Source organism: Erigeron canadensis, chromosome 9 (assembly GCF_010389155.1).
Source record: "Erigeron canadensis isolate Cc75 chromosome 9, C_canadensis_v1, whole genome shotgun sequence".
Lineage (NCBI taxonomy): Eukaryota > Viridiplantae > Streptophyta > Magnoliopsida > Asterales > Asteraceae > Erigeron > Erigeron canadensis.
Window position 1 is genome coordinate 5,344,560 of NC_057769.1, and position 144,179 is coordinate 5,488,738.

Sequence of the window (144,179 nt, forward strand, 5' to 3'; positions counted from 1 at the left end):
TTGTAATTCTTGATTTGATTGTAAAGATTTAAAGATTTTGGTACTGATAGAAGTTGTGAATTATGTGTTTGGTTTGATAGGTTAGAAGAGAAAAAATTAGTGAAAGAATGAAGCTTCTTCAAAACCTCGTACCAAATTGTGACAAGGTAAGCAAAAAATGTCAACTTTTGAGGGTTTTTTCTAGGTGAAATTTAGCTAAAAATGTCAACTATGATAGTTTTCCGACGCAGAATTGCTAAAAAATATGATGTTTTGGAATATAGGTTACTGGAAAAGCAGTTATGCTCGATGAAATTATCAATTACGTGCAATCGTTGCAAAGACAAGTTGAGGTAGATTAAGATTCTAACAAAAATATCTACTTTTCGATTATTTAGAAGTGTTGGTTACTAAGTTTTTTCGCAATACTTGTGTTTGTGTAGTTTCTTTCGATGAAATTGGCTACTGTGAATCCAAGTCTTGATTTTGACAGCAACGAACTACTCTCGCAGAAAGTAAGTCCAATGTCCTTATTTGAAAACATCGAATTTTCTCTTTAATGAGTGTCTTAAAGTAGACTCTTACATGATTATGAATCTAATTTCAGGCTAATCAATCAACTGGGAATTTATCTCAACAAACACCAAATTATTACCAACATAACCCGCAAGTAAACTTCAACGGGTCTGCCCCAATGGGCCAACCCGTTCAAGAATTTGCACAACCTTTTCCTCAGGTAAATTTTATAATCACCCCAAATTTATAGTTTCCTTAATTAGAAAGCCTTCATATAAGTTTCAAGCCTTTAATCAAGATTTTGATTTGTTCTTTCAGTTTCCGGGATTTGGCCAAGATGATCTCCAAAGCATCGTACGAATGGGTTTTGGAGGAAATCTTGATCTTGATACGTCTTTTTTTCAAACGACTCCTGATCAGCCAGCATCTAATATGAAAATCGAGCTTTAACATCAACTATTAAAGATTGTGTTTGTATATACGAAAGAGATCATCTACGCACGGTTCACACTTAAAGAAAAATGAGCCCTTATTATATCGCTAATCGATCCATTTTTAGGACTAATTGAAGCAATATTCTTCCTAATAATTCTAGTATATTGTTTTGTATCTTTCGTATGTTAATTTCTTATATAATTCTTATATGTGTTTGTAGTATGTCTAAATTGTATGTTTATCACACCCATTTGTAAAATATATATTTTGTTAATAGAGAGAATTTGAGATGTGGAAATATCCACCTTCATTTCATTCCTATCAATTGCATTGCCGCCTTGTATTTTATAATGTGTTTTTTTTTACAACATTCATGTATTAGCAATTTAGCACACCTAAAACTTATACATGGGTTTTTGGCACAAATCTAGTATAATGACCACTTTTTTATGTATATACAAATACACATATGTGTTTTATGTTGTCAAAAATACGATAGTGTAAAATACATAATGGTGACAGAGACGAAAGTATTGATATACAGATTGTCTCCATTGTAACAGTTCAAGATTTGAACATATGACATAGAAAAAAGAAACGGTTCATTGTCGTTTTTTTTGGGTTTTGAGCCTCAACTCCTCAACGGTGTATGCGGAGGTTAAGATGTAAGTAGACCTTAATTACCTCTACGAAACTGCTTTTAGATTCTACCTAAATGGTAGAAAAGGACCTCCGTCCTTATGTTATGGGAAATTTCAATAATTTGAACATCTTAACCGATATATTTGTTTAGCTTAGAAAATACTCCGTACATATTTTAATTAAGTTGAAAATGATTGGTTTGTTTGAGCTGTAATGAACAAAGTTTACAGTCTATTTATATGCATAATTTCTGCCACATTTTCTGCAACTGTTATTTTCACAGATTAACCCAAAAAACAGAACCTTCTGTTCTTCCTATTCTTCATGATTACATCAGTAAAAAGATCAAAAATAATATATAAAATCAAAAATGCAATACAAAACAGATATAATTAGAAGAATCCCAGGTTGTCATCGGTGAATTCTGACTAGACCCAATCACAAAGCCCATCTTTATAATAGAATTAATTAAAATCATTAAAAATGAATAAAAATATCTCATCTGCTTTATAAAATATTGGTGTGACAAAAGAAAAGTTAAAGAGTATAGTGGATTTACAGGTATTAAAAAAGATGCTGAATTTTAAATACATAAGGGGTGGTTAGTAAAAATTAATATATAAGGATGATTGTTTAAGTAAGGTTAACATTTTGGACATTTGTAGCTTTTTTCCTCTTATTTTATCAGGATTTGCATTATTGGATTGATTTAATTAATAAAAAGATTCTTTGAAAATGATATAATTTACAGAAGAGTTAAGAATTAAAAGTAAATTTAATGTATTATAATCTGGTTAGGTGCCAGAATTGTCCCCCAAAAATTATTATGGTTATTTTAAATTTGAATATATTTGACATTAATATTTAACAAAAAGTCGGGAGAGTGAATTACAATTTCATTCATTGGTGTTTGATTTTCTTTTAAAAAAATGTTTTTTTAAAGTTTTGGAAAAATTATATATAGTTCATGTTGTATATATTTAGATAGTTAATGTAAGCACGGTTTTGAAATAATTTGTGTTTCTAATACACATTTTCCCTAGTAGCTAGCTAGCTAGCGGTCGACATCATCATCATCATAGCTGTATGTAGTAACTAATGTTAAAAAATTTTGTTTTGATTTCATACCAGAACTTAGATGTTTTTAAAAATTGTCAATTATCAAGCATTGAGTTAATACTAGGTAAAACATTATTTATAACTATCAAACATTATTTTCTAGGATTTAGTTTGGTAAAACATAATCGATAACAGAAAATCACAGTATACGTTACCCATTTACCCATCAGATCGATTTATGTAGAAATTATTGACATTTTTAATATGTATTATAAAATCAAAATCAAAATACTTAGATCGAATATATAATATGCTACGAGTATTATATTTAATTTGTTAAAAAAGTCTTTGCCAGTATCTTTTCCATAATCAAATGTTGACTATTTACGTCTACTTGTTATCGTTGTCAGAGAATTTATTTAAAAGAGCTTTATTACAAAGTTGAGGTGGTAGTAGTCATTCGTGTATTTGCTCTGCTCATGTGTAAACAAATTAACAAAACATATTGAAACATTAACATTTTATTCTACATATACATATATAATACAAGTATGAGTGTAACTGTGTATAAAATAAATATTAAAATAGAGAATGTTTATATGTTTAGTACATAATTATTAAAAGAGAATCTTAAAACAACATTAATGATCAAAACATACATAAAATGATTAATCATATCGTACGACGGTGAGATGTTTTAACGCGTTACGACTTATGAGTATAATTATTGATTAAAATAGTGTTATATAAAAGTGTTAACTTTTTGTTCTGCTAATTACTTTCTAATTATTTATTAATAGAAAGGAATCTTGAAAGCATATTTAAACTAAAGTATTATGGATGTTTAGCTTTCTGTCTTCGTTCATTGCATAAGTTTCTTCTTATTTATTTCTTTCGAAAATGATTGTTGAAACTTCAATTAAAAAGTATATTTGTTTAATCACTTTGTAATGGGATTAAATTTTTATTCAAGTGATGGGCTATGATCACATGGGCATGTCTAGTTATTGACATCAAAAGACATTTTCATTTTGGTGCTAAGTTAGCGTAGACCACTAACTTTCAACAAAGAAGTGTCAATCGTTAATTTAATTAGATCAGCTAATAACCTTTTAATATAGTTCAAAGCATGTCACTTGATTGGTTCTTCTATTTGGTTTAGCTTTTTGTTTCGATTATATTGTTCACAATCATGCCTATTAGAGCCGGAGCACCCCTCCAACGAATACAACTTTTTATATAAATTTTCATTCCAAAGTTAATAAAACAAATATGATTTTCTTCAGTTGACTAATATCAATTAAGCAATATATTGACTCCCTAAATGTCAAATCTCAGCTCCGCTATTCCTAGTTTTTTTCGACAAGAAAGTTGTAATTATATGTTTGTGCTTTAGCTCAATTATGGTTAATTAGGTTCTAACCTATCCCGTTTAGGTTATTGTTTCACGTCTATGTTCATGATCATTGATCAAGGCTTGTTTTATCATCACTTAAGTTGTTATGTACTCATTTTTCACTATCTAAGTTATCAAGCAAATTGCATAATTATTCTTTAGATTAATACTTCTTTATAGTTATTATTATTGTTTTAAAAAAATATCTTAAGTTGGTTCCACCAGGATGAAAGAAATGATTATAGTTAGAGGAGAAGTGAGTGAATGGTGGTGGTTGCATCATACGATCATTAGGGTGGGTCTCCGTTTACCACAATGTTAAGATTCACTTGCCTTTCATGCTTCTCCTTCTCAATTTCTTAATTTCTTCTCTCATTTAGTAGAAATATGATATTAGATAGACATAAAAATGCAATATATATGTTGGGGTTTGCTAAATACAGCCCTAAGAGCTGTGTTTAAGGTGTATAAATTGTTTGTACATTTACCATGAAAATCAGGGGACGGACTTTTAATATGAAAAGTACAAGTTTTTTTATGCACGTTGTTTTAGGTTGTTAAACATGTAAAGTTGATTATTAATCATCAACAGGTACTTGACTATTATAAGATTAGTAATGATCATCATTGATTAGTACGGTCAATTACAAATTTAAAAGTTTCTTTCATAAGGTCATGTTGATGGCCAAACACACAAAAACGGAATAAAAAGAGCAAAGATATAAGAAAGACGGTAACAAGGGTAATTTTTTTCATGCTATACTAGCATAGTGTCCGCGCAATGCGATGGTGACGGGGCGGCGGCAACGACTGATGGTGGTGACGACGAATAATGTACGCTATTGATGTAAATGTAATTAATATAGTGTTTAGTGTAGTTATTTTAAGACTTGAGAGACTGGTGGTGTAATTTACTTCACTAAAAGTATTTTAGGTATATTAATTGAGATAATTAAATTAGTAAATAAAGAAAATGATGATGTAAGATAAGAGTAGGGATATTAGTCGTATTGCATAGAGTAACTTCAATATTTTCATAAATAAAAAGGGCTATTCTTTTTATATGTAGGTATAGATATATAAGTGAAACTAACCAATCTTTTGAGAATGACTCTAAAGATCGAATTTTTTTTTTAACAATAATACAAAGTTAAAAATTAAAAATAATATAACACATTGTAATCTATTCAACTAATCATGAAATAAAGAAAAATATGTGGATTCCATGCTTTTTTTACCGACAAATTTGATCAAAAACACTAGTGAGAAGCTAGCTAGCCAAAACGTATAAGAATTACGAAAAAAAATCAAAATTACATATCGACTTAGGATGGATTAAAAACACCTTCATTCACGGCAAAACAATGTGTATTGTTCTTTAGCTAACTTTTCAATGACGGTGCTTTTTTTGTAGAATTTCGAGCAAGACCATCACCAACTTCACTAAAATGAGACGACCATATCATAGTCATTTTTTAATTTTTTTAAATTTTTCAAAAATTTTGACTTCCAATATGTTTGGTTTTAATCTTTTGAAACACTATAGATTGATGAGTTTTATGTGAGAACCCAAATGGGCTTCTATTTCTTTGACGGGTTTTGAATATGCCTAAGATGATAGATTTGATACCCAACTTGTACTTATAATACTAGAATGCCGTTTATGTCTCACAATCATAATCCTTGGAATAAACTAAATCAATATTTAGTAACATTGATTTAATGAAGAACATGTAAAACTATCTGGTAATACATAAAACTGTAAAAAAAATAAAATAAAAAAATATACAGTATATGAAATTCGGGATAAACATAAAACAAAAACTCTTCATCGTAATAATAATAGATAAATTAAAAATATTTAGGTTCAGATAAAAGTTACTTAAAGCAAAAAGAAAACATTATCTATATAATCACTTCATTTTTAAAACATAATGTAGCATCATTAAAAATATATTTTCCACAATATATAGTTCATTTTAGTAGATAGTTGTTTTTAAACTTTTTGGCATGGATGAGTGGGTGGGTTTAAGTGTTGTTTTCCATTGTGACATCCAACTATGTTGTGTGATTTCATAAGTTTTCCACTTTTGGTCCTTTTCATTAGAAAGCAACTTCTCATTGTTCACACATGATATTGTCTCCCTTGTCCAACCAAATACTAGAAACTTGGCCAAATGTTGTCTCCATTCCTTGATCTTGGGTATGAAGATGAATGTCCATGCCATACTAGAAACTTGGCCAAATTTTGTGCAACTTTAAGGCATGGTCAAAAACATATTGTGTTTTGTTGTGTAATAATATAATTAATTGATGTTCGCTTTGTGATCTCTTAAATAATGATCTAGCAATGATGGAATGGTGTAAAGTAATGTAATGTAATCTTGAACAATGTGTATGAGTATCCTATAGGATTGCACTCCAAAGTTGAAATTGAAGTGTATCTATTTTGGTATCAAATCACCAACTACCAACTTTTATTTTGGCTAACAGATACAAATCTTGGCATCATATTTCATCCATTTGAATATCCTTCTATGATCAACCACCAGGAAAGATACTTCGGCAAAGATATATTCTCTTTATAGTTGATGATTCTATGAAATTAGTTAGGAGTATAACAAAATATTTCTTTTTAATAATAATTTATTAACTGTTAGCGTTTTTTCTCTTCACAATATTAGTGCTTAAAGGTTTTTTATTTTTATTTTTCCCACAAAATTTGTTACGTTTCACTATATAGATTGGAATTGGGGTGACAATATACAAGGATTCGATTATCTTCACGACTATGTTCATTTAAAACTTGGGGTTGGTGACAAAAGATATTTCATTAATTCGATTCGAACACCTATAAATGACTCCGAGGATTTCGAAGATAAACGTTGTTTGTTCTAATGTATAAATAAAAAATCATAGAAACTAGTATAATTTTTGTTTATTAAGATTTAAGCGTGCTATTAATTTTTTTCTTAAAATTTTGTGATGATAAGAATACAACTCCAAATTTGATTTTTTAATATATTTCATTTGACATTTCGTGAAATGAAAATGAGAAATTAAAGAATGAAGTAAACACAAAAAACTAGTTTCACGTTTACGTTTAGTAAATGTACTAAACTCAAGTATGGGCCAAACAACATGCCCACTATCATAATGTCCAAATAAATGCATATCGGGATTCGGGAAGAGGCACAATACGGATTAAAAAATAATATGTTTATCGAAGATAATTTTATACTCTTTAAGAAAATTGTTGATTAAGCTATACTTTTGTCTCTTAACGACTTGGATCAACCTTGAAAACTTGGTTAGAATACATTATTAAAAAATCATATGTCACATCTTGGATACACTTGTTGAAACTTAATTTTCAACGAATAATCCAAGGCATACGTGATATTTCGAGCAGCAAGTTGCTCCAAAAAGAAAGCAGATAACGCCCAAAGCCCATACTCTATATGTGTTATCTCAGTACATTCACTCATATGCGTCTCTGAACCCCAAATCCCATAATCTATATGTGTCATCTGAGTACATTCACTCATATGCCTTTTCCGTGTCCTCAATATATACTCCTCCCTAGGGATGGGCATGGGACCGGTCCCGTCCCGTACCGGTCTCGGTACCGACAGTACCGGTCCCGAAAAACCCAAAAACATGGTACTGGTCCCGGTCCCAAATAAGGCGGGATCGGGACGGTACCGGGAAATCCCGTAGTTCGCGGGATTTTCCCGGTCCGTCCCGGTCCCAATCCCGAAAATCATCAAATTTCAATACCGGTCCCGATCCCACGTGGGACTCGGTACCACTTCCCGGTACCGGGATCGAGACGGTACCGGGACGGGACTCGGGACTTGGGATTTTCGGCTCATCCCTACTCCTCCCGCAAGCGTTACCTCATTACCTCGTAGGTTTACTTGACGATATTCCAACAAAACATAGGTGTGGGCGCCAATTCAGCCTAACCTTGTGTTTATTGACTTTGACCCAAACATTATTTTCCAAATCTAGGAATGCCTAATGACAAGAATTACGTAAATGCGTTTTGATACCCTAAACAGTGATCAAATTGATCAATGATTACATGGATATAAACTTCTAAATGACTCAAATATTCATCGAATTAAATTAGCTACACGCTGCCTAACATGACACCGAGTATATGACTTCCCAGTGTTTAAGAATTGTCAGCTGGAAAGGAGCTACAACCGATCTCAGAACTAGAATTGATCACACTTGTGTCTGAGTGTTGTATTTGGATACAAAGAGGTTCATTCACAATTACAGCAGTTGCCAGGGTGCTTAACTCAACAAGGAACAATAGAAAATAAAAAGAGAAGATAGAAAGGGAAAAAAAACAAAATATGCTATCAAAAGTTCGACTGGATAATAGAGTTTGATTTTGTACCCGTTGAGTGTTTGTAACGCATGTAATGTCGGCTTAAAGCTGCAACAATACAGATCCAGGGTATAGAAACAATAAGAAAGAATGTTACATGCATATGATTTCCATTCATCGTTACATCATTAGACTCTGTCATTACTGCCATCATAGTAAAATTAACAAATTACCAACTTAAATACCAGTAGGCCTATGACAGTGATGTAATTATGGTCACATCTCACACGAACTTGCAGCTAGATCTTTAGCACCATTGATTTCAAATAATGTCAAGAAAAGATCTATTTGAACTCACAACCTATGTTGACAGATCCCATCCAATAAGGTTAAGCCAAAGGCTCATTGGTAATAGAACACTAAGAACTTGAAGAACTAACTTAAAATATATACAATTTTCTTCATGTGTGAAGTAAAACTAACAAAGTTAGTATGCACTCCTCCATGTAATCTTTGGCCTCATAATAATTCTCTCTGTACCCGGATATAATCTTTTATGTGCCTACATAGAAATATAGAATGATGGTGTTTGTCGTTGCTTAGGATTTTGATTTCTAACATACAGATGGAAGAAGTTGTCCGGGACAAAATACACTTCATTTTGATACAAAGCAAGACAAATGAACATCACTGACCCTAGAGTTGCAAAGAGATCAAACATATATTAAGACCCGGTTTATATCTTTAATAAAAACAAAAGACGTAAAATTTCGGAGCTAACTTAGCTCCAAAAGGAACCAAGATCAATGAGCATGAATTAAGCATGGCTAAAGCTAAAAGATCGAGACAGAGCTCAATTATAGTTCAAATTTAGGACATTAATTTTGCACAAATGTTAACAAGTTTACAAGTCGATCAAAGAGTATACAATATTAAATGGGAATTCATTAGTTTATACCATCATCTTTCGTTTGTTTGTAAATGTAAATTACTCTAAACTACTGTTACCGTATTTTTTACGACTAGTGGTGAAAGTGCATGTTATAACTCTAGACAGCGAGCTTCTGGAGATCATAGCTCACTCTTGTTATTTACTCCTCCAACTGATGATCCTTTTCCATTAACTGAAATAAGCTCGGTATCGAATATGAGTGTGGCTCCACCTGTATAGTATCACAATATGACAATTATACTCCATTCAATCTATCATATTGACTTCAAAAGCAAATAAACAGAACTAATTCCATTTAAGGACTACTTCAAGAAGAGGCAAGTTACTAACATGCAAGTATCATTTCCTTTCTTTTGTGAAATAGCAGAGTTACCTGGGATTTTAGGTGGTGAGCCCTGATCACCGTAACCCATTTTGGCAGGTATCTTCAGCTTACGCTTCTCTCCGACACACATTCCCAACAGTCCCTGGTCCCATCCTGCAAATATAAATATGTTAGACAACAAAAACTCCCTATGTAGAGTACAGTGTAAAGTTGGAATGAATAAAATGATAGGTAAATGAATAATCGCTAGAGTACAAGTAAAACTTTATACTGACAGATAAAAGGGATGAAAACGTAGTGTAGACTACGGAGGGTGGGCGAGTTTTTGTAATTATAGAATGTAAAAGGATCTGTTATAACTTTGGTTATGGAACGGATCTCTATATGTGTTATCGGATATGGAGAAGACAAACTTAGCCACCCACAAAATTTCATGTTTTATATAATCATACATTGTACACTGTGTACGTGTCTTTGGCCGATGATTGTTGCATACACATCACCTTTCCCAATCTAACTTCAAGAGTTTCAAACAAAATAAGGACCAGTTAATTCGGTTACCAGGTCATGCCGCTTTTAGCCCATGCCAAAACAACTATATATCTAACTCATAGCAGAGCATGCTTCTCATGTGAGGAGCATGATCAGTAGGGGTGTTTGTGGTTTGGTCTTTACCCGGTTAAACCGTAAACTGAACCGTTTAAAAAATAAAAAAAAAAACAAACCGTTTTTGAATTAGGTTTTGGGTTTGGTTTGTAGCCGAAACCGAATTATATATTTGGTTTTTGGTTTGGTTATGGGTTTATGATAATGAATTTGGTTAAACCGAAAAAACCAAATAACTTATATTCCTTTTATGTATTATCAAAAATATTTAATACATATATATTTTTTTGTATGGATAGTTATTAATGTATTTTTTACTTTTGTTTTCTACTTGTTTATTATATTGATTTCTTTTGAAATTAGAATAATTCAATTGACAAACAATGTAAGACTTGATAAAAAAAATTTAATAAAGATAACAAATAAGAGTTTAGTTGTTTCAGTTATGTTACTTATTTATCCATATTGTACTTGAAGTCTAAATTTACTATTTCGATGAAAATTGAAATTATTTTGGTTGAAACACAACCTAGACAAACAAAAATCGTGAATTTGTGTTTTTCATATTTGGTTTTTTCGGTTTTAAAGCGAAACCGAACCAAATTTTAATTTGGTTTTTGGTTTGCTTTTTTCATTTTGAATTAGGTTTTGGTTCGGTTTTAGTTTTGAAAAACAAAAATAAAAAAACCGAAAAACACGAATCAAATAGACCGAATAACCAAAAACTGAACCGATGAACACCCCTAATGATCAGACGAATCTCTATGATAGAGACAAGTTCAACAGGTCAATTAATGGGTTTCTAACCTTTTATCACTTGACCACTGCCAAGCACAAATTCGAATGGGGTTCCCCTTTCAAAGCTGGAATCGAAAACAGTGCCATCAGTGAGTTTTCCCTATAAAACAAGTTAACGGAATTTATTTGACTAGTATATAGAACAAGTACTACTACTAGTCTCAACTACACCGAAATGTGTACACGACTTCTACCCTGTACTAATTTCCAGCTTATTGTAGTAGTCGTATTATTTTTACCAAAATACAACGCCGAAAATGGGAACAAATAAATGCTGTAATTAAATGTGCTCACCCGATAATGAACTTTAATTTTGTCCCCTTTGTGTGCTTGCATCTCACAAGATGCTGGCTTATGCTGCAACAATTATAGTTCCAAATTTTCAAAAACTAAATTCAAAGATTCATACCAGTTCATCACTACACTATTAAAGTAAGCAGTAACGCCATATTACACATTAATCTCGTTATAAGCAATAAAAACGACATTTTAATTTTTCAAGACGGTATACTTACTTTGACGCCGATCTGCAACTCCGTTACATCGGTGGATTTTGCAGAAGCTGATTGGATTTTCAAACATAATAATAATAATAATAATAATAAAATCAGGAATCATTATATCATATATAAAGTAACATATACATTAAGATTTTGTATAAAAAACTTCACCTGGTACTGTATTTGCACCAATGATAATAATTAGTAGGATTAAAATGGGCATTCCTTTTGTTGCAGAATTATAATGTTGTGAATTCATTCGCCTTTCAGTCTGTTTTCGTGAGTGTGAGATTAGAGAACTCAAAAGTCAAAACATATTTGGTTCAGTCAACTTTTGTAACATGGTGAGGTGTATTATCCAATCACATATCGCCAACCATTTTAGATTTTGGTTATAAAATACACTACAACCTCTATACATTACTAATACTCAAGTTAGGACCAGTATATAAAATTAAACACTAATGGATAAAATAATAAAATAATAAATTTTTAAAATGTTAGATTATTACAAGAGGAATCTTTCTTTCGACCTTTTTCAAAACAAAATTGAGAAAAAAAATCAAGGTAAATATATAGATCCGATCGTTACTATAAATTAATAATTCTTAAAATATTGTTTATTATAAAATGAATCTACAGTTTTTCCTTTTTTTTTTGAATTTCAAATCTATGTTAAATATATATCTTTAATTTTATTCATTACACGTAAGAATGGAGACATTGTCGTAACGTATGGCAACAAAAAGTTGTATATAGTTGTTATTGCCGCTTGCAATGCTTTTTTTGGAATGACCAATTTCAAAACTACTGTATCATCATCAACTTCGTCATCAACTAAATTTTAAACAGTATCTGTCACAATTTCTTCAATGTTTTGAACCTCATAACATTCATTATTATCACGAGTATAAACCCGCAACATATTCACATCCGTTTTGTGCTACTAATGCATACCCGTAATCAAGCTCTGAATGTCTTCTCCAGAATTTACATCATTTAAATTACTTGGGCCGGTTGACCGAACGAATTTTACCGTGTCAAATGCATTTTGTTATGAACTCTTGTTTCATTTAATTTGTGAATGTAATTGGACATGAAAATTTTGAAGAGATTATATGGACCTCTTTAAATTAATAATTTATTAATTTATTGATATAATAATATCTCACTAAGTTAATAAAATATCTTGGCCCCAACATTATTAATTTATAAAGGTTTTACTGTAATGGAAAATGATAAATTGACCTAAAAGTATGCCTAAAAATCAACCTAAAAGCCTAAAAATTTAACATGTAGATTCCACTAAGTCTCTTTCTTAATCTTGTCAATTGATACATCTTAATGTTATCATCTTATAATTAGGTTGATCTTTAGGCACATTAATCGATTTTTCATTATCTTAAAATAAATATTTACAATTTATTTAAAGAAAATGATTGATACACTTAAAACATAGACCTAAACATACGCCTAATGCCTTAGATTGTTTGACTATGTATCATGAGTTTTTTGTTTCTTATTATTTACCATTCATCATAAAATATGTCATCATCTTATTCTTAAACATGTTTTTAGGCATACCATTTAGACATATTATTCATTATCCTTTATTTAATAAAGAATATGGAAATATGATTGAATCCTAAACAAAATGGCAAGTGAACAAAAACAGATTTAAAAGTGATAAGCATAGTTGTTAGATTTTTACGAGTCATGAGTCGATTCATACGAGTCGAGTCGATTTACATAAAAAATGAGGCGACTCGCTGAGTGACTCTTTTTTCACATGACTTTTACGAGTCGCACGTGAATTTGGACAAGTCAATACGAGTCATAATCTTATGATTGTTGTAGTTTGATAGTATGGTTATATTTAATACATCATATTTATGATAACATTGTCCTAAAATAACTTACACCTATATATATATACAGGGGATAGTAATATAAGGCTACTTAAACTTAACTGTGGAATACTCATATATTGTTTTTTCAATCTCTTAAATTCATGGGGCCCACACATTTATTAATTAATCAAATAATATTAAAAAAATATGTATGTGAGAAGTTCCACACTTAAGCTTAGGTACAGGACAACCTTATATTCACATATGATAGGGTTAATGTGAGAATCAAAATATGGGAGAGAACCGTGAAAATCACTAGTTTCCATGTCTCTTTCTTCTTTTTGATGTGGTTTTTTAATGTTTTAATTTTTTATTTTTTAATTTTGAAATTTTTTGATATTTTTTATTTTCTTTTAATAAAACCCATTCCAAAAAAAAATTTGGTTTTTTTGTTTTTATTTGTAAAAATTCATACGCGTTACGTGTTGAAAACATATGGATACGCGTGCGAGTGTTGCCCTTATCCGTTCTAAAGAGGTTGCTATCGGACGCATATGGGAATGACATGGATTTGATGGGCGACGATCTAAGAGATTGTGGCGTTTAGATACAATACGAACATATCTCTTAACTTTAGAGGCTAAAGCTTTTAGAGATAATTTTTTAGTGGTTTTCACCGTTGTCATCATTATTTTAGTTTTAACTTGACCACTTCACTATATATTTAACGTGAATTTTATGAAATTAAATGATAAGTAAAAGATCACACAAAGTGAAATAAGACAAGATTAAAACAACTAGTTCCACACTTTCACGTTTACATTTAGTTAATGAATTTGAGTATGGCCAATGTTTTAAATACCGGTAAATACCGGCCGGTATTACCGGAAATCACGCCGGTATTTTAAGTCTGGTATTTTTCTGGTATTTTCACTAATCAATACCGGCCGATATTTCCGGTATTTTCCGGTATTACCATACCGGTATTTCCATACCGGTATTTCCGGTATTTTCAAAAAATAAATTTTGAATTTTTAAAAAAATTATTTTTATGATACTTTAATGTTATTTTTTGTTACTTGTGAACTTTAAAACCTATATTTTGTTATGAAATACATATTTGGTATTATTTTTAAGTAAATTATAATTGCATTTTGACTATTTTTGTTAAATTGTAATAAGTTTTGTAAGATTTTTACACAAAAAAATATAATAAATTAAAAGTAGTCATAGCGGCCGGTATTTCCGGTATTACCGATAATACCGGAAAATTTTTTCACACTGGTATAACTAAAATACCGGTTTTTAAAACATTGGTATGGGCCAAACAACAGGGCCACTAGCCCACTATCATCGACTACGTGAATGTCCAAATAAATTGCATATCGGGAAGAGGCAAAATACATATTAAAAAATATATGTTTATCGAAGATAGTTATATACTAATTTAATCAATCGTTGATTAAGTTATACTTTGTCTCTTATAAGCATTTAGATCGAACCTTGAAAACTTGGTTAGAATACATTATTACCATAAAGTACAGTAATATTTAATGCCTTAATTATATATATTGTTTAAAAAGAGGTCAAGTACACTTTAATGCGTAATACAACTATCTTCGATAAACATACAAAAAGAAGAGAAACCATAGAAAAGGTCAAGTTCACTTTATCTTATTACATGCCGAGCTTCTCGAGAAATCCTTAATTTTTATCTTTTTCTTGTGATTTTATGATGTCTAATACAGTATATAGGCCCATATACTTTATGGCCTTATGAGTTATGGCCTTATGGGTGCATGGAGATACCAAAAAAAAAAATAATAATAAAAATATATAAAGGTAACTACAAAAACATTTGATATATTGTTTGGCGTCGTCCTTTGTAGTGCATGGTATGATCGTATCAAAAGAGGATCAACAAGGCTAGTTCGATGTCAAGGTTTTCAGTGTTGTCCCGTGGATTTTATAGGCCTTGTTCAATAAATAAAAAGTAGGCCCTTTATACCAAAGTTTTGCATATATGTAAAAATAAGTTTGATGATACTAAAAAAATGTTATAAGTACTAACATCAATCAAAACAACGCTTTCTAATAACGTAGTAACAAATGATTCTATATATGTATTATTTGAATAGTGACGTTCTCCACTAAGAATTCTATAAAAAATTATGAAGTAAACATTATACAATTAGATAAAATAAGTATTCAAATATGGAACTAAAAATAAAATTGGGCTACTGAAAGGAAGGGAAAAGGAAGCTATGCGCCAATTTGCAATTTTGATGTCAACTTTTAAAAACGAAAAGTAACCTTTTTGTTGGGGACGCAGCCACGCAGGATGCCTTGCGCTTTTTTTTTCTTTGCCGCTGAATTTGATATTTATAGACATGAAAGAATCGTAATATAGGTCCTATTTAAAATATGGGCCCTGTTTATAAAAACATGTTGCACACCCTAATCTCCGGCCCTGAAGGTTTTCAAGGCTGCTTCAAATGTCACATCCATTGGGCACTGAATGGACCACTTTTCTTCTCTTTTTCGTCCAAACTTACGTACATAATTAAATCGGGGTGTTTGAAATGGAGATAATGAATAACATGTATAAATGGGATGTGATTAAATTCGAAAACGTATAAAATGCTCCACAATCTGCGGTAGATCATTACATGAAATGGGTAAATGGATGAGATTTTTCTTACTCGAATCACCAACTAACGAAAAATCTTTTATGAATCAGGCAGTGGCACCACTCATGGCCCATCCCAAATCACTGGCACATAGAGTATTATGTATAATCCATGTAATATTTTTGATCCATTAAAATGAAATGCCCCATCCTATTTCTCAAGTCAATTATCAACTCTCGATTGACAATTCATATTTGTTACTATATTAGACCATTAGTTGTTAGCTTATTTTGATATTACTTTTAAATTTCATCTTATTATTATTATCGTTGTTATTAGTAGTAGTTATTGTAATAACTTGATTATCATAGTTCAACTTTATTATTAATTTTGTTAGTATTTTTGTAGTATAATATATTGTTGGAGTGTGATCATTTTATTATAAATCGCATGTCCGGAAATAATTTAAGCCTACGGGGTCACACGAAATGACACGGTAACTCTATATTATTAATTAGTATATTAAAATAATATATTAATTAATTAGATCACGAAATGATTAATTTAAATATATTAAGAGGTTAATTATATTTAATTAATTAAATGGAGGATTAAAATGTGAAATATGGAAATTAGAGTTGGGCTCTAAATCCATATGGGGGGGCGGTTTTTGAGAGCCTTTTAGGGGTCTTGATTAACTTGGTCACCAAGTAAATAAACCCTAAGTAATCTCTATATATAGAGGCTTTATTCTAAGGGTTTATTCAATTCATTCACATAAGAAAATTGTCTCTCCTCTCTTCTCCTTTTGGGTTACGGCCGAACACCCTCTAAGGATTTTGGAGTCAACAACTTCAAATTGGTTTTGGATTGCTAGTGGGTTCAAATAAAAGGGAGATTAAACAAGGGGGTTTGTTTGGTTCGTGATTGGGAAACTAGCATACGGTATAAGGGTGTCTAGTGTGCGATCGTGGAGGGGTTTTACTTTAAACCCTAACTAATAATAATTATATTATTAATAATATTATTGGAAGCTTTGCGCAAAGGTACACGTTTCGATTCTCTCTTTGTTAATTAATAGTATTGCATATACGTTTCTTTTCCGCTGCGTACTCGTGAATTGTTATATGTTTATGTGCTCATATTCTAACAGTGGTATCACGAGCCACATATGTGATCTATTAATTACAAAGATCAAAACTTGAAGGGGGGTTTAAGGGTTGGTTGATTTTAATTAATTGTTAAATAATTAAAAGGTTGTTTTTCTTATTTTTTTAATTAATTAAATCGGATTTTGATTAATAAAAATTAGTTTTTTGTTTAATTAAAGTTTTAACCTTGTTCAATGGAGATTGAAACCCTCAAGCAAGTTTTGAATTGTGAATTGATATAAATTATGTGATGAATTGCATGATTATGTGTATAGTTTTATTTAAAGTTGTTAAATAAATAGTAAAATCATAAGAAATTCATGCAAAATTTATTGTGATTTTATTGGATATATAAAGAGTTATATTATGCAAAGCATGTTGATCCAATAATTAGGGTTGATTATTAGATAATTATGTGACAATGTGATTTTTGCGTGTAAATTTTCTGATGTGCGACAGTTTACTAGAAAAATGATATTAATTAATCTGTAATGAGTTAGAAGTCGTGCTTTGGACTGTAGAAGCCCAACACATAGGGCTACAACTTTGTAGTTTTGGTCGAAAGCTGAATCGCACCAGAAACAGGCTTAAACTGGTCGTTAAGTTACTGAAAATTTCCAGTCAGCATGTTTATGTGTTTATATGCAACTTGTGAAGTTAAATTGTTTAAAGGCTTACGCAATCAAGGTAACTTGATGCATGTTGTCCTCTTCTTCGGAAGGGGGAGCCGGGATTGAACATTTGCATGAACCATAGTGACCATGTTTAAGTGGCCTACCTTAACTTGTTACTTGATTAAGTAGTTCGGAAATTAGTAAGTTTATTAATTTTTGTATTGTTTATAAGTTGTATAAAGGTGATGCAAAAATTGTTTTTTGAAATAAACTTGACTAAGGACTATCGAAATAGAGATTTCATTAATAAAATTAGAGTCTTACAACCTTGAGATACACCGGCTCACCCATTTGAACAAACTCTAAGAGAGGTATAAGTCGGAGTGCGCTAGCCTTCTAAAAGGGCGGGTTTTTAAATCGCGTTCATCGCATACCTTTGCCCTTGCGCTTCTTTGTGCGTTCAAATGGAGCTACCGAGCTCTCTTGTGTTGTAAGACTATACAAGTGATTTTATTAAATATTATGTTTCGAAGATTATGCATGAGTCTTCAAATATAAACTTTTGATTCACATCAAATGCATTACCCATTTAAAGTTAAGTCAATGCCACCCACTTTGCTAAGAACACTTGCCAGTGCTTTTTGCTCTACGTGAGACGTAGGTGAATTGTATCTCTTCAAGGTGGATTACCACTCGTTGTGAGACAGCGGTGGACTATCTACATGTTCTTAATTGGGCGACTTAAAACGAGTTAAGAGGTGAGACCTTAACCCGTGGCATAAGATGGGACAAAACATGTTTACAAAACACTTAATACCCCTTTATAGTGTTGTTGTAAGTCCCATAAATCTAGGAGTTGCATGAATGCAATTATCGATTCTCGATTACCTTTTGAATACCATCATTTCTAGCAGATCAACTGATGAAATGATTGTATGTCAAGTTGAATCCTAGCCTTAGTGAAAGTAATTTGTTAGATGAATTTAACGAGGGTAAATTACATTTCTTAAGGATTAATTATCGAAAATACCGATAATTGAACTTTTGTCTGTTTTGAAGATGGCAACAACAAATCCTTCTCAAAACATACACCAATCGGCTTTCAGGTCGATGCTAGAAAGGAAAAGACTTTCTGGAGCCAAACTTCAATGACTGGGTTCAAGTCATTGATGAGCAGACACCGTTGTTCCGGGAGCAAATGCTTCAACTTGAAAGTTGGCTGCATACAATGCTCCGTACGATAGACACAATGAGGTTGCTTGTTTAATGTTGGAAAGCATGAATACCGACCTTCAAAGGCAATTTGAGCATTCATTTCCATGTGATATGCTCACTGAACTCAAGTCTTTGTACTAAAAGCAAGCCAGAGTGGAGTTGTTCGACCTAGTTGATCAACTTCATGACTTGCGACACGAGCATGGAACATCGGTTAGTTCTCAAGTACTCTAGTTGGAGAGGTACTCATGGGCAATTGGAAAAGTTAAACTATGCTTATCTTCTGCATATTACTACTTGCATGAACCTAAAAAGCGGATTTTTAGGAGTTCGTGCGCAATTGTAATATGCATAGGCTAAAGTATCTAGCTGAGTTGAATGCGAAGAAGAAGCAAGCTGGTTCGGCAAGTGCTTCAAATATCTTCAAAATTGAATTATATGCGTTGTTATACAAATAATAATTCAATAGCAAAGAGTCAAGTTTAACTTGGACTCTAATTATCTTTGACATAGTCATCTTGTTTAATTTTGTCAAGAAAGGCATTTAAAGACTTCAAAGGGACGGTGTCTTACAATCAAATGATGAATCATTTGATAAATGCATGGTTTTTACATTATCATTAACAAGAAACGCATTGGAAATCTTCGGTATGAAGAGATCTTGCAATCAAATGATGAATCATTTGATAAATTGCGTAGGAAGTCTTCATAATGAAGGGATCTTGAAATCAAATGATGAATCATTTGATAAATGTGTTGTCGTTAGCAAGAAATGCATACTTCAAATTGAAGGGATCTTAAAATCAAATGATGAATCATTTGACAAATGCATGTCTTGTGTTTTCGGCAAGATGACAAGAATACCTTTTCCGCATAAAACCGGAGAGGGCTAAGGAATTACTTGGACTAATACATTCAGGTGTATGTAGCCCATTTAGGCATGTGTCAAGGAAAGGCTAGCTACTTCATATTTTTTATGAATGATTTCAGTCATTATGGTTATGTTTAATTGCTTAAACATAAACATGAAGTCTTTGAAATATTCAATGAATTTAAAAGTGAAGTAGAGAATCAACTCAATAGAACCATCAAGAATCTTCGTTCGGATCGAGATGAAGAATACTTAAGCCAAAAGTTTAAGGATCATCTAAAAGCTTGTGGATTTATCCAAGAGCTTACTCCTATATAAGGGTATATGTGAAAGGAGAAATCAAACCTTGTTGAGCATGGTAAGATAAACGATGAACCTTAAGACTCTCCCATTTCATTTTGGGATTATGCTCTAGAGATTGCTGCATGCATTCTCAATATGGTTCCAACCAAGAAAGTTGACAAGACACTACATGAATGTGGTGTCAAGTGCATCTTTGTAGGATACTCAAAGGAAACGATGGGTTACTACTTCTACTTTCCTACCGGAAACATTGTCAAAGACTTTTGATTTGCTGAGTTCCTTGAAAGGAGACTCATATCTCAAGAGGACATTGGGAGGATTGTTGAACTTGATGAGCATCAAGAAGATGTGTCAACTTCTAAAGATACTAGCAATCTTCAACTTGGGGGGGGGGGGGGGGAATATTCAAAGAGATGAATCTCTAGGTGAACTGCAAGTTGAAGATAAAGCGATTCCAGTTCGTAGGTCCTCAAGGACAATACGTGCTCGTGAAAGGTTAAATCTTATGATTGAGTCTGAACAACACGTGGTAGGAGATTTGAATGAACCTCCTAACTTCAATGCTGCATTATCAGATCCGGAATCTGAAAATGGCTTGAAGCTGCATTATGAGGAAACCTTTTCTCCGGTTGCGGACATTAGAGCTATTAGGATCATCTTAGCCATAGCAGCGTACTATGACTTTGAGATATGGCAAATGGATGTCAAAACCGCTTTCTTGAATGGTTTTCTAGACGAGGAAGTCTATATGGACCAACCTGAAGGTTTTGTCGATCCAAAACATCCCAACAAAGTATGCAACCTTCAAAGGTCCATTTATGGACTAAAGCAAGCATCAAGGAGTTGGAATAAAAGGTTTGATGAAGAGATCAAAAAGTTTGATTTTGTTCAGAATCCTGATGAGCCATGTGTATATCGCAAAGCTAGTGGGAGTAATGTTACTTTCATTGTCTTGTATGTCGATGACATATTGATAATAGGAAATCACATTCCAATGTTGAAAGACGTTAAATCTTATCTTGGAAAGTGTTTCGCTATGAAAGAATTGGGTGAAGCAGCATTCATACTTGGAATCAAAATCTATAGAGATAGAAGTAAACGGTTGATCGGATTAAGTCAAAGTGCGTATATAGATAAGATCTTGAAGAGATTCAAGATGGAAAATTCTAAGCGCAGGAATTTGCCTATGCAAAAAGGACTTAATTTATCTAGCAAGAACGGTGCTTCTACACCTGAAAAGGTGGAGCGTGTGCAAAGAGTTCCTTATGCTTCGGCTGTGGGATCTATCATGTATACGGTAAGATGCACTAGACCCGAAGTTGTGTTTCGCTCAAAATATTGTTAGCCGATATCAGCAAAATCCCGGAGTGGATCAGTGAACTGCTGTGAAAAGTATTCTTAAGTACATGCGGGCTACTAAAGAATTATTCTTGGTGTATGGTTGAAATCCTGATCAAAATTCAAATGGTAATAGAATTTGTGATGTTGGATTTCATGACTGATGAAGATGAATCAAGAATATCAGTCGGGATACGTCTTCATTTTAAATGAAGACATGATGGAATGCTTAAAGCTAAAAGCAAACCACAGTTGCTATGTACGTAACATAATTTGAGTATATTGCCGTCTCAGAGAAGACGACATGAAGGTTGTTTGGATTAGAAAGTTTATTTTTGGATTTTAATATGATAATCCTCAAATAACACACCTATGGAACTGTACTGTGATAATTCGGGAGCAATTATCATTGCCAATGAACCTAGGGTTCAGAAAGGTGTGAGACATTACCTGAGAAGATATCACTACGTTCGTGAGCAAAGCAAATTGCGTGAAATCAAATTACTAAAAGTTCACACAGATTATAACTCAGCGGATCCTTTTACAAAGGTATTGTCAAAAGGAAAGGTTAATAAGTATGCCGTGGGCATAGGTTATTGCTAAGTTATATCATGTAAATCTGTGATTGGTATTTGGATAATGGGATGTTAAACAATTGTTATTTTCATAAATGAATTTTTATACGCGGTATAAGTGGTTTCATTTTTATAATAATTGTGTCCTATATTTGCATGTTTAAATCCATGAATATTAGTTGAATATTCTAAATGTCTATTGTCGATTAATTATATGGGAATATAATTGAAGTAAGACAATTGTGAGAGATTGGTGAAAATATTTAAGGGAATATTTTGAAGATGGTGGATCGTACCAAATTCACATGATATTCAAAAGGTGAATATTGGACTTACCCCACAGAATGAATTATCATTTTATGGATCGGCGTCATTAAATAAAATTCGTGAAATGGTTACTTTATTTATCCTTTGACTTGAGATACAAGTGAGTTATGCATGTGTGGATTGCATTTCTTGATATATTTCCTAACTGTCTCGAACAAGGCAGTAATAAAGGGCTATTTTCAGAAATGTTAAGAAATGACATGACCAGACACTTGTAATCAATACAGAATTTGTTCCTTCAATTTGCAACTGAAGTATGATACCATTTGGCGCCCTCATTAATTAATTGAAGATGTTTGTGTGGCCACACCCAAATGAACTCAAGAAGTTGTCTTGACTAATTTGGTAATCTTAATTAATTGTAGAAATGAGAAACATAATCGTTAAATTATGAAATGACATTGATCCATATTCATAATTAACAAGGGTAACTCTATATTATTAATTAGTATATTAAAATAATATATTAATTAATTAGATCACGAAATGATTAATTTAAATATATTAAGGGGTTAATTATATTTAATTAATTAAATGGAGGATTAAAATGTGAAATATGGAAATTAGAGTTGGGCTTTAAATCTATATGGGGGGGCCGGTTTTTGAGAGCCTTTTAGGGGTCTTGATTAACTTGGTCACCAAGTAAATAAACCCTAAATAATCCTTATATATAGAGGCTTTATTCTAAGGGTTTATTCAATTCATTCACATAAGAAAATTGTCTCTCCTCTCTTCTCCTTTTAGGTTACGGCCGAACACCCTCTAAGGGTTTTGGCTATGTTCCATTCAATCCATATAAATCATATACACATAATTAATAGTATTAATTATGGTGTCAATGTTTTAGTGAGTCAACAACTTCAAATTGGTTTTGGATTGCTAGTGGGTTCAAATAAAAGGGAGATTAAACAAAGGGGTTTGTTTGGTTCGTGATCGGGGTACTAGTATACGGTATAGGGGTGTCTAGTGTGTGATTGTGGAGGAGTTTTACTTTAAACATTAACTAATAATAATTATATTATTAATAATATTATTGGAAGCTTTGCGCAAAGGTACACGTTTCGATTCTCTCTTTGTTAATTAATAGTATTGCATATATGTTTCTTTTCCGCTGCGTACTCGTGAATTGTTATATATTTATGTGCTCATATTCTAACATATATATCATCATAGTGTGTTATCTTATGAATCTATAATTTTATTTTGACGTGTTCCTTATCTTATGAATCTATGATTTTATTTGGACGTGTTTATTGTCTTATGAACCTATGATTTTATTTTGACATTAACTCATTTATTCTCAATTATTGATTAATGTAACTAATAAGTTCTCGTTACCTGATAATTTATATAGTATAGTGTAAAGGTTGTCATTGTTTTGCTATAAACACATTGCATATTTCTAATCGGAATTGTCTGAGCTATATGTCTTTTATTTATGAACTAAATTATTGTTGTTTCCCTGTCGTTTTATATACTGTTGTCGCGGCAAAAAATTTTTTTCTTTTTTCGCCCTTTCTATATTAGAAACCTGGTTTTGCCACTTATCAGATGCATGTTGTCTAACGGAGATATCACACGACTGCTTTTAAAACTTTTCTTGGCTACCTATAAGATTGCTTTTATCAGGTGTTGTAAAGGGTATAAGATGATATCAATTTGAATGTGGATTCATAAAAAACTAATAATGACTTGAATACCAAACATCATTTTAAATAAACGAAAATACCCAATCTTTGGTGAATTTATATTTAGGATAATTCTTAAGTTATTTTATCTATAAGAACTTAGAGCATCTCCAATGCTAATAACCCTTCAAAACCTTTTTTTTATGTCCCTACTAAGAATTTTGATATTAAATTATAAATATTAAAAGAATTCATAAGAATACATTTTAATAACATGAATTCAAAATTTAATGTGAGTGTATTAGAAAAAAGGCATTGATCAAAAGGTTGAGGATGTTAAGATTTTAAAGAAAAAAGTTATGTTCTCCAATGACAAAAAGTTTTTGATCAAGTTGTCATTGGAGATGCTCAGAGACGAAGTCAGGATTTCATGTTGAAGGGAGTTTAACCGTATTTTTTTCCGATCGTTGTATATAATATAATGTGAAGGACATAACAATTTAATAAAATGTTAGTAAAATAGAATTTTATTACGATGGTTTACTTTTATGAACCAAATATAAAGGTTTTACTTGAACAGTCATGACTAGAAGTCAAACATTTATAAATTGAGGATGGTTTGCTTCAAAAAGATATTTGTATTAGTTAACTATGAATTAGTCTTACAATGAGAAGCATGAATGATTGGTAGGAGTTAAGCAATCCCCAGACCCTCGATGCATTGCATAACTGATGCTTTAAAGAAGAAACCAACCATGTACAGATGTACTCTTGGAAAAGAAAAAAAATCGAATGGTGACTTCTGTTTGAGGGCGAGTACTTCACCTAATCACATTTTATAACCCCACCATTATTATTCAAAGGCTAACGGCTATCTCGATGTGCCTGGCCCCGTCGGCACAGTCTGCTTTATCTCTCTGGCTAGGCGCACTTACTAATAAGTGTCGTACTACATTCCCTTTATTATTTATTGTTAAAAGAAAGACATAAATCAAGAAAATATGATGCACAAAACTCTAATCTTAATTTTAGATAAATAGATTTAGATAAATGAGGAATTATAATAAACATTCGTTTAACAATAATTCTTTACTCCATTTCTATATTTTTCAATAAACTTAATAATACATCATTTAAAAACTCTAATCTTTCTTTTAAGAGGCCAAAATCTGTAATACTCTGTCAGGTTGGTGGCTCATTGCTTAAATCTTGAGAAATCCATTAGGATTCGAATCTTATTTATTACATTCGTAAGAGTTGATTATTTAAGGGGGGGGGGGGGGGGGGGGACGGTGTTCGAGAGTCTTGTGTTTCATCACAGATTTCATTGTGATTTTTCGAATGCTAACTACTAACTATTAACCTTTTATTCGGGAAAAAAAACTAAAGTTTACAAATTAAGTTATTATTTTAAGGCTTAGTCTTTTATTTTATTTTATATTTTTATACTTCTCTATATAACTAAGAAATGTTATGTTTTTAATCATGTAACAATTATCTTTATTTCCACCTACAATTTTAGCTTAGATGTTATTGTTTGTTTTTTTAGCTTTTTTTTTTTAAATAAGATAATTCTCTATTATCTAACTAAATATAAATGTCCTTTACTGATTACCTCAGTGGTTGTACATCTGTACATTTGTCCGTGAGGTCTCAGGTTCGATACTCCCAAACGTGGGATTTACAGGCTTTAGGTTTTCTGGGCCTTCGTGGAGCATTTACCGGGTGGGGCTAGCCGGGGGGGAATCGGGTAGGTCCACGGTATCCAGTTCGGATACCCATGATCCATCAATTGTTGTTCTAAAAAAAGAAAACTAAATATAAATATATAAATATATTATCTATTATCTATTATTAATTAATTAATTAATTAAATTATCTTTAAGTATAAATTAATTACTATTTTTTTAGATACAAAAGCTCTATTTTTTTATAATTATTATATCAATATTAACTTTACCTTCATTTTTAATTGTTTTTTAAAATATTTTTTAAAAAAAATTTGTTATTTAATCAAAGTATTAACTTTCATTAATAAAAAATATGTTTTATTTAAGATTAAAAATATTGTTTTATAAGAAGTTTATATAATCTACGTGTTGTTTACATACATTTGATTAGTATTTAAATGTATTCATGTATGGTATACAATAAGTTTACATTTAAATATATTATTGTTATTATAATGTTATAATTATATTACCAATATATATATAACAAGGTCCTAAATTCAATCCTAAACAAATAGGAACTATTGGATGACTTCCATCTTTAACTTACAACCATTAGATCAAATTTAATTATTTCATCTTTTTTAAATAACGATATTAATATTTTCACTTTATATGATTACACAAAAAATCCCCTTTATATCATAAACCGTAAATATTAATGATAGAAGGCGTACAACTAAAACTTCCTTTTTGAATCATGTATACCATAAATTAATAAATAAATAATAAAATTTCATAAGTAATCTACCAATATATATATAACAAGGTCCTAAATTCATTCCTAAACAAATAGGAACCTTTGGATGAGTTTCAACTTTGATTTATAATCATTAGATCAAATTTAATTATTTTATCTTTAATAAATGACAGCATTGATACTTATACTTTATATGATTAGACAAAAAATACCCCTTTAAATAATGAATTATAATTATTAATAATATATGTACATTTAAAATTTTCCATCTCAATTATGTACTGTAAATAATTATAATATAATAATTAGCTCTTTCCTTCAATATAGATATAATCATATCATATTTATTTTACTAGATTAGATAATTAATTTATTTTGAATCTATTATGTTTTACAAATTTTCATTTTAAACCATGAATTTTTATCCTATTTGTAAAATTGTTATATTAGTTTTATTTTTTTTTCTATTTGATGTAATACTTTATTTTTATTTTTATTATTAATACACATTTTTTTATGGAATGCAACTATGTTTACCTCCATATCTGATACTTTAAAGTTTAGATTCTAAACTAATATATTTAGTTGTAGACGTTTACTAATAAAATTTAATTGTTGATAATATAATTTATAAAAACTTAAAATCAATGAATATATATATAGGAGAGAGATCAAATAAGAATGTGTGTTAAGGAGAGAAGGTCTTATTGGCCAATCAGAGTGTGACACGTCGCCTCTAAAAAAAATGCGCGGTGGCAATTTTATAAATAATTTGACTTCAAACCTAAGCTGACCCAATCCACCTCAAGCTGACCCAACCCAAGCTGACTTAGCCCAAGCCGACTCAGCCCAAGCTGACCCACCTTAACCTGATTCAGCCCAAGCTGACCCACCCCAAGCCGACCCAACCGAACCCCAAGCTGACCCAAACCCGTAATCTACATTTGTGTAGATTTAATCTGCATTTGTGTATATTATGTGTAAATTGTGTCAAGCTAACCCAACCTGACTAGACCCCAAGCTGACCCAAACCAGACCCAAAACCCATAACCCATAATCTACATTTGTGTAGATTATGTATAAATTGTGTCAAGCTAACACAACCCCAAGCTGACCCAACCTGACCAGACCCCAAGCTGACCTAACCCAGAACCCAAGCTGACCCAAAACTCATAATCTACATTTGTGTAGATTATGTGTAAATTGTGTCAAGCTGACCCAACCTGAACAGACCCCAACCTGACCCAAGCTGACCCATACCCAAGCTAACCAAACTGATTATGCTAACCAACCAAGCCGACTCAGCCCAAGCTGACCCACCTTAACCTGATTCAGCCCAAGCTGACTCACCCCAAGCTGACCCAACCGAACCCCAAGCTGACCCAATCGAACCCCAAGTGAACTCAAACCTGTAATCTACATCTGTGTAGATTTAATCTACATTTGTGTAGATTGTGTGTAGATTCTGTCAAGCTAACCCAACCCCAAGCTGACCCAACCTGACCAGACCTTAAGCTGACCCAAACCTGATCCAAGCTGACCCAAAACCCATAATCTACATTTTTGTAGATTATGTGTAAATTGTGTCAAGCTGACCCAACCTGAACAGACCTCAACCTGACCCAGACCCAAGCTGACCAAACTGATTATGCTGACCAACCAAGCTGATCAGAACCCAAGCTGATCGGAACCCAGGCTGATCACTTCAGAAAAGTTTGATTTATTTACGAAAATGCCACCGCGCATATTTTTCATTTTGACACATGTCGCGTTGTGATTGGTTCATAAGACCTTCTCTCCCTTCTCTCCTTAAGACACATTCTTCCAGGATTTCTACCACATATATATATATATTAATACTTTTTCACACAAATACATTTTAAATGTATTCACATATAAAAAAATGATAAAATTATCATCTAATAAATATGTGTATACTGATTATATATTATTGTATATTATTTTTATTATAAATATTTATTTTGAAACAATATTTAATAACATAGACCATTGTAATGTGAACTTTATTATGAATCATGTTACTTTATTAGATAATATAGACACTATTATGGTTCAAAGCCAATTATTTGATATTTTGTACGAATAAGGGCTGATAATATGTTTATCTTGCGTATTATGCGGATTTTAATAGTATTTTCATTATTATCCCTTTTTGAATTTTTGTTACTAATTGTCATTACACATATAAAAAAAATAAAGCATGAAAAAAAGTCATCTTTATACAAAAAAACACCTATCAGAGTGTCATATTTTATTTTAAATTTTATGATATGTTTCATTTAAAATATATATAGGTCAATTTAGTCTGGATGTTCTTAATTTAGCATTGATGTATAAATGGATATGACATGTGGTTCAAAATCTGGTTGTCATTAGGGTTAAATCATCAATGTGATCCATGGCTCCGAGTCTGCGTTCCCGTGTAAAACAAATGTTAATAATATTTGGGCAAATATATGTTCTTCATTTTGTGAGGCACACTCAATTGTTAACCCCCTTAAGATGTTATTAAAGTACACATGAGAATGAAAATAAGACAAGATTTTGAAATGATCATTGGCTTGATGGTGGCAATCTCGTAACTCAATTTAAAAGGTTGTATGCTTTGACATGGTCTAAAGAATGGTTCATGTGTGATATTTTTGATGACATGCAATGGAAATCTAAATGACATCGAAATATTTGTAGTGGCATGGATGAGTATTAACTTTGGGTGTTGGATAATTTGTTGAATCAAACTTAATGAGCAACACAATAACAAGTGTTTGTGTACTTATTTAAGGTCAAAAGAACAAATGTTAATAAGTTGAGATTGAACATTTAAATTTGTAAATAATTACTTAAGAAAATTGTACCTTCAAACAACAACGTTCCTGAATTTGGGAGGAAGCTCGGGCAAAGACGATGTCTTTGCACTTTTGGTTATTTTTGATATATATATAAATATAGTTATATACTTACTCGCGTATTACGCGGGACAATAATCTAGTCAAAATAATAAGATAAACATCGACATACTTGAATAAAACCCCAAAGCTCTTGTAGACCAAATTTAATGGGCCAACTTGTGTTATAATATGTAAATCTAGACTTAATTCTAAAAGACTAAAAAGACCATACACAAAAATATAAAAAATATAATGGTTTACAGATTTTTTTAATATAAATAATGTTAATTCATCGATATATAATATACATTTAAAAATCATTTATTTGTTTGATGCATCTAATTTACGTGAGGTCATTTTAACCTTTTATTACTTTTAAAATAGTAACTGGATTATTTATTTTTTTTATCTTTAACTATCAATACCTTTAAGTTACATGAATAACTGAAATGAAAATCAAAACTTCTAAAAACCCCAAATAATCCACCTCATAAATGTGAAAAGTAAATTATATGGACAAAAACCTTACTAACAATATATCACGGGACTTAAAAAGTAAAACTATGATGACTCAATTTAATAGTGTACTAGATTATATTCCGTGCGATGTACGGTTAAAGTAATGTATACTAAGTTAATTAGAATTATAATATTTTAAGTACTATTATTTTAAACAATGATTAACATACATACATCAAGAGTATAAGTTTATTTAGGTTAATAATCCTAATATCCTTAATTCCGATGCGATGCATGTTAAAAAATATGCATTACTATCTTCATCTATAAATAAGTGTTAGACTTCTATTTACATTTTCTTAAACTATTACATCATCATGACTTTCAAAAAAAAAAAAAAAAATATAAGAAAACCAAACATAAAATGAAGAAATACAATTATAACCAGAAGAGTCTATTTATATTTTATGAATAATGCATATGCAAGCCATTTATTTATCAATTATGTTATTAATCATCTTCGGTACAAAGTATTTATTTGAATAATAATCTCATCATATTTAAACATATTTTATCGATAAGTACTAATTATATTATTATGAAACTAAATATGTTTATTTAACGTATTCTAAATTCTTTTACGGAGAATCAAAGACCGTTATATGAATTCAAACTTTAAGTTACAACACTTAGATCAAAATAATTGTATCATTACCAAATTTATTATGAATTAAACAAAAACATTAGTCTTTCTACTATAGTAAACTTTAAGAATTTAAGCTTATTACATCAATACATGTGAATACTCGATAAACTTGGACGTCCAAACTGACCTAACTTAGATGTGCAAAAGTTGACTCAACTTAATTACAACTGAAGACTTAAACTTTCTATCTACATAGTTCGCTATCAACATATCTAATCAATTACACTAGCAGTTAACATGTATTACTTACTAAACAATTTCGGTAGATAAACTTTTTGAATAATAATATCATCATAGTTTAATTTGTATAATTAATGTATAACTATTAATTATGTTATTATGAAAACCTATATGTTTAATTTGCGTATTACATGGGAAAATAATTTAGTTTATCATACAACACATGGATTTAATCCAATTCTATATATACTTTGCAATAAATATTCGAAAGACCCATAGAGGCCTAAATTGTGAAGCCTTTACAATTTGCATATATACTTTGTACATTATCGTATAAACCAACCACAAAGTAGTTTTTTGCTTTAAATTAAAGTGTTGATCTTTTATTTATTCTTCTGGTTATTCTAGAGTTTTCAACTTTTCATCCTTATCTCATCTTTCTTGTACGCAAATATTATATTTGGTCATTTACTCTGATAATTTTTGGATCTATTATCTGCAGATACCACGTATACCATATATAGTACATGAAATATAGCAAGAGATATCATATTTCGTTGCGTTGCTCAAAACCAAAATTTCAGTTTATGTTTTGTAGACCATGAGATTATCCAAAAAAAAAAAAAAAAACGTATTTTTATTTACTTAAACTTTCAGTTTAATTTGTGACTTGATCTAACCTAAATGTTTAGGCACGCTAATATCCAGATTGAAAATATTTAAATTATCAATATTTTTAATGACAGATTTTTATTTTTCATAATTTTTTTTCCATAATATACAAATAATTTATACACTTAATGAAAAGACTATCAATAGAAATTCTCTAAATCATTACAAAAAATAATACTTTAATAATTGAATTTTCTAAAACAACCTTAACAAGCATACAAATTTTATAGTTTTCATATAAATAGTTTACCTTTTAGATAATGTAGTACTAGTATTAGATCCACGCGATGGTCCTAGAGATACTAACATTATGTTGGCTCAATATCTCGTAACTTTCAATTTGTTATTTCTACCCTCAATTTTTTTTCAATATCTTTAAAAATAAAAAAACACAAAGACAGTGCGAGAGTAGAAGCATGGCAATGGTTAATGTGGACTCCCCTCCCGCATGGTACGTACCGTATATATAAAAGGGTTAGAGCATGGGGTATGGGGCTTTCATGCCGACCCCGAATTCTACGTAGACTATCGGCGTCGTGTCTCCTACTATACCGTCTCCTTGGTTCTTGGTTCGGCGTGCTGCATCAGAATGCCGATCTTCGGCGTTAGATTTTTAATACATATATTTGTCTTGTTGCTGTGTAAAGTTCCAAGCTTAGCTAAAAAAAACATATAAATCATTTTAACCAAATCCTATATCCAACTTAAAATCATAGAGTAAATTAGGAGTGTTCGTGGTCCGGTTTTGACTAAATCTTGAACCTAACCGGCATTCCCGGTTTCAACATATATTAAACCAAATCAGACCAAGTATGTTGTTTAATCAGACCAAACCAAACCGTGTAAACCGGCCCGGTTTGCTCGGTTCGACGGTTTCAAGATCTTTTTTTTTTCTCCAAATAAATTATGCATTTTTTCGTATCAATAAATTTTTTCATTTTTTTTTATCACACATATAGAAGTTAAGAACTCTATAATCTTAATATTAATAAAAACAGTGATAAAGTTACAAATAACTTGTGTTTTATACTTACAAAATATGAAATATTACAGGTTATAGAGGGCTCAAGGCTTAATATTTTGATATTTGAATTGAAACATAATGAAAGAATGAAGCTAAAAAGATAAAAGGATAAAGTGAAAATAAGAAAATATGAAAGTAAAAGTAGGTTTATATAAATAAATTAGTGTGTATATATACATATATATTTTTGATCCGGTCCGGTTTTTTGACAGTTAACTCTTTGCTCAAACCGTAACCGGACCAAGGAAGCCGGGTTTTTAAAATTTAAACCGTCGGACCAGACTTTAACAAATCAATCCGATCAAACCAATCCAAATAACCCGGTTTGATCCGGTTTTCACAGTTTGACGGTTTAATGAACACCCCTAGAGTAAATAATGGTTGGTAATTAAAACCAAACCTGTTCCAACCTTTGAATAAAATTGTATAACCCCTGTTGTTATTGATTGTTGTCATGCATAGCTTCAATAGTGATAGCTTGATCTTAGCTCCCAAATATCCATGACGATCCTTATATATAAATGTGTATATATATAGAGAGAAAGAGATAGGTAAAAGAAAGAAAATAACCGGAGTGTGTATAGACTGTAAATATATAAAAAAGGTAGATTTTTACAAGTGTATTTATACTTCTCATATTTCATAGGGGAAATGATATTCGTACCATCACTTTTGATTGGTGTACCACAATATACAACTTTTTATAGTTTAATATACAAACCGGTAATGCATAACTTTGATAAGTTTATAAAAAACAATGGTAGAAATATCATTTCCCATTTCATAGCCTTGTGTTTACTGTTTAGTGGAACAGGTGTATAAATCATAGGCATCTAAATGCAATCACAATTTGATATATTAAATTAATCATTTAGTTAAAAAACTATGTTCTGTGGTAGTTTTTACTTTTTGATGTCCCATTTAATTTACTAAATATATCAATGTATTTTTCTATATCTTATTAAATACTCGTAAAACATAGTTTAGAAAATAATTTAAGTTGATATAAGAAGAATAGAAAGTAATTAATGTATTTTATAGAAGTAAATAAAAAAATTTAAAAAATGGTATTCTGCATTTTGCATCGTTCTGCATCCATAACAGTGAAAAACTGATAAAATTTGATGTGTCGTTGAAGTGACGTTCTGGATGGTTATGTGTTCCATAACCATACCTGATGCTCTTAGTGTTCTCGCAATGTTCGTGTAGTATTCGTATAAAAGGGTTAGTGTTCTTGCAATGTTACGTACGTGTAGTCTCAACTTGTTTATTGAGACACTTTTACGATTTAAAAAAACTTCACTTATAAACCATCAGTTTTATCATGAGGTTGTTATTATAAGTCAAGTATTTAAATATATAAATAATAAAAGATATTAACACTTAGATCATAAATACATATTGATGCACAATGTGTTTGTTTTAAGTAGAAAAAAAATTATTTTATTTATTTTACATTAATATTTATTTTATTTTACCTAAAAACCTCTACTAATGTATTAGCAATTCATTTAGCATAGCTTATTTATTCTTTAACACTATCTCATTGGCTAAATCACTTTTCATCCATGACCTGAGACTTTACCACTAGATTCTCTACATAAATACCCTTTTCTCTCCCTTGAACCAACACACACTCACCTTTTTCTCCTTTAGAAAACACAAAATCTTTTCTTGTCTCCTCCTCCAGCTTCACAGTTACTACTCAAAATCTATATGTAGACCCTTTTCACTTTTCAACGGTCACATACATACATAAACTAGTACTAGTATAGTACTCTACTAGTAGTCAATATATCTCACCTACTTATTTCATCTAGCAGCTGCTCTTTAAAACCTTCCTATCATCATCATTAACATACCCACACAGAATGAGTTTCATTTGGTTCATACCCTTTTTATTATGTCTCTTATTTTCTCCATCTAGTAAGTTCTTTTCTTGATTCATTGTTACTATCATTGTTTGTTATATATAAATATCCAACTTTTTTGTTTGACTTCCTTAGAATAAGTGTAGTGTATGTATGACATATAATATATTTTTAGGGTTATTAAGTATTAACTTATTTTTGTGTGGGTTTACTCATTTGGTAGAAGCTCTTTTAACTCTTGGGGAGAAGTCCAAATTCATGGGCCAAGTTTTTTGTATTATTATTTGGGGTAGTTTAGGAGCAAACTTAATGTTATTATTATTATCATAGTCTATATTGTTGTTAAAAAGTATTTCGGGTTAGTATTATTTGGGTTTGTTTAGGAGCAGAGTTTATCATTATTGTTGTTAAAAAAAAAATAGTGAATCAATTTGCATTTTAGGTTATTTTGGCTTTTGTTATGATTGGTGTATATTTTAATGTAATGTAATCCAACCTAAACACCAGCTTATAAGTCAGCAAATAAGTCAGTACATTATTAATATGCTTGAAAGTAATCTATCCCAAAATGTCATAATAAAAATGTGACATTTTGGGACAGAAGAGTGTGCTTAGTTTTAGACTTTTGGGAAAAGATTTTATTCTGCAATATGTATATTTTTTGAACCATCTAATGTTGTATATATTGATATGATATGATATGATGTATAGATGGTAAAATAGCTGCAAAGCCTGGAGTGAACTATGGACAACTCGGTGACAACCTTCCCAAACCTCACGAATCCGCCAAGTTAATCAAATCCCTAAAAGCGGGCCGGGTCAAAATATACGATGCAAACCCGAAAATCCTCAAAGCATTACAAAACACAAACATTCAAGTATCTATAATGGTCCCTAATGAAATCATCACAAATATGTCAAAAAGTCAAACACTAGCCAACAAATGGATCCAAACCAATGTTGTTCCTTTTTACCCACATACCAAAATCCGTTACATCCTTGTCGGGAACGAGATCTTGTCTCAGCCCGATAATGTCACTTGGTTTAACCTCGTACCTGCAATGCGCAAAATCCGGAAGTCATTAGTTACACATAAGCTAAAAAAAATCAAAGTTGGTACTCCGTTAGCTATCGATTGTTTGGAAACAAGTTTTCCTCCTTCTAGTGGTAAATTTCGGACTAGTGTAACGAAATCCGTTATTGTTCCGTTATTGGAGTTTATTAAAAGGACTAAATCTTTTTTCTTTGTTGATGTTTATCCTTATTTTGCTTGGGCAGCTGACCCTGTTAACATTAAGTTAAACTATGCTTTACTTGAACCAAATGTTTCTAGTTATACCGACCCCGTTTCTGGGTTGTTGTACTTTGATCTGTTGGAACAAATGTTAGATGCTTTGTTTTTTGCTATGAAACGGGCTGGGTACCCAGACACCCGCTTGTTTATTGCAGAAACGGGCTGGCCCAACGGTGGGGATATTGATCAAATTGGGGCTAGTATTTATAACGCAGCAGTTTATAATAGAAATGTGGTCAAAAGGCTGACCGAGAAGCCAACAAGGGGTACGCCGTTAAAACCTGGCGTAGTGTTCCCCTCGTTTATTTTTGCTTTGTATAATGAGAACCTAAAACCGGGCCCTGGTACTGAGCGGCATTTCGGGTTGCTGTACCCGAACGGGTCAAGTATTTACGATATAGATTTGTCGGGTCAGACCACAGAATATAAGAAGCCGTTGCCTAAGCCAACTACTAATGAACCGTATAAGGGAAAGATTTGGTGCATGGCGGTGCGTGGAGCTAACACGACAACGCTTGGTGGTGCCTTGTCTTATGCTTGTGGGCAGGGGAATGGTACATGTGACCCGATCCAACCCGGTGGGAAGTGCTTCAAACCCGATTCGTTGTTCTGGCATGCGAGTTATGCATTTAGTTCTTATTGGGCCCAGTTTCGGAAGTCTGGTGGGTCCTGTTACTTTGATGGGCTTGCGGTCCAGACAGCCATAAATCCAAGTAAGTGTCCAAATCTTTATAACCTTTTTATTACATGGTTTAAACGTTTAATAATGCATAGTTGTGCTCATATATGTAGTCATATGGATCTACTTGCAGAAGTCGTGAGTATTTCGCATCATATCATCAATTTTACCTAACTAACGGCTTGCAATAGCTACTGTAAAAGATTGGCGTATAACGCGTGCATATTATGCATTAGCTAATAGCCTAATATATGTTGCACGTAAATATTGTTAACTATTTGTGTAATACTAAGCAAAATCAAAATATTAATAAATTGATTACTATTTTAGTTGCTTTCACGATTTTATAATTGTTGATGAATATTTTGCAGGTTTTGGGCGATGCAAGTTTCCGAGTGTTACGCTATGAGAAATGTTAGGGTGTGGAATAATTGAAGACTAGAACTGATTTTATTTTGGCAAGCTAAAAATATGATGAAAGCCTAAGTAGTTTTTGCTGTTAGTTTATGTTATATGTATCTTTTAGATCAGGAATCATTAATCTGTTGTTGTAGACAAGTTATATTATGGTTGAGTTGATGTTATATCTGTTCAAGTTTATTCAACAAAATATAAGATGTTCCATTAGAAAAGATTGGTGGTGGAGCCCGTGGAGGTGGGCTTAATGTTGGGTCGCATTTTTGTGTAAATCCTTTTGTAAAACGAATATTTCTCTTTTTTATAAAGAACATTTTCAAAAGACAACGATGATAATATTACTCAATCTTGTTAAAACAGAGATAATCTATAAACGATATTCAATCTTGCCAGAAGCGAATTTGAGGATAAGAAATTAAGAAGTAGGATTTTATGTGTGTAGAATAGACTATGTTAATTGAACTATTCGAATTAAGTTAAAGCTCTAGATAGGTAAATTTAGTAATCAACGATAAAAAAAAAATACTTCGCAATATCGTTTTTTACGGATTTTGAGTCTCAATAGATGTATTGGGGAAGTTAAGATTTAGACAATCCTATCCATAACAAATATTTAGAGACTCTTCCAGATCTACCAAAGGTAGAAAGAACCCTTAATCTTTGTCTTTAAAGACAAGAGCTCCAACCAATAATTCAAACCAATTGTTGGTTATAGTAAGGGAAGTGATCCCTACACAATATTTTTTAGCTATACACAACAAATATATGCATTATATAATTATACTGTACAATTGTATAATGCATTCAATGTTGTAAATGGCTAAAAAGTGTTATGTAAGGATCATTTCCCTTATAGTAATCAAGGATAAAATAATTTTAATCACAACAAACTTTATTAATTTTAATTGCAATAAGCAGCAAAGTTGTTTTAGCCCAAATATATATATACGCAGCTGTATATAACAATAACAAAAGCAAAAGACAAAGGGTACCATTAAAAATTTAAAAGTTTATTTTAATTTTTTCGAAATAAATATATATGTGCCCCATTAACATAAGCATATAGTTAAATTCGAATATGAACCTTATCTCTTAAGCATCACATCAAGACGATGACTATTATATATCAACCTCTATAACTATTACTTTATAGATTTAAATATATATTTTTCAGTTCAATTTATAGTCGCTGTAAATAGTGTGGGCCCCCTGTCTGTAATGACAAATCTGACAAAGTAATAGCGGATCCCTTGTCAATAATCGATGCAAATAGTTAGATATAGACAAAATACCACTATTTGCAGTGATAATCGCTGCAAATAGTCTGGTCGAGATACCAGATTAATTACTGGTCGAGTCACTAGGCGCCTTTATATTTCTAACGTTATTATAATGAAGTCCCAAAAAAGAGTGCACTTGCTAAATTCACAAATTCCGTCACGATTCACAATACTATGTGGCCACCAGCAAGGAGAAAACACATGATCCTTGATTAGGGCCAGTGTTACCCAAAAATTGGTTCATTTGACTTAGGATTACATCATACGAGTAGTTTTTTTTCTTCCCAAATAACATTTATAATGCGAATAATTGTATGTGATCTAACTAGGTATCACATAGAACCCTAGTTTTGGAGCTTCTTTTAGCATTGTCTTTGAACATTTTCTTACGGTGTCTAAGACTATATTTAGCAGAGATTGAGGTCTCATGGAAATAAGTCTACGATGATAACCACTTGACTATTTCGGAGTTGATTCCATTTTGTTAATTGGCTGTAAAAAAGATGTTGACATAAATAAAAGTTTCATATTACAATTAACTGAGAATTAAAACACTTCCAAAATTAAGAGCTTCAAAATTTTAAAAGTTTAAAATTGAAGACCAAACGTTATGGGTTATATGTAAAGTTGATAATACTCCTCCGTCCAATTTTTATAATTGAACCTTAATTTTAGCACAAATTAAAAATAAAATACTGAAAGTTAGATATTTTAGAAGGAATGGATATCCAGACAATTAGATAAAATACTTGGTTATAATATTAAATTTTGAATTTTTAAAAATGTTAAATGTATTTTGTTATTTTCTAAAAATTAAAAAATTAACTTTGTTTCAAATAAAACTACTTGCGGAGAGAAATAAAATTTAAAAAAACCGTTAATGAAGGTCAGCCAAGCTAGTTTTTTAAGTCACTCCCGTTTTACTTAAAGTCTTGAGTTCGATCTTTAGGATGAAAAAAACTTGTGATTTTTTTCGCTGAATATTTGTAACGACTAATGGTTAACATCTTATTATTTAGGGTATGTATACGTTTTCATCGTTATAATGTTAAAAAAAAAGAAAAACTGATAAGATAAGTAAATGTCCTTATTGGGGTCTTTTCTCGCCCTATCCCCAATCAGCCTTATCCCATTCCAACTTCCTTTTATCTTTTATGTTTTTTTCAACTATAAATACAAAAAAAAAAAATATCATCTATATTCACATACCTCCTGAAAACACTCTAGAAATAATTTTATTTATATGGAATATACTCTATCTTTATCTTCTTTCAACACCATCATTCTGTCCTCTCAACCTCGTCGATTAACCAACAAAACAAGTGTGTCGTTTTCGGTACCGAAACGGGGTCGTTTGGTTGCTGTTGCTAGTGCGGCGGGAAACCATGGTGGTGAGTTTAGTAGTTTGAATACGCCTATTGAACCAGTGACCCCGGCAGGACGATTTTTGTCGGGTGTTTTGTTGAATGAAAAGAAATGTTTTCATGATGCGGTTGCGGAGACTTTGGAGAAATTGGTTAAGGATGTTGATGATGCTTTCATGCGCAGAGCTTTGACTTCTGATTCCCCTGATGCTCTTCTTCATAGGTAGTCTTTCTTCTTTCTTCTTCCTTTTTTTTTTTTTTTTTTAATTTTTAATTTTTATAATTTTAGTAAATGGGCGATGTGTTTTTCTGTTCAGTTATTTGAATTACATGTATGCAGTCTAAACGGGTATCTCTGTTATTAAATTTGAACCCGTTTACTACCCATATTATATTAAAAGATATATGGTAATACTTATAGGTATAAACAAACATAAATTTTGTTGAAGATGCTAATTTAAATACTAAGATAAAAATTTAAGAAAACATATAATAGTTACGAGTCTAATTTTTGGAACTAAACACATGAACTTATAATATGTAAGTATTTAACTTATTTCCTATTAGTAGTTTTAAATTGCTCGATGGGTTGTAACAGGATTGAAAGTTGGAACACGTATATAACCCGAAACAGTTTAGTCTTGACCCAAACCCACTTATTTTGTGTCGTGTCTTAGCTCGTGTCTGGAATTGTCACCCCTAAAGATTTTGACCTCTAAAGCTAGCTTGGTGATGGATTTTCATTATTTCAGTGCTTATTTCAAATCTTGACACTTCCTTTAAGGCTTTTAGCTATAGTGTTATATAGTCCACATTATGAGAGACCAGTGACAGTAGACATATAACATAATAGCGGTTGATGTTAGGATTTGAATACCAGTCCCATGAATGTTAGTTAATCACATATGGATTGCTTGGTTAGGGCCGATAATAAATCAGTTGTCCACAAAATTGACCACCAATATCAACCTATAAACTTGAAGAGATTCTGTTCCGTAGTTATATTTTACAAATGGAATATATGTAATATGGATATCTATGATGTTGAGAAAATGGGTAGAGGTATTAAGAAGCAGAATTGTTGGAAAGTTTCAGTATTGATGAGATGCCTTGGAAATTATAGGGCCTTAAAAAGTAAATGGTGGGCGGATTGCGTATACTGCATTTACTCAAATTATAGCAGACCTTTAATGATCTATACCAAATAAAAGATATAAGAAGAAAAAGCCATCAGAGTTAGGCAACATATGCAACTAAATTCAAGCTTTGTAGGCGATTTATTGAAGGGCAACAAAAATAAATTCGTTAACATGTTTGAATACTGAATAGACCCCTGACCGGAGTTGTACCTATTATCCCTTTACGTTTCGATGAGCAGATTTGTGTTTTGAATCAACCGTGTGTATTTGTTTGCTGGGCAATTCATATGGAGCAAAGGGGGATAGATGCTTGAGTCTAGTTGTTGGTTTTAGTGTCATACTTGCAGTTTACTTGGATCATTTGAAGTTTGAAAGAATTGACAATTGTTATGTGATGGAACATTAATGTTGAACTACTTGATTATGTATTATTCGTACCATTAGCTGCGGTTTTAGTCTTTTAATATGTTAAGTTGTTAACCCAAATGATTTTTTCAGGAGGATTGCAGAGCTAAAGGAACATGAATGCAAAACCGCTGTACAAGATGTTATGTACATGTTAATCTGCTACAAGTTTTCTGACCTTAATGTCCATCTAATTCCACGTCTTTCAAAGTGTATTTACAACAATAGACTAGAAGTCTTGCCATCAAAGGACTGGGAACTTGAGTCAATCCATAATTTTGAGATCCTGGAAATGATAAGGAACCACCTAACATCTGTTATTGGATGGAGATCAGATTTTAGTGTCACTGACAATTGGGCTACAACCAAAATCAATCGTCGTGATCTTTGCCAAATCTATACCTCATCAATACTCTTTGGCTATTTTCTCAAATCTGCCGCTCTAAGACACAAGCTAGAAATGAGTCTTGTTGACCCCGTTGATGACATGATTTTTAAACAATTCAGAAGAAAGAATTTGGTCTTTGGTGGCACTTACAACCCGATATCTACATCACAGTTTGATGGTAAAAAGAAACGGGAGAAATTGAGTTCATATTTAATGGGGTTTGCCCCTGAATCACTAGTGAAATGTGCTCAACCGAATTCTAAAGAAGCTTTAAATCTAATAGCAAAGCATAGTTTTGCACTTTTTGGTGACATGGAGTCTGATGAAGTAATATCTACATCTTTTGCAACCCTGAAGAGATTTGTTTTGGAGGCGGTTGCTTTTGGGTCGTTTCTTTGGGATACAGAAGAATATGTCAAGACAGTATATACCCTCGAGGAGATCAACTAATTACATGAAGCAAGAAGTAGCAGAAAACTTATGGTTTTGTAAGGCCTATGAACTTGTCTATAGTAGTGTTTATGGTCCATCTGGTTTAGCTTTATTCTGTAAATAGGCATGTTAACTTGTGGTACATATCTGTTTAAACCTGATACTGGTATTTTTGGGTATTTAACGTCTCTTAGCTTTCTGTTTCTATTTACGCCTTCTATTGACTAACTCGATTAAGAATCTTAATCTATTTTTCATATGGTATTTATTAAGTTTTAATCTGTTGTTTTGTTGTGACTTTGGCTTGATCATAGCAATATCCACAATTACCCTAACTCGACCATGCGCATTTTGATAATTTTATACGGTACAACCCATTACCCAACTTGTTTGAGTTGCCCGAACGTCAACGGTTCTAGATATAAACGTATGACTATTCTGATTTACTATGAGCGATATAAATGTAACATCCAAGGCCGACTTCAACGATTTTTGGATCCCAATATCTTGACGATGTATGGAGAAGGTTGAGATGTATACAATCTTACCTCTATCTAGGTTCTATCCAAATGTATGACGATTCTGATTTACTATTTGTGTCTTTTTTTTAATCTTTTATGTTTTAATTAATTTATGTAATGTTTTTTATATTAACATATTCGCATAATGCTTTCTATTAATGTAATATTATATAAATTTAAATAATGTTTTTTAATCTTAAAATTAATAATTACGTGACAAGTTAAAGTTGAAAATGAAAACAAAGTATTGCTAAAGTGAAGTATTCAATATAAATGTTAGGATGAAAACTAACATAACATTTTAAAATCGAAGACTAATAAAGTAATAAGTATAACATAGTATTATGAAAGGCTTATACAGATATTCTTATAGCTGCAAGTATGAACTATGAAGGGTTACGATTTACGAATATTCTTACCACTACCATTGAGGATGGTCTCTTTCAGGGTTGGATAAACTTTTGTTTATCTTAAAGTGACCTTGTGCCAACCTTCTTTTTATTCGCTTTACTAATGATTGGTGTTTGCATTCATAAATTAATCATAATTTAAGCAAGAAAGTATCAAACTGATGATAGCTTTGCAATATTTTAGGAAAAGGGGTTCTTTTGTTTGGTAGGGTGTCCCTCCTAATAATGAATTATCACTACTAAGATGGAGTACGTTATATTTCTTTCGTTTCAAATATATTTCAAAAAGTAGTTATTGACGTGCACATTTTCTCAATTAAAATTAAAAAAAAAAATACTAAATATCATATATTATTGGTAACACTAAAAAAAAAAGGTAATTGGATGTGAACTCTCTCATTCATGTATTATTTGGTACCCACTAAATCTTTCAGTTAGGCAAGTGTCCAGATGAATATCAACCACTTAATAATCTCTTGATTAATGATTGTAAGTATTATTCTTGAACGGTATGATTTCATTTGAGGTCAATAATTTGGGAACGGATGAAGCATATAAATAGCTTTCATACTTTATTTTTTCTAAATTATCTGCATCAACATATAATTTACATTTATATCCCCTTATAATACAAATTTGAAGCCTTTAATTCAATATTTTTTTCCTACCCAAAATACCTTTGTACACAAACAAAACCCACACGTTTCTTATTTACCCCTTTCTTCTCCCCTGTCCACACTGAACAAACACAAACACACATATCACCATAACCACCCACTGTCGTCAATCACAGCACTCCATTACCATCGCAACCATTAATTCTCAAAACTATCACAATTTAGCCGCTACAACGCGCGCACATCCATCTAGTTATTATTAAAAGGGATTAGCTAGGTATATTATCGGATAAGATAAGAATAAGAATTTTAAACTTGTTAAGGGGACCAATGTTGAAAGGAGCTATCAGTGTTCAAATAAGCTGACCAAATACTATTTTCCGAATAATATATGTGTAACTTAATGTTGTTGTTCTAGAAAAGTTGTATATATTTGTTCTCATGGGGTCCATGCGATTATCAACAAATATTTGTATGAACAAATGGACAAGATAGCATTAACAAACACTAATACGAATGTTGACTTCAACACTATAGTATGTTTTATGTGAATTCGGTAACTATCTGAATTATTTGTCCATTTGATTTGAAACAACGTATTAAAGAAGTTTAAAGTAAGTTTTTTTTTACTCTTTTTTTTCATTGATCAATAAAAAAAGATAAAGGGATGAAGTGTTTTCCGGGTTGAGTTTCCTACAAAGGATGAGTTTTTGACCCAGATATATATAACTTAATCGAGGTATCCTTATTTGAGTTCATCATTTTTCTCTAGCCACTCGCAAGATATTTGCTTAATATGACTAAACTGATATATCTTACAAAAATATCATGCTTTGCCATTTTGTGGTAGTTTTCATTTGTAAATAATAGCAGTGTGTTGATTTATAAAGCTCTTGGATAGAGGATATACTCATCATCACTTTTGTCCATAAACCACCAATTCATGCTGTAAAGGATTGTACATGTGGTAGATTGTACAATGATAATGCTGTAAAGGATAAGGGTGTAGAGCCGATCTTTAGCTCTTTGGCTTGGTTTGGCTCATTTTCGACCTATCAAAGGTCGCCACATGTTTTTGCCAAAAGTAGTCAAATCTTGCAAAAACCGAGCCAAAAGTGATGGTGTAGTGCAAAAAAAAAAACCTATCTAAAACTTGCCAAAATGTCAATGCCGAAAGAATTAAAGGTTGTCTGAAAAATAAAAAAAGTGACCATTTTTTTAATAAAAAATTATACTTGGACTCAGAATTTGGGGGTTGGAATTCGGAAGTCGAAGACGCTATGACTACCAACCCGAAGATTTACCCCGCCAAGATACGTCCCGGATCATCTGAGTCTCATTTTTACGAACATTTTGTATCATCCTCGCCCATCTAAACATAACCCCGACAATCTAATTGTTCAACGATATCATCACCGACATAACACTACTTTTCCGGCTACCTATTACTTCAATGGAACAAAAGATGTCAACACTACAAAGGAAAAAATCCGGCAACGCTACCGCTAAGTTAACATCACCAAGCTAATCACAAACATGGAATTAACGACAATGTAAATAAGATAAATATACATATAATCAAGCATAAGCAGCAGTTAACCTGAAAACACAAAAAGGGCTCGCCGGAAAACCGTACAAACCAGTAACCCCAAAAAGGAGTCACTGGAAAACCGAAGCATCACCACTAGAAACCCCAAAAAAGGGTCATCGGAATACATACAACGACGACTTAACCCAAAAAACCCAAAAAGAAGTCACCGGAAAAGCATGCTCCAACAAGAAACCCCAAAAAAGGGGTCACCGGAATAGTTGTCATACAAAGAGCCAATGAAGATCCAATGAAAAGTGCCAACCTTGCCAAACAATTATTTGACCGTAAAAAGTGAACGTTTCTGGCTGGCAACCTCTGGAAACCCCAAAAAGTGGTTTCAGATCTCACTGGAAAATGGTATTGTACGTTAGGAGCATCAACAAGTCGTTTTCGGCATGGATTTCGGCAATAGAAGCCAAGAAAACCATAGTATTTGCCTCAAAATCGAAAACTATCAAATAAAAAAATTAGGTTTCCGGTGGGATTGGCTTTGTCATAAGAACAAAAAAAAATGGTCACATAGCACACTCCCAACGTTCACAAGAATCGCCCAAATGTGACCGATTTATATAGTCGATGGAATGTGCCGATGCTTGCTGATACACATGGTACAAGGTTTCCAAAGAGCCGATGCAAGCCAAAGAAAAGAGCGAATGTTCTTTGCCGACTGCACTCTTGTCCCTCATGATATACATATTTAACTTTCACCCATATTCTTATTTTATATATTTCAAAGATAAATTTAGTTTTTTTATTTTATTATTTTTTTAATGTTTTAACAGATTTAGAAACAAGTTTGTCAAACTTATGCAAAACGTCATTTTCAAATTATGAGCATACAAGAGTACATTAACAAGATAAATGTCAACATTTTTAATCTATATAAGAGAAAATATCATAAATGGTCCCCGTGGTATGTTATATTCTCATTGACTCCTATGCTTTTTTTTTTGTTGTAAACGGTCCCTAGAGTTTCAGTTTTCGTTGCTAACGGTCCATAACACTAACTTCAGTTAGTTTTGGCCGTTTAAAGCCTTCATGTGCAAATCACGTGAGAATATAATCATCTTTTTAGTAACCACATGGACTATATGTGATAAAAACCTTTTATAATTAACAATTAACAATTATATTAACAATGCTGATTTATATGAGGTCGATTAAAGAAAAATGCTGATTTAATCGTTAGATACTGTAGTTTAACCATTAAAATAAAAAATTTCATAAGTTCTGTTGATTGGACGGAGGCAAGCACCATCTTATCCTCCTGCTAAGTCTACCTCTAGATTTTATGTACATGCATGTTAATTTGTTACAAGTTCTCCAACCTAGAAGTTTACCGATATTAAATAAACCAAGCTCAACTCGACTAATTTATGATTTTGTTGAACTCTCACCGGTTGCAGATTAACTTGTACCATTAATCTTCTTTATATATCATCTCTTGATTTTATTAAATAACTCCATAATTAAGAAGATTTTTAAAAGATTTATTTAAAAGGAAATAGTAACATTTTCCATTATTATATTTGTAAACTAGCTTAATTCTAATCTTAAACGGCCTCCAAATCAAAACTTTCGTATGTCTCAAATAATCCCTGTCACACCGTCAGTCTGTCCTCACAAAGAGTGAATCTCGAACCTAATAACCGGTCCAAACACAGGGAAGACACGACTGCAGTCCATGCGAAGAAAATAAAGAGATGCGAAAGACTTCAATTCACCAGAACCCGTACACTTGCAAAATACAACCATAATTATTTATAAGTGTACTTAAGCAACAGATAATGCGTAAGAGAAATGCGCGCGGCAACTAATAGCAATCTCATTTGTAATCTGAAATAACATAAAGAGATATACAGTGAAGTGAACGAGTAGAAGTAATATATACACATCTTACACAATGAGGACAAATTAAAGTCACCGAAAACCAAGAATTATCCTCCCTGGTGAAACAACATGTATTTTAAGTATTTAAACACGGTTAATAAGACCAGCTGAAAAGATGTAAAACAACAAGGCAAAACATATATCATAAGTTACCATTTAAAGAACGGATGAAAGCCAAGGAAACGAAGACTTCATGTAGTTCCTTACTAAGAGACGCAATAGTATTAAACACTGGTCACAAGAGTATCGACAATTCAACATAATGAAATACATATCTACAATAAATTGCCTAATTATTTTCAGACTCGGAAGATCTGGGTGGTGACATATCAACAAGCTAGAACGTGACTGGTCACACATATCTACAATAAATTGCATAATATTAAATGTGTTCACAGTTGTACCCACCACATAGTCCTTGTTCACCAACTTTCTTAATAGCGTCTTGGATCTAATTGGCTCAAGATTGTATGTCCTCTTCACCTTCAACATGTTACTCATCTCATTGATCACCCAAGAGGGTTAATCCATATATATATAAGATAAACCTTTTCCATCATAGCTTCAAGAGCCAATTTACTCGGTAGTACCACTATTTAAATCAACATTGCATGTTGTTACCAAACTTTCACTGTCAAATGCTAAACTATCAGAGCCACATCTGTAAGTACACATGATTTCAATCCCATTCGGATCATAATCCACCAACGCCAAGACCGGCAACAAATTATTGAGCTTGTTCGTCAAAAAAAACGGGTAGCAACATCATCAGGCATTCCCCTCCCCGTTATCATTATACATCTTACCTTCCGATGAAAGACAACATACATCATCTATTAAAACATCACAATGGGTTTGTGTTTGAAACAGTTGCTTGTTTTTATTAAAAATCTGCTGTTTTGACAAAAAAAACTTTTCGTTCTCGTTTAAGTCAAGTAAGATTTCGAGAAGAGCGAGAATCTGGTAACATTAATCATCGGATGCTTTACATACCTTCAACTTGTCGGAACTCTTCATACAGACCCTGCCTGCAGATACATAGATCAGGTTCGGTGGTTCTCTTGGAGCAATTTCCAAACTACAATTTAATTACGGCGGCTTCCACGGCTTGTTTGATTCGGGTTCGTACTTCGTACAATCCAAGGAGGAAGATCCTTGACTTGAAAATAGTTGTTGTTTTCAGTTTGATGATTTATTATGGTGATTCAAGTAAATGTGGGATTGATTAGTAATTGAATGAAACCCTACAAATTTAGCTGTAAATGAATGTCTGACTTTCACGTTGACCTGCAAAACCCAACATATTTATAAGTTAACTTTTTTTTTTTTTTTTATGTAAATACTAGTATACTATAATTTATTTTTTTTAAAGTTATTTTCGATTTAGACGTGCTGGAAGCAATTTTAACCAACAAATCGATGGACCTCCACCTCCCTCATGGAAAATACATTGAGATGAGATACCCAAGACTCGAACCCGTACATTATGTTATATCTTTAAAATAACTGTTTAAGTTTTTTAAATTCATATTAATTTTTGGAGTATTATTCATGATTAATGCTAGTTAGACAAACAAACTTTTACTAACAAAGTTTACAAACATATGTATCATCCATAACCACCAATTAAGTTATTTTTCTTTTCTCTTTATTCTCTCTCTCTCCTTATTTCATTGGTCCACATATGTTTGTAAACTTTGTTAGTAAATATTTGTTTGTCACTCAAACATTTCTCTTGTACGGAGTATTAATTAGATAGGAGCTTTGCTGTTAATATTTCATATATTTTACATGTGTAATGATCATCAAGTATATAACTGTTTTCTAGTAATAAAAAAAATATAAATGTTAGTTTTTAAAATAACTAGTTAATAACCCCGGGTTCAATCCGAACATTTTAATTAAAACTTTCAAACATAATATATATATATATATATATATATATATATATATATATATATATAATGTATGTAATTTTTGTTATTGAAATATTATAACTTGATATGAACATAGTGAATCGACCAATACAATAATATATAAAATAATAATATCTATTTTGTTAATAGGAAATAAAAGACATTTCATTACATTATATATATTTATATATTTTTTCAAATAAAAGATTAGGATTTTAAATAAGCATTAAATGAGATTCTTTTAAATATGACATCATAAATAAGAAAAAAAAGTTTTTAAACAATATGTGATCTTAACACATAATAATCTTTCTAAAAAATTTATTATATATATAAAGATATTAAAAAATATATTACATAAGTTAATTTATTAATTTATTAGCAGTTATTTTGTTTAATATTATTATTCCTTATATATACTATATTACTACTCCTTGACTAAGAGCATCCCTAATGGTGAATTTTAGAAAACTTATTTGTATAAAAAATGTAAAACTATGTAACAGGTTTTTGTAAAAAAGCTTTTATCTTCAATAATAAAAAGCCTTTTAAAGGTTAAACTATTCATCAACAATCGTATAAAAACCGCATTACATCAACAATCGTTGTCATTGCCTCCGCTGCCATTACATCGCCAGCACCGCCACCACCTCCAACACCGGCTCTACCGCCACACGCCACCACCACTGTCATTACACCACCATAACACGTAGATACCGTTATAGTTATTATCAATCATGATTTATTTTTTCATTTTATAAGTACGTACACTTTATAAAAATTTAAAAATATTTAAGATTAATTTTTCATGATGCTATTCTGTGGTATCTATTAAAATCATATGATCATGTCAACAAACAGATCTTTTCCAACAACAAATAATAAGGGGTTAATCATTGACTATTTTTAAGTTAATAATTTAACGTTAATGTCTGAGTTTGAACCCAAAATACCACCCTTTTAGACAAGGTAAAAAGTTACAATAGTCAACTTTGGTTTACCATTAAATTAAAATTTTCTATAAGAAGTTGTGTTGATTGGAAAGAGTTAAATACAGGACCAGCAAGTAAAATTCAATGTTCGTGTGCGAGATCGAATTTAAAAATGGGGCCCATATACAAAATAAGATATATATATATATATTACGATAATTACTATAAGTGTAAAAAAAAGTATTAATTGCTTATAAGATTCTTTAAACACGAAATGTTCATATCATAAAGGTAGTTAGAACTTATCATTGATTTCATTCTTGGTTGAATAATGTCTTTCTTTGAGTCGTCTTTGATGCAAAATCATTGATCAAACTTTTATAATCAATACTATCTAATAAATCATTCTCAATTGCTATCATTGCCAATACATTCAACCTCTCTTGTGACATTGTTGACCGCAAGCATGACTTTAATAGCTTAAGTTTTGAAAAACGCAATTGTCACGGTCACCGAAATAGACAACAACACTCTATATGCAATACATGCATTAGGAAAACAATCCACCCGCTTTATATAATGTAAAATGTCAATTGCTCTCATATTATTACAAGGTAGTAAATTCCTAGGCAACTTCGGCTCCACATATAGTTCATTTGCATCGATATCAGATTGTCCACCATTCTTGAGAGCATCGTCTAAACGACTACAACATGCATTAAGGCTCTTGTGATCAAAAGAGTGCAACTTGTTAGAATTAAACAGGAAGCCAAAAGTATTTTCATACTCTTTGTATTGTACGAATCTTCTTTTAAGAGAGGCAATTGCTTGATTAGTAATATACAAGAAGTAATATCTATAAATTACGAGAATAATAAATTTATTATAAATATTTAAATTTTATTAATATAAAACTAAGAATTTTTTAAAACTGGAGGCCGTTTAAAAAATAGGGGTCCGCTTTAGAAGCAGGGTCCTGTGCGCTGACCCATATTGCACATGCCAAGATCATCCAATGGTTAAGTACCATCTTACCCTCATGTTAATTCTACCCATAGATTTTGTATACATGCATTTTAATATGCTACAAGTTCTCCAACATTGAAGCTTATCGATCTTGAATAAACCAAGCTTAACTCGACTCATTTATAACTTTGTTGAACTCCCACCTGCAAACATACCCATGGCCACCTCCAAATCGAAACTTTCGTATGCCTCAAATAATTTGTCACTCCGTCCACAAAAAGTGAATCTCGAATCTAATAACCACCTAAGGGGGGAAGGAGTGGGGTCGGGTAGGGCTCGGGTTCCCTAAACCCGATCGGTAACACCATTTCCACGTATTGGGTAAGAATCGGCTAAGGTGAAATCGGGTATGACTTTGAGCTCCTAAACCGACTTGCGGGTATCACTTTTGAACGTTGGAAAGGTGTGGACCTCCCCCCCCCCCCCCCCCCCCCCCGGCTAAAATGAGTTTTATTTAAAAAAAAAACCTTTCTCCCTATATATATATATATATATATATATATATATATATAAAACTTTATATATTCATTTTAACACACACAACAAACACAAGATTGGTCAGTATGTTTACGCGACGTGTATTTTGCATAACATGGTGATAAAAGGTGATGGTCGAGCTATCTCGCCGGTTCACATCATGGACCAACCGGTCCAACCAGTGTCGGACGAGACCTTTTTAGCGGAGTTACTATAAGAAGAAATCCATCATCGTATTCGTTATGACCTCATTCAACACGTGTGGGCTCAAGACTTGGGACATCTCGACGACTAGTTTTTTGTTTTTTTTTTATAAATAAGTCTAGTGTTTTTATTTTAATGTTTTTTTTTATTATGTATTGTTTTTATTTTAATGTTTTTTTTTAATTATGTATTGTTTTTTTAAGTGTTATGTAATGTTTTTTTAAGTTTTTAATAAAATGTTTAGTTAAATTATTGGTGGAATAAAAATAAAAGAAAAAAAAAATGAATTTGGGTAAGTTTAATTAATTAGGTATGTATGTTTTAGGTAAGAATTAGTTTAAATTAGATAGTAATGAGTTGGAAGGTTTTGATTGGATAAAAGATTAAGTATATTAACCAAATCGTGGACCACTCCTTAACGCTAAGCGGTCCAAAGTATGAAGACCTTTCACCGATCTTAGTCATGGATAATTTTAGAAAAGGCTGTAATATAGAAGTCAAAAGAATCTTCATGTCAACCGACTCAAACATTTCAAAAACAAAACAATAAACTTCATTCACATATCATATCATATAGAAAAAATAAATAAATTAATAAACGAAACGGTAAGTCGGTAACCGATATAAGTTCAGTGATAAAAAAACATGGCATCAGGAAAAATGATGGAGGCTGTTTCTTACGATTCTTATGGTGGAGGTTCCGCTGGTCTCAAGGTAAAAAAAAATAAATTATACAGGACTACTTTTTACGTTTTACTTCTTATTCCTTCATTTGTTTTATTCTACTACTGTAATTATTTACTAGTATTATCTTTTAACCTGGGTGATATTTGAGGATTTTACATCATATGAACATTATTTACCCAAAGTCATTCCAATGGACCCATAATGATCAAATATGGTATTGCCGTATTGTGCGGCGTTAGATTAAATGCACTTGAACAAAAATGCTACTAGCTTAGGTTAGACAAAAAACAAGTAAACTTGATTACGATCATATTGCATCCCCTAGATTGAATGGAAGTAAGAGAACTAGTATTGGGAGGCCTAGATTATACCGCTTAGTTTCAATAGACTCTAGAAATGAATTCCTGAATGTTTTTTTTTGGATAAGTTACAAATTGCTTTCTAGTGTAGTTTAGATAATGATAAATTGATAATATGATATCAAACAAGAATCGATTGTTGAGGACAAGCTTTGTACTCATTATTTGAGGTACAAATTTCTATTGAAATTAAATAAAAACAGACCAAAGGGGGGTAAAACCCAAGTGTTACCACCACTATCTGACCACATGGTCTCACAGATGAAGGCTATACTATAGGTATAGGTCACATGTTTGAAACTCATCAAAGGCAAGTGGAGAAACTATATCTTGTGAACTGTGATCCATGTGTGATTGTGTCAGAATGGTGACTTACCGGGAATGAGTTTATGCGGTGTGCGCTCTGGATACCAAGACGGTACATGGGACTAGAGGGTTCCCGCCCATTTACCCCAAAATAAAAATAGAATTAGAAGACATATAAAATCAAAGGCTAAAACAAGCGATTGGATCCATTAGCTGGGCTAAGCTAGATTGTGTGCTGCATCGTCAACACATTATGAGCTTTTTCTCCATTTAGGGCGTGCCACATTACTGAATAGTTATGAGCTTGGTTAGGCTTCTTTCTAGCCCCTTTTCCATTTTTCTATTTACCATGTAAGGATCCTCCAACTCTTGGATACAGCTTTGCTACAAGATATCTATTATAATAAACTGTCCCTATTTATTAGTGTACTTATTCATGTTGGTTATATGCTCTCTATGCAGCATGTTGAAATCCCTGTTCCTGCTCCTGGCAAAGGCGAGATTCTGGTGAAAATAGAAGCAGCAAGCATTAATCCTATCGACTGGAAAATTCAGAAAGGAGTAGCTCGCCCTATCATGCCCCGAAAATTTCCATATACTCCAGGTTAGTAGGGTACTTCATTCAGAATCATCATCTAGCGACGCAGGACAGAATATAGACTGTCACATATCATGCAAATTGAAAGCTTAAAAGTTAGACAAGTACTAATAAACACCTGGATAAAAATCCAATTCATCACAGAGGTCTACAGGTCTAAAGAGACTTGAGGTCTACTAGTATAAAGGACCATATTGTTATCATAACGTCCTAAATTAATAATTTTTAATACATTGATAAGCGTCCCAACCTGTTCGACTACTTGGTTTGTCAACTTTCTTCTTCCTCCATATATTATGTGCCAACACACATGTACGCATATACATAACAATATCCTTTTGTTGGAGCAGTTAGTGATGTAGCAGGGGAGGTTGTGGAGATTGGACCTGGAGTAGAGAAATTTAAAGTTGGTGACAAAGTTATTACCTACCTTGTGAGTTTCATCTTTGTTTATTGTGACTTTGTTTCTTTACTTATTACTCAAATTCTGCTAATTACATGTTGGGAATCGAGTTAATAGTAATAGTGGTACTTTATATTCATACATCATACCGGTTTGTTATTTGCAATTAGAGGTGGCAACATTTGGAGGTTGGGTAAGTTGGGCTGGACTTGCAGATACTTTTTTGTCTTATCATTTTTATAAATATTTAGTTTGGTAGTTTTGATTACAAAAAACAACATTCTTTTGACTAACTTTCTTGATTTGATCGATCTGACCCATTTGAATTAAAACTCAACCCACATGAATCCTATATAAGATATTGGGTTGAAATCTCCCTCTTAATTGATAATTGTGATGACACAAGTTCATATTCCTTCTTTGTACCCTTTTGAGTGTGGGTTTAAGGGTATCCTAAATTCATTTTACCAAGTATAAACTACATACGTTTTTTTACCCTTATTTTCTTTTTATTCTGGACGGGGTGACAGGGGGGAGCAGGTGGAGGACTGGCCCAGTATGCTGTGTCTAAGGAGAGCAGCACAGTTCAAAGACCACCGGAAGTATCAGCTGCAGATGGAGCTAGTCTTGTTGTTGCAGGATGCACCGCCCTCCATGCCCTTGCTGTGACTGGCGGGATGAAGCTGGACAAGGACGAACCACTCACAAATGTTCTTGTAACTGCCGCGTCAGGTGGGGTGGGACACTATGCGGTCCAACTAGCAAAACTCGGTAACACCCACGTCACAGCAACATGTGGTACCCGTAATATTGACTTTGTCAAAAGTTTAGGGGCCGATGAGGTTCTCGACTACAAGACGCCAGAAGGAGCTGCCCTTAAAAGCCCGTCAGGTCAGAAGTATGATATAGTGATTCATTGCACCACCGGTATCCCATGGTCAACCTTTAAGCCTAACCTTAGCCCAACTGGGAAGGTAATCGATATAACTCCAAGCGGTGGTACATTTTGGACTTATGCTGTGAACACAATCACCTTCTCAAAGAAGCAACTCCAGCCATTAATTGTGATACCAAAGGCAGAGGAGATTGAGTGTCTTGTAAAGTTGGTCAAGGAACAGAAATTAAAAACTGTGATTGATTCGACATATCCTCTAAGTCGAGCTGAAGAGGCCTGGGCCAAGAGCATCGAGGGACATGCTACTGGGAAGGTAGTTGTGGAGCCGTGACCTAAAATGATGAATTTTACTTGGCGTTGGTTTTATAGTTGGGGTGTATCTTATGGGGCTGTTAGAGTGTCGTCTATTACCTTTCAATAAAGTGTCAAAAATTTCAGCTTTCTTGATGTATTATATTGTTTTTGTATTTGCAATTTGCTAGAATTAGACATGTAAACTAGTTCTAAGTGACGTGTTAATGGGACGGGGCTTAATCTGTACATGTTCTTGAAAACGAAGAAACCACATACGTGAAAATATTTTCTTTTTTGTTATGATAATGAATCTTTTTGTATATCTTGTAAACGTAGCAGCAGTCTATATATTCATCTGTTACATATTACTGATATATTCATCTGTTACATATTACTGATATATTCATCTGTTACATATTACTGAATTGTCGTGTTTGCATATTACAAAAATCATTGTTTTCAAGACATGATTAAGTATCAAGACATTTCCAAGCAGAGTTTGCATTAGGAATCTTTCAGTATTCATAAATCTCGAAGAGTTGCTCCCTCACCTTCAAGTTGAAGCTGTAGATCAGAGACTTGATTTGGTTGATGAATTATATGGCCAGGAAAATGATGCAGGCTGCTTGGCACACTTTTATGGGGAGGTTCCTCCGGTTTGAAGGTAATTTTATCTATTTCCAAATAGTTTGTTACTCGGCATCATTTCATTTTTGGTTCTCTTGTTTTGTTTTCATAGTGTGTAGCCACTACTAGCCCGTGTACTAAATATTTTCGACATTTTTGTGTTGATATTTCAATAATACCACAAAAATGCATATCATTTTGGATGTCAGAAAGATATTTTGGATGGATATATCGTATACGAGAAACATGAGCAGTTATATTTGGCACATCCATGATACATTTATGATATACATAAGTGATCGACAGGAAACCTCAAAAAGGCACGGTACACCCAAATTTTACCCCGGAAGTTCCCTTATATACCAGGTTATGACCAAGAAAGTTTGTGTGCCGCAATTCATGTGTTTTTAAGTACAGAAAAAAAATCTCTTAAAGATGTTGCGAAATGCGAAACAAGTTTAAAGGAAATTGATTTTTTTTTTTTTTAAGTGTGATTTTATGGTTATACTAATGGAGTCGGGTCATTTTTTGGATCAGTTCGTGATGTAGCGAGGGAGGTTATGGAGGTTGGAGTTCGAGTGAAGAAATTTAAAGTTGGGGATAAAATCGTTTCGTTCCTTGTGAGTTTCATCTTATGACCCGAGAAAATAAGGGACAATACTAGCCAGTAGCCACGGTGCATTTGGCTATATACAATATACTAATGGCATGTGATATTTACACAACAGATTTTCTTGCTTATGGAACTATGACATGCTTACATATGGAACGGAGACAAAATGAATGCCTTTCATTGAATGTTAATCTTTTTGGATTGGATGACAGTGGCCAGGCTGCAGGTGGTGGACTAGCTGAGTATGATGTTGCTAAAGAAAGCTCAACAGTTCCTAGACCACCCGAAGTATCAGCCGCAGTCCGCAGATAGTGCGAGCCTAGTTGTTGCAAGGTGAACCGCTCTGCATGCCCTTACCGTAACAGGTAGACTAAAATTTGATCAACTAGTAAATCATCAACTAGTAAGTCAACTAGTAAATCATCCAGATCACCCCATTGATAAAGGGAGGTGATGTATGTACCACAAAATTTGATATATCTACCACCACTATGCATTAATGACTTGTAAAATTAGTTATAAAACTTGTATATTTTGGTAAATGAATCAAATTTTATGGTAAGTTTATCACTTCCCATAGATAAATGATTCATTATCGAAAACTATTTCAACAACTCAACATATACTGTTCATGTGATCGTTATGTGGACTCGATCATAACGGGTTCACCAAACAAGCAGAGGACTCGCACATCACAATGATATCAACATGAAGTGAAACTAAAAGTAAACCCCACGAAGTGTAAGATTAAGTTTTCAAAAGCAATATGTTTGTGTTAAAAAATAAAATCAAAAAAGCTTTTTTAACAAATTGGTTTATTTGCATGATTGTAAGTTATTAGTTAAAACTTAATCTAATATGGAATAATGAGAGTGTAATATATTTACTAAAGATGAGAAAGATCAATCTAAATACATCGTGAAAGTAATGTAAAAAAAATAAATAAAAAAATAATAAATAATAATATAGAAAAGCATATACTGGAACACTATTTGAAAAAAGGAATACATCTATCCATCTTTTATAAGACAAAGCACATTTTGGGAATTAACTCACCAAAAGTTACACATTTTTGATATAATAGATGTACTACCATTTCTCTTTATTTACTTAAACTATTCATCCGTACCATCACCATTTGTCACTATCATCACGACACCATTTGTCACTATCATCACGACAGCATCATACCACCATTATTGTTGCATTGTACTAGTACCTTTCTGGTACAAAATACAAGTGTTCACCTCACACAATAAGCGGTCTCTATGGGGTTTTTTTTTTTCGTTTTACAAGAAAGAAAATTACATATATTTTTTTTTATTTTTATCGTTCATTCAGATAACTATTAATAGAGATGAATATATCATATTAATAAGAATATTATTAATATGGAAATATCGAAATAGTGGTGAAGGTTTTCGTAAAATTGTTTTTTTTTTATTTGGATCAAATGTTATAGGAGAAAAGATAATATAATTTGGAACTTATGACAAATCTGTCCCAATTATTTCATGTAATTTTAGTGTTTTACGGTGTTTCGTTAAAAGTTCGTTAAATTATAAAATTTATGTTAAAAAAATAATATTAAAGGAAATGATAGATCCTTTTAAAAATTAGGCTAATAAACCTCCTAACAATCTTAAAATATGACAAAATCTGCTTATTTTCTTTCATGATCTTATTCTTTGATTTTGCCACTTGTCGTCATGGAGGATTTTTAGGCGAATCTTAATCATTTTTCTTTAATATTAATACTCGTACAAAAATGCAGTTGTTGTAAAGCAGGTAGATCATGAGCAAAATAAAGGTCAAAATACGTGAACCTCGTCAATCAGAGTCCAACATTATTGACCCTCCAGTCATCCTTTTAATTTCATCAAAACGACGTCGTTCTCATCCCCATCGTCTCTCTCATACTTGATCGATCGGTGAGAACATAAACTATGGCCGGAAAACTAATGCAGGCGGTTTGGTACACCTGTTACGGCGGAGGTTCCGCTGGTTTAAAGGTATATCATTTAACAAAAATTATTAGTATTTCATTATTATATATATTCTAATATAATTTTTGCTATGTTAAGTGTAACGAAGTTTATTTACTATTATTAGTAACAAAATGGATATATTACATATGTTATTTGATCAGTGATCACTTTAATATGTCCTGAACTTTTTATTTTATTTTATATGTAACAAACAAACTCTCTCAAAATGTTTGTTGTAAGAAAATGAAACAAAATGAAATTTTATTATGGAAATTCCTTGCAACTTTACTTGAATAAATAGTTATTTTTTTATATATGTTTTGCAGCATGTTGAAATCCCTGTTCCGGCTCCTGGCAATGATGAGATTCTGCTGAAAATAGAAGCCGCAAGCATAAATCCGATCGATTGGAAAATTCAGAAAGGCGTGGTTCGGCCTTTTTTGCCCAAAAAGTTTCCGTTCATACCAGGTTGATTCGTTTACTTGAATTAGCCTACATTATGTTATTTATTGAGTTTTTGGACTTGTCGAAATGTTAGCTTGACTGCTAGAGTGTTAGACATCTAAGGAAAGTAGCAATTTTTCGGTTTTGTCTCACTTTTGCTGTAAGCTAGTAAAAATATACAAGTGTATATAAAGTGTTTTAACCGTGTCCGTGTGTATGACCCAACAGAAATACTGCGACAGACAAATGTCGAAAAGAGCATAATATTAGGCAATAGAAATATAGATAGTTATACTCTTTTTCCGATTATTGCGAGCTACAAGGTGTACAAATTCTGTTTTTGGTTCTTTTAACCAGTATAATCGCTTTTTTTGTTTAAAAGTTATGCCGTTTTCCTAGTAAGGATTAGTAGTTTGTGAAGAGAAATTTGTTTCTTGTGGCAGCAAAGGCTGTTTGTACGATGAGGTTGGCCATAGATAAGGCACGGTAGATGATCATGATAAGACTTCTCGGAGTTATTTACAAAGTGGGACTCAAAATCCTAATATTACATTAGATGACTATCTAAAATTAACAACTTATGGGGCAATTTCATCTTTTAATAGAAAGGTAAAAAAGCTTGACTTGATCTTATCACATCTTACAGACGAAGGGCCTTGCTGAAAATGGTGCGACCTGGATTTGTTAGTAATCAAAAGTTAATTTACTTAAGGCTAGGAAATGGTCTTGTTTAGACCAGCGTACATCTAAGGTAAAGGCTCGCCTTTCCCACATAACATGAACTTGGAAAACCTCATTCATTTACCCTTTTACAAGTACTGATTTCCTTCTTTGCTGAGAAAATTGTTACTTATTAGTATACTTTTAACCTAAGTTTCTTAGTCTGACTCTTTTACTAATAGGGATTAGGTAACTTGGTCTAGTATACTTAATTGATTGGGCATCTGCAGGACTGCAGAGTGACTTAGTTATGGAAATCAGGTCTTAAGCCTAATTTGTTCTCTATTTATATATTCAATTGGCAAATTGTTCTAATGTGGTCATTTTTTGGAACTTGACAATCACCACTGGGGAATATTTGAAAAAATATATTGCTATTCTTATGGCATAAAAATTTGACAAAAGTGGAGCACTTTCGTTATTTTTAGTGATCAAGTTGTCCCCGGCTGCTTTCATTGTGACCAATGTAGATTGTTGAGATAAGTACGTTGCTATTCTATCAGAATAGCCCATAGTTCTACAAGAACGACATATACTTCAACTAGACATTTAATTCTGAAAACACATGTATGTGAGTGTATGCATAGCCTAATTTGTTTATTGGAACAGTTGGTGATGTGGCGGGAGAAGTTGTGGAGGTCGGACCGGGAGTGAAGAATTTTAAAGCTGGTGACAAAATTGTTTCTACCCTGGTGAGTTTGATCATAGTGCTTTCTGTTTTATCTGGTTGTATTTTTTTGTCATTTCTTATTACCTGCCTACTTTTAGTTGTTAGCTATAATTCAGGAACCACAAATTTTACTGTATCAATATTGGCAAATGATTCCGAAGAGGGGAAGTTCAGATGAAACTATATAAGTACCAATCGTCTCATCATGTATGCGACTACGCCATAAGTTTATATTCTTAGATTGCATTATACATAGTGTGCATGTTTATAGGCTGGTCTTACTAGTTGGTTTATGCAACGGAGAAACTGAGAAAGTTTTAAAAGGTCCTACCTTTTTTGCATTCTAATAAGACCTCACTGATGTTTTATTGAAAATAATATAAACACGAATGGAATTCAAAGTTTAGCTGCATTTGAGAGTCCGTGTCTGGATAATATCACTTAAGTCAACAATAATTCAATAATGAAATCAAGCATACTAAACCATATTCTCATAATTATATCTGATTAAGAATATAACTTGTTACTTCAATCATGACAATGCCATCATTTACTATTTTACAAATTAACTCTTAACAACACAATCTATTGTCTTACACATTTTTTTTGGGGCTGGCTGACAGGGAACTGCAAGTGGAGGTCTGGCTGAGTATTCTGTGGCTAAGGAGGGCACAACAATTTTAAGACCACCAGAAGTATCAGCTGCAGATGGTGCGAGTCTAGTTATCGCAGGGTGCACTGCTCTCCACTCCCTCACTGTAACTGGTGGACTTAAGTTGGATAAAAGCGAACCACGGACAAATGTCCTCGTAACAGCTGCTTCAGGCGGTGTGGGTCATTATGCAGTCCAACTAGCCAAGCTTGGAAACACCCATGTCACAGCAACATGTGGGGCCCGCAACATTGAATTTGTCAAAAGCTTAGGAGCTGATGAGGTTCTCGACTATAAAACCCCTGAAGGAGCAGCCCTTAAAAGCCCATCTGGACAGAAATATGACACAGTGATCCATTGTGCCACTGGCATCCCATGGTCAACCTTCGAGCCTAATCTAAGCTCATCTGGAAAAGTAATCGATATAACACCAGGTGGTAGTGCGTTTTGGACTTATGCTGTGAATAAAATCACGTTCTCGAAGAAGCAACTTCAGCCATTACTTGTGATCCCAAATACCGAAGAGATTGGGTGTTTACTGAATTTAGTGAAAGAAGGAAAACTGAAAACTGTTATCGACTCAAAGTACCCTTTAAGTAGGGCAGAAGAGGCTTGGGCCAAGAGCATCGAGGGACACGCTGTTGGGAAGGTGGTTGTGGAATGTTCTTTTTGAACTCCTGGGTCATGCTAGCAAGCATACGACATGCTGCTTCTTGGTACTCATAAAACACTTTGGTGTAAGGATTACGAATAGTGGTAGCAGAGGCAATGAGCTGGGGCCTCAAGGATTCTTCCCCGATGGATCAACTTCCTTTCAGCCTACAAGACAATCCTAAGGTTGCGATGCCAGTCAATAAAGTTGCTTCCGTTTAGTTTTACCTTTTCAAGGATCGACCTTGTGGTCAAGTTGTTTACGGTTTGATTTGTGTATGATGTCATCTACAAAATAAACAAAGTTTGTTTTAGTATCTTTGATAATTATCCCTTTATAAATTAATTGTTTTAATTCATAAAACATGGGCAGCTAAATTTTATAAAAGGATAATTTTTAAAGATAACAATACGAGCTTTGTCTACTTTGTAAATCAAACCATAGTAACTCGGCCATAAGGTTGATCCTTGATACAGAGAAGTTGAATAGAAGCAACTTTAAGCTTAGGATTGGCCTGAAGGTCAAAAGTAAATTGGAGAAGAAGCCTGCCCGCTGATACCGACTCTCCTACTATTAGTAATGCTTACAAAGTGTTTACCGAACAAGAAGTTAAGATAAATATGAACTTTGTTGAATTGTTACTATAGGTCGAAGTGTATCTTTTTCCTCTTTTTTGGTTGTACAAACTACAGAGTACTCGTCTTAAATTAGTCAACTTTCTTTCATATATATGTTTCGATAATATCTAGTATTAGGCGGAAAAAAAAAATACTTAATTATATTCAAGTCAGATAGTCTTATCTTGAATGTACAACTTTCTAACTCATCTCAACTTCAAATCATTAGATCAAAAAGATATACATGAGTTTAGCTCCACTTTCCTAATTTGTGAGATGGATTATTTGAAAATTTTAATAAGTTTTGAATTACATTTTAAACATTCATGTAGTTGAGCATTTCAAAATGTGCATCCCAAAATACCCTCTTTAATGGTATAGTTCATTTACAATGTAATTAAAGCACAAATTGTTCTGGATATGGGTTAAAATTTTTCTTTCTATTAATATCTAAATTTTACTCTAAATTATCAATTACACAAATATTACATCAAATTACACCTTCCAAATTTTGAACCTGAGTCTCCAAAAAATATATGTCTTTTAGCACCCCACTTAAATTCTACACCAAATCGTGTTCTAGTTACATGGATGTCTTAAGTTGGACGATCAAATCCAATAGATACATGAGATTCTCTACGCATATGGGATGTCTACTTCTCTATCAATGTTAACATCTTGATGAACTTCTTGACCAATTGATCTGACTAAACAAAACACATGTGTAAGATTTATATAAAGTTTGTACGGTCTGATCTTTTGCCTGTGTCAAGTCTTATCTATCACAATTTTGGACAATATCAATATTGATGTATTATTGCTATATAAAAGTAAAACAAAAATCTTATTTAAGTCTTTTTTTTTCAAGTCATTTTCTCGTAAATTTACCACATTTTTCATTTATTTATTTGTCGTCGATCTGTAACTAAACATTTTAACCATTGTTAAGGATTCTTTATCGAAGATTGAAGAAAAAGGTAGAAGATTTTAGGACATGATTGGCTTCGTATTCTTTTTCCTTTTGTATTTTGAAGTTTTAAGTTTGATTATAACTTTTTGCCCAACTCACTATAAAGAAAAAAAAATATAAAACAAAAAAGCTTTTAAATTCCACATATTGTATCAACTCAGAATAGAGGATACAACTTTCAAGTTGACAACTTTATCCAATTTGTTGAAACATAGAAACCTTAAAGATACAGTACTATATATGTAACCATTATCATAAACAAATCGAATATCAGAAGTAGTTGAGAACTTTTAACTTAGTCAAATCTACTTCCATTATTGTACTACTTTCCCCTATAAGTAGAATATGTATTATTATTATTATTATTATAGTATTCTTAAACGTGTTAATTCATTGTTTGTGTATATAGATCATTAAACTATAAGGGGCTTATTCATATGCATCGTGTTTTACGTAAATTTGCTCCATTTCATCTAATAATTTAAGGAGTTCGTTAATACGTTACAAAATATTGTACACAGTTTATAGTTATTTATAAAATTTTATCGTTTTTATATGCAATATATTTGTGGAGTATATGTTAATCATAATTTTAAAAACTGTGACTAGCAAAATCTATATTTAATTACACAATCTCTTAACATTTTGCAGAAAGGAGAAAAAAAAGGACCAAAATTAAAGATGGACTTTTTGCCAACTTATACCTGTTCCACTAAGTATAGATTATTAGATAACTTCATGGATTTGTTTACAATTTTCTCAGAAAATCAATTGTTTAGTTAAAGCTGTTTGCTTGATAATTATATTGTTAAATTCATTAACTATTGTTATTAGGGTACATACGAATTTACTGAACAATATAAAATTTCATTAGGAGGGTTACGTGCCGATAAAATCATCATCATCAATAGATAATATTTACCTAGAGAAAGCAATTTGACAAAAATAAACGTGATGTCATCGATACAATTTTACTACGTACTTTACACGCGTTGAAAAAAAATAAAAATTAAGTGGTATATTGATTTTTGTATATGAATTATGAAAGTTAGAATAATCCATTTTTCAGCGGAGTCTAAAATGAATTACTCGTATAAGTTAAGTTAAAAATTTATGCAAGTAAAATCAATAAATAAGTTCAGTTAAAAATTTATGCAAGTAAAATCAATAAATAAGTTAAGTTAAAATTTTGAAACTTCTTATCATCTATTTGTTTAACTAAGTTCTAAGCACTATTAATTTTACATTTTTTCATTTTTTATCTCGAATACGTTAATGTATAAATCAAACAAGTTACAACTTTACAAACTAGCTAGGTTTATGGATATCGAATAAAATCACATCACACTGGATGGCAATGACGGACCCGATTAAAAATCCTCGTTCCAAATCCGGACCCGGACCCGATGGATACCCATTTACTTACTAACCATTGGGACTTGGGTTTCCCCACGGGTAAAACCCTAGACTAACTATATAAATATTATATGTGATATTAGTATATTAGTATAATCCTTTCTTCCCCTATCCAATCTTTTCCTTTCTTTTCTTTTAATAAAAACTCAAGAATACAATGTAAGTAAAATTAAACATTGCATTCATATCAATACATATAAATAATAGAAAATAAAAAATTTGGGCAAGAAGTCGTGCCGCTAATTTTAATGTATTAACAAAACTAAGACGTTTCAAAATACATTTATAGATCGTGGAGTCATAACATTAGTTTGCATGACCCATTGGAAATAGCTCAACTGCCTCAAGTATGAGATAACTAAAAATATGAAATGCAAAATTCCGAATCTTAAAATTATCTTTATCAAAATTTCTATAAGTTGTCTTTTCAACGAGTACTATATGTATAAGTGTATAACCCTCATCATTTGACCCAATATATATTAATCAAATTTGATTATTATAGACTAATAGGGATAAACTAAATGCACAATAATGGACATATCCATATATGGAAATTCCATCCATGAATAACTAAAGAATCAAGCTTGAAGTGATTTTGAATGTGCATAAAACTTGAAACACCTTATGTAATAATGACGTTCATTAGATTAGAATGACCTAATCTGCGGAAAAGAAATAACGTTTAATGAGTGCATCTCACCTTTCCTGTATATATCCCGCTAACGCTTCTAACAAAATACGATATTGTTGATGTTGTTATACATTTTGTTAATTGTGGTTCTACTTTGGTTTAATGTAGTGAAATTCTTTTTAAAACAAATGGATATCAGTCAAAAGAAAAAAAAAAAAAAAAAAAAAGGGAAAGATTCAACCCTAGTATAAATATTGTCAAATCTTTCAAATCCACTTTTCACCCCTTGTCCCCTTATATCCAATCTACTCATTATTCGATCCAAGTTTATAAAGTATTTTTCATCACTAAATGTACTCGTAGATGTTATATTTGAATATCATTAGAAGTTTGGCATCTTTATAAAGTTTTAGTTGTGAGCTGAATTGAGCTTTTAATATCTTTTTTGCCATGACTTTAATTGTGATTCTTGACTAGACTTATTATAAAAAGAACCCACTATCCAAATGCAAAAGACGATTGATTAATTTAATTGGCGGTTTGAGATAATTGTGATATCTTATGTGGTTTTTTTCAAGAATGAGATAACCAAAACACGATTAAGATACTTGCATCTATACCGTAGTAGTTGCTATTTGAAATGCATATAATACCAAAAAAAAAAAAAATTCCTTACAAGAAGAACATCTTCATCAAGGAAATAACAATCCCAAAATTTGTTTTTGTGTCAACAAGTATCAAAGACTTGGAACCCAAACTTTCCATACTTTGATATCACCATCCAAACCACCACTATAAACCATGTACCCTCTTCCATCACCATCACCATCACTATCACTATCACTATCATTCGAGAATGCCAAACACTTCACCGGACCACCATGACCATCCAAGAAACCCAAACACGAATAACTTCCCCCCACCGTTCTCCGCCATAACCTCACCGTCTTATCAGCTGAGCCACTACATACCAACTCCTTGACAAGTTTCACACACAAAATGGCCTTTTTATGGCCCAAAAGTGCCCCTATCACAACCATATGTTGATCATCATCCGAAAACTTCCTTTCACTCGCTATCATAACACCTGAACACGCCCCGGATATCAATATACACGAACTAGCATCATAAGCCAACGCATTCACCGCGGACTTATGGTGCAATAATGAGCTAATTAGCTCGTGTTTTCGTTCCATTTTGTTATATTGCCATACTTTTATTTTCTTGTCAGCTGAACCTGTGTATACAAAATCTTCATTAGATAGCACAATAGCGTTAATAGCATCATCATGTGCATTTGAAACTGATTCCAAACACTTGAAATCGGATACCCTCCAAACCTTGAAGCTTCTATCCCATGAAGCAGAGTAAATCAATGATTTATCCTTTGAGATTGCTAATGAGGATACTGCATCGATATGGTGGACCCATGTGAGTTTTTTATGACGACGAATTGTAACATAGTTTTTGGCAAATAGAATTTTTGTTAAACGGTCTTTTAAGGTTGGTAAAGTTGTAATGATTTTAAGACTGTACTTTATGTCCTGACGGGCCTTGCCCTTGAACTCAGAACCTATTCCTGATGGTACAGTTTTGAGTTTATTTATTCTCCAAATACGGATTTTATGATCTTGGTGGGCAGTGATTAGTATATCTTCATTAAGGATGTGGAAAGATTTGACCGCGCTATTACAAGGAATTGAAATGAGTTTGTTGTCATTGGTGGTAGGGAGAAGGTGGATGTGGGTGGATGTGCCAATGAAGAGGTGGTTTTCGGAGATGGTTAGAGAAAGGATATGGGAAGAATCCGGTTTAAATGTGGAGATACAATGGTGTTGGAGGGTGGTTGATGGTGGAATCATGGCGGATATTGAAGTTGGAAGGCTTGATCTCGAGGAGAAAGAAGAGTTGAAAGATTCTTGTGAGAATGATTGAGATCGGAAATTTGGTTCTTGATCATCATCATCATCATCAATATTGAACTTACAAAATAATCGAAATGAACAAGAACAAGGGAGAAAATTTATGTTGCCTGCCATGGCCGGGTTTTCGTTAGAGGTGGCAAAATAGACGGGTTGGATAACTAGTCCAACAGGTTAAATTATTTGGTTTTTGTGTAGGTGTTTTTTAAAAATAATGAAGATTATGAGCTTATTATAAAGGAGAAGTGATGAGTGAGGGAGAAAGCAAGAAGAAGATGTGTACATTATGTTTAGCAAAGAAAGTAAAATAGGTAAAAAGGACAGTTGGTCGACTTGGATTTTTTATATGTTTTTTGGTGATTAAGTGGCTGTTTTTTAAGAAAGGCACAACAAATCTGATTAGATATGTTAGTTTATCAAAGATTTTAGGATTAGTGAGAAAATTCTATTATTTTAAAGCAGATATTAATTAATTATCAATGGAAAAACCAACTTGCTGCACCATAATAAGAAGAATCAGATTTTTAAACTATGTCAGTAGCATTACAGGGGAGACTCGATAGTAAAAAAATGAAAATGTCTCAAAAGAGATTCGAACTTTTTAATATTCTAACTAATGCCTAACTAAGAAAAAACTGGAGCTCTTACTTTTTAGAATAGGCCATAACAAAAAGAACATATATATATCTATATGATAGCTACTAATATTATGACAATTGTCGCTAAAGTAATATATTTTTGTTCAACTTCTAACTACTGATTTGTTTTATCCCATCCACAACATATATATGAACATTACATACTAAGATAACATATCATATTAAAAATATATGTCACATAAATGTATGATAGGGTGTATATATGTTGGCCAAAGTATGCAAGAAAGAATTTGTTGCAAGTTTTGAATTGCTTTTACCTTGAGAGATGTTTGCTATAGAAGCAAAGTCATATCATTGGATCAGACAAACTAACGATGCATCGAATCTATTGATCAATCCCTGTCATATTGTTTTCACTTGTGATGTCAAAAATACTTGAAAGGTAATTCCATAAAACAATAATGCGTAAAATATTATTCCATCAAATATTCAAGTGAAGCATGTATAGTTGAAATTTTCCTAGATAAACATCTTAGAAGTGACTACGGACTGATTCTGAAATAGTCATGGTGGTATTCTGGTTAATGTCACGTACATCTTAGTCAAAAGACTGAGCTGAGGTTATAGTTAAAGCCGTTAGTAGAAAACCGAAAAAACTAGTGAGGAACGTCTTTATCAGAATATTTTTGCTTCTCATTTCGGGCAATTAGCAATAATTTTTCTGTGGACTTCCGGAAATCTCTTTCATGTAGCTTGGCAAGGAAATTTTGAGTCATGGGTACAGGACCCTTTACATGTAAGACCTATTGCTCATGCACTCGTACTCTTTAGAGGAAAAACCTCCTATGCTAAAACGATATAGACTTGGTTTTAACTATAAGTTTTCACAAGGACATATACAAGCAGTAACAATTCGAACACAGTCTTAGAAACATAGCCTACAATCTATCGATTGATAGGTCATCTAAAGGGCCCTTGTTGAACAAATGACTAACCATGAGAATGGTCGATTAAAGAGTATTGATACTGTGGGTTTAACTTTTGCTTAAGGTCTCCTCAATTCAGAAATTGTTCATGAAATGCTCTAATTGGATCAGTTTTCAAATCCTTGTTTCTCATTTTATATCTTAATAATCCCACTTAATCTGATTCGACTGTCTTCACACACTGAGGATAGTAAAAAAAAAAAGAAGACTTAAAGCACTGGGTATGGATTTTCATGGCACAACACAAACTGGCACTCGTATGTTGCCCAAGTGATTGTCACATGGTCGTATGCAGAAAGCCGAGTGCAAGAAGCATACCGTGATATATAGTGATCAGAGCTGTTAAGTCTTTTATGATGACTTATTAATGTGATTAGCATACAGGCTCTACAGATTGTAAAGCTGCAAAAACACAGGAAAATATTTCACTGCTAAAAGCCTCAATTTGTGCAACACTAATTTATGGTTTTTCTGGCTATGAGTTAAAAAAAGGTAAGTAAAATACATATGATGAGCCAAACAAGTACCACCTGTATAACTCGTGACATATTTTCTAGCTTTTAGCTTACAGTAACACCCATGAAAGCAAAAACACCTATCCTACAAATTCAAAAATTTCCCAGAAAAGAAGGATACAAATATAGAGGATCACAACAGAAATGGTCCCGATACCAAGACCATTTCAATCTTTCACAGGCGATGCTTTCTTCTTCCATGATCTATAGATTCCATCGAGGACCATAAAAAGGACCGAAAACATCAACAAAATTGTAGGAATTTAATAAAATATGAGATCACCATTCCAGTTTGCTACAAAGAATAGCTTGGAATCATCTGATAAAACTGTGATCTTGCTGCAGGGTCGTTTGAAAATCGACCCAATTCAGCAATAGTAGCGGTATTACTTCCAAACTTTTCAATGCCTCTACAGATCATACAAGTGTGATTCGCTTCAACCATAACCATTATATCTTCTCCTAGCAATGGTGAAACGGTCTCTGCGATTTGTCTCGTGAGTCGTTCTTGCACTTGGAGCTTAAAACCATGAAAGTGTACTATAGATTGTAGTAAAGATTTCGCCACAGGGTTTACTTCTCCGCCCGATATGTAGCCAATATGAACTACCCCGTAAAATGGCAGTAAATGGTGTTCACAAAGTGACCATAAAGGTAGATTCACCTCGGATCTAATGTGTTGTTTATAATTCATATGCCCAACGGTTCTCAAGGAAATGGTACTTAACCCATTGAGTTTCATCTCCAAGTTTGAATCTTTAAAGTTCATAAGCCATTTTACAAAGCGATTTGGGGTTCCCACAAGTTCTTTTCTACACGGGTCTTGACCCAATGACCGAATAATTGATGCCACGGCACTATCCATAGTGGTAGTTATCGATCCCATTTTTGAGTGAAGCCGTGAAGGGCACCAAGAATCTTTGAAGGAGCTTCTTGAACGGATATTATCTAAGCTTATGTCCCTACATCTTAAAAGACCAAAAAAGTCAACCCAAGCGGCGGAATCGTCATTTCCAAAAGTTCCAGAACCCGATCCGACTAAAACCTTTACCCATCTCTCGTGATTTGACTCGAGGAATGCAGATTGGAAATTGGGGAAGTGAATATGAAAGCACTGGATGACAACAGCAACACCTGTTGGGTTGATTCCGTGTTGTAAAGCAAGACAAATATCATCTGCCAACCGTTGTGGTTCTTGAAGGCGTTTAGCAAAGACCTCGGCTACCCGAGAGAGTTTGCTTAGGCCTACAACACGCTGACCAGAAGGGATGTAACCTACATGACATTTGACCTGGAATGGGAGTAAGCAGGACTCACAGTATGAGAAGAGATCGAGATCTCTAACAAGTACAAGCCCACCCGCTCCTCCAGCATGGCCAATTCCACTTTCTACCCCCACTTCCGGGAATAAAGCACCTTGAACTATGTCTTTTACATTTTGTTTGTAGCCTGGATAAGACCAAAGGAAACCAAAAATCATCAAATCATTAACTTCAGGTTATGTGCAAACCACACAACATATATAGTTAGCTTTACAGGCAATGTAAGTGATGTAATAAACGTGCACATGTTGTCAAAACAGATAAAAAATGGACAATCACACATTAAGAGGGCACAAGTAGGTTATATTGGTTTAGCTGAAAATATTAGAACCATCGATAGTCAATAGTGGCAATTGGAATAAGCTATATACATACGACTGTTCATCATTAAAAAACCAAACTGAATCAGAATTGGAAGGGTAATAATAACCAAGAAGGAAAGAACCAGGCCAATCTAAAGCAATCAAGTTCCGATTTAGAACCGGTTTGTTCCAAACAAAGAGCGTTAGTTGGATAAAAATTTGGGTCATGTAGCTTGAAAGTAATACACTAGATATAAAATGGCATGGTTTAAGGTTTAATGAATTAAAAAGTTCTACTTAAAAATAGGTCTGATTATGGTACCAAACTTGGAACATTTTTTTGAAAATATCCTAAAGCATGATCCAGATTTTAATATTCTAGAAGCGGATATAGCCAGAGTAATATGGTTCTTTAGCTCTGTTGTAAGCAACAATTAGGGGGATACTTAGACCCATATACGTAATGTATAAATTTTGAGTTATATTTTATTTGTGAGTTATATGAAGATAGCTGGCCAAAGCAAAACTGAACTATAGACACTCTCTGACAAGTGAGTATCTGATCCAAGGCTCGGGAACTAGATAGACACTCTTCATTAAGGTAAGAATCTAGGATAATTTTTTCTCTAAAACATCCAAAAGCTACATTCAACAGGGCATGTCAACGGAAAACTGATGTGCCCTTGTTAATTCATTGTGTGTGAAACAATAGCTAGATTTGAACCCACATGGGCAGGCTTTGAGACCTCTTAATAATACTAGTAGCAAATTTTTTATATTTTGATCGTACTTTTTACTTGGAAGGTGAAAAAGAAGCAGGAAGCAAGCACAATGAATTTCTTAAATGGTCTACCAACCATAGATTATTGGCTCAATTTAACTCAATGAAACCATTAAGTTGCCAACCCACAACGAGCACTCAGACTCCACGCTTCTATCTATGAAAGGCTTAAGTTTACCCAAAGCCAAAGATTTACAAATGTGATCCAATAAGGGCACACAGTGTAGATAGGATAAGCATGGCATGGTACCATAGACCACATCAAAGGCCGGTGTGGTCCTGACATGGTGGAGCTCAGTGTGGTATTAATCACAGTGTGGAAGGCCGTGTCTGTCAGTGAGCGTGTGTGTTTTTTTTAATTTCTAAATATGGTTCAACATTAATAAAAAGCGGTTCAGCATGATTTCGATGTGATTGACGTGACAAGTTTTTTCAATGTGATGCGTGTAACTACACCAAGTGCTTAATCAGACATAGAGAACCAAACAAGCATTCAAAACACATCCTTAACATGGAAAAAAAATAAAGTAAGCACACAATACCTGAACTAACCAGCTTATTACTTACTACATAAAAGGTATATCTCTTTCTTTTTAAGTGAGTATTTGGTTGTCCATAAAGTTATTATTCACTATTTGTACTTGTAAAGTTATAATAAACTCACATCCAAAATCCTCCCAAGTATGCATGCAACCATATAGTAAAACTTTAAGTGATTTCATAAGTGCAAGCATCACATTAAACATTCAAAACACTATATATAACAGATACTTATAAATATAATTAAAATAACAAAACAATACTAACAATTATGTAAGTACTAAAGAAAACAGGGGAAATGGGCTAAAAAAAACAGGGGAAATGGGCTAAAAAAACAGGGGAAATGAGCTAACCTCGAGTTCCATCAAGAAGGGCTTTAGCAACACGAAGAGGTGTCTTTTTAATACCTTCTCTATCAATATCTTCACCCAAACCTTCCAACAAAACTTTCACAGCATCTTCAATAGCTAACAATACTGTTTCTGGTTCTTGCTCAAATTCACTACAAAGCTTCACTCCATTTTTTAAAACCACATTATAATGACCTTCATCTAAAGCTCCCATTGAAAATCAGATCTAAAATCCAAATCTAATCAATACCCTTCTCTTGTTTTTCAATAAAGATTCAAACTTTATTGAAAAAGATCCAAAATATTAAAACCCCAGATCCCAAAATTATATATATCTTCTGTATATGTATATTTTTTTTATAAGATAAAAGAAAGGTGGCCACTGGTTAGGGATATGAGGGATGGGGTTGTAAAATCAAGAAGAAGTGTGCGTGTTGTATGTGTGCAATATATGTGATTTATATAGAGATAGAAGTGTATGTGGTTTTATTCGTAAATTATATTAACAATTACTCGTATATAAATATTAATATTTTTTTATATACAAAATGAAGGAATATTATTTGGAGCTTTAATCCTAACCTTGGGATCTTTTTGGTCGTTGAAGAAAAGGGTCACGGCGGTTGTGTATTTTTCTTTTTACTTAAAAGTGGGACCCATCTGCAAGAACTTGTCGTTAAATATGAGTATATTATAGAATATAGATAGATGAAGATGAATGAATGTGTATGTATTTTCGTTTAGGGGGAAGGTTGGTGGTGTATCAAGCAGTCAAATTTACGATTTGGTTTTTCTAAGATTCACCAACCCTTCCAAAAAAAACTGAAAAACAACATGGATGGTCCTTGGGCCCCTTTTAACTATAGCCCAATATAGTGATTGATATTTTAATTATGACCCACCCATTTGCTTTAGATTTTCAAATTATTTCAATGATAAAATCTCTAAAACTTTAAATAAATGGTTGTCTATTTTTCTTCTCAAGAAATGTTTTTATGTTCCCATGTTAGTATGCATCTTTTTTATGTAATAAAGTAACTTTTAATGTCGTCTTTTATGGGTTTTGGGTGCCTGTTTCCAACCACTAATCTTGGTTGTATGTATCTTTTGTTATTTTCTATATATAAATAAAAAGTAACAAATAATGAAATTGCATACAAAACCCAATAAAAATTTCCTTTTTTGGCATCGAACCATCGATATATAAAGGCTATATATATTGCTTGGATACCAAGTCATTGCATTTTCGTTAGGGCAGAAACTTGGACATGCACATGCTAACCAAATGATCGAAATTATTGTGTGTCGACTTTCGAGGCTCGAGACCATATGAATATGGATATGATATGAATCTATGATTGAATGTGAGATCCCTTTTTTTCTATACTAGCCCAATGGCCCATTAATCTTTTCTATGTTATTTCTCAAATAATTAGAAGCCCTTAAGACTTTAATCCGATATTCATCTACACTGTCACTAACAATGAACTTTTACACGTTCTCTTAAAAAAAAAACAGGTCATGTAAAGTTTACTTTTAAATTAATTGTAATGGCTTTATGTTTAGAATGATTAATCAGAATGTTTTCTTAAAAGCTAACTATTTTGATTTGAGTTTTAGACACTTGAACACCTCTTTTTATTTATAGATGTGAAGTACTCCCGAATTACAAGAAGTCTAACATATGTTGTCGTAATTAGGTCCGCGCTAAAGAATCCCTTGTAGAATAGATTTCTTATTTAAATCTTTCGATAAGAAACTCTTATCACCCAGAAATCAAGAGTGAAAAACTCATTCAGGTCTTCCATAAGTAAAAGTTAAATACAGGTTGTCACCTCCAAGAATACTTAAGATAAAACTCAAACATGAAAATTCTTGTGAGCAAACAGATATATTTATCACTAGACCATTTGGTGTGATTTAATGGTTTTGAACACCTCTTAATATTGTAATATCATTAAGCCTCAAGGCTCTTAATATTGTAATATCATCATTAAGTCTCTCGGTTAGTTTGAAGGACAAATCTAAATACATGTACACTTTTAAGGGGCTTTTAATATTTTATATATTTTATAAATGTATAATTGAAAGACGATGATTGTTTTTAGTTTGACGCACCAAATTATAATGTTGATAGGAATGTGTATTTTTGTCTTAACTAGAATAGTACCTGTGTAAAGTAGTGGTGGTGATGTTGATAGATGTTGGCGGCAACAACGACGGGTAACAATGTAGTTATTAATCGGATGCGCTTAAGTGAACTTCCTATTCTATATATTATATAGAAGTATATATGAGAGAATAAGCTCTTCTTTCACATGTATAAATATTAATGTAAAAGAAAATATTGTAGTTATTTTAAATGTTAAAAGATGTATGTTGTAGATAATTTCATTCAAAATATTATAGGTAAAAATATTGATAATAATGAATAAAAAATACGTAGTTTGGATGAAAAAGGATAGAAAATCATTTTGGGAGTATATTTATGTGGGTTGAAAAAAAGGAAAAATCCATAAAAAAAAGTAACCTTTTTACACAAAATTTATAATAAGGGGAACCTATTTAGTTTTCGTTTATTAAAAGGATCACATTTCTAAAAATTTCGCAATAAAGGGAATGTTGTTAGTTTTTAACGCCAGCTCTCCGTTAAGTGTCTCATCATCACCATCACCGCATCAATCATATATCTCCAGAAATCTTGGCTACCACCACAACTCTCAACCCCAAAAATGTCCTGCCACCATCATCGAAAACATCTACCGTATGTATCTATGTATTTATTATCTTAACATTCTACATTTGCATTAATATATTATCACATCAGATTAAAACATAAAAGTAAAAATTGAATACATGGAAGATGTTAAGTGTTATTGTGCAAACAAACATGGCGTTGTAGGATAAGCTTTAGAAGATTCAATATCACAATTGAATACTGACAAAAATGACGTATACAATGAAGTTCGAATTTCCACCACCTCCATCCTTCTATTATTGTGTGTTTCTTTTCCTAAGTAAATTACAATTCTATTAATTACCTTTTATGCCTTCCTGATTTCCGTCACCATAAGGATTGCTCAGCCGATAGTAATAAATTTAGGTTTCCTTCGAAAATTCCGGCCATTTCCTTTTCAGAAATCAAATCTAAATCACAGCCACAACCACAAGTCCACGACCATGCCCAGATCTATGCTTAGAATACATCGGTTATGGTGGTGGAGGTGGAGATGAAAATGTGGTGTGCCAACATTTTCGATATCCAATAAAATTGTATGCATCAGTTGTGATGGTGGTTGTTGAAGATCTAAATCTAAGGCCTACCAACATGGTCGTTAATGATGTGACACTTAACGAATAATAGATGTTAAAAGTTAACGACATTCCCTTTATTGTGAAATTCTTAAAAATGTGATCCTTTTATTAGTCAAAAACTAAATAGATTCTCCTTTTTAAGAATTTTATGTAAAAAAGTTACCTTTTTATGTATTTTCCCGTTGAAAAAAAGTTAAAAATTGAGAAAGTATTTTAAAAACTTAAAAGTAGAAAAGAATAAGACGTGGTTTGTCTTATAAGAATATAAATAAATATATGAAATAAAATAATGAATTAATAGTCGTATAAATCCATTTAATCAAATTCATACTCATATCTGAAATAATAATTTCATCAAACCAATATTCATATTTTTCTTGTCCAACGAAAATTTACCCATTTTAACCCAACTATATTGTCACTTAGCCACCTCCATAGTGTCGATTGGGGGATACGTTGTACTAAGAGAGGATTTGAACTGTGAATGAGTTGGTGCTCTATTGGTAGGGTCTTTGATTTTGAAAAACTCTGCCAATAGGAGTGGATTATTTATGCGGGGGAGGGGGGGTCGAGAGTCCAGAGTTTCATTTCAGACATACGTTATTCGAGCTCCGCATATAGCCCGATTGGATGTCACTGTAGTGTCTCGAATACTAACCGTTAACTACTAACTCGCTATTCATAAAAAAAAAAAAAAAAAAGAGAGAGGATTTACTAGAGATAAGTCAATGACTTAGAATCGGGTCAACATTGGTAAAACTCGGTCGTATTGGGTAAAAAGCAGTTGTATCCGGCAAACATCGATCGTATTGAGTCAAAAATCGGGTCAACTTTAGTCAAAAAAGTTTCCCTTCATATATAAATATTTAATAAAATTCCAAATGGTTTATAAGTTTATGCTAATCAATTATAATATATTTTTAAGCAATTGTATAATAGAGAAATTATCACAAATCGTCCCTGTGGTTTGCTCGATTAGTATTTTTATCCCTATGCTTTTTTTTATCATTAGGTGTCCTTGTACTTTTCATTTTTATTGTCAACCGTCCTTAAAACTAACAGCCTTTAATTTTGTTGCGTTAAACCCCTCATGTGCAATGCACATGAGGGCATAATCATCAAGCTCGTAACCACATGAACTATTTGTAATAAAAATATTGGATTAAAAAAAATCTTTGGATTCCTTCCCCACACAACTCCGACCACCACTTCTGACCGTCCGGCCACCACCTACCATCGCCGAAAAAGTTTGTTGGAAACCGAGAACCACCACCCCACTTTGGTTACCGAAACCGAAGAGAAAAACATAATAATCGAGCATGGCCAGATCTATAACAACCTGTGTTGAAGCTTGAACGTCGCTTCTTCTTTCTAAACCGTCGTGAGGTAATGGTAGTCCGGTGGTGCGTGGCTGCGAGAGAGAGAAATTGAAGAAACAAAAAGATAAAAGATTAGAGTTTTTAGAATGAAAGAGATGAAATGGGTTTGTTTAGAAGATCGATACTTACGTTTCATACTTTCCTCGGATGTTATGAAGTCGTGTAGTGGTGACTGGAAAATAAAACAACAACAACAGCAGCGGTAGAGTAGCGGAGCAACGGCAACGGTTCCGTGGTTGTGATTAATGATGAAACCCTAATTGTTATTGGGGATGATGGCTGGAGTTTTTTATTGTGAAAAAGAGCGGCGACAGGAGGCTATGAGGGTAGCCGGAAGTTTGGCTGGTGGTGGGAGTGAGCAAGGGAGGAAGATGGTGAGTTTTTCTCTTTTGTTACAAATAGCCCCTCAAAGATGTTTTGTCACAGATAGTCCCTATCGTTACAAGCTGGACGAAAATGCCCTCATGTGCATTGCACATGAGGGGTTTAAAGGATGAAAACTAACGGTTGTTAGTGGCAGGAACGACTAGCAATGAAAATGAAAAGTACAGAGACACCTAATGATAAAAAAACACATGGATGGAAATACGAATCTAGCAAACCACATGGACAATTTGTGACAATTTCTCTATATAATGTGTTTAAGTTTGAAATTTTTTACATATGATTTCATAAATTATCATTTTTATATACGAGAGCAAATACCCGCGCGTTGCGGCGGTGAAAAGGTTGGTGTGATAGGTCCTAGAGTGTGATAGCCAAATGACTTAGCCGTACGGGTTTCGCCTCGGATTTAAAAATTCATCAAAAGTATATCGAATGACATCTTTAATGAAAGAGCATGAAATTTTAAAAACACCCATATAATTTTTATAATTTATCGATGTAGCTTTTGAGATAAAAGATTTTGAATGAATTGGAGGAAGAAATGATTTATGGATGATAGAAAAAAAAATGATTGGTTGAGATTTGAGGAGAGAGAAAGGGTGTTAGGTAAATATAAAATTAATATATAGACATTTTAAAAAAAGTAAATGTTGAAACTTAAAATATAAACAATGAAGATCTGTTTTATAATATAGTATAGATAAATTATCTAATATGATTTATCACCAATTTTTCAAAAGATCATGTCTCTCTACTTTGTTTATCCAATCCTAATCACGTTATGCAACCTTAATATTTAGTGTCACCTCTAAACAAATTTTATGCATTTAATATTGGCCTCATTGGATTTGTTTTCTATAAATAGATCAATAATGATTAAAAATAAATTATGGTTACATCAGTAATTATATTTATGATAATATAAAAAATATGATGTTGATGATGATGATCATAAAAAATAAATTAGGTATTTAAAATATATACTTTTTGATGCATTTAGATATTGTGGATCTCATTACAATAGATTTGCCAAATGATATTCATATCCACTAGGTATTAACAACAATATTATCGAGATATCGAAATCAAACTAGTGTCGGTATAAAAAAACTAGTACCAATTTATACTATCTAATAAAACAAACATCTCTTTTTTCATTTAAACTTTCTACCTTTGAAACACCAAAAATACCCTTCTCCTTGATCGGATAAAGAAAGTAGAGCGCGACAGGAGGCTGTGAGGGTGGCCGGAAGTTTGGCTGGTGGTGGGAATGAGCAAGGATGAAAACTAATGGTTGTTAGTGGCAAGGACGACTAGCAATGAAAATAAAAAATACATGGACACCTAATGATAAAAAAAAAATACAGGCATGAAAATGTGAATCAAACCACAGGAACGATTTGTGACAATTTCTCTATATAATATGTTTAAGTTTGAAATTGTTTACATATGATTTCATAAATTATCATTTTTATATATAAATTATCTAATATGATTTATCACCAATTTTTCAAAGATCACGTCTCTCTACTTTGTTTATCTGATCCTAATCACGTTATGCAACCTTAATATTTAGTGTCATCTCTGAACAAATTTTATGCATTTAATATTGGCCTCATTAGATTTGTTTTCTGTAAATAGATCCATAATGATTAAAAATAAATTATGGTTACATCAGTAATTATATTTATGTTAATATAAAAAAATATGATGTTGATGATAATGATCATAAAAAATAAATTAGGTATTTAAAGTATATGTTTTTTGATGCATTTAGATATTGTGGATCCCATTACAATAGATTTGCCAAATGAAATTCATATCCACTAGGTATTAACAACAATATTATCGAGATATCGAAATCAAACTAGTATCAATCTATATCTATATTATCTAATAAAACAAACCATCTCTTTTTTCATTTAAACTTTCTACCTTTGAAACACCAAAAATACCCTTCTCCTTGATTAACTAATTTAAACATATTCATTTAATAAACCTATAATACCTTGAATGAAATAATTTATAGTATAGATCCCTCAACACTTAAAATAATTACATAACCACCTTTAACATTAATCACGTTTACATTCACCACCATCGTCGCCTCCATCACGGTCCCCACCGCCGCCCCAACCACCGTTACCACCACCACCTCTGCCATCAGTACCCCCACCACCGCTGCATTGCGCGGGCATAAATCTAATTAATCTATACTATTTAATAAAACAAACCACCTATTTTTTCCTTTAAAATTTCTACATTTGAATCACCAAAAATACCCTTCTCCTTGATTAACTAATTTAAACATATTCATCTAATATACCTATAATACCCTTAATGAAATAATTTACTGTATCGATCCCCCAACACTTAAAATAATTACATTACCACATTTAACATTAATTACGTTTATATTCACCACCATCGTCGCCTCCATCACGATCCCCGCCGCCGCCCCAACCACCGTCACCACCACCACCTCTACCACCACTACCCCCACCACCGCTGAATTGTGCGGGCATAAATCTAATTGATGATGAACAAAATCGAACTGAAAGCATAAAACGCCAAAAACCTAAAATACGAAATGTTTTTAGTTTTAACTTTTTGAAAACTTAAAAATTAGGTTTCTTTTCGTATGAAAAACAGATTCATTAAAACCGAACTAAACCAAAAATAAACTTTGCTTAATTTATTTTGTTTATATCATTTTATTATTTATAGGTAGAAATATGTTAATATATTTGGCTTTTGAGTGTTTAAACCAATATCAAGTATATGTTTTAAATGAAATATACTGGATTTAACGAGATGTGTCATACGTGCGTTGTACCGAGAGACATTACATTTTTGTATATGGTAGAATATAAAATTAATAGGATTTTTCAGACGTTTTCTTGTGTGCAACAATATGCAAGATTTATAACGTGTTTTCAGGATTATCTTTACAACATTAAAATATAATGGGGATTACAAAAATGCTAATGATTTGTCATTAAATTGTATCTGTCATACAACATAAAAGTGGAAAAAATCACTTAGAAAACCCAAAAATTGACAATATAGCACGTAAATATTAAAACCCAAAACAATATATTCGTGTTTATATATTCTTTAAAAACATGTATACGAAATATCATGTACTACATATACGTAAAGTTCATATTTATATCGACATATAGATACGTAAGTTCATCGGTAGAAAATAGTTTGTTATTAAAAAAAAATAATGAAAAAAAAAGAGAATGAAAACATAAGAAAAAAATTAACACAAAAAAATGTTAAAGAAAAAAAAAGCAAAAAAAAGATTAAAAGAATGTTGACACGAAATTCAATCCACACAACACTTCGTTGCGGATCGAACATATTGTAAGTAGATTTTGTTAAGTTAGAAATAATGTTTCATGTTAGTTACAAAAGTGTAACATAAGTCAATTTAGAAACTCAAATAGCATTTAACGATCGTTAAGACCCGTTAGAGAAAAGGACCTAACTCCTTTTTAAAAAAAAGACCTAATTTGTAGCAGTTATCGTAACTCCCGTTAAACACCAGAACAAAACTTAACGATCGTTAGGTGATGAAAACCATTATTGTAAGAGTATTACACCATTATTGCTACTCACATAGAAAACTTAACGACATTAATTAACAACTCCGTTAGAGAGGGACTTTTGTTGCAACTGAAACATGTCTTCAGGGACCGCCGTTGCTAAAAAAATCAAGAGAGGGATTGCCGTTGCAAAAAGAAACAAACCACGGGGACCGTTCTTGCATTTAACTCTTATCTTTACATCGATTAACTACATTACTTGTCGCCATCACCATCAGCAGTCACAATCATCGTTACCTTCACCATCACCAATCATCGCTACCTTTACATCTCTGTCCTATCATAGTATCATGGGGAAGGCTACATTATTGAGATTCAACATTCCATGATTTTAGCTAACTAACTTTACATTTGGAATACACCTGTTATCATTATTGCAACTAACGTAAGTTTTTTGTTGTTTCTTATTTGGAATAATATATAAATTTTAGCTGTTTCTGTTGTATATATGTACCAAATCTAGCTCAAAATCACGCCATGAATTACTCCATCAATTACCCTATTAAATATATTAGTGATTATTATATGTATTGATCTTCTTATTTATAATAGATATAGTGAATATCATAATCATGGAGGCTTAGTAGGGGCGAAGTGGACGACCTCACAAGATCGGGTTATTTAAGGGCCTCGTTTTCAAAAAAATATATATATATACATATATAGGTTTTAGGTAAAATAAAACAAATTATTAAAGTAAAACAAATAAAACAATAGATTTTTTTCACTGAAAATCACCGTGCATCATGAAAATCATCTTACATCAATTGCTTTGTGAATCTTCATGCATCAATTTAACCATAATTTAAGGGTCATGATCTTGTCTTATTTGTTTTACTTTAATACTTGTTTTACAATATCCAAACCCTACATATATATGTAAATTATATATACATGTTATATTGTGTGTATATATTTACATTATTATATGTTATGTATTGTATCAATACATTTAATAATTAACTAAAAGTATTCTGATTGGATGATTAAAACGTTACGTACGCACATATATTGGTAATTAGGTCGTCGGGCCAAAATTTTGCTCATAGACTAGGGCCTTTTTCTTTCGGCGCATACTAGACCTAAAGTTCCTTAGGGCTTGCCCTAGTCATAATCATCATAATCATCTTCTAATATATTGTTGATTATCATAGCAATTGTGGTTGATACTAAGATCAAAATTCATAACAGGATCTCATTTGAATTTTGTTTACTAGATTTTAAACCCGTGTTAAATACACGGGCTTACAAACTTTATCAATATTAAATGTTAATTTATTAAAATTTATAATTTAGTTTACAATTTTTATAGTACTAAAAAATTGATCTATATTATAAAACTTTGAGTTTTATAGTAAAATACTAGATATTAGATCCGTGTTCAACACTGGACATGAGGCTTACGATTATATTAATATTATATCTTCATACATTTAAGTCATAAAAGCTTATAATTTTGAAGATATAAGGTTTCAAGTGTTATACTTTGCAAGTTGTAGTACAATAATCACAGGTTTGTCACTGTCATTATTAGCTGAAACATATCGATGAAATTGTTTGTCGTAGTCATTCCACAATGCAGATGCTATTGATGGTGAACAAAAAAAATGTAAATTAATAAGACTTTTTCCAACAAATATTAATATAATTACTAATATAATAATATATTTGGATAATGACTATTAGGATTTTTTATTTATAATTAAAATAAATGATGACATAAGTGGGAACCAGGTTGATAAAATTGAGTCATTTGATTGATTAATAAGTCATTAGGTTTTGAAATAATTTTTTATAAACAATACTTCACATGTTGAAATTTTTTTAATTAATTAAATGATTTAAAATTTTAAAAAATCCCCTCAAGTTGATGGCTAAAAGTAAATATAAGTTAAGTATTCAGGGCTTATGACATGAGTTATTAATATAAATTGAGTCATCCGTGTCAATATATTATGTTACAGGCAAACATTACGATAATGTATTTTTTATTTAATAGTGAAATAATTTAGATGCGTAGCTCTTGATAGTCCATTTTTATCATATAATTGATTGGCACTCCATATAATGATGAACCATTTTTGGGTTACCTTCTGTTATATCTGTTATATGCTAATTAAGTTTTCTTTTTTTGGTTTTCTGTTTCCCATTAAAATTTGTTTGATTGTTGTTCATATTGTTAATGAGCTTGTGTAAGTGTGGATTTTGAATTTTAAGTTTGACAAATTGAAAAAAGATATGCATCAGTAATATAGAAGAAGATTGTTTGGTGATAACTTTTTTTAAGGAGTTGATAAATATAAGTTTATTAGTATTACAGTTGTAGACAATCTAAAGTTTCCTTATCAGAATATACATAGTATGTAATAAATATAAATTAAGCATTTAAGGTTAAAAAATATAAATTATTGATGGAAAAACAAAAAGTGTAAATTAGTGAGACTTTCTCTACGAATATTAATACAATCATATATTTGAATAATGATTATTAGAAATTTTAGTTTATAATTAAACTAAATGATGAAATAAGCGAGAGTCAATTTGATAAAATCGAGCAATGTGATTAGTTAGTAAGTTATTAGTTCAACTGTCTTATAATATATATTAAGATTAAGATTTTTTAAAATATTTTTATCAAAGTTGTTTACTGTGGCATACATAACGATATTTGAATGTTACAAAATTATAATATGTCCATCAAAGTTGTAGATTGTGACATATTTAGCAATATTTTCATATTAAAAAAAATCATAATAGGTCACTATCATTTTATTTGATTTATTGTTATACAAGGTGATATTACATTCTTATTTTACACTTTTAAAAGTTATATCTTATTTTTATATAAAACATGTTCTAAATATTTCAATTAAAACAATGACAATGCTATATGTGTTTCTTATTAAAAAAAAAATACATTTTTATATGCTTTAGTTTTTCTATATGTGTCAAGACAATTATTAAAAACTTCAAAGAAAAGGATAATAGTATAATTACTTTTAAAATCTTTATATATATATACATTATTAAATTTTTATCTATTTGTTAGTAATTAGTTTTATATTTTATATGATAAAACGTATAATTATAATAACAAAATTGAAAACAAAAGTCAACTTTAAGAAGTCGAGAGTTGTGATTGGTCAATAACTTTTTTGAGCAATTGTCTTTAATTTAGTATATTAAAAGAAAATATTTTATGAAAAAAAAATAGAAATAAAATGTTGAAATTTGTTTAATTAGTTAAATGATGAAAATCTAAAATAAAATTCTCGTTGATAACTACAAATTGTAATAACTATAAAATTAAGTACTTAGTAAGGGTAAAAAGTGTAAATTATCGATGTAAAACAAAAAAAAATTGTAAATTTGTGAGATATTTTCTACAAAAATTTGTGAGATATTTGAATAATGATTATTAGGATTTTTAATTTTTAATTAAATTAATAATGACATCATCAATATTCAATTTGATAAAATCGAGAGTTATGATTAGTTAATAAGCTATTAGGTCAGTTGTTTTCTCTCTATAAAAATAGGAGAGGATGGTTTTTTTGATTAGTTGACAACAATGAGTGAATGTCATGTAGGATTTTTTATTATATGTCATATTTACATTAATTTCTAATTTTAAGCATTCCATTATTATTATTTTATTATTTTTATATATTAAACCTATATTACAAATTGTTTTACGACATTTTTTTCTATATAAAATATACGTTTAATTTGATTTACCTTTAAAATTTTATCTTTTTATAAAAACCTAATTAAAAATAAAATCGGTCAACACTAACTTTTTAAATCTTTTAACTATTTAATTATATCTTCAAATTCATTATTAATATTAACATACTAATACTAATATAAATATATAATAATAATTAAAATTTGTTTTTACTAATGTATTATATCTTATAATCTTATAATAATAATAAAAAAATTTAGATATATCTTATAAACTTTAATCAAATATTTTTAAATGATTTATGGTATAACTTAAATGTTCTCCATTATCATTTATAATATAATACCTGTATAGATAATCTTGTCTTCTCTCTATATAACTAACATATGATATGTTTTTTCCAATGTGTTATTTTAGTTTTTGTCATATTAGATTTTTAATAAGTTGTCATTATGTTGTCATGTATGATCTTAATCATCAATTCTAATTATAATCTTAATTATTAATATTTATTTTTTTATTTTCTATATGACTACAAAATGTTTATATAAATTATACTATGTTTTTTTACTAATTTAACAATAATTTTTGTTTTTACAATGAGATTGTTTATTATATTATGTTTATCTATTTAAAAAGGTATTTATTATATTATATTTAATGGAATATATATAATACATTTTTTTATATTTATAAATATTTATACTTATTAGTCATGCTTTAATATATTTTTGATGTATATTATAAACTTTAATTTTATTGTTTGAATAAGTCGTAATCTGACAGATTTTAATATTATCATAAATTATAAATAATAATATAACTATTGGTTATTGTATTTTTGATACGTAAGTTAATCTCGTACAACGTGCGGGTTTAATCTAGTTTAGTATATTTAAAGATTTTGATACGTAAGTTTACTAATAAACTTTACATATGGCTATTTCCATATTTACAATTTACAAGTAACTTATAAATCTAAACCGTAGTAAATGCAAATTATAATGTTCACGTTCAAAAAACTCTTTTATTTCTATCTCATGCTAATAAGAACGACAAAAGATAAAAAAAAAAAAACCAATAATAGATAGCATGAGTTTTCACGTTAAAAAAAAAAAAATAGTATGAAATTTGACGGTTTAATAATCTTTTCTTTCTATATTTTGATATTCATATAAAATGCAATAGTTTTATTTCAGGAAAAAACGAATAAAAATTATTCAAAAAAACAAGTAATTGTAATATTTTACGTAAAAGTAGAAATATGTTAATATTGATGTTCGGGTGTGAACATGAGGCATCGAGAATGAATGAAGAATTATGCACATATATACGTGATCAATACCATTGTGCACATATAATTCGTGAATGGTTCAAACACATGTGAATACGCGAATATATGTCATTACACATTGATGTCAAGATTTGTTTCATTTGCAAGTAGGTAATTATGAATCCTTTTTATATTGAGCTAGATCAGAGTACAACTTTAAACAAGACTATTTTACAAATGTTGTAAAATTTAAAGCATAAAGGATCATACATTATCGATTTTTTTGGAACGATACGTTATCGATTTAAATGTTATATAGTATCGTATCTACGTGTTATTGTTGTCCTTGTATATCTTATGGACTTAAATGTGTTTGGATGAATACTTAGTTATACAAACTTGATGCCCTTTCGATTATGATGCTAAGTTTTCCACATGTCCGGTTTCTTCATTATCTTTTTTATTTTCTTGTTTTAAAATTCCTACATTATATCACCATTCAAAAATAAGCACACAAGCAACACATAATCTGATTTTGTGATAAGGGGTATAACTATAAGAAGCTGTTTATATCTCATTGGTTAAACCAAACAAGCCCAATTACTCAGATGTGTGAAATACTGAAATGAGGTATTTTTGCTTTCAAAACCATGATCACGGCACCGATTTCTTTAACAATGAAGCTACACTAACTGTAGTAACCAGCCATAATAAAAGAGTACAGACAGTTTTTTGTATAGTTGTACCTGACCTGTGAAACTTGATCTATCTTCTTGAAGGGAGCTTCTGAATGGCAGCATTCACCATCTCATCAGTTATTGTTTTGTATGTACCGTAGAAATCTAGTATTTCCATTGCTATGTTCTTCACCTGTCGAACAAATGATCAACACATCACCGGTTATGACAGAAAGAGGCACATACAAGTGCATAAGGTAAATGTGTATATAAGTGCATAAGGTACATGTGTATATCTAGGTCAGTCGGGTAACCAGATAAATCCATATATTTTCAAGCATGTCAAAATAGGTTGAGTTGGGAGTTGGGACGAGTGGACGACACACAAAGACTGTGGTTGTCCATATTGTTTGATTCATATATAATTAATGTACTAAATAGAAACATTACTGTACAGGATAATAAAAGGCCCAACAGAACACATCTCCGCCGCATGTCATCTTAATGAAGTGGTTGGGTAAGCCAGTAAACTTATATACCAAGTCAACACAGGACAAGATAGGCTGGAGAACAAGCCAAGAGTCTTCTCTTACAAGAAAATACAAATTCTGTGAGAATGTAAACTAGTAAATAAGATTAAAAAACCTAAATTTCGTAATTTAAATCTGATAATAAGACAGAGTAAACTGTAAGCATTTAAGTCTGGAAATTTCGGATTGTTTTACCCACTTCACATGTTTCACTTTCAGCCAAGTTTTTACTCCGTTACCCCTTTTGGAGATGATATACAGATTGACCTACTTTTAGGTAACATTCAATGTTGTTAGGAATAGATGGACAAAAGGTTGACTACGTAGCATTACCAAATTCATGTCGACTCGTAGATTTTCAAACCAAGCAGTGTTGTCTTTCTCCTTGACCACGCTAGCTACATAAATGCAGGCTAATCCAATCAGATGTGGTGGGTGTATAAGAATTAGATCCATCTTATATGTGTCATTGACGAGTCCCCTATAAAAAATCAATAGACATGATCAAAAATAGACTTACATTATATTATTACACCACAATGACTAAAACAAAAGGCTTACATTATATTATTACACCACAATGACTAAAACAAAAGGCGTGCTAGCAAATGATATGAAATTGTTTGGAACGATAATGAGACAAAGATAGCCAAAAGCAATATGTTCAGGAAATGTCAAACTAGCTGATGAACAAGTTCTTACCAGGTCAGTTGAGTTGCATCACTCATCCCAGCATCTTGAACGAGTCTGTTCAACAGAAAAGCAAACTGAGCACTATATATTGGCAAAAGTATATCTCCCGAGGTGACACTTTAACCCGTTTACTTATGACTGGATTAATCTAGGTTAGTTATACATTAGCAGGTCAGATGCCGTAACTGGGTCAAATAGGCCAAAGAAGCCCAGAGTGCCTTTTTAATGGACATAATATCTCGTTTAGTTACTATTAAAAACAATAAAAGAACTGAACTCAGTATTGAAACAATAGAAATAACTTAGTAGAAAAAGAAAACTTAGTTAACTATTGTAATAATGTAGTTTCTTTGTTGTCACAATTAACACACCACTATATAATATATTGACCAAAAAAGGTCACAGAACATTTTGGGTGATCCCAATCTGTCTCATTCGCGCAGGTTACCTGGCGGCCCAGGCATTATGCCACTACCAGTCTACCACATCCATAGTCATTAATACAACTTGTAAAAGATATACTTACTGAGACAATGCACGATAAGGATGAAACACGACCAGGTAATAGTTTAGTGCTTCCAAAATTTTCATTTCCGTTTCAAGTATCTCTTTTATTTCACATCGGTACTTTTCATCAGGATCTACAAAGAAAGAAGTCAACAAAAACGTAAATGTTACTAGTACTGCAATATCCGAACACAAACCATTTAATGATATTTAAGACAACGATATTTTGTAGGTTTCAGATAAAGCGTTACAGATTTTCTTTATGTAAAACACAAGAAGTCTTGCTTGCACGGTGCTTTCTTCAGATTTTGCCGCCAAGTACAAACACGACGGAGCAAGTAGACGTGGATCGAATTCAGTCATACTTTTCCTGAAGGTCCAGAGAACAGCCACTTGTAAAAAGTTTATTTTAATATTAGTTCACGTATCTGAGATAGCAGAAAATCAGAAATACCTTGTATAAACACGCCTCATATATGTTACAGCAGTCGCCACTACCCTGAAATAGTAACCAATGAGAGCCTACTAATGCATTTTATTAGGTGTTCGTCAGTGTTTCATATCTCATGAGTACATATCTTTAACAATGATAGCAAGTTACATCAATGCATCAAAAATATAATGACTAATTACTGAATCTAAATGGAAAAATATAGCTAATATAGAGAATAAATATATTTGTAACTGCAACAACTTGAGGCTAACCTTTGCCTCACTTTCACATTTTGAGCCAATCTCGCAATGTCTGGAAGGAAAACCAAAAGAAAAAGAATACAAGATTACTAAATATACTACAAGCAGTCAGACATAAAATCAATCTGCAAGTTCATTATCATGCTGATCAGAGATAATGCTATTGGATAGTTCCCTCTTTTTAAAAACCTTAAAAGAAATTTACGTAATATGGTAAGCTTTATAACTTTGAAATATATGGTTTTTGGAAGTGTGCCATCAAGTGTAAAATAAAAAGAAGTGACAATCAACAAAGCCCAGAGCCTCAGACGATTACAGGACCTAACTGCTAACCAAAATATGTGAAAGCTTGATTTCAAAAGAACAAATAAGGTTTATCATCCTAGTGAAGGAGCAAACAAGAAGTGGAATTTGTAAAACATCAAAAAAAGACAACAAGAATCCTAGTTCTTCTAACGCAAAATGTTAGATCTCAACAACCAAAACCGCAATTTTGTCCACAATGGATCGCAGATTTGTTTTAAGTGACCACATAATGATCTCCTAGGGTTCGCCCATCTGGTTGTACACTTGAATGAAAATGCTCATCTACATAGCTATTAAGGAATTTGTCATGCTTGTGGCTCCAAAACACAGTCTGTCATATAAGGCCTTAAACTTACAGATTAATCCAATATACCTTTAGCCCTCTCTAGTCCAAGACCAATGTCGGACTCGCATAAAGTATTACGTAACATCCACATGAAAAAGTTTTGAATCATGTCCATAAGCCTCAAAAGAATCCAATATTGGATTCATCAATACATCATCCCAGTGTCTGTCTCACGTTCTAACCTCCTATGGTAAACATCTTTTCGGTGGCCAGGGAAAGGGTTTAAAAACGGTCAGAGGATACCCCGATTAGGCCACGTACATTTAGTTTACAACGAAAAAAGAAAACTTTTTTCCGTTTAGTTTACATAATCTACACCAATGCAGACTAACAAGGAACAATTTATGAGTTCATCCAGATGAAAAAAACACATAGTCGAACACAAAACATATAGATACAAAACATGATCCAATCAATAACACAAAAACATCTAAACAAACAAACAAACCAGAATAAAATAAATATATAGATATAGATACATACAATTGGTCATATGCAATTTGATGAGCTTAAAATCATCAAGTGTAATTCCTCTTTCCTTATCAAGATTATGCACAACATTCACTTCTTCTTGCTCCAATAATTCTTTGCTACAAAACAATTTTAATTATATATATAGATATAATATATATCACTAAAAAAAAAATCATCAATTGATGTAACAAGATTAAAATTTTAAAAATTGCAGACGGAATCTTACTAGTGCGTAGATGTCCAGAAATTAGTCGCCATTTTTGTTGTTTTGTTTGCACGAAATGAAATGTAGTTGTAGAAATTGCAGGTTATGTTATATTGAAATAAATTCAGGTTTGGGCTATTTAATATACAAATGGGCCTGTTAAGTCATCGATTTTGTTTAACGGGCTTTTTGTCATTTTTGGGCTTGAATTCAAGATTAGGCCCATAACATATGAAACCCAGTTTGAGGCAAACCCTAACCCTAATTTTGTTTTGTCACATCTAAAAATTTCAACCCTCATCAACATCGAAAACGTACGCTCCACCTGTCAGAAATTGTCACCTCAACTTTACCCTATTCTGATATCTACCTGCCTTTATATATAGGCCCTATTCTCAACAATACCTCAAATAACAATAACAATCATCCATCAATTATTATTCCCTATAGTTTCAAAAAAAAAAAAGTTTATAAATTATGCCGTACGTGATTCTATCTAATTATTTTTCCAACTCGGTTCAGTTTTAAAACCAGAACTATTATGAGTATGGCGGTTTTGAAACTGATCTGAATTGGACGAATGATATAGATAGTATATTATAAGTCTTAGTTTATTTATAGTCGTGTGATGAAATCTATCAAATTGTTTGTTCAATTCAGATCTTTTTTAAAACTGCAATGAATCATTATATGGTTTATTTGGTTTTGAAATGTATCTGAATTGAACGAATAGTGGATAGCTCTGATTTATATCTGATCTAAATTGATAGTTTTGGTAAATAAAAATTAAAAAAAAAACACACAAGGTGTTGATTATTATTTTATTTTTTATTTGCTTTTTTATTATTTATTGTACAATATGTTTTAATGTTGACTTTGTAACAGGATTACCATGAATGAGGTGTGGAGCTAACTACTCTTTTTTTAGTACATATCTGAACATATAGTTTCTTTCAATCATATAAAGCAATGATTAATTTGTTACATATGTCTAAGAATTTGGTATTAAATTTCTAACATGTTTCTAAGCTTATCATATTGATCACATATATATAATTATATAAACAGCTTTTATATAAGTTGCAAGATGTACAGTTTAGGATATATGTTACAAGATGTACAGTTTTGGGTTATATATTACGTCAACGTTTGTTACATCAAGTTAAAAAAGCTAGTACGTGGTAGTACAGTTTTGGATTATATATTACGTGGTAGTAAATATATTGTTATTGTTGTAATTATTATTATTATTATTATTATTATTATTATTATTATTAATATTTATTAAATTTTATAACGATATTATTTATTTATTTGTATTTATTAAGTTAAATATTAATATTTTATTATATTTATTATTATTAAAATTATTTTTTATAATTATTAACTTATTATGGTTTTTTTAATTTAATATAATTTTTATTACTTTAATTTATAATTATTATATTATTATAATTATTCTAGTTTTATTATCTTAATAATTGTTATTGTTTATATTTTATCAATATATTATAAAAATTTAAATAGAGGATAATTTTGTTATTTATATAATCTCAATTCAGATTTTCTTAGCTGAATTTTGTCAACCAGACATATATTAAAATTTATAACTTTCCAATTTCAATTTTTTAAAATTTGAATTCCGATTCTAATTTCATCAAAAACATTCTGCAAACAAAACGCCTTCTTTGGGGTTGGCTGGACTTGTTACTTGCAATTATTTCTTGTGTAACGTCAGACTTTGTAAAGCTTCTTTATATATCTTTTAAATTAACAAAATGGACGGTTGAGAAATATAATAAAAACGAATTTATGTAGCGTGTTAGATTCGAAGCTGTGACACTTTTATTTTGCAAGAGTAATATTAAAAACCTATTTTGCTAGGATACATTAAAGAAAAGAAAGAAAGAAAGAAATAAAAATGTAAAGTGTGTATTTTTAAGCACCAATACCTCCTCGTTAGCCTTACTTTTATCTAAGTAAAGAGTCTATTTCTATTTTTAACCTAAATAGTAAAAAAAGCCTTTCAACATTCTCATAAAATGAGATCAAACCCATAATCTCTGCATTTAAGTGAACCATGTTATTTTTTGCTAGGATACATTGTAACTTAATATTGCTAGTATTATTTGAAACTGGGTCTATCAATATTTTCATTTTCTACATCCGGCACCAAAAACTATAGGGTTAAATATGTTAGAAGTTGTTTTTTATTATTTAGTTCAAGGTCTGTGAATTGCTTGAATTGATTTACGAGTATTTGGTAAATGTTTCTTGCATTGTGTTTGTTCCTAACACTATAGTATCGATATTTTCATCATACGATTTTTAATTTCACTTATGCACGTGGTAACAAACTTAAAACAAACCATAGATATGATCAAACAATTGAACATAACTTTACAAGTCTTTGTTAACTTTAAAATGTTAAAGCAAAGTTTATTTCTAAAAGTCAGATTTTATTGTGAACATAGACTAAATCAATAATACCTATACTAAAAGTGATCTAGACTAAGTATATAATAATCTACAAAGTTTTAATTTATTTCTAGAAGAAAAAGACATCCACGGTGCTAAATCAAGCCTTAATTGCTCTGGGTCCGACCCATGGTCCCCTGTTTCATGTCTTTGTTCACGTATTCGAGCCGCGCAAGACATCCTCTGACCCCGATCCACCGTGCTCTTTCATTGCAGCTCCACAAGCTGCACCCACCACGACTCGATCTCTCCAACGTGCCTTCTCCTCTGATCTCGCCTCAAACCGTGATCCTTTATTCCCAAAGAAAGCCAAATGTAACCCTTTAGAAAACTTATACTATCATACATACCCTTTAAAAGGCATGATGCGTGTATGTATAGTGAAGGAGAAAACCGGAAGACCTTTACTAATCTATTGGACCTACTTTGGCAACAAAAAAGAAACTCCTTTAAAATAGGCAAACAAATACATGTACATACAACAAACTAAAATTGTCTTACCTTACTTTATATAGATTTCAGCCAAATAAAGTGTTACTTGTAACAAGGTTAATATTTACCCCTTATAAAATAGCATACCCACGGTACATATATTTTGTGAGATCACTATAAAGTACAAAACTAGAATTAATTTGGGGACAGGGAAAAAGTCAACCCGACCAAAGCATTTGCGGCGACGTCGCCGCTAATACTTTGACACTGACAGGGGGCCCGCTTTTTTCTCTGCCAGATTTACCATTACAGACATGGGGCCTACAGTATTAGCGGCGACGAGGCGACGTCGCCACTAATACTTCCTGGTCGGATTTGACTTTTTTTTAGCCTGGTGAGTTTACGCTCCTCGTTAATTTGCGGGTTTGAATTTGTTCCCAGCTTTATGAGAAGATATCCAAAGAAATTTGCTTATTACTTGAGCTTCATCTTTAGAAAAAGCTCAATTGGGTCTAAAGGATCACAAAATTTGGTTTTTCTATTGATCTAAAGCTTTTGCAAGTGAGGATGGTTTAGTTATAGCATTTACTCATTTACATTTACAATTACAATCAGAATTTTATTTATAGGTATACTTAGGATTGTAATATCACTTTAAAAAAAAATATAATTCTTATATTACTAGTATGATATGCATGTAATGCGATAATGATGGTAATGTCATGGTTTTTTTTTATTAAATGTAAACGTTGAGTATATCATAATCACATTTTTCTATCGCACTCAACTAAGTTGGGTTGTCAAACATATGTCTATCTATGAACTGATATAAGAAAATGATATACCCTTGTAAAAATTGGTTTCAAAATCTTTTAAAAAATCAAATGATGAAGGTATATGAATTATACTAAATTTTTTTTACCTAATTTTACCTCTTGTTTTTCTTAACATCATTTGAAGTAAGATTTGGTTGATAGCCACTACCAAATGGACTAAGTCCACATCGTTTGTCTATATTTAATTAGCGACTTAAATTTGCTATCTAAAACACCTAATCAAGTAGCTACCTTTAAGGCTTTAATTATGGAAACTTTGAATTGTCGTGTTAAATCTCTTGATGTTGTTTTAGTTTTTAATTTTGTGGTCAGTGTCATTATTTTCATCATAACATGTGACAATTTAGTGATTTACTTAATGAAAAAGACAATGAAAATTGAAAAGAACTATTGATTGATCTAAAATAGATCACAAGTCTTAATCGTATACTCCATATTTTCAAAGTTACAACCGAAAGACTTACTGTACACATTGACTAATCGATCTAGAATAATAAAAGGTAGACAATAATGTACAAAGTTTTAATAATTAATTCTAGAAAGAAAAGGACATCTACGTAACTAAACCAAAAGCCTTCATTGCTCTGGGTCCGACCCATGGTCCCCTGTTTCACGTCGTTGTTCCCGTATTCGGGCTGCCCACGACATCTTACGACCTCGACCCACCGTGCTTTTTCGTTGCAGCTCTTCGACTTGCATCTCCCACGACTCTCTCCACCGTGCCTTCTCCTCTGATCTCGCCTCAAACCGTGACCCTTTATTCCCCGAGAAAGCCAAGTGTAACCCTTTTGAAATACTGCTATCATACATAGCCCGAGCTTCGGGGTCAGATAACGTCTCGTACGCTTCTTGAACTTTAATAAACCGCATGGTGTATTCATCAACCCGATCAGGTGGTGACACATCCGGGTGGTACTTTAATGCCATTTGTTTGTATGCTTGTTTGATCTCGGAGAGTGAAACGCTCTCCGAGATGCCTAACAAGTCATACAACGTTTCTTCTATTATCGGTTTATATAAGGTACTTGAAGCCGTGGATACGGCCTTTGGTACTAGCTTAGAGTTTTTATTTATTGAGAGTAACGGATTTTTAACACGATTGTTATTATGTAATAAGTTGATTGAAATATCAGGTGATGGAATTGATATGAATGAATGTTTGTATGAATTTGAAGGAAGAGTGAATTGGGTTTGAATTTTTGAAGAAATGGATGTGGAAGAATGCATCATTTTTGTGGTAATATTTGATAGGATTTTAGATTTTGTTAAAGAAATAGATATGATCAGATACGTGTATATATAGTGAAGGAGAAAACCCGAAAACCTTTACTAATCTATTGGCCCCGTCCCCTATTTTGCCAATAGAAAAAGAAGCTTCTTTAAAACACGCAAACTCAAACGTACGCACATAAGTGTCACACATAACAAAAACTAATATTGACTTTTTTCACTCCTCTAGAATTCTAGATTTTTGCATAGTAATATGTTACGGATTTAATAGCTTGCTTGGAATGTGGTTAAGATTCATTTGAATAGTAGCCTGCTTGGAAGATTAATGATTATCAAATGGTATACGGTATCAGGAGTTTTTCATCCAATTATTTTTTTCCCCCAATTTTAATAGCTTTTTAATTTAACAGAAAATGATAAAGGCAATTCTCAATGTCAAGCGGCGACTTCGTTTGCATTTGACTGTGAATGTAGATGACGTCTGGTAGTCAAGCCTATCGTAAATTTGTATTTCAGGAAAACCTTTATGACACCAAAGATTTGAACTTTCGATCTCATTAATAAAACCTAAATGCCTCGTCACTTTGTGTGAATATTATCAGCAAATTCATTAGTTTACCACATTAGAATTAACTCCATTACGTCGGTAACAAGAATATAGCATTTACTTTTGATTCATTGGGTATCTCAACTTCGCATGGTCTCAACTTTACTATAATGCATGCATTGAATTTATATACAAACTTAAAACGCCTAATGTTCGGATCAGAATGTGAGGATACTTAAAAGAATAAAAACGAGAAGATGACCCGGAAAAGAAAAAAAAATCCCCGAGCGGTTTTTGCCCCTAGTTCCTTTTAGATAGTATTACAAATTGATCCGGGTCAACACGGAAAAGAATAACACACAAAGATTAATGACAGTTTTAACAGTACTGGATTCCGTCTTCTAATACGTGTACATCTTATTACTCTATTTATTAGACTAGTGGGAGCAAGGCCTCTTTTAAAAAGGCCTCCTTTAAAAGGGTTACTTCTTTCAATCCTTGGAGCAAGGCCTCCTCTAGAAATCCTCAAAAAGCTTACAACTTCATTACCGAAAGATAAATGAATGAACATTGGTCAAAGGGAAAAGAAAAGAGTGATCATGTCTGATTTTAGACAAGTTGGACTTGTTTTTTTTTTTCCCCGGGGCGGTGTAGGTAGCATCTCCGGTGGAATTTTGTGACGTTCTCAAGGTGGTCCTCACAGTTTTGTTTTCTGTTTCATTGCAAGTGTCACTAACTTTATAGTATATTTATCGGAAAAATTCATAAAAAGATAATCTATTCACACAAATTTTCTATTAAAGGTGATCTATTTATTTTTGTCTATTTAAAGGACCCTATTTCCTAAAAATTCCTAATAAAGGGTATCTCTTTAATTTTTGACAAACGACGCCCGTTAAGTGCCACGTCACAGACATTAATAGTATAATATTACAAATCCGATGACATGACATCAGTGACGTGGCACATAATGAGCGCCATCTGTCAAAAACTAACGAAATATCCTTTAGTAGGAAATTTTTAGAAATAGGGTCCTTTAAATAGACGAAAACAAGATAGGTTACCTTTAATAGAAAATTTGTGTAAATAGCAGAGGTGGCTCAACAGTATTATGGGACTAGGCGATCGCTTTAGGCCCCCAAATTTCCAAGGCCTCAAAATCTTGTATATTAGACTTAGTGTTTGAATTTTGGATTAAGTATCATTATATAATTTGCATTACAGTAACGCCTTTTTGATTTTTGCATCAACATCTGCATATTTTTTTATTACTTGAAGTTCAATAACAAAAGACGAGCTACTTTTTTTTTTTACTTTAGTTTATATGGTAATGAACTAGGCCTCCAAAATTAATCTCGTTTGAGACCTCTAAAAACCTTAAGCTGCCACTGGTAAATAGGTTACATTTTTATGGATTTTTCCCAATATTTATCTGATGTAGCTGTTGCTCCAATTATTCAATATGTGGCTTGTAAAATATTTGAAATGATTATAACTTCATAACATAATTTCTTGGAATAATAGGTGATTTAGGTTTATAGGTAAGCTGTATGGGTTAGTAACCGTAATTACATTATCTTTTTATAGATTTTTTCCAATATTTATCTGATGTAGTTGTTGCTCCAATTATTCAATATGCGGCTTGTAAAATATTTGAAATGATTATAACTTCATAACATAATTTCTTGGAATAATAGGTGATTTAGGTTTACAGGTAAGCTGCATGGGTTAGTAACCGTAATTGCAATTTTTAAATGCTCAAGTAGTTTATAGTTTTAGATCAAATAAAACAAGTATTAAAGTAAAACAAATAAAATAATAGTTGAAAATCACCGTGCATCAAGAAAATTATTGTGTATCAATTGGTTCGTGAATCTTCAAGCATCAGTTTAACCATGATCTAAGGGTCAAGATCATGTCTTATTTGTTTTATTCTAATACTTGTTTTACAATATCCAACCCATATAGTTTATTTGTTAAGTTGTTGCTAATCAAGCATCAATTATTCCAGTTTACTTATCTACCAATAAACTAAAACAGGATTGACATATTCTTAAAATGACACGTGGCGTAATCTTTGATCGACAAGTGTCATTTTAATTTATTTATTTTATTAAATTAGTTTTTTTAATTATAAATAGATTCAAATTCCTTATTAGACTTATAATTAAACTCTAACTCTTGACTTATTAATACATATTAAATTTCTTTATTAGAATTATAATTCAACTCTAACTCTTGGTTTATTAATAATACAAAAGACATAATAACCTTATTTGATTGATCGTTTCCCATTAATAAATTGTCATTTTTTCCCTCAATTATTCAACTCTTATTATTTATATTACATATAATAAGTTATTAACATGAAGACTTAAAAATTTTGAGTTTACGATTTGAAATCATAAGACTATTTGTCGTCATCCATTATGCTTACAAGTTCCGTTTTTGATGTGATTCTAAAAATTTAAGGTAAATATAACCTCTAAATAAACATATATTATATTTATCATTACCGTTTTTATTATAATTTAGTTTCGATCAGCGGTTCATTTTAACCATAATTTATTATATACCAGTAAATGATGTATGAGACATATTCGAATTTCTTTTTGATACAATTTAAATAACTACCGTACATCGTATGGGTATTAGAACTAATTTATTTATATATTGCGATCCATAGTTTTTTCTTAAATTTAGAGTCTCGTAATATAATTAAATATATACGAGTGTTTATCTCGTATAATGAAATACTAGGATAATGAAATATCGAACTTTATGCTTAAAGTTTAGATCAATTTTATGCTACAAAAGGGCCAAGGTTCATCACAACCTTAACAAATTCCCTGTTATTTTTATGAATAAGTTAATAAAAATTTTGATTCATAGTTTATGTAGCACAACTTATCCACGCTTTTATACTATATTATAAAAAAATTGCTTCAGTCCTTTATCTTTTACAATATCTCTATTAACCATTTACATCAATTACTTTTACATCAAGTATCTACATCACTCGACGTCGTCTTTACAACCAACAATTGTCCCTCACCACCACATCGTTGTCGTCATGAACACGGTAGCTGACACAAACACCGCCACATTGTGCAGATACATTTATAGTCAAAGTGAAAAACTTTTGGCTACCTTAAAATAAAAGGTTTTGCTAAACTCAGTTCTTAGGCTTGTAGTTAAAATATATTAAATAGTTGTATATTTATTATAAAAAATTAACGGTGGAATTTTGATATGAAAACTATAATTTTTTTATGCATATTAAATACAACCGTTTAACATTTCCCTAAAATAAAAATCTTGGTTCACCCCTTGAACCATAAAGTAAAGTAATTAGAAAATGCTTAATGTGTATATGAAACTTTTTTATTTTCATATCAAAATTCCATTAATATAGATTACTATCTTTAACAAAATCTTTAATTAATTATCAATATTTTCCCAGTGGTAATTAATTACTATATTCATCCCTATCTGTAAAGTAGGGGTGAACAAAAACCAACCGAAAACCGCAAAAACCATAAAACCAAAAAATACAAACTGAAAACTCAAAAAAACCAATGGTTTTCGGTTTTGATTTTCTAAAAACCGAAAGTTATGGTTCGGTTTCGTTTTCATATGAAAAACAAAACCATAAAAACTAAACCGAACCAAAAATATATATTGTTTACATATTGTTATATTTATATCTTATTATTATTCATTCTTATTATATGTATGTAAGATATTTTCTTTTGTTAGTTTACAAAACATGCAATACCAATTTTATGTTTTAAGTGAAAATACATAACAACATTGATTCGGTTTTAATCAATTGTATATCGAAAGAACGTGTGAAAGATGTAAGTAGTTATATATAAAATTTATTTGAAGTTAGTCTAACCTTTTTTGATGGATTTATTGTCATTATTATTGCATTATTCATGCTACTACATTGTTTGGAAAAGTTATTGATGTGTAATCATAGCGTATAAATTTTAAACTTTTATAGCTCAAGTTTGCGTAAGCGTTAAAAACCGAAAAAAACCAAAAAGTCAAACCGAAATAGACCCAACCGAAAAACCAAAGCCCAATGAATTTAGATTTAGAAACCGAATTATAACGGTTGGTTTTTAGCTTTAAAAAAAACCGACTCAAACCGAAGTGTATCTCCCGCTGTGAAGTACAAATTAATCAAACGTAGTGATTCTAAACTACTTTCTTTCACGTCTTTCTAAGCTTACACAATACTCTATAAATGCATTTAATAATTAAAAATAAATTAGGAACAATGTACTACGTACCACTAAAAATATTCTTTTCAATAAAATACAAGTACGAGTATTTGACAAGTATTATATGATTATGCAAGCGGCTTCTATAACAAGCGAACATGGTAGTTGCATAATAACCGGTATATCCTATGTATCAACAATGACATCTAATCTTAATCCCAATCCCAATATATCATAGTACAACTGAACATATTTTAAAATTAAATATTGCAGAAAGGACGTGCAAGTTGTTAAATCGACCCTAATTGATCCGTGTCGGACCTATAAGGCCCAGTTTTGATCCGTTGATCACGGATCCGAGCTGCCCATGACATCCTCCTATCCCGACCCACCTGGGTTCTGCTCCTACATTGCAACTCGGCAATTTGCACTTGCCACGACTCTCTCCATTGGGCCTTTTCATCATGTGTCTTGGAAAAAGCTAAATGCGAGCCCTTGGCAATACTATTGTCATACATAGCTCGGGCTTTCGGGTCAGATAATATCTTATATGCTTCTTGCACCTTGATAAACCTTATAGTATATTCATCAACCCGATCGGGTGGTGATACATCCGGGTGGTACTTTAATGCCATTTGTTTGTACGCTTGTTTGATCTCCGAGAGTGGGACACTTTCCGAGGTACCCAATAAGTCGTATAATGTTTCCTCTATAATATGTGTCTTAAGGCTATTTGTGGCCGAGGACACGACCTTTGGTACTAGACTAGAGTTTGTTTTAATTGAAAGTAATGGATTTATAGCATGTGTGTTACAAGAAATATTATGCGATGGAAATGATATAAATGACTGTTTGTATGAAGTCGAAGGGAGTTTGAATAATTGGGTTTGAGTTCCAGAAGAAATAGAAATTGAATTCATATTTTTGTGTTGGCCGGGTTTGCTGTAGTGATGGAAATTAATTGTATGTGTGTATATATAGAGAAGCAGAATAGGAGAAGGGCATTTCCTTTGTCCCACCGTCTAAGCAAAAGGCCTTTTTAAAACCCACACTTTTTCTTTAAGTAAACATTCACACGATATTTTTATTTTATGTTTAGTGTTAAAAATTTTCATTTCAATTAGTCCATCAAGTTAATATAGGGTTTATCATTAATTAATGGATTATTCTCCGCGGTATGCGGCGGCAAAAATAGTGACAACGGATATTGGTGTTTTCAGCATATAGTTTTTTTGAAATTAGAATTGAATATAAAAATAAATATGTCGTTGAGTCCCTAAATTTACCGTTAAAAAAAGAGTGGTATTCGTGTATGTTTTTCATATATTTTTTACCTTGTTACTTGGTTAGTTTGAGATACCTAACTAAAGAGGTTTGATATTCATATATTTTATGTGGGCATCATGATATACTTACAAGTAAGCAACATTTGTGGTGAATTTGTGGTGGTCTAAAAAGGCCGTAAAACTTCTTCCTCTGTTTATATTTATATTTAAATCAATGTTTTGAAAACTGATTTTAAACCGGGTCTTGATGGGCTGTCAATATTTACCTAGATTTTAATGGTCGGTTTAACCATTTTTTTAAATTCTTGAAATTTTATATTTTGCTAAAGTTCTTTCAAAAAATTTGTATAATTAAACACTATTGTTATTTTTTTTTATTGTTTATAAAACTTTATAAATTTCATTTCATATCATTTTTGGCTATTATCATTGGATTGTAACAAATTTAGTAACAATTATACCCCTCCATCCCATATTAAATGTTCAGTTTTGACTTTTCAAGTCTTTTTATTTCAAATTTGACCGTAAATATCTTTGTTTATGTCATATAATAGTTGATGAAAGTTATATCATTGGAAAGTGTATTGAAAATCTCAATCCGTCCATATATTTTATATGAAGTGTTATATATTACAAATGAAAATCTTTACGGTCAAAGTTAAAAGCATAAGACTTGACAAGTCAAAATTAGACCTTTAATATGGGACGAGGGGAATATAATATAAATAGAATAAATAAATAAAAATAGCTAACCGGTTGAACCAGTTAGTTCGACTAGGCGTGAGAAGTTTTCGATTCACTAAAAAAAACTTGTTTTTAAAACACTGCTTCAAACGATCCAAACAACTAGCAAAATGATTTTTGTATGAGATATAGATACGAAACTCAAATTATCCAATATATACACATCTTGATAAGAAGACTCAATTATTGGAAAAAACTTTTTATTACCTAAGAGGCTAAAAGACCAACATCAACTACGTACGTATCATTTTTGTTTATACACCACGAATTCATATATTCTAAAATGTTGTACTTACGATGGACGAGTATAATGTAGGTCTAGGTAGTAGTGTACGTAGTTACGTACTGTATGTGAACAAAATTGTTGATGCACATATCTTCACCACTTACACAACTCTTTAATCTTGGATTGTTTGACAAAGTCGATTCAATCTTTAGAAAAAGACTCCAGATTACCGGGCCAAAAGTTCACTCGTGTTTACATTTGTTTCTTTTTTTATTGTATTTTTTCATTCATACGAGTACATATATATAGTTATATATATAGGTTTTAGGTAAAATAAAACAAGTATTAAAGTAAAACAAATAAAACAATATGTTTTCCTTCACTGAATATCACCGTGTATCATGAAAGTCATCGTGCATCAATTGCTCGATCCGTAAATCTTCGTGCATCAACTTAACTGATAACCATGATCTATGGATCAAGATTTTGTCTTATTTGTTTTACTTTAATATTTGTTTTACAATACCCAACTCATATATATCACGCACGTACACCTTGGGTTTGCCTACTTTAGTACGTACCTCTTATATTCGTCTTTCTTTACCGACATAACTTTTCTTTATTCGCCGTTTAAAAGAAAATTAATTTTTCTTTGTTTGTTTGCTGTGAATATTTCACACAAGCTTTACACAATTCATTACGGCTTTTTCCTTCCTCATGGTCTCCGTTTTTTCTTTCTAGAAATACATACACTTTCCCCTCCATGACTTTGTCCATATATACCTAATTTTCGTTAGTACCGGGTTCCCGAATCCCGCAAATCAAGAAAGATTGGTCTCGGTTCCATTTTCATTATGTACTATTTTGTGGTATTGGGATCGGGGCGATACATGAAAAAAAGAAAAAAAAAATTTTGGGAAACTATGCTCATCCTTACATGTGATTATTTTCTTATGGTTTCTTTAAGGCATTCAAAAATTGTTTAAAGTTTTAAAGATTTTGACTTTTCCAAATTTCAACTTTAGGACTCTCACCAACCAGTCACAAAACTTACATGTGAGAGTTAAATCACATAACACTATTAAAAAGATATAACAATGAAATTTAAAATATTGTATATGTTTTTATGTTAATTAAGCAGTCGTTAGTCCCGTGTTGATATCATGTAATAATTTATTAGTATCTATGTGTTTTTATGTTAACTAGCTAGTCTTTTTTCATTTAGTCTCACCAAATTAAGTATTCATAAATATTACTCACATAGTATGAGTGTCTTACTTGTAACGAAAAATAATTATAGTACAAAGTTTAAAAAAAAAGACTTTTAATGTTACACCAATTATAAAATGAGATGAAAAAGTATAAAATAAAAAGTCAAAAAGTATGACAACTAATTAATAAAACTAGCAAGTGAGTTGTAATTTTGTTAGAGGCAGCAGTAGACATGAAGCAGACATAATCTAGGCATAAGTTTGATTAAAAAACATATATCAATGTTATAATATCTACGCAAAGTAATCGATTAATTAGTTCTATAAGCAAAAGAATGCGAACATAGCTAAACCGACCCATATTGCTCTGGATCTGACCCACTGGATTCGATATGTTGCTTTCGAACCCGAGCTGCCCATGACATCTTCTTAACCTCATCCACTTTACTTCGTTTCAGCTCCGCGAGCTGGGCCTGCCAGGACTCTTTCCATCGTGCCTTCTCTTGTGATCTCACCTCAAACCGTGACCCAGAGAAAGCCAAGTGTAAGCCCGTTGAAATACTACCATCATACATAGCTCGAGATTCTGGGTCAGATAACGTTTCATACGCTTCTTGCACCTTGATAAACCTTTCGGTATACTTGTCAACTTGATCACACAGTGACACGTCCGGATGGTACTTTAAAGCCATTTGTCTGTACGCTTGTTTGATATCTGAGAGTGTACAACTCTCAGATATACCCAACAAGTCGTACAACGTTTCCTCTGTTTCTACCGTGTAAAAGGTGTTGGTGGCCGCGGATGTGGCCTTGGCTAGTATATTAGAACTTGTTCTTAATTTTTTTATTCGTGGGTTGTTGCTTATGACACGAATTTTATTGTGGAAGCTAAAGGAAGTATGGTGTGATATAAGATTGTGCGTGTTTGAGGGAAAATGGAGTTGGGTTTGGATTCCTAAAGAAAGGGATTTTGAAGAATTCATTTATATTGTGTACGTGGTGTGTTGAATTGGGGACACAAAATCACAAATGATGAATGCAACTATATATATATATAGCGGCTATCAACGCCTCGCGATTTATTTTTCAAATATCCTTGAGTATAATTATACTTATAATTATTATAAGGAGATAAGTTAAGACTATAATAATTCCAATATATTATTGAAATCAATATATTGGTCATCGACATTTTGAATAATTTTAGTCAATGATTCGACTTACACAGACATGATATTTTATATAAGCGGATAATGTTTAACTTCTGTATTAATTAAGGTCGATCATCCGAAAAAATGAGTTGTTATATATACTCCGTATTGAATAAGATGCATGAAACTAATAAGATTTGAATCGTGGACTTCTTATAAAATAATCCAGAATGTTAACCAATAAATCATTTTCAAAACCCAATTTAACGAGCTTTGTACCAAACATTTCCCAAACCATATGCACACCTATAGGCTATAGTGTAGCTTATATACAATATTTTGCAACATGCATTACAACAAATATACTATTTGTTAATATTTTGAAAAAGTGTAAATAAGTTGGTCAAATTGTGTCAATAGGATTGGTGACCATTTATACAATTTTGGATATTGAAATGATTTTATCTGGGTTAAAGTTATACTTTCTATATTTATGAGAATAGATTTTAATTAAAGATTTTTCGAAAGTCCTAACTAAGTTGTATATTGGACAGTCGTGTACTTTATGTGTAGAAGTAAGATATATCGTCGTTCTGGAAAAAAAATTGTCAATTTATTAATAATTTTAAAAAATATATATTACTCCTATTATGAATCCAATTAAAGTTAGTAATATATCCATTTTTGAGAGATTAGTTAAGATTAAGTGGAATTGAGATTTATTTTAACCACCAATTTTATGTGTTTAGTGAAGTGATTTGGCCTTTAGGTCATTTTCATTATATCACAAGTGGCTCCTTTCTATATGTCTAGCTGTCTACCAACATATCGTGTTCATGGCGGGATGGTGGCAAATGATAATTAATACTAAATACAGTTGTTTAAAAATTTGTTTGCAAAAAATGGATATTATATTCTATGATCAATGGCACTTCAATACTTGCTTAGGCATTTAGGCTGTTGAATTTGTATGGATTTTGACCTTTGCATAAAGGGATGGGACGAGCCGTTGACCTAAACATATAATTTTTTCTTTTCTGAAATACATGTACACCATGGCACCCCGTCAAATTTGAAAGTCAACTAAACAAGTGTTAATGTTTTTTTAGGCTCTAGTCTCGGCAAGTCGGATTTCTCTTGTGAATTGTTGGAAGATTTTTCATTAAAAGATCGAGTTGGTGTCGGAGTTGTTCACAAAAGTGGGAGGAATATCAAAAAATGGCTTTACAAAATCACAGATTCAATCTCCAATTTTTTTTATATTTAGACATGGAAAGTGATAAATCTACAACAACTATTAGCTATCTACACCAAATGTGTATATTTTATTGCATAAATTGTTGTGTATGGCAAATAATTGTGATAGATATATCATTTTATCTCCCTTTAGACATTTAGTTTAGTCTACTTAGTAAAACTATTAGCAAATTTTTAATGGAGGTCATACTAATTAGTATCAGGGAAAAAAGAATGTCAAACCTATATAGTTTGATCTCCATGGAAGTTTCCTAATTTAATATGATATTATGTGTGCATGCATGGTTAAATCGTTTTTAATTTCAAGGGCTAGATGTAAAATCCTATTCTTTATTGTGATGATATATGATAATGACACAAATTATTATAACCATGATAGATAAGTTTGGTTACACACATAATATCAATTATCAACCATGATTAACATGTTCCTTAAAATAATGTCTCTACCATACTTAAATAATGTCTCTACCATACTTAAAAAGGAGTAATGATAAATCTTCAACCCAATTATCTTATTAATCATATGATGAAGTCACATGAAAAAATCAAGGGATGACATATGAAAGATAATGAGTGGATTACACATGTCAAAATGTTGTAATATTAGAAGGATTATTAGGCTAAAGTTTTAGGATAATCAATCATTTTCCCTAAAAAAGTATTTCTGTTAATGTCATTTTTCTTAGGAGTCAACATAGGAAGATGTCTAAGGTGCAGTTTGGTTCACAAAATGTTTTTAAGGGAATTAGAATTTGTCAAAAGAATTGGAATTTGAAGGAATTGGAATCTGAAAGTTTTAATATTTGTTTTGAGTTTGGTTGACAGAATTTAATGGAATTCAGTAAAAGAAATTCAAATGTAAACTATGTCAAATGACAAAATTAAACTTTTTTTTATACTTTTATGATATAGTTTTTTTCAGTTTAACAATAACATTACTATTATAAATCTAGTGAAATAATAATAAAAATAATAATAATACTATTATATAAATAAATAAATAAATAAGAATATACATAAATGATGATAGAATTACTCATTTACGGAGTAACACACATTACAGACCACACAAGCCCATTAAAAACAAAAAACCCCATCACCGATCGATTCACTGATAATTCTTTTCACCCCATCAAGATCCAACAAGCACACACCGGTATGTTACTCCGACTTTTCCTCATCAAAGTCTTTTTCTTTTTTCGAACAACACACCCATCAAGATCTCTTTTTCATCTTTATTAATCTTTCTTTGATGCCTATCTATGGTGGTTGTTACTCCGTTCGCCGTGAATAAATAATGGCGATAGTGACTGTTATTCTGATATACATCAGTGGTGGTGACTATTACTCAGATAAGCATCGTTTTGGTGGTGGCCACTGTTACTCCGATGAATGGTGGTGGCTGTTATTCCGGTAAATAACAGTGGTGGAGAAGATGATATGGTGAAGAAAATATGAGAGGTATGCTAAATAAATAATATAGGATTTAATTGTAAAGAAGGGTTATTATTGTCAAAATAGTTGAATTCCATTGGAATTTATAACATTCCATCAATATTAAGGAATCTCAAATTTTGTATATTAAGGAATTTGGTGGAAAATTTTGAATTCCAATTCCATCATATATGTCAACCAAACATGATTAGCAATGGAATTCGATCAGGTTCCAATTCCAAAGAATTCCAAGGAATTCCGTTAATCAAACACTCCCTAAGAAGGCTCAATTTATAGACTTCATATAAGATAAAGTATTTCTATTGATAATATATACTCGTAATATTCTTTTGGATTTTTAACGTTTTGAATTTTAATTGGACAGTCCAAGCTGCAGATGAGGCTATTATCGGTTATAGAAGTTAGATAGTTACTTGAAACAATCAGTAATAAGAAGGATCGAAAGTTAAATATTAGGAGTTTGTTAAGAGTTAGAGTTTAAATAAATATTCGGCGGTTAAATATTTAAATACAAAAATATAGATACGGGATCGATTGTATGTGTATATATACCCTGTAACCGTTCCATTTTTTAATCAATCAATAACAAAAATCAAAATAATTTTCAAATTCTTCTCTTCTAAATAAAAGTTGTTTAATAGTAACCGAATTCACTGATGACCCCTCAAATTTTGTTTTTGGTTTGACGATCCAATTCGCGATACGATTCATGTACCAATTTGTGAACCAATAACAAAAATCACCGAACTGGTAGACGGTGGTAATTGGGTTCGGTTAAATGTGTTTGAGTTCAAACACTTTGGTTTAAATAGTAATTGAACTTTGCAATTATCAAAATAAATATATTAAATGCATGTATAAAAAGATGAGTAAATTTTAAGACAAAGGTTTGAGTAATTTTTTGAGTATTTGTTTCATTTTATGTAATTAAATTTAAATTTCTAAGTTTAAATTTTGAAGTATTAAAAATGTTTGAACTTTGGAGTATCATAATATCTGAATTTATTAATGTATGTTTAATTCGGGTTTACTGAACCAAAATGAACAAAAGGGAACCGAAATGATCTACCCTTTTCGAACCAGATTCGTGAAACCTCACGAATTGCGATCTTGAATTGCAAACCCGAACCAGTGCGAATCACGTATTCGGTGACTATGGTGCCCGGAAAAGTGGGGCAGAATTGAAGTCCCACAAGATTCACAAAGTGGTAGGCGGCTTTATAAAATGAGTGGTTTTAGATCTGGTTCGGTAGCAACTTTGATTTCCGTCTTTTTATTAATTAATAGTATTGCTTTTTATAATAAATAAATACTCGTAATTGTGTTGATTAAAACATCTCTACCAATGATAGTCCAGCGATAAATCTAAACCATGACTAGTTAGGAAATCCAAAGACAAACAAATTTCGAAAGACTATTTGAAACTTGAGATATTTTAACTTTAATTTTTATTTTATTTGCACTAAAACTTTATGACAATGACAATGACAATGAAAAGCTATACTAATGTAGTAGTGTTTTATGGTCATAGAGACTTGTTCTTACCAAGTTTATAATTTACGCTAGTTAATTAATTACCAACACATAAAGGTCGAATAATATTTATAAAAAGAAAGTAGAAATATATATATATATATATATTAAACTTTAACTTGGTAGGAGAAGCCTATTTGTAACAATCACTTTCATTTTAATACATTATTCTTGCTTTGGATCTCATAAATCAACACAAAATTTGGACGTATGTAGTATTATTATTGGCCAGTGACATTGGTTGATGCTGGTGGTTGCGTTGCGGTGCGTGGAGGAGGCGTTGTTGTTCGTGGAGGAGGTGTGGCTATCGGAACATCACTATCATCGGAAACATCACAATAACCCCGTAATATATCCCCTTCCTCTGAAGTGAAACCAAGTGATCCCATCAAAGAAGGCCAACAAAACTTTTCAATTTTCTGGATCGCTCTACAACAATCCCTCCCTAGATAAGTCTCTCCATTTATAAAGAAAAGTATGATTTCCCCGGTACACGCTTGGAGTTCAAACAATGTGTCCCAACACCCCGGTGAGCCACCATCTTGACCATCAAGTTTGAGTCGTGACATTAGAGATGGTACGTCGATGGTGGACGTGTTGGTTAAGGGCCTAGTGTGAACCAACATCGACATGGTTGAAAATACAAGTGTTAGAGTGATTAGGAAACAAAAATTGGCCATGGTTTGCGCTTTTGTGATTTGTGGTTTGAGATATTGTATGGGACGTTGGTTTTATAGGAGATGGATTAATTATTAGGAGTTACGTTTATTGGAAGGTGAATGGATGATAAATTAAATACTGAATGGAACGTAAATAAATATTTTTAATGTGGTAAAAATATATCAATCAATGAGTTCGCTCTATCACTATAAAATGGCAGATCAAGAGTTTTAAAATTCAAACCATGTCATCTCAACTGGAGAACCAGTCTCTCCGTCCGAGATGCTATTTTTTCCATCGCATCTTCAACGCATATAAATTAACATGTATCTATGTCAAAAGTTAGTTAGACTAAGAGAAGTGGGAAGAAAAGAAGGAAGAGCAACTTGTGCCATGTGTCATATTATGTAAAAAGAGTTGCCAATTAAAAAAATGAAAATTGGTGAATTTTGGAGAGTGAGCGACTTGCGCCATGTGACATGTGGGATAGAGAAGTGTTGTATATATATATAGTGGGGGAAGAAAAAAAATTAAAAAATGAATATTCTTTGTTCTTTTCTTCGGTCAACGTGCGCAGTCAAACAAGAAATGAGCGACTTGTGGGAGTCGCTTGAAGAAGGAGTTGGCGAAGGGGGTGGTGTTCACGGTGACTTTGGCCGACTTTGGGCGAGAAACCGGCTAAGAGTTGTGTACTCCGTTTAGTCTTAGGCAATTTGTAAAAATAGCGAATCAGACAGATGTTTACAATATATCCACGTGCATCGAATGCTCCAAAATACTTAGAAAAAATATATGGTCAACTTTGTAAAGTACGAGCGATAGTGTCCGTCTGTTGCGGTGATGAGATGGTGGGGTGATAGGTCAAGTCATATAGTATGATAGCCAAATGTCTTAGTCGTACGGGCTCCGCCTCGGATTTAAAAATTCGTCGAAAGTATATTGATTGACATCTCTAATTAAAAAGCATGAAATTTTAAGAACATGCACACAATTTTTATAATTTATCAATATATGGTTTTTGAGATAAAAAATTTTGAATGAATTAAAGAGATAAAATGATTTACAGATGAGAGAGAAAAAATGAGTGGCTGAGATTTAAGGAGAGAGAGAAAAATAAATGGTTGGGATTTCAGGGTATTATAGGTATGTTAGGTTGAAATATTTATATTAGTGAATAAAGAAGAGAGGTAATTTAGGTAGTTCAATTACTTAATTGAGATTTGAAAAAAGGACAAAATGTTATATAAGATATAAGTAATAAGTATAAGTATTAGATATTAGATATATACAAAAAGGTTTACCAAAATCAAACTCTTAAACAAAACAATCAAGCTTGAAATTTAGTTCTAAGTAAAGTACACGAAAAATTAAAAGAGCTTTATTTTAGTATATATATCAATCCCAAACCGTAAACGAATAAACTTTTTAATCTTAAAATAACAGAGTTTTATTTTAGATCAATTAGATTAATTATCCAATCTGCACTTGTATCTATCGATATACGTACTGAACTTTGCTCAGCTCTTTAAAACTCTCTAGTCCTACTTTAGGTTCCATATTTTGTTTGTATTGTACTGATCAACTACTTACCAAACATTTTGAATGGGTATGAATGCGACATGCTATTTTTTAATGTTCACATTGGTTTTGAAAGAAAAAAACACCAAATCTAGCATAGATCGATCACGGATATAATCACATATCTATATCTATATTTATACTATATTATAAAGCAAATTTCTTCCGTCTAAATTTTAAGTTTCAACATTTACTTTCCCAAAATATTTTTCATATTTATTCTATATTTATCTAAAATAACTATGTTACCCTTTCTCTCTTCTTAAATCTCAACTAATCATTTTTTTCCCTCTTTTCTCCACAAATCATTTATTCCTTCAATTCATTTAAAATTTTTTATCTCAAAACCGTGCATCGATAAATTATAAAAATTATATAGGTGTTCTTAAAATTTAATGCTCTTTCATTAGAGATGTCATTCGATATACTTTCGACGAATTTTTAAATCCGATGTCGGAACCCGTACGGTTAAGGCATTTGGCTATTTCATTTTATGACCTATCACCCCACCATCTCATCGCCACAAACGCGCGAGTACTTACTCTCGTCTGAATAATTAAAAAGTTGTTTGATTAATAAGGTCATATTTTTATTTTTTTTGACTTGAATGCTATGATGATGTCTAATTCTTTTTAGATGATAAAGAAAATGGTAAATTACACTATTGGTCTTTAAACTTGTCATGTTTTGTACTTTTAATCACTAAACTTAAAAAATTACAAATTTTATACTAAACTTGTCACTTTTTTTCACTTTTGGCCACTATGTCAACTTCGTTAGTATTTCTCCATTAACTTGCCTATATTCGTTAGCTTTTTTATCTTCACTTTTCGCCCTTTCCATTATTTTATAATTAAAATTGATAATCAGCCAAACTTTAGGGATACAACATACAATTTACCTAAAATTTTCTATATGAATAGTTCTTTCATCTCATTTTAAATGTTACATTTGTTAGTATTTTTACTTTTAACTTTGACCGTAAAATTTTTTGTTTGTATATGAATAATAGTTGGTACAAATTATATAAATGAAAATTACATTTAAAACTCAATCCGTTTTATAACAAATTTATATAATACAAACAAAATAATTTACTGTTAAGTTATAAGGCGCGCATTATCGATTATTCGAAGAAGAAAAACTTAGAACATGTTACTCCAGATAGCCGTTATGATATCTGATTTTTTAGTTTAGCTCATCAACAGTTATAAAAATGAATTATGAAAAACTGTATTTAAATTTACATAACACAAACAAAATTATTAACGGTTAAATTAGACATAAGAAGACTCAATAGTTTAGGTAAATTACACTTAATATCCCTGAAGCTTGGTTGATTATCATATTTTATAATAGAATAATGGAAAGGACGAAAAGTGAAACAAAAACTAACGAATATGGGCAAGTTAATGAATAAATACTAACGAAGTTGACGCAGTGACCAAAAGTAGAATAAAAGTGGCAAGTTTAGTATAAAATTTGCACATTTTTAAGTTTAGTGACTAAAGTGAAAAACGTGACAAGTTCAGTGACCGAAAGTGTAATTTACCATAAAAAAAAATTAAAGAAATGACGTGACTATAATCAATACTGGTTTCGAAACCAATGGTAATGAAAAAAAGATTTAAAAAACAAGAACTTACCATTGAGAGTAGGGGAAGTGTGACTGATCATGTACTGTATCTGGATCTCAGACCAGTACTGAATTCCAACTGTACTTGTGAAAGTAGCTTGGGTCCCATACAAACTGATATCGCTACTGAATTGAGACGGTTTCACCGGGATTAGTACCCGGTTTCAACAATTAATGTTTTCTAGCTGAAACATGAAAAAACGTTTGTTAAACATAACTAGAGTGCATTGAATTGTAATTATGTACTTACAATAAAATTAATTTAAGAATAATTTTTTATATGGAAGGTGCAATTCTTTTGCCTTTAAAATTTTCTAAAAGATAACTATAATCAATTACAGTACATCTTTGTTGGTTTTTAATTTGCATACTGTTTCAATACATGAGTTTTTTAAGAGTCTTGGTTTTTAGGCATACATGTAATTTAGAATAAAAAAAATAAAATGTCGTTAAATAATAATAATAATAATAATAATAATAAAATTGAAGAGCTAACGTGACTTAAAAGAATATAAAAAAATAAAATAAACGGTTAAACATGGTCTCGGTGTACAAAAGGCAAAAGGGGTGAACCGCGTTCAAGTGTTCAAATCTCCAAATAGTTGACATTTAATTACCAAGTATAGGAATAAACTAAAATACTACGAGTAACAAATTCTAGTGCGCTTTCGCAGAACTAGAACATGGGTATTTTCACTTGTACAGTTGTACACCTAAAAGTCATAAAACTTGTAATAAACTATCATCCATGACAACTAACATATCATATCGTATTATATGTACAAGAAAGTAATGAATGTTCATCCATCCAATTATTAATCTTGGTTTAACCCATTTAATATGTACACGCTTAATTCCTTTGCTTCCGGATTCTTGTAGCCCAAGACATCCGCTCGCCACGATCTGTCGATCTTGTGCGTTTTAGCTCGGCCACCTGTGCTTGCCATGATTCTTTCCATCTAGCCATCTCCTTAGACCTCCCCTTAACCTTTGACCCCGAAAAAGCTAGACTACTAGCATACATAGCTCGAGTTTTGGGGTCAGACAATGTCTCATAGGCTTCTTGCACTCTAATAAACATTGTTGTATATTCTTCGACCCGGTCTGGTGGTGAAACATCCGGGTGGTACTTTAATGCCATACGTTTGTAGGCTTGTTTTATCTCGGAGAGTGGGGCACTCTCCGAGATTCCTAACAAGTCGTACAACGTTTCATTTGTTAACGAAGTGTCAAAGGTGTTGCCCACAGATGAAAATGAGGCCTTGGGTTGTATGCTAGATAGAGTTTTTATTGATTCTAATGGGTTTGTTATATGATGGGGTGTGAAGGAAATAATATGGGGTGATGGAGAATGAGTGAATAGATGATTATGTGAATTTGAGGGGAAATGGAATTGGGTTTGAATTCCTGAAAAAAAGGACTTTGACGAATTCATAGTATTACTTTTGTGATATGTTAGTTGTATAAGGAAAATATGTAGATGCAAGTGTATATATAGTAGAGGAGAAAATGATTAAACTAGTTTCTACTCAATCCATCCTGTACATGGACAACAATATAAAACGGAAAAAGACATTATTGGTTTTAAAAGACTATCAAAAATAATTTCTTATTAGAAAAAAAAATTTGAACAAGTTAGTTATAGGTTTATAGCACTTATATTAATTAAAAAAGTTTTCTTCAGCACTTTTAAATACGAAGCTTTTAATTAGTTGATACTTATTGATATAGATAGTTTGTACGCAATTTAATACAAATATTTTAACAAAATTTTACACAATTCTTAAATTGCATATAACAAGATACAAATATATTACAACTAATAATTTGGTGTAGTGCTTGACAATCTTTAAATATAGTAGTGAAACTTCCTAAGAGTTTGATTTTGTTCAATCGAAATCACAACTTGGTTAAAATTGTCTATCGAAACTAACTTTATAAAAAAAAAATTTTAAAAATGTTGTTCTTTTATATGAGGATTAACATCAATGTCATAGATATGTACGTCATATATATATCTAACATATACTCGTAACTTTCATATCTAGTATGTCTAACACTGTGATTTTGGATTAGGACAGCGTTAAGGTATAAAATAATTAAATCAATGTCATTTTCTTGATGAAAATACACTAATGATATTTTATGATCAACTGTACTTAATTTGCAAGAATTTCTATTGATTTTGACCCTTGCATGAACGAAGCCGCCGACCCCACCGCGCGCCTCACCCCCGCCCAACCTGAAAAGTTGTTTTGAATATTTAAAACTAATATCGTTAAAAAAGATCAGCTTAGATGGATTATAAAAGTAAATAGCTTAAGTAAAATATTCGTAATAGTCTATGGTTATATTATTAAGTCCACTAGATAATATCTGGTCGACTGGTATTACACTACCGGTGCATGATCCCTAAATAACTAGAGAAATTGTACATATACACGTAACATTTATTAATAAAAACTTAAACGTGTATATCGTATTAGACGGGTTGGAGTGTGTGATTTTTATTATACCTTTTTATTTCTTGATTATTAAAGATCAATTACGATTAAGGATTTAGTATGATTTTCTTAATATGACGTTCATGTCATGATTTTTTTAAATATTGTTTTTCTCTATTGTTACAAATGTTCTGTAATCTAGAAGTTTATGCAAATTTTTATAAGTGTGCTGCTGTTTAATTCTATAATATTTTGATACTCAGCTCGTAAATGCCTTTGATTGTGACATGAATTATTAATCATGAAAGATAGATCTAGTTATACCTAACACTGAAAATACTTTGAATGATACAATGAAATTAGGTAGGATGTTTGTACATCTTGATTGCATATAGTTTGGAAAGTAACAATTTAATAATAATAGTGATAAAGATAAGGGATTCATATCCCAACAAAACTTTTTGTATTTAAATTATACCTACTATTTGCAGCGATAATCGCTGCAAATAGTGCAGGCCCCACTATCTGTAATAGCAAATCTGGCAAAAAATAGCGGGTCCCTTGTCAGTAATCGCTACAAATAGTTGAATATGGACAAAAACACCACTATTTGTAGCGATAATCGCTGCAAATAGTCTGATTTAATTACCAAAAGAGTAGTCGGGATACCAGCCGCCTAAAAAAACTCAATTAAGAATAAATGATTCAATTTAGCCTCTTGTGTTATACACTGGTTGAGAATCCAGGAAAAGAAAAACTCCTTTTTACTCAAAGAAAAACTATTAGGTAAAATCAATAACAATTACTTCAATACTCTAATTAATTTAAATTAAATCGTTTAATTGAGATATGTTATATTGAACATATACGGAGTAAGTATTTCAAGAGAGATTTGTAAGTATTTCAAGAGAGATTTTTCAGATCTAACCCATATAAAAATAGTGAGTTGATCCCGAGACAACCTATTCATCTTTTGAAATTTTGAATGGAAATCATTGTATAAAAAATATTGAAGTTTGAAATCCATTCGTTGTTTAGTTAGATAAGATTTGTATGGATAATAATTAAGATTTGTATGAATGATAGTAACTCGACCATATATAGTTTCTTTCTACTTTATGTATCTATTTTTGAAAAACGAATACTCGGGTCTTTTGAAAGAATGAGACATCAAAAAAAAAAAAAAGTCGAGTCGTCGGTAAATTTAGTGTTATGAGACAACCTTGAAATTGAACATGATAGTTTAGAAAAAATTAAATCATAATGCACAATATTCATGCATCCTAATCTAACCTGGACCCAAAAAGGAATAAGGGATCACTTCTTTTTTTTTTTATCGGGTTTTATGTTAAAAGTCGATTGCACTTTAATATTATTGTATAAATTGTATCAATTATTAATCTCTCCATGGATCCATTATGTTTCCTAAATTTTCAATGTACGTAGTTTTTTTTTCTTTTTCTGAAAGGTATGAATTACTTCTTGGAGATCAAGTATACATCATATTAACCAGGTTTGCGCTATAATGTTTATTCTACAAGCAGATCCCCATTTAAATCCTAGAGAAATAAAACTCTATCTTGTCAAGGGCATAGAACTTCCAATTAGAACTTCTAATGTAAATAGTTAATAGCCTAAAAGCCTATAAGTTGTTGGTAGTAAAAAGAAATTGTACAATTGGGTCCTAATTGGGCTTCAAACAAAATAACCGGGCCATATTCTGGGGTTCAATATCAATTTGAATAGTATCCCTACAAAAAAATGTTGCGTTGTAACTGTTGCCTGTTGGAGAATGGCTTGACCCATCATAAGATTTTCGTATAGAATAATCTCCTTTTATATGTTAGGTAATGTAAAATAAGTATTAAAGTAAAACAAATAAAACATGATCTTGACCCTTAAATAATGATTAAATTGATGTACGAAAATTCACAAAGCAACTGATGCATGATGATATTCATGATGCACAGTATGCACAGTGATCTTCAGTGGAAAAAAACCCTATTGTTTTACTTTAATACTTGTTTTATTTTACCTAAAACCTCTATAAATATATATATAAAAGAGAACCTTAATTCATAATTGGAGAAGTATGGACCTTAAATGAAGTTCAACTTTTAATTGAAACAATTAGATCAAATGATGATGTTATATACCTTATTTAACTTTTTTAGATTTAAGTTTATTTTAATAAATTTTAATTATTATTATTTCCTCATTTAACTTTGTAAACATTAATAATTAATATTTTTAATGATATAGTTATGGAAACTAATATCGGAGAAATTGTCACAAATCGTCCATGTGGTTTGCTCGAGTCGCATTTTCATCCATGTGCATTTTTTTTTATCATTAGGTGTCCATGTACTTTTCATTTTCATTGCCAACCGTCCCTAACACTAATAGCCGTTAGTTTTACTCCGTTAAATCCCTCATGTGCAATATGAGAGTATAATCGTCAAGTTCGTAACCACAAGGACTATTTGTAATAAAAACATTGGATTAAAAAAAACTTTGGATTCCTTCTCCCACACAAATCCGACCACCACTTCTGACTGACCGACCACCAACCACCGCCGGAAACCGAAAACCACCATCCTACTATGGTTACCAAAACATTGACAAAAGTCGACCATTTCTGTCCGATCCCGAAAACATTGATAAAACAATGATGGTTCATGGTGGTGATAGTGGCGATACCACATGGGGGGCAAATGGGGCTAATGCCCCCCTTAAAATTTAGATTTTATCATATATTTTTAAATTTTTCATCGATTTTTAAAAATTTCCTATAGGTTTTTAACATTTTGACCCCTTTTATATTTATTTTTTTCACCGATTTTTTAGTTTTGCCCCATCTGAAAAAAAAATTTGGTACCGCCTCTGGGTGGTGATAAAAGGTGGTGGTTTATGGCTGTTTCGAACCGAAACCGAATAAGATAAACATAATAATCGAGCATGGTCAGATCTATAACGACCGGTGTTGAAGCTTGAACGTCTCTTCTTCTTTCTAGACCGTCGTGAGGTAGTGGTAGTCCGGTCGTGCGTGGCTGCGAGAGAGAGAGAAATAGAAGAAAAAAAGAAAAGATTAGGGTTTTTAGAGAGAGAGACGAAATGGGTTTGTTTAAAAGATCATTACTTACGTTTGATACTTTCTTCGGATGTTATGGAGTCGTGTAGTGGTGGCTGGAAAACGAAACAACAACAACAACGGCAGTAGAGTGGCGGAGCAGCAGCAGCGACGACGGTTCTGTAGTTGTGATTAAAAATGAAACCCTAATTGTTGTTGGAGATGATGGCCAGAGTTTTTTATGGTGAATAAGAGCGACGACAAGAGGCTGTGAGGGTGGCCGGAAGTTTGACTGGTGGTGGGAGTGAGAGAGGAAGATGATGAGTTTTTGTCTTTTATTACAAATAGTCTCTCAAAGATGTTTTTTCACAATAGTCCCTATGGTTACAAACTGGACGAAAATGCCCGGTTTAACGGATTAAAACTAACGGTTGTTAGTGGCAGGGACGACTAGAAATGAAAATGAAAAGTACAGGGACACCTAATGATAAAAAAAACGCAGGGATAAAAATGCAAATCGAGCAAACCACATGGACGATTAGTGACAATTTCTCTATTTTTATTATCGATCAAAACGTTAAAACACAAGTACAAAGACAATGTAGACATATCTGGATGAATGAAAAAATTCTGAAGAAACGAAAACCTTATTTAGCGAGACCTCTAATAGATCATGTATTCATTTTTCAACTGTCTAGTCTCTGTTAACCAGAATCTGAACAATCACTAATGTAACTTCATGTTTTTTAGTTGTTTAATTCTTACTTAAATATTTGTCACCTTATAATATTATAAAAATTTTTTACATGTCATTGATTATATATATATATTTCCCGCCTATTACGCTGGTGATAATCTAGTTAACTTTTAAAGAAAAAAAAAATGACAAGAGAGAAAATAGGTTGACATTATAAGTTTAGCCTCTGCTATATCTAGCCAACTCATTCGGTTTACATATTTTACTCATTTAAGTTAGATAAGGTGTTGAGATAAATTAATTTCAACATATATATAGTCACGCCAGTCAATACCAGATTCAATATATGTAAGCCAAATAATCATCGTCTAGTCTAGATATAGAATACATTCCATGTTACAAGATTATTCACTCATACAAAGTTCAAATTAACGTAGAAATTATCCATGTGGCAATTATTAACTATTATATAGGAAAGTTTTGTGGTCAATTTTCATTCCAAATTGACCTCGTACAACCAATGAGTTTATACTAAATATAGAAACCACATAATTCAAACTAATTACATTTATTTAAAGCTAACCCATATGATTATATATACATACATCAACTCACCATTTATCTTTATCGTCTTTGTTCCTGCAAGCTAGACCATTCTCTGCCTCCCTACCACCGCCCTCCTCCTCCGGGAACAATAAAGAAGGAGTTAAGTACACCTTCTACAGGAGGCGGAGGGGGTGATCTTCGACGTTGTTTACGTCGAATATATTTGATCAATATATATATCGATCATTAATATGGGGAAGAAAAGAGGGTCGTCATCTGAATTAAACACATTGTCCGCATTGGTTCAAAGGCTATCGACGAAGGTGAAGATATTATTAGCCTTGACAGCATTGATTTCTTCCCTCGCGGCTCTAAAAAGTTTCGTCACAAATTTCAATAATTTGTTCATTGCATCTGAATTCGTTCATGCCGTGGGAATATTAGTTCTAGTTTATAAGCTCACAACTCGAAAAACATGTTCAGGTATCTCTCTAAATATATGTAAGGCTGTTAGGTATCTAAGCTTAGACGTGGAATACCAAACAACTTCATCATATTATATATGTGATCATCAAATAATGTGGTTGTCATATATATTATTCCTATGTAGGGCTTTCTTTGCAAACTCAAGAGCTCACAGCTCTAGTTCTAGCCGTAAGAATTTCGTGTAGCTATGAAATTGGATTTGACATTCACACTGTTCTCGACATTGCTTCTCTGATGTCTACTGCTTGGGTCATTTACATGATGCGAAACAAGTTATACGTCACATATAATGAGCATCTCGACAAAACTCCCAAATGCTATTTGGTACGTCATTTTGAGGCAAATAACTGATCATTTACATCCAAGGGAGCGATCGTATAAGCTAGCTACAAAGTTGTTATCATAATAATTATTCTAATACGCGTATACGTACATTTATTGTCTTGTTTCTTTGGTTGCTTTAGATTGTTCCTTGTGCTATTATGGCTATATTGATTCACCCAAATAGTGCACTTCCCCTATGTGCAAAGATAAGGTGGGCATTTGGTGTGTACATGGAGGCAATTCTAGTGCTTCCTCAGCTCCGGATGATGCAAAGAACACAAGTATGCGATTTTTCATCTATCCAATTGACATTCTCACATTACATCAAATTAATTAGCAGAATTTAATTATAATCTTATTGCTCGATCTATTAACACATGGCAGATGATTGAACCATTTACTGCCCTCTATGTGTTTGCACTTGGAGTGGCAAGATTTTTTGGGGCTGCTTATTGGATTCTTCGGGTCTGTTTACATTTTCTCAAACTGAAAAGTTTCTAGCGCATATATATCAAATGGATCGTGTATGGGTCACGTCTCATAATCATGTGTGTATTTTCTACCAGGTGTATGAATCTAGTGAGGCCTATTTGTTCTTGCTTGGCCGAGGCTATTTTTGGGTCCCGATGGTGTTGGTATCAGAAACGGTTCAAACATTTATATTGGCAGACTTCTGTTATTATTATGTTAAAAGGTATGGTAAGCCGGCTAGTTCAATCATCTATTTAGTTCGTTTGTACATCCTAGCTAACTTTTCTTACCCCGTATGTACGTGTGGAATTGAATTTGCTGCTTTGATGTTGTTGTAGTGTTGTAAGCGGAAATCTTATTGTGAGAGTGCCACGGGTATGACAAGTCGATGATCATTTGGAATTTAGGCGCAGGCAGGCAGGCATTGCCATGAAGATCAGATGGAAATATATTAGTTATAGGTTGTGTAAAGATCTTGGGTCCATATAATTTGCTGCTATAGTTTATTATTTTGGTTCTTGCCGGACTCAACGTCCAGTTTTGTTATCTCATCTGGATGAATCTGAATGAGAATGATCTTTTTGGGTAATTTATATGATATGCTTAGATTCAGACTTGATTGATTTTTGTGGGCACTTTAATTATATATATGCTTAGATTCAGAAGTGTAACATATATATAATCGATTTCATTTATAACATCAACATTTTGAAATCCTAAGGGGGCGTTTGGTCATAGAAAAAACACCCTTGTTTTCCATTTTTGTTTTCCAAGAAAACAGGGAAAACAAAAAACGCGTAATCATAGTTTTCTAAGAATATTTTCTAAGAAAACAAAAAACAAGGTTTTCTATTTTTCCATAGAAAACTTGAAAACACCTTTTTCTTGTTTTCTATTTTCCAATTCATTCTACCCCCTCCCCTCACAACTCTAACATGTTTTCTAGTTTTCTAATTAGAACGCGTTTTCAAAATTTTTATTTGTTTTTTAGAAAACAAAAACCCCTTTTATTTTCTAGAAAATTAAAAATGAAAAGCTTATAAAACATTTCCAACAACCAAACACACCCTAACCTTTTCGATCTAATGGTGATCATTAGGCTAGCTTGTTCTTGTTAATTTAATACTTCAAAGTTCAAATCTCATAACTCGATCTGGATTCACAAGTCTTGTTTTCTGAGTTTAACTCAATGTATAGATGGAATATGTTGAAAGGTGAAACCTCCACATAAAAAACACTTGATCTCATATAAGAAATGCATTAAAAAAAATTATATTTCATACTCTTTGATAAAAATATAATTATTTTGCGAACGTTAATAACAACCCGATCATAACTCCATTATGGTTGATATTAATTATAAGTAGCACAAAAGAGAGTTAACTTGTTTGGAAATTGTTAGGTGTGATTGTATTCCAACAGCTACTAACTTGTTTCCAAAGAGAAATAAATGATGATACATTGTTTTAGGAAGCAAAGAATGAGAAAGAGAATATTGGGGAAGAAATTAGGTTTAGTTGAAACTTGAAATGGATCTTTGGGTGTAAGTTAACAAGACAAGAATTAGAAAAATTTAGGAAGTGATTGGTGTAAAAAGATCGTAACACGCCTTCAGGGTAATGGGGTGGCGGTAAAAACAAGTGGTCGGCGTTACCAATTCCTATGGTTTGGCAAAAGACGATAAACGGTATTGGCATTGAAAATCGACATACATACGTCGAAGCGTATCTTTGCCGCCTTCGGGTTTTTTGTTTTTGGTAAGATCATTCCTTTATAATTTAACTTTTTTGGCGAGTATGTTTACTCCATTTTAGTTTTTTGGTATCCCTATTTCACCCGTTTTGTGGGTTTAACGATAACCCATATTTTGACCTTATTTCACTCTTTTTGTAAGGTTTTCGGTGACGTTTACCTTTTTAATGGGGTTTCATCATATTATTGTTGGCTGCTTTGTTGCAAGTGTCCAGTGGGGATGGATTGGTTTTAACACCAGAAACCCACTTGCTTGTGATAGGTTTCGCTGAAAAAGCTATAGATTCATACATGGCCTTAACTGTATTCTCAGAACTATACTTTAAGCGTTTAACTTACAAAGATTCGATCCAAAAGTTACCTCAAAACTTTTCTATCACCCAGCAACTCAACAAACTGTAATCATACAAATCCAAAATAATCAAATCCAAATAATTACACTTTTTGGTCCCCATCAAAGGTTAAAAATTACCGTTTTCATCTCTACCTTTCATATATTACCGTTATGGTCCAAACAACTTTGCTCCGTCAACGATTTTGGTCCAATTTTCGAAACGGACATTAAACACCCATCACGTGACATGCACGTGATGGGTATTTTAGTCTTTTCTACAGCACAGGGACCAAAAGTGTAATTATCTTTATGCTCTTTCCTCCATCATCTCCGATACATCTTTTTCATCTTTTTCTTCTCTTTTCCATTTTTTTCCAAATTTTTAACATATCAAATGATGATAATATACAAATAATATCATTTATATTTATACTTATAATTATATAATATAAATTTAAAAAAAACCTATGAAAAAGACAAGAATAAATGATGATGATGATGATATACATCTATATGATTAACGAGAAACCTATAATATCAAATGTATAAAATTAATAAACCAGAATATATAAGTATCCCCCTTCCAACTGATCTGTTCAATTACTCTCAGTCCACACCTTCCCCAATCCAATTACAAAAGAACATCATAGAATTTACAACCAAAAGAAATTATCATCAATATCAAACATCGAATAACACTACCACTACTGGTAAAAGAAAAGGGAAGCTCGATATTAAAATCACCACCTATCTATATCGGATTCCTCTCACAAAATCCATCACAACAGATCAATGGCTTTTCCGACCAGATCGGCCGTAGATCTACGTCTTTTCCGATTAGATCGACGACAACAATCATATAGTCGATGAAGTGATATTGTTCATATCGTACCGGAAACAGATGCGGCGGTGGTGGCTTTCTCCGGGAAAAACGAGGTGGTTGCTCTGACGCCAGATTCAATGAAAAAACGAGGTGGTTACTCGACTACCGGAAAAATGAGGCCTCTCTTATTTAAATGCGACGGTGGTGGCTTTCTTCGACAACAGATGGGACGAAACATGGTGGTTGTGGTGGCTTTTTCGGCGATGAAAAATTGCGGTGGTAATTAGCCGGATCTTGTTGGCCAGCCTTCAATTTGTTATTTTTCATTGATGATTTTGTGTTTTTTTTAGAGGATTTGGATTTGGTATGAATCTAATTTTATGTATGAATGAAAGATCAAATATGAGGGATGTATTTTGTATGTATGTTTATGTTTATATATATATACATGATTAATTTTTTGTTTTTTTCCCAGATTATATTAATATAGATATAAGTAAGATATATCTTGAGATGATGATGACGATGATGGATACATTATCATAAAAGTTATTTACGGTTTTGGTCCTTGTGGTGAAAAAATGACTAAAATACCCATCACGTGCATGTCACGTGATGGGTGTTTACTGTCCGTTTTGAAAATTGAACCAAAATCGTTGATGAAGTAAAGTTTTTAGAACAAAATGATAATATATAAAAAGTAAGGATGAAAACGGTAATTTTTAACCCTTAACAGCGATGTAAATTAACTCTAAAAATAATAAAAAAAAACAAAGAAAACAAAAAGTAAAAAACCAAAGCAAACCAATCCAAACCCAAAGCCAACTCTTCGTCCGTACTAGTATATAAATAGCAATTGTTCCCTTTTTTTTTTCCATTCCCCTGTTCCTTCCTACTCTCACCTCCTCCTTTAGATCCGTCGCACACACACACACCAAACCCTAACACATATATAGATATATATATATATATATATATAGATACATAACACCGATCTTAAAGAGATTCAATCTTTTTGAATCTCTTTTTGTTCAATTCATATCTTCCTCGACATAACCCAGGTACAGATTCACTCTTTTTCCCCTCCTACCGATCTCAATCTTTTCAAGATTTGTTTTTTTCTTTGTTTATTGATGTTTAAGATAATGGGTTGTTGTTATTTTTTGATTTTGTTTAGGATTTTATTTAATATCAGCAATGGCGGCCCCAGCAGCGACACCTCAGCCACCTGTTTCTGCTCAAGTTGTATGTATATTCTTTTTTTTTTGTGTTTTTTTGTATGTTTGTGGTTAAAATTTGTGAACTTTATGGTTGTTGTTTGATTCAATTGCTGTTATTTTATTTTATAAATGTTGGGTTTTTATTTTTTTTTGTATGTATGAAAACTAATATTTGGTGGTTGTGTTGTTTTAGAATATATCATGATACTGATCACTGTTATAATTGATCAATGTATTATCTTTTTCTGTTTTTTTGTTTGTGATTTTGTTTTGATATGTCAATGCGAATGAAAGTTGTAGTTTTTATTAGTTTTTATTGCATGTTATAAATGTTTTTTGTTTCTTTTTTTTGTTGAGCTTTTCGTAGGATATGCCGTTTTGAATAAGCTGATGAGTGTATATGGTGGCTGTTAAATTTTATAGCGTTTAGCTTATGATCTGTATGCCAAATCTTTTAATGGCTGTTTAGTTGCAAAAAACTGGGGCACTTTTCCATAATCCTTGTATTTGGATTTTGAAGAAACACTTTAATTGTGGTTGTAAACCATCTTCTAGGTGGTTTAGTGTACTGAAGGTCTCAGAAGAGCCCATGGTTCGAATCTCACTATGTAAACATCTTAGGATGGCCAGTGAAATTGCCTAGGAAACGACCATGGGAATAGTGGTTAGACCGTGTACGATAGAGCTATCGGCTTGACTTTCCCCTGGTAGCTTGAACATGGATCCTTCTTTGTTTACCACTTTAATTGTGACTGTAGTCTGCCGTAAATAGCTGGTAGTGGCCTTTATGAAAAGGTTGAGGCATTGGATGTTAAATGTTCTAATTTATGTTTATGAAAGTTTAAGCTTTAGATCTTTCCTTATCCTGCACTTGTGTAAGTTTGAGCTTCAATTACTGCTTTATTGTCTGCATTAACATATTTTGGTGATATATAGGTTGGGAATGCGTTTGTTCAGCAATATTATCACCATCTACACCAGACTCCTACTTCAGTGTATAAGTTTTATCAGGATATTAGTAAACTTGGGCGTCCCGAGGAGGATGGTACTATGAGCATAACTACTACCATGGATGTATGGACTCTGGTCCCCTTCTTTATTTATTAAATTTGATGTGATACATCTGTTTTTTCATTCGATTTTCTGGAACGATTACTTTTTACTTTAGATAAGTAGATTGGTGGACACTAGCTGAGAAAAGAAATTGATTTTCACTTCTACCTGATTCCTGATCTTCTGGTTCTGATCGGGTTTTGTTTTTGGATTTGCAGGATATTAATTCTAAAATCCTATCTCTCAACTACGATCAGATTAGGGCTGAGATCAAATCTGTTGATTCACAAGAATCTCTGAATGGTGGAGTCAGTGTCCTAGTCACTGGGTACATGACTGGAAAAGACAATGTTCTTCGAAAGTTCACCCAATCTTTCTTTCTCGCACCACAAGACAAAGGGTACTTTGTCTTAAATGATATCTTCCGTTACGTTGAGGATGCGTTTCATATTGAAGGAAAAAGGACTCCTGCAGAGGACTTGGAGGCTCCTGTCAATCCTGAAGAAGGTGACTGAAAACACATATATTTTAGTTGTTTTATATAAATCGAACCACTTAGTTTATTAGTAAGTTAGAGTTTATATATATTTACTTACAAAACTTTAAGGTCACATTAATGTATTCTCAAAAAAGTTTGAAACTACAACAGTATCTTATTAAACCTTCTTAATACTTGCATATATGTATATCCTAATACACAATTTTGTTATAAACCATATTAAGTTCAAATTTTGTCCAAATACTAATTAGTATGTTATATGACCTCTTTAGGTTTTAGCCTTTTAGTTAGACTTTTAACGCCACTTGACGCTCACTTGATGCTATCCGAGTCTATGTCTTGTTGCATACTTTTGTCTTGATTACATCTTATAGCATTTGGAAGCTCTTTTATGTGTCTGTAATTTATGTATTAGTTTTCAGAAACTTTGTAATTTTGGTATCATGTTGGTATTAAAGGTAGGTACTTGGAATATAGCTATGCAAAAGGTTTTATAGTTTATGTTTTTGATTAAAAGTAATTATTTGCAAAGATTAATATAAATTTGTGGTAAAAAGGATCATATAATCTTCGATAAAGCTGATTGTTTTAACTTTTGAAGGGGTATTTGATGTAATTTTTTTAGCAACGATACGTATGAATTTGACCTTATTTAGAGTTGGTGTATATATTGCAACTTATTATTAGGAGGGTCTGTAAATTCTCATTGACCCTCTTTATGAGAATACTTCCAGTGCTCTTCCTTTCATACGGAGGAGCTCTAAGTTATCTAAATTCAAAGTACTATAGGCGATGCATATTTATAGAAGTTATCTAAATTAGGCTTCAAATTTTTTATCTACCGACACTGTTTGTATGCAGTGACTGAAAGTGTTCCTTTGGTTGAGAATAATATTCCCGAACAAGTTGAGGTTCTGACCAAGGAACCCCTAGTGGAAGAGGCTATTGATCTTCCAGAGAAGGTGGAAGTGACTGTTGTAGAGGAGGAAGAGCCAATGCCTGAAGTTGTTGATGAAGTTCCAGAAGTATCTCAGCTGGTGGTTGACACCAATGCCAAAATTGAGGAAGTGCCAAAGAAATCATATGCTTCTATTGTAAGTGGTCTTTGAGCAAGTAATTTCTGCTTTGGTATTGTATGATTGTCTCTTGGTGTTGATTAGCAAGCACAATCTTTACTTTCATAAAGATGTGTGCCTTGTGTGGCAATTTAAACCTGTTTACTTCTTTTAGTGATTGATTTGGGTTATCTTTTATTTTATCCTTAGCGGGTCAATTGGGCATGTTAGAAATATTGACTGAAATATCAATTGGGTCTAAAGAGGGCCAAGTTTTTTACTATTTAAAAGAAGTTTTTTTATTGCCATTTATAGTTCACGGATGTTGGGCAAGAAGTGTCATGCGGTAAACCAACCTGACCCGCTTCGGCCATGAATAATTTTTCATCATAACATGATCTGCCTGTCATTCGTTATGCTACGTTTGGATTTTTATGTCTTTTTTGGAATAACATTCTTCATAGTTAGCTGTACAGTGGTGTGAGGGTTCACTCTTCCATGCTGTCATTGATGACATGTTTTATTGTTGTTGAAGGTTATGGACATGAAGCAGAATGGTGTGCCTTTCTCATCTCCTGCACCTGCCCCAAGGAAATCTAAACCAAGGAACCAAGAGCAGCAGGTGAACAATGCTCCACCAATTGCCCCTGCCCCTGATGCAGCAGCTTCTAATGCTGATGCTGTTGAAAATGGTATTCACGAGGAAGAAGGTATATTCTTAGAGATCATAATTAAGTTTTTGTATACTCATATTTTTGCTTGAAACTTTGCTACTACTCACATGTTATCTTTTGATTATTGTTGCAATGTATGGGGGTCAGATGGTTTGGTTAATGGTTCAAAAATGTAAATATATTTGCCGATTAAAATGTAATAAGTTGATCTGAAACACTTTAAAAAAGTATATCTATTTTTTCTAAATAAGTAGTGTGTCAATGATATCACATTTTTTTTAAAATTTCAGTAATAATACTAATTCTAAAGTATTATCATTTACAGTTGAATATTTGAGATAAAACTCAACTCTGGACCCACATTAGACTATTAGTAAATGGCTCATGTTTGTCACCTTTAAAAGTATCTTTTGTAAAGCACTTGTACTTATTGCAGTTTTTTTTGTTTTGGGCAGCTGAGGGTTATTCCGTCTACATCAAGGGTCTCCCTATGAGTGCTACACCTGCTATGCTGGAGGATGAGTTCAAGAAGTTTGGGTCTATTAAGCCTAATGGCATTCAAGTTCGAAGCAACAGGGTACATATCCACTTATAAAGGCACCTTTACTTATCTTTTTTTACTTTTTTAAGTTACACAAAACTCATGTGGCAGCAACAGGGATTTTGTTTTGGCTTTGTTGAATTTGAGTCCCCAGATGCTGTTCAAAAGGCAATTGAGGTATTTATCAGTTGATTCTATTTAAATAGCTGGATAACATTAATGTTAATAACTAGCTATATTATAATGGATGCCATAGTTTGTAACATATTTGTTGGTGATGTTTTAGGCTTCACCAGTCCCACTTGGAGGACGAAATGTTATTGTTGAGGAGAAGCGGTCCACAAACTCCAGAGGCAAGTTTTAGTTATTAATTAAGCGTTGAGCAAATGTTTATTCCATCCATTGATCTCAATAAATTGTAACCAACTTTGGTTAAATATCTATCTTGATTCGCCCACAGAAAATAACTTAAGCTATCAAAATATGTCGAATTCGGGTAATTTGAAGTTGCCTTCCACCCAAAATGATGTGACAGCAGGGAAGTTACCGTGTAGTGTGTTCTTTACACAATGCCTGGAAACGGTTTAACCTGCTTACCTAAAAGGAGATCTTTTTGAAAGCCTGAGCTTTAGTGATTGAAAAGAAAGTTTTTTACCTTTAGTATGCAACTAAGGGCATAGTAGCTTGTCTCAAATTGGACCTTCCTTCAGATGCTAGGTGAAACATATAACACAAGTAAATGTCAAATTTGAAACAATGAAAGCAGGATCATGGTAAAGTACAGTTTCTCATCTTTAATTGTGTTTTTTATTTGTAGCAGGAATACGTGGAAGATTCCCTGCTGGAAGGGGCACTGGATTTAGAAATGAGGGAGTGAGGGGCCGTGGAAACTTTAGTGGTGGAAGAGGCTTCAATCGTGCAGGTGGTGATTTTGGAGGTGGAAGGAACGATTTTGGCGGTAACAGGAGTAGTGGTGGTGGGCGTGGAGCAGCCCCAAATCGTGGTGGTGATGGATATCAAAGGGAGCGTGTGAATCGGAACATGGGTGTTAATGGAGCAACCAAGAATATGGCACCACGTGTTCCAGCTACCGCTTGAACGAGCGAGTGATGGAGGTTTTGTCGGGCATTGGTAGGGGGGATTAAAGACTTTGATTGGTTTAGTTGGGAAATTTTTGTCTAACTTGGAAGATAGATAGAGTTGGGGTTTTGGTCAATTGTGTTGTGTAGTTATAGTCTTCGATTCATAGCTATTTGTATTCTTTTTTTCTTCTTTCTTCTTTTTGTTGGAAGTGGATTTTGGTAGAGTAGAGATTATTACGTTATTATTGGTTGTACGACTGCTTATTATTGCCTGAACGTAAGGAAATTATGATTGTGTTGTCGGTCCATTTGGTAAGCCAACGTACCACTTGCAAGTTACAAATGTGTGCGCAAAAAAGTGGTACTATGACAATTCGTGGCTTCATTGGGTTACTTTGCCATGTATATTGTTTTTTGAATATAATAGGTTACATATTGTGCTGCAATTGCGTCAGGCGTTCACCTCTTTTCATTCTTCACCTACCTATTTCACCCTTTCCATAAAAAATGGTCTTAATTAGTTATAAGTGCTGGCAATGGTCTTGTTCATCAATGTGACACATAACAATGCTGAACTTTGGCATAATGCTCGTCCTTAGCTCTGGTGTTGGCGAGTGTGATGAAAGCGGCGTGAGGAATACCATTTAATGATGTGTCTTTGTTTGATGGATCGACATCTTGGCGGAATCCTTTTGAAATTGAAAACTTCCAGCCTTTTAAAATTTTCAATACTCATATTTTCTGAAGCAACACTTCGTTTCACTTCTTAAGACGATTGTGATAATATGTAGTTCTTTGACCATTTTGGTAAAAAAATATTAATATATTATTAATTTGGGGTCAAATTGCTTTCAATGTAATTTTCAGTGTTGTATTGTTATATGACAACTTCTCCTAGTATGAAAACTCTTTTTATCCAGGGTGATTCATATTAGCACTTTACTAGCATAAATTAGTTGGAAAAAAGTTAGCAGAGTGCAACGACAAGGGTAGTGTCATAATGGTAAAGGTTTTGGTGTCTAAGGGTGAAATACCTAAAATTCTCAAATTAAATCTTATTTGCAAAAAGTATAGTCTTTTGTAGCCATATTGTTTTACTTGCAATGACTTTACAGTACATGCAACTCACCAAATAAGATAAGTCAGATATTTTGGATAAAAGAAAAATTAGCTTATTTTAATTGTAATATGACACTAAAATGTTGTTTACATGAGCTCCCAAATCATATTGATATTGATAATACCCTATATAACGGTTGCTAAATAATGTTCAACGACTAAAGTTAGAAAGGAAGAAGAAAGTGAAAGTTAAGAATCATAGCAATGATTTTTTCACGTGTTTAGTTACTTCTCTCTTTTTTTTTTCTTTTTTTTTTTTTTTTCATTTCTGATTATCTAGTTTGAATCATCATATAACTATAGGCAAAGTATCCATATAGATTAATTTCTTAATGTTAATTTTTTTTAAAAGAAGGGTTTTAAATGAGCAGTAAAAACAAAACATGTTTATTAATGAAAAGAAAAACCTAGTTTGACGTTGGCGGTTAGAGTTAGAAAAAAAAAAAGTCAAGCTTTTCTAGAAATACATATAAAGTATTTTAAAATAAATACAAAAGGACTATCAATAGTCAAAAGTTGAAAAAAATTGATTTTACATTCATACATGTATACACACGATTGGGTAATTTTCCTATTCTTTATCAGTATTTTACTAAGAAAAAAAAATTTGTTTAATTTGTTATGAATAAAGAGAACGCAACATGTCACATTTTGTGAATGTAATCTGTCAAATAGAGGTAACATGTGATGTTTTTTACACAGTTGCTATTGATAAAAATGCTGATTAGTACTTTCATAATGAAAATATATTGGAATTGGTAATGCATAGTCTGAGCGTTATGTATAATTCAAACATGATAAATTTGTTATATTTCAATTATGTGTATAATTTTAAGAGATGGTTATATATTCAATATACACTATGTACATGTCCTAACAATTCCATGGTTATCATTTCGTTAAAACTTATGTTGCTTTTAGTCAAATTTCAAAACAAACACTGGTCAAATTTCATGATATGCAAAAGCTTGCTCAGCAAATTAATAATAAAAAACAATTACCAGTTTCCCTTTCATCTAAAAAAGATGTCTTTCTGTTAGGTGAATAAAAACAAATTGTCCCCCTTGTCAATTATTTGTAGGCCTTAACAGAATTATTCACTTTTTAAAGACACAAATGTAGTCAAAGAATTTCAACAATATAGTTTGCTATAAAACAAGACCGTTAAAATACATTAATTTCACATCAATTTATATCACATTGTTACAGAAACCCTGGATATTATCGGAGTAAAAAATCGTCAACTTTGATATATAAACGGATCGGGTTTTCTTACATAGGTTACCCTCATTTTGGCAAATAGGAAAAAAAAAAGTAAGAAAAAGAAGAACCAAGACTTATAGAAAATTATGCATAAGCATAAGATCTCTATGTACTAGAAAACACAAATAACAAACACATAACATTGTTAACATTTAGTTGCTAAATCATCCAAGAAATAGCGCATTTAACTTTTCTTACCATGTTTGTTCTTCACACGATGCAACCATCCAAAGCCTTTGAGAGCCTTTGAAATCTTCATAAGATTAGGTTTCTTCATTCCCAAATTCAACTTTCCTGTAGATAATTTTAATGCTTGTAAGCAACACAAATGTCCATTACTCATCTCAACTTCTTCTTCTTCTTCTTCCTCGTCCTCATTATAATAAAAATCAAAGCTCTTACTCCCACCAATGTTGCTATTCTTCTTTACCATCTCCTTGCTTTTGTTGTTCGTGATCATTGTTTCGTTTCGTTTATTTGAATTACAATTCTCATAAGACTCCCACAACGAATCCATGCCTTCTTCACCTCCTAGTGAATTATGTCGTTCCTCAAACAACTTACAAGCTAACGTCTTCCTCCATTCCTTTTCTTCCCTCATCGACCCATGACTACTTAATACACTTGAAGAATTCGATCTCCACGAGCTTGACCTACCTGAATTTTGACTCATTTTATCATTCTCAATTAAATTTTTCACCATATACTCCCCTTCTACTTTTTTCACCATAGATAACTTTTCTTCTTCCAAGTCTCCACTAGTTTTTTCACTTTCCATTGTACAATCTTCAAATTTATCCAATTCTTCAAACAATTTCTCCAAACCTTGTTCTTCTTCAACCTTAATAACATATTTATCACTAACCTTTACAACTACATTGTCCTGATCAAAACATGATTTATCCATAAATGAATCATCATTAAATGTTGAACCAATATCCATTGGGTATGTCTTGACAATTGAGATGGGCTTTTCTTCATCAACATGAACTTCTTCAACATCAACTTCAAGTATCTTCACATCTTCATCACTTTGATTATAAACCATGATCAAAAATGTATCGTCGAACACGATTTGATAAATCTCAAAATCCTCGAAGTTACACATATCAACATTGTCTATGTCAAAACCGTCTAGGTCGTTTAACTTGAGTTCTTGAATGACACTCTGAAGGATCCCAAGTTCGAATTGTGGCAACTTAGGACACAATGAGGTCGTTGTCGTGATAATTAACAAAAGAAACACGGTGACAATGAAGTACGGAGAGATTAAGGCTACGATCTTAATGATGTATGGAAAGAAAAACATGAAGTAAGAAAAGTATAGAGGGTAAGATATGATGAATGAACATATTTTGAATATATCATGAAGTATTATATATACGAATAATGGAACATTAGTGTCACTAGCCATTGTTGAATACTTTGATCAAGTTTTTAGAGAAAGACAACAATGGTAGAAGGTGAGTTAGTGAGAATGAGTGAGCTTAGAGTTTGTGTTTTATGACTTTTTGCTATTGACTTTTTCATTTTGCAATTTGTGACAAGACTTTTAGATTGGTCCCTATATAACTTTAGATTCATAATACGGAAGAGAAACTTTTTTTCATCAAAATTTTCATGACATGATATATTTAGAACATTATTAAATATGGGTCATGCTTAACTTTTACAGAGTAATGATAGAATTTATAAGAGCAAAAATGTAATGACGAATTAGGTATGGATTATGGTGATGTTTTATTTATTTATTATTATAAACGAAGAACGGGCAACATCTTTCGATTGTTCCGCCTGAGTTTGAATTTCATCGGTTATCAAAGAATTAAGAGATATCATTTCATAAGAATATATACATTCTTTCATTTGATAAAATTTTCATTCTTTTCGTATTGTAAGGATTTTCATTCATTTCCTTTTATGAATAACTAAAAACAAAAACTTTTTCGTCAAACTTCATTCCTTTACAATTCATTTTCCTTAGACAAATTATATATATTAATGGCTACCACAACTAAGAGAAAAAAATAATTTTAACTATTGATCTAAACCATTGAAATTCATAATCAAAACAATCTTAACCCTTAAAATTAAAAGTCAACTTTCTTATTTTATATATGGTAACCATTTAAATACTATTTAATCTACACTTTTTGAATCATGTATATTATATACAAATAAGTTACTTACCTACGTACAATTAGCAAATTCTTATGTTTTATATTTTTATATAGAACGACACGTACAAATTACCAATGGATTGAAAATATTTTGAAGTTCAACATTTTAGAGTGAGTCGAGCACTTTAAAATATTGCAAACAACCTTAATGTCTGATATGTATGGTGAACATTTGAGTTTCATGCTAACCGATAGATTATAAGTATTATACGAGTGGTGTACCCTTATAATGCAGCGGTGGTGGTAGCGATGGGTGATGGTGATGGTAACGTGTGGTTACTAATGTAAAAGTAATTGATATAAAATGAGGTAGTGTATTTATTTTAAGGATTAAAGTAAAAGAATGTATACTGTAAATAAATTTCATTAAGAATACTATAGATCTATACCCGGTCGGTGACAGGGTCAACCCACCAACCCATATAACCTGAAGTCAACCCGCCACTATCAATCCATCAAGTCATATGACTTGAAATCAATTCACCTATCCATTTAACCCATTAACCCAATTTTTTTAGGTTGGTAGTTGAGTTTGGGTTTACGCCTTTACGGATTGACATATTTAGATTGAGATTTCAAACTCAATATTGATATCAGGTCGGGTTTGTGTTGGATATTATCAATCCGTCAACCCCAATTAATTATTTTATAACTATACTTATATTTGTTTTAGTTACTATTTTAAATAAAGTTATTTTCCCGTGCATAGAAATTTTAAAGTTGACAGTTGGTGAAGTCAACCATCGTCACCCTCACCCGTTTTTCCTGAGTAAAAGTTTATAAGCATCATTTTTAAATCTAAGTTTAAGTCTTTTGACAAATATTCACCAATTTACGCATTTCACGATCCCAATGTACAATTAGTGCTCGGGTAACAAAAGAAACCAATATATGTATCACACATTGAAACTCGACCGAACCAGAAATTCGTCCTGAAATCGTCATAGATTTTTAACCCGCCAACCTAATTTTCTTGGATTGGGTCCGAGTTGGGATCTTAGTTTTTTAAGTCGACCTGTAAACCTGAACATTTAAATTTAATTTACTTATTAATTAACGTCGACCTATATGACCCAAATCCAACTCATTTAACCTACAACCCCGCCAATGCACTTTACCCAAAAATAACTTAATTGACCTACCAACCCGTCAACCCACTTGACCAAAAAATCAACTCATTTGACCTAAAACAAACCCATTTGATCTGTCAACCCACATGACCCAAAAAAACAAACTCATTGTAATTAATTAGGTTAACTCTGGTCAAGTATAAATTTAGATTTTTATATTAACCAGACATTACAACAAAATGGGTTATTTGTCCACACATATTTCTTCACACTTTATTAGAAGTGTGAAGAAATATGTTAATTTATTCACAATTTAAATTGTGTAGAAAAAGTTTATATTTTAAAGTGTGAATAATTTTCAAAAATCATAATTTTTACAAACTTATAAATGTATTAATAAAATGTTAACACTTAGAAGTGTGAACATTTGTCATTGATTTTTACACTTAGAAGTGTGAAAATTAATTTGTAACACCTAATTTTTTCACGCTCCTCTCGCATAAAGAAATTTACCGCTCCTCTCGTGTAAAGAAATTTAATGTTACAAATTGACTTTTTACATTTCTAAATGTGAACATATAAAAATAAGTGTGAAAAAACTTAAATTTTTAAATTTTTTTCATATTTATAAATGTGAGTTCTTTATATACCTTTTTAAGTGTGGAAAAGTGAACAAATTTTTTCACCTTTTTTAAAGGTAAATGTCGACAAATGACATATTTGTTGGAGTTAGTATTAAATTAGTATTTATTTAAATACAATCAAATTTTCCATATGTTTTAATTGGACTTTATATGAACTCTTTTTATTTCATAGCTAATAAGCAACATAATTTTGGATAACATAAATTTATTATGGATGCATTTTTTTTTAACGCCAACTTGATGCACCATAATTATCCACAATTTATTTCTTAATGACTAATTGGTTTTTTAATTATGATGAATGCCTTATTTATATAATTAACTATTAAAGTTGACTTTTAATTTTAATGGTGGAGATTAATTTCTTGGTTTATTTTCAATGGTTTAGATCAAAACATTGTTTACTTTTTTCTCTTTGTAGTGGTAGCCATATATATATATATATATATATATATATATATATATAATTTGAGATATCTCATGGTTCTTACCAAAAAATAGTTATCAAAATAAGGAAAATTATATATATATATATATATATATATATATATATATATATATGTTGTTTCTAACCTGGTCAACGACCGGGTATAGATCTAGTTATATTTGTTGTTAAAACAATTTGCGAACCAAATACACCCTAAGACTCTAAGAGGGTGTTTGGTAGGAGAGAATCATAGATAATGGAAATGGTGAGAAAGAGAATAAGTATTTGAAAAGAGAATGGATTCCGTTGTTTGGTACCCATAGAGAATGAATATATATAAAAAAAATTAAAATTTTAAATAATAATACATTTATTACATATAACATCTTAAAAAAAAAATTGTTTTTTTCATTCTCACTCATTCTCTACAATTTGTAGAGAATGGAATTGATTCTCTTTTCTCATTCCCTTTCTTCGTCGCAAACAAACAAAGGAAGTCTTTCCCATTCCCTTTCTCACATTTCCATTCCATCATACCAAACACCCCCTAAGAGTTTACTTCTTACGGAGATAATATTGTGATGGTTTTTTTTTTTTTTTTTTTTTTTTCATTTTTCAATTTTGAGATTATATTGTGGCGGTTTATTCCCTTTTCTAATTAGGAGTACTTCATCGGTCTTAAAAATTTGTTTGTAGAAGAATGATAAGTGTCATTAAAGGAAAAGGATTATGGAGGACAAAACAGTTGAGGGCGTAAAGGTTTCCACATGGGGAACCACTCATTATGATAGCAATCAAGTGCATATGTCATGCATCCATTTTAACCGCTATCGGGACCTCTTTTACTTTTCCCTTTCTTTTTCTTTCTTGCCGACTATTGATGAAATTACTATTACTAATACTAATTACATTAATGATGTATTTATCAGTTTATTGAAGTTAATTTAAATCAAACTTAGCGCATTAATCTTAAATTCAAGAACAAGAATCGTTACTAGCTCGAACTCAACTTAAGTTCATTACATCCAGAGACGAAGCTAAAATTTTTTTAAGAGGGGACAATTTTAAAAGTTGTTTGTTATACTTATAAGAGTCGTATCCAATAATGTAAAAAAATAAACCTTAACTCGAGAATAGAGAATGAACCCTCAAAAGAATTTTGTACCCCACACCGAATGTAACGTTCATATTTAAAAGTACCTTTTTTTTTAATAAATAAAAATCACATGTGTCGGACTAGATCTTATTATATGAAAACGTATCCAATCATAATGCAAAAAACCAAAAAATATATTTTTATGAAATAATTAGCTTGTATTATATACTTCCTACATAACGATTATGATTGTTATAAGTTGTTGTTTGTGATAAAAATATATAATAGTTTTAACGAAAATAGTTTTTTTACCGCTAACTACATTATTTATGTACTACAAATATATACCCAAACAAAAAAAAAACTTTTTCTTCAACCTTTTGTTCCTTCTTTCTATTAAAAATCAAAATTAACACAAGGTTTTTATTGTTCCAATGGAGAGATGTATCTCAAAATTAATGTTTCGGTAACCAATGATTTCAAAAGAATAAACTTATGATAACAATGGTAACATTTTTATGTATTTCTTATTTATTTTAAAAATATTACAAATATATCATTTAAATTTTAAAAAATTACATTGTACCAAAATAGGAGTGAGTGACGTTGTCCCTGATTACATCTATGTTGTGCCTTCGAGCAGTTTAGTTGGGGGTTTTTAATCTCCTACTAGGTATTGGAGGTGGGGAGGCTCTCTAGTGCGGACTCGGTTATGCCAATGTATGCTAGACCTTCCGCTTCAAGTAATCCACACCTTTCAAAAAAAAAAGTTCATTACAACCAAACATAATTGTAACCTTGTGTTAAAATTGAAACTCCTAAATATAACATGAACCGTACATCTCACATCTCTCATACTTTGCCTTTTAACAAGTATTGTTGTTGATTTCAATGAACATGTGCCGAGTTCTTTGGACTCTCTCAATATAGAGCATAAATCTTTCCTAAGTTAAGCTTAGAATGTGCATGAATAAGATTAGTTATGCTATTAGGTCAAGTTAGAGCTCATCTCAACTTGTTTGGATGATGATATGGACGAGAGAGGGTGAAAGATCATCTTCTTGTCGCCCTAATTCAATGGGGCTCAAAACCAAAACAATTCGTTTTCTAAAAACTTGAAACAAAAGATCATTCTATGTTTATAACCTGGGTATTAATTATATCCTCACAACATCTTTTAACCATATACTATATATAGTAAATTATCTAAATTTGTTGTATGTGACTAAAAAGTTTTGTAATGTCATTTTTCTTAATTATAGCTTTCGAGTTAAAATGAAGGGTTTGTGGTCAAAAAAATAGGCTATTAATTGAACTTATTGAGTAGAAGGGGTAATATTTTCACTAATATAAGCATAATTATTGTTGTTCTAAAATAAATAAATAAATAAAAATAGGGTGTAAAGAAAGTGAAGCCCTTATAAGTAGAGGTGAACAAAAAAACCGGTTAACCTAACCGATAATCGAAACCGGTTAAGAACCGATAAGGTACTAATCGTTTAATGGTTATTAATAACCTCCGGTTAGTGATCGATTAGGACTTTCCAAACACAAACCGATTAATAACCGGTTAACCTAAAACCGGTTAAAAAAGATAAACTTAAACCGGTTAACCGGTTATATTATATGTATATATATATATATATATAAATATATATAATTTTACTTAATATAATTCTATCTTCTCACACAGACATGCACACAAAGAGCCGACCATTCCTAAATCGAATACAAACCTAACCCTAATCGATCCTTAATCAGACCTTTTCTTTATTCAATCGATCCTAACCCTTTTCTTCATTCATAATCTATCTTAAAATCCCTATTGATCTTAACCCTTTTCTTCATTCAATCGATCTTAAAATCCCTATATCGATCTTAAAATCCCTAATGTTTATGTTTTTGTTGGTTTATGAACAATCTCTGCTACTGTGTTTATGTTTCTGTTGGTTTTAAAAAAACATGTGACTGACTTTATGTTTTTGTTGGTATTATGTTTCTGGTTTGTAATACTGCTCTTCTTGTTATGCTTCTGAAATATTCGGGTTTCTAGTTTCTGTTTTTGTTCAGCCTATTCTTGTATGTTGTAAATCGTGTTCTTCTTTTCTGTTGAAATGTGATTCTTGGTCCTTCAGTTAATTAAAACCGGTAATAAGTTAACCTATTTCGGTTAACCGGTTAATAAAAACCAAAATCGATTAAGGCGGCTAAGGTTTTTACATGTCGTAAACGGTTATTAACCGATTTAGGTTAACTGAAATCGATTAATTTTTTTTCTAAAAAAAACCGGTTACGGTTATTACTAAAAATTAACCTAACCGATTAACCTATATTTGCACCTCTACTTATAAGCATAATTGAACATGTATCGAGTAAAACATGTTAAAACAAGAAGTTATTTTGGATCAGAACGAATTGTCATCATTTCCATGATTAAGAGATCGTGTCTTTGGCAGAAAGCCAAGGATCAATATGCAATCAATTGTGATTCATATTTCCATAATTAAGCCGTAAAATTCATGTATAAATAGAGGATAGGTTCTTTGTATCATAATTATCAAAAATCAATACAATTGTATTCTCTATATCTTGTCATGGTATCAGAGCCTCAAATTGGGGCCTCATCATTTACCGATTAAACCATATCACCTAAATCAGAATCACAGCCACCATGGCAGACGGTGCCGGCGGCTCTAATCCCGACTTGGCATTACAGTTGGCCACGTTCTTACAAAACACAACAAATCAACAATCCCAAAACCCTAAATTGTCTGATAATCTTCAGATTAATTTGAAATTAAACAGTTCTAACTATGCCCTATGGACTCGAATGATTCGGGTAGCCATAGGCGGCAGATCAAAAAATATATTATCACATTTAACCGACAACCCACCTGAAAAATTAACATCAGAAAAATATGAGTTATGGGAACAAGAAGACCTGATTGTGTTCTCATGGCTCATTCAAAATATCGAACCAACATTAGCCGGAAACCTTACCGAATTCGCCACTGCTAAAGAATTGTGGGACGCATTAGCGGTCACTTACAGTAGTGGCAAAGATAAACTCCAGACTTTTAATCTTCATGTCAAAGCCAATGAACTCAAACAAGCCAACAAAACCCTTGAAGAATTCTGGATATCACTACAAGGAGTATGGGGCGAAATCGATCGAATCGACCCCAACCCAATGAAGTGTCCAGATGATATCAAAGTCTATTCCAAGATTAGATCCGATCAAAAACTATTCCAGTTTTTGAATGGGTTGGATCGAAAATTTGAACCAATCAACCGAGAAATCCTTCGGGTTGACCCGCTTCCCACCATCGAGGCAGCATATGCCATGGTTCGTAAGGAAGCCGCTCACCAACTAATAATAGGAGCAACTGTCAACGAAACCCAAGGTGTTGCTTCCGGCCTTGTCACCGGAGAACTTACCGGTGGCGGCGGTTTTGTATCAAAAAGCACCCGCCGGTACGACGACAAGAAGAAAAGAAATCAAGATGATAAATCTCATCTCAAGTGTGATGAGTGTGGCATGTCAAGGCACACAAAAGATCAGTGCTTTGAAATCGTTGGATACCCCGATTGGTGGATCGGACCAAAAAAGGTCAAGCCTAGCAAGGACAAGACCACCGCTCCTACCGCCGTAGGTTCCAAAGACGGGAGCAGTGGCCGGAGATGAGATGGCTTCGGTGGAGTAGCAACGGCGACTAGATCAAAAAAGGAAGAGGAAGGGTTTTCAGTCGTGGAAGGTACAGAGGAAAAAAGGAAATATAATCTCCACAAAGCTCTTTCCTTTAATAAAAAGTTAAATATATATAAACCTAATTCTTTTTTGAACCCACATATGGATCGGTCGATGGATTTTGGGCCTAATTCGCTTAATGGGCCAGTTGTCTCCTTTTTATGTAACCCATTGCAGTTTAATGGATCGGCCCACAGTGTCCATGGAAAGGGTGAATCATCAAATGGAGATTGGATATTTGATTGCGGAGTGACATATACGATGACATATGAGTTATCTGATTTTTCGGAAACTGCGAAGCCTCGGAAAACACACATTGAAGCTGCAAATAAAGGGAAAATGGATGTAAAAACTGGAGAGACAATTAAAATCTCTCCCGACATTAAACTGTCTAATTGTCTTTATGTTCCTTCATTGTCACATAAACTTTTATCTATAAGCCATGTGACAAAAGAACTAAATTGCTCAGTTCTCATGCATCCAAGTTTTTGTCTTTTACAGGATATCAGGACGGGGCGGATTATTGGGCGTGGCACTGAGAGAGGGGGACTGTACTATGTTGATGAAGTCAATTCAAGTGGAAATGCGATGCTTGCTCATGGAACAAAGGAAAGAGAAGCATGGTTGTGGCATAGAAGACTGGGGCATCCGTCAGTTAGTTATTTACATACTTTGTTCCCTGCACTTTTTCCGTTAAATAAACCAATTTCTTGTGAAACTTGCATTCTAGCTAAAAGCCATAGACAAACCTATAAACCTAGCAACACTAGAGTCCAAGTTCCATTTTCTCTAATTCACTCTGATGTGTGGGGTCCTGCCCCTGTTCTTGGTGGCCAAAAGTTTCGGTATTATGTAATCTTTATTGATGATTGCACTCGTATGACTTGGATTTATTTTTTGAAAAATAAGGATGAAGTATATGATAGATTCACTGTTTTTTATGCTATGATTCAAACTCAATTTCAACAGTCAATAAAAGTTGTGAGATCTGATAATGGTGGGGAGTATATCAATTCACAGATGAACCAATTTTTTCAGTCAAAAGGAATTGTCCATCAAACCACGTGTCCTCACACTCTAGAACAAAATGGTGTTGCTGAAAGAAAAAATAGACTTTTATTAGAAATGACTAGAGCTTTAATAATTGAATCTTGTGTTCCCAAATCTTTCTAGCCTGAAGCTGTGTCCACTGCCACCTATCTGATTAACAGACTTCCAACAAAAATCCTGAAAATGGAAACACCCCTTCAAACCCTCAATAGATATCATTCACTTCCATCAACACTTACTCTTCCACCTAAGGTGTTTGGATGTACTGTCTTTGTACATGTTCCGAAGTTATATCGGGACAAACTTGATCCATGTGCTGAGAAGTGTGTTTTTGTGGGATATGGGGTGACCCAAAAAGGGTATAGGTGTTATAACCCAAAGACTCGACACATGTTCACTACAATGAACTGTGACTTTCTTGAAACAAAGTACTTCTATTCTCAGCCATCCAGTAGTGAGGGGGAGGAACAGTATGACACACTGAATTGGCTAGGATATTCTTCAACCAGTCCTCCTGAAGAACAATCCTGTCAGGACAAACAAAACAGTGCCACCGAAAATATGAGTCCGAATCTGATATCCGAGGTACGTAATTCTTCACCAGATGTTACTCCTAAAACTGCTATACCAGATCCCATAAATGAAAGTGTGCAGGAAAATGAGGAACAGGCTGGTACGGAGATTTCAGAAGAGGTCCAAGTTCCGGAAAAATATGTGCTACCAGCAAGGTCAACCAGAGGAATTCCTGTGAAACGATTTTCTCTAGAAAAATTCCCCAGAAATTCAAAGTATCCTATGGCCCAAATAGCAAAAGGATATCTGTCTGAAGAAGCAAAGGCATTCACAGCAAAACTATACTCAGAGGAGATTCCATCAAATGTAGAGCAAGCTTTGAAAATTACAGAATGGAAGGATGCTATGGAAGTTGAAATGGTTGCACTGAAAAAAAATGAAACATGGGATAAGTGTACTCTTCCACAAGGCAAGAACCCAGTCAGATGTCGGTGGATCTATACAGTAAAACATAGACCAAACGGAGAAATAGAAAGATATAAAGCTCGATTGGTTGCCAAAGGGTATACTCAAACATATGGGATTGACTACTCTGAAACGTTCTCTCTAGTTGCAAAGTTAGATACAATAAGAGTTCTATTTTCTGTAGCAGTTAATCAAGGATGGCCACTTCATCAGTTTGATGTAAAAAATGCCTTCTCACATGGAGAACTAAAAAAGGAAGTATATATGGATCCTCCGCCCGGTTTTTCTCAAGATTTTAAGAAAGGAGAAGTTTGTAAGTTAAAGAAGTCCTTGTATGGGCTAAAGTAGTCACCCAGAGCGTGGTTTGGCAGGTTTACTCTAGCAATGAAAAAGTATGGGTATATCCAAAGTAATTCTGACCACACTTTGTTTCTCAGTCGTAAAGGAGATCGTATAACGTGTCTGATTATATACGTTGATGACATGATTATCACTGGGAATGATGAAAGTGAAATTAAGAAGCTTAAAGAAAGTTTGTATGCAGAATTCGAAATGAAAGATTTAGGAGATCTGAGATATTTTCTTGGAATTGAAGATTCAAGAACACAACAAGGGATCTTCATTTGTCAGAAGAAGTATATCTTGGATTTTTTAGCAAAAATTGGAATGATCGATTGTAAGCCAACAAATACACCCATGGTTATCAATCAAAAGTTATTTATGAAGTTAGATGGTAAACTTGCTGATAAAAACAGGTACCAACGAATGGTAGAAAAGCTAATTTATCTAGCCCATACTCGTCCA

General features: G+C 32.0%; 17 protein-coding genes across 28 annotated transcripts in view; 7 read left to right on the top strand and 10 right to left on the bottom strand.

Annotated features, from left to right (window-relative positions):
• The window catches only part of LOC122582558 (transcription factor bHLH62-like), a 2,444-nt gene extending 1,231 nt beyond the window's left edge, over positions 1–1,213 (top strand). The window contains exons 3-7 of the mRNA XM_043754963.1: positions 81–146; positions 264–332; positions 423–494; positions 587–715; positions 814–1,213. Coding sequence (XP_043610898.1) covers positions 81–146; positions 264–332; positions 423–494; positions 587–715; positions 814–945 — 468 coding nt within the window. The 3' untranslated portion in view covers positions 946–1,213. The remainder of the gene's footprint in view (positions 1–80; positions 147–263; positions 333–422; positions 495–586; positions 716–813) is intronic.
• An 8,016-nt stretch (positions 1,214–9,229) lies between these two features.
• On the bottom strand, positions 9,230–11,913 carry LOC122582436 (FK506-binding protein 2-like). The gene is made up of 6 exons (XM_043754825.1): positions 11,722–11,913; positions 11,566–11,612; positions 11,345–11,407; positions 11,060–11,150; positions 9,695–9,799; positions 9,230–9,532 (listed from the first exon to the last, which is right to left on the bottom strand). The coding sequence occupies exons 1-6, from the start codon at positions 11,807–11,809 to the stop codon at positions 9,441–9,443; spliced, it is 486 nt and encodes a 161-aa protein (XP_043610760.1). The 5' UTR covers positions 11,810–11,913; the 3' UTR covers positions 9,230–9,440.
• Positions 11,914–34,090: 22,177 nt separating this feature from the next.
• LOC122582227 (probable glucan endo-1,3-beta-glucosidase A6) lies at positions 34,091–37,020 on the top strand. Its single transcript, XM_043754593.1, has 3 exons — positions 34,091–34,358; positions 35,015–36,310; positions 36,648–37,020. Exons 1-3 carry the CDS (start codon positions 34,304–34,306, stop codon positions 36,683–36,685), a joined length of 1,389 nt encoding a protein of 462 aa, XP_043610528.1. The 5' UTR covers positions 34,091–34,303; the 3' UTR covers positions 36,686–37,020.
• Positions 37,021–39,165: 2,145 nt separating this feature from the next.
• Positions 39,166–41,908, top strand: LOC122581714 (UV-B-induced protein At3g17800, chloroplastic). Its single transcript, XM_043753975.1, has 2 exons — positions 39,166–39,560; positions 40,975–41,908. Exons 1-2 carry the CDS (start codon positions 39,217–39,219, stop codon positions 41,717–41,719), a joined length of 1,089 nt encoding a protein of 362 aa, XP_043609910.1. The 5' UTR covers positions 39,166–39,216; the 3' UTR covers positions 41,720–41,908.
• A 9,884-nt stretch (positions 41,909–51,792) lies between these two features.
• LOC122581551 (chloroplast envelope quinone oxidoreductase homolog) lies at positions 51,793–55,147 on the top strand. Its single transcript, XM_043753783.1, has 4 exons — positions 51,793–51,999; positions 53,100–53,241; positions 53,586–53,668; positions 54,169–55,147. Exons 1-4 carry the CDS (start codon positions 51,931–51,933, stop codon positions 54,862–54,864), a joined length of 990 nt encoding a protein of 329 aa, XP_043609718.1. The 5' UTR covers positions 51,793–51,930; the 3' UTR covers positions 54,865–55,147.
• A 2,710-nt stretch (positions 55,148–57,857) lies between these two features.
• Positions 57,858–61,918, top strand: LOC122581923 (chloroplast envelope quinone oxidoreductase homolog). The gene is made up of 4 exons (XM_043754239.1): positions 57,858–58,079; positions 58,382–58,523; positions 59,829–59,911; positions 60,513–61,918. Exons 1-4 carry the CDS (start codon positions 58,014–58,016, stop codon positions 61,212–61,214), a joined length of 993 nt encoding a protein of 330 aa, XP_043610174.1. The 5' UTR covers positions 57,858–58,013; the 3' UTR covers positions 61,215–61,918.
• Positions 61,919–65,443: 3,525 nt separating this feature from the next.
• On the bottom strand, positions 65,444–66,939 carry LOC122583805 (protein JINGUBANG-like). Its single transcript, XM_043756180.1, has one exon. It carries the CDS (start codon positions 66,867–66,869, stop codon positions 65,568–65,570), a length of 1,302 nt encoding a protein of 433 aa, XP_043612115.1. The 5' UTR covers positions 66,870–66,939; the 3' UTR covers positions 65,444–65,567.
• Positions 66,940–68,819: 1,880 nt separating this feature from the next.
• LOC122582789 (GTP cyclohydrolase 1) lies at positions 68,820–72,587 on the bottom strand. The gene is made up of 2 exons (XM_043755227.1): positions 72,151–72,587; positions 68,820–70,301 (listed from the first exon to the last, which is right to left on the bottom strand). The coding sequence occupies exons 1-2, from the start codon at positions 72,359–72,361 to the stop codon at positions 69,148–69,150; spliced, it is 1,365 nt and encodes a 454-aa protein (XP_043611162.1). The 5' UTR covers positions 72,362–72,587; the 3' UTR covers positions 68,820–69,147.
• A 5,604-nt stretch (positions 72,588–78,191) lies between these two features.
• LOC122581829 (cyclin-C1-2-like) lies at positions 78,192–90,330 on the bottom strand. 11 transcript variants are annotated; one of them, XM_043754129.1, is made up of 10 exons: positions 90,256–90,330; positions 90,039–90,145; positions 88,916–88,955; positions 88,665–88,709; positions 88,462–88,580; positions 88,230–88,344; positions 87,713–87,757; positions 87,344–87,491; positions 86,555–86,673; positions 78,192–78,486 (listed from the first exon to the last, which is right to left on the bottom strand). In XM_043754129.1, exons 1-9 carry the CDS (start codon positions 90,285–90,287, stop codon positions 86,569–86,571), a joined length of 756 nt encoding a protein of 251 aa, XP_043610064.1. In that variant the 5' UTR covers positions 90,288–90,330; the 3' UTR covers positions 78,192–78,486; positions 86,555–86,568. The 11 variants fall into 11 exon arrangements, with proteins under 11 accessions (XP_043610064.1, XP_043610070.1, XP_043610072.1 ...); XM_043754135.1 differs by having other exon boundaries at positions 86,550–86,673; XM_043754137.1 differs by lacking the exon at positions 78,192–78,486 and adding an exon at positions 80,774–81,114.
• A 4,027-nt stretch (positions 90,331–94,357) lies between these two features.
• On the bottom strand, positions 94,358–95,254 carry LOC122582181 (chaperone protein dnaJ 20, chloroplastic-like). Its single transcript, XM_043754540.1, has one exon. It carries the CDS (start codon positions 95,208–95,210, stop codon positions 94,557–94,559), a length of 654 nt encoding a protein of 217 aa, XP_043610475.1. The 5' UTR covers positions 95,211–95,254; the 3' UTR covers positions 94,358–94,556.
• Positions 95,255–100,279: 5,025 nt separating this feature from the next.
• On the bottom strand, positions 100,280–100,624 carry LOC122583079 (chaperone protein dnaJ 20, chloroplastic-like). Its single transcript, XM_043755519.1, has one exon. It carries the CDS (start codon positions 100,622–100,624, stop codon positions 100,280–100,282), a length of 345 nt encoding a protein of 114 aa, XP_043611454.1.
• A 3,015-nt stretch (positions 100,625–103,639) lies between these two features.
• On the bottom strand, positions 103,640–104,463 carry LOC122583874 (chaperone protein dnaJ 20, chloroplastic-like). Its single transcript, XM_043756248.1, has one exon. The coding sequence runs from the start codon at positions 104,437–104,439 to the stop codon at positions 103,804–103,806; it is 636 nt and encodes a 211-aa protein (XP_043612183.1). The 5' UTR covers positions 104,440–104,463; the 3' UTR covers positions 103,640–103,803.
• Positions 104,464–109,005: 4,542 nt separating this feature from the next.
• On the bottom strand, positions 109,006–109,615 carry LOC122583894 (egg cell-secreted protein 1.1-like). Its single transcript, XM_043756267.1, has one exon. It carries the CDS (start codon positions 109,533–109,535, stop codon positions 109,077–109,079), a length of 459 nt encoding a protein of 152 aa, XP_043612202.1. The 5' UTR covers positions 109,536–109,615; the 3' UTR covers positions 109,006–109,076.
• A 3,697-nt stretch (positions 109,616–113,312) lies between these two features.
• Positions 113,313–114,176, bottom strand: LOC122582850 (chaperone protein dnaJ 20, chloroplastic-like). The gene has a single exon (XM_043755285.1). It carries the CDS (start codon positions 114,162–114,164, stop codon positions 113,580–113,582), a length of 585 nt encoding a protein of 194 aa, XP_043611220.1. The 5' UTR covers positions 114,165–114,176; the 3' UTR covers positions 113,313–113,579.
• A 5,377-nt stretch (positions 114,177–119,553) lies between these two features.
• Positions 119,554–121,373, top strand: LOC122583942 (ER lumen protein-retaining receptor erd-2.1-like). The gene is made up of 6 exons (XM_043756313.1): positions 119,554–119,969; positions 120,097–120,296; positions 120,437–120,577; positions 120,681–120,761; positions 120,863–120,990; positions 121,106–121,373. The coding sequence occupies exons 1-6, from the start codon at positions 119,738–119,740 to the stop codon at positions 121,146–121,148; spliced, it is 825 nt and encodes a 274-aa protein (XP_043612248.1). The 5' UTR covers positions 119,554–119,737; the 3' UTR covers positions 121,149–121,373.
• Positions 121,374–124,570: 3,197 nt separating this feature from the next.
• Positions 124,571–130,116, top strand: LOC122581943 (nuclear transport factor 2). 2 transcript variants are annotated; one of them, XM_043754271.1, is made up of 10 exons: positions 124,571–124,737; positions 124,854–124,921; positions 125,833–125,970; positions 126,168–126,456; positions 127,310–127,542; positions 128,039–128,213; positions 128,633–128,754; positions 128,830–128,895; positions 129,005–129,071; positions 129,539–130,116. In XM_043754271.1, the coding sequence occupies exons 2-10, from the start codon at positions 124,874–124,876 to the stop codon at positions 129,814–129,816; spliced, it is 1,416 nt and encodes a 471-aa protein (XP_043610206.1). In that variant the 5' UTR covers positions 124,571–124,737; positions 124,854–124,873; the 3' UTR covers positions 129,817–130,116. The 2 variants fall into 2 exon arrangements, with proteins under 2 accessions (XP_043610206.1, XP_043610207.1); XM_043754272.1 differs by having other exon boundaries at positions 128,836–128,895.
• A 2,140-nt stretch (positions 130,117–132,256) lies between these two features.
• On the bottom strand, positions 132,257–133,491 carry LOC122583080. Its single transcript, XM_043755520.1, has 3 exons — positions 132,585–133,491; positions 132,381–132,476; positions 132,257–132,294 (listed from the first exon to the last, which is right to left on the bottom strand). The coding sequence occupies exons 1-3, from the start codon at positions 133,489–133,491 to the stop codon at positions 132,257–132,259; spliced, it is 1,041 nt and encodes a 346-aa protein (XP_043611455.1).
• Between the last annotated feature and the right edge of the window lie 10,688 nt (positions 133,492–144,179).

What these genes read in the sequence shown, in the direction of transcription:
- LOC122581829 (XM_043754129.1), bottom strand. Translation starts at nt 90,287, where the DNA reads ATGGCGACTAATTTCTGGACATCTACGCACTA. An exon ending in TTCTGGACATCTACGCACTA is followed by an intron (nt 90,146 to 90,255) that starts GTAAGATTCCGT and finishes ATTGTTTTGTAG; the next exon opens with CAAAGAATTATTGGAGCAAG. An exon ending in TACGAGTCGACATGAATTTG is followed by an intron (nt 86,674 to 87,343) that starts GTAATGCTACGT and finishes TTTGTTCGACAG; the next exon opens with GTGAAGAACATAGCAATGGA.
- LOC122583080 (XM_043755520.1), bottom strand. Translation starts at nt 133,491, where the DNA reads ATGTTTTTCTTTCCATACATCATTAAGATCGTAGCCTTAATCTCTCCG. An exon ending in GAATAGCAACATTGGTGGGA is followed by an intron (nt 132,477 to 132,584) that starts GTAAGAGCTTTG and finishes AATTATCTACAG; the next exon opens with GAAAGTTGAATTTGGGAATG. An exon ending in TCGTGTGAAGAACAAACATG is followed by an intron (nt 132,295 to 132,380) that starts GTAAGAAAAGTT and finishes TGTGTTTTCTAG; the next exon opens with TACATAGAGATCTTATGCTT.
- LOC122582181 (XM_043754540.1), bottom strand. Translation starts at nt 95,210, where the DNA reads ATGATGCATTCTTCCACATCCATTTCTTCAAAAATTCAAACCCAATTC.
- LOC122581923 (XM_043754239.1), top strand. Translation starts at nt 58,014, where the DNA reads ATGGCCGGAAAACTAATGCAGGCGGTTTGGTACACCTGTTACGGCGGA. An exon ending in GAGGTTCCGCTGGTTTAAAG is followed by an intron (nt 58,080 to 58,381) that starts GTATATCATTTA and finishes TATGTTTTGCAG; the next exon opens with CATGTTGAAATCCCTGTTCC. An exon ending in AAAGTTTCCGTTCATACCAG is followed by an intron (nt 58,524 to 59,828) that starts GTTGATTCGTTT and finishes TTATTGGAACAG; the next exon opens with TTGGTGATGTGGCGGGAGAA.
- LOC122583805 (XM_043756180.1), bottom strand. Translation starts at nt 66,869, where the DNA reads ATGGCAGGCAACATAAATTTTCTCCCTTGTTCTTGTTCATTTCGATTA.
- LOC122582850 (XM_043755285.1), bottom strand. Translation starts at nt 114,164, where the DNA reads ATGAATTCGTCAAAGTCCTTTTTTTCAGGAATTCAAACCCAATTCCAT.
- LOC122581714 (XM_043753975.1), top strand. Translation starts at nt 39,217, where the DNA reads ATGGAATATACTCTATCTTTATCTTCTTTCAACACCATCATTCTGTCC. An exon ending in CCTGATGCTCTTCTTCATAG is followed by an intron (nt 39,561 to 40,974) that starts GTAGTCTTTCTT and finishes TGATTTTTTCAG; the next exon opens with GAGGATTGCAGAGCTAAAGG.
- LOC122583942 (XM_043756313.1), top strand. Translation starts at nt 119,738, where the DNA reads ATGGGGAAGAAAAGAGGGTCGTCATCTGAATTAAACACATTGTCCGCA. An exon ending in AACTCGAAAAACATGTTCAG is followed by an intron (nt 119,970 to 120,096) that starts GTATCTCTCTAA and finishes ATTCCTATGTAG; the next exon opens with GGCTTTCTTTGCAAACTCAA. An exon ending in GGATGATGCAAAGAACACAA is followed by an intron (nt 120,578 to 120,680) that starts GTATGCGATTTT and finishes AACACATGGCAG; the next exon opens with ATGATTGAACCATTTACTGC.
- LOC122581551 (XM_043753783.1), top strand. Translation starts at nt 51,931, where the DNA reads ATGGCATCAGGAAAAATGATGGAGGCTGTTTCTTACGATTCTTATGGT. An exon ending in AAAATTTCCATATACTCCAG is followed by an intron (nt 53,242 to 53,585) that starts GTTAGTAGGGTA and finishes TTGTTGGAGCAG; the next exon opens with TTAGTGATGTAGCAGGGGAG. An exon ending in ACAAAGTTATTACCTACCTT is followed by an intron (nt 53,669 to 54,168) that starts GTGAGTTTCATC and finishes ACGGGGTGACAG; the next exon opens with GGGGGAGCAGGTGGAGGACT.
- LOC122583079 (XM_043755519.1), bottom strand. Translation starts at nt 100,624, where the DNA reads ATGGCATTAAAGTACCACCCGGATGTATCACCACCCGATCGGGTTGAT.
- LOC122582789 (XM_043755227.1), bottom strand. Translation starts at nt 72,361, where the DNA reads ATGGGAGCTTTAGATGAAGGTCATTATAATGTGGTTTTAAAAAATGGA. An exon ending in CCTTCTTGATGGAACTCGAG is followed by an intron (nt 70,302 to 72,150) that starts GTTAGCTCATTT and finishes GGTCTTATCCAG; the next exon opens with GCTACAAACAAAATGTAAAA.
- LOC122581943 (XM_043754271.1), top strand. Translation starts at nt 124,874, where the DNA reads ATGGCGGCCCCAGCAGCGACACCTCAGCCACCTGTTTCTGCTCAAGTT. An exon ending in GCATAACTACTACCATGGAT is followed by an intron (nt 125,971 to 126,167) that starts GTATGGACTCTG and finishes TTGGATTTGCAG; the next exon opens with GATATTAATTCTAAAATCCT. An exon ending in AGAAATCATATGCTTCTATT is followed by an intron (nt 127,543 to 128,038) that starts GTAAGTGGTCTT and finishes TTGTTGTTGAAG; the next exon opens with GTTATGGACATGAAGCAGAA.
- LOC122583874 (XM_043756248.1), bottom strand. Translation starts at nt 104,439, where the DNA reads ATGAATTCTTCAAAATCCCTTTCTTTAGGAATCCAAACCCAACTCCAT.
- LOC122582227 (XM_043754593.1), top strand. Translation starts at nt 34,304, where the DNA reads ATGAGTTTCATTTGGTTCATACCCTTTTTATTATGTCTCTTATTTTCT. An exon ending in TCTCTTATTTTCTCCATCTA is followed by an intron (nt 34,359 to 35,014) that starts GTAAGTTCTTTT and finishes TATGATGTATAG; the next exon opens with ATGGTAAAATAGCTGCAAAG. An exon ending in CCAGACAGCCATAAATCCAA is followed by an intron (nt 36,311 to 36,647) that starts GTAAGTGTCCAA and finishes AATATTTTGCAG; the next exon opens with GTTTTGGGCGATGCAAGTTT.
- LOC122582436 (XM_043754825.1), bottom strand. Translation starts at nt 11,809, where the DNA reads ATGAATTCACAACATTATAATTCTGCAACAAAAGGAATGCCCATTTTA. An exon ending in TGGTGCAAATACAGTACCAG is followed by an intron (nt 11,613 to 11,721) that starts GTGAAGTTTTTT and finishes AAATCCAATCAG; the next exon opens with CTTCTGCAAAATCCACCGAT. An exon ending in CAGTGGTCAAGTGATAAAAG is followed by an intron (nt 9,800 to 11,059) that starts GTTAGAAACCCA and finishes TTATATTTGCAG; the next exon opens with GATGGGACCAGGGACTGTTG.
- LOC122583894 (XM_043756267.1), bottom strand. Translation starts at nt 109,535, where the DNA reads ATGGCCAATTTTTGTTTCCTAATCACTCTAACACTTGTATTTTCAACC.